Genomic DNA, 144,179 nt, shown 5'->3' on the forward strand with positions numbered 1-144,179 from the left:
CAGAACTATTATGATGTGCATCTCCATGTAGCATCTACCTCATGAACCTATTGTAACAAAAAATATAAATTTCATTTACTCACTAAATTGTACTTGGATGAATGAATAAAGCATTTATTAAGTGCTTACTATATACAAAGTACTGGGAATACAAATAGAAAAGAAAGACAGTCTGGTCTCTACTCTCAAGGAGCTCACTTTAGAAGCAGTTGCTGGCTCTATCTCCACAGTATTTGTTTCCCAGGATATTGCCTCCTGTCTGATGTTTGAGGGATACTGGGCTAAAAATATTGTTGTTCCCAAGGCTCTTGAGTTCAGGGTTCTAGGGTCTCCACTAGAGTCTCAAGGGGAATAGTAGTCAGGGTGGTAATGGTATTTTGATTTGTCTGGCATATGTCTCTCTCAGAGATGCCTTATGGCTTCAAGTAAGCTAGTTTTCTTACTTTTGTGGAGCATCCAATCAGTACTGTTGGCCGCTTCTTCACAGTACTTACTTCTTTTAATGATTGCTATGAGGACTGGACTGAAAGAAAAAATAATGGTCTAAGGAGGAGATATTGTCACTCCTAGGGATCCTGTGCCCATTGGTGACAGTTGTTCATCAGTTATTGCTGGTAATAATGAGGAAGATGGAGCCCGACTCCACAATGATTTTATTGATCAGTGATGGCTTTGGAAGGACTATAAGCAGTTCTGGTGGTTTGGCTGATCACTGCCATACCCCACAGCTCTTGGGTTCAGGGTCCTTATTAGGGCTGTCCTCTTTTGGGTCTTTGGGGAGATTGAAGTCAAGGTGGCGGTGGTAGTTTGAGACAATGTGAAATACAATTTAGAGCAAAAAAAAATTTTTTTAAATGGATCTCTGTTCAATTTTCTCACTATACTTCAATTGTTATTATAACTGCTGAATGCAGTCTGGTACATTGTGTTGCAAATTAGAACTGACATATAAGAAAACCCATAAAATTCATTGTCAAGAACATTTATCACCAGAAAAGGAAGGTGGATTAGTCATGTTACAAGAATAAGACATTGTAGATGGACAATCTGAGTGTTACATTGGTACCCTCAAGACAGCAAAAGAATGAGAGCATCTCCAATGAATTCTTTTTTTTTTAGGCATTTGCAAAGCAATGGGGTTAAGTGGCTTGCCCAAGGCCACACAGCTAGGTAATTATTAAGTGTCTAAGGTTGGATTTGAACTCAGGTCCTCCTGACTCCAGGGCCGGTGCTGTCCACTGCGCCACCTAGCCACCCCCTCCAATGAATTCTTTATGGAGTATTTATAGAAAAACAAGGACAAAAACTGAAGGGAATAGGAAGCATGGAAAGGTGGCATCTGCATTAGCAGAAAGACTATTCCCATTTTGTCATGTGCTCACCAAAGAATCAATCTCACAATGAGTCCTCCTAAATCTACTTAAAAGGCTAGCCTATAAATTTCACTAACTTATGGTATTTCATGTGTTGAAAAGCCCATGACCCTTAATATTTCTGTTGTACATAGCTTTTTTGTACATAGCAGCACATAGCTTTTCTTCTATTACTATTTTACATAAGAGTCATAATAGGCTGGACTCCATGTTCTTAGTTGGTGTAGTTCTCTCAAACTAGTTTATCTCTTCCTTAAAATAGAGCTGTCTTGCTAATCTTAGGGTAGGCCTTTGCCTTTTCTTACAGCATCACTTTATTTTTTTCCTTCCCAATCATAAACACAAAAGTACTCCAGGGCTTTAGTCCAATCTGTGAAAAATCCTATGATTGCCTTTTTTCCAGTCAGTAGAGTTCCCTTGGAAACCAAATGAGTCATTCTGCCAACTCACTTCTTCCAAATTACCTTGGAATCATAGGATTAGAAACTCTTGGAGACAATCAAGTTGAGCCTCTTCATTTTAGCCTAACCAGACTTCAATTCCCCTAAATAGTGATTGACATCAAAATGTGACGGCTTAGGGGGAAAAGGGGGAAAAGCATAATTTGCATAAAAGGTTATATCCTGAGGCTATTGCTAGACAGAATTATTATTTTTAAAAAATCTTTTGGTGATAAGTAGAGAAGCTTAGGCATATTAAGAGATGTAGCATCAAAGCTTCTGGTTCTAGGGATTGATTTGAATATTCCATCTGCTCATAGGATTTGGGATGGATAATAATAACAACAACAGGACCCTTTAAAGTTTATAAAACACCTCACATACATCATTTCCTTTGATCCTTAAAAACAACCCTGTGAGGTAAGTGCTATTATTATGCCCATTTTACAGGTCACAGATGTTAAATGAAGCCATGTTAAGTTCCCATGCTCACACAGCTAGTCAGTGATTGAGAAAGGATTTGAACACAAGTATTTCCCATTCCAGGTAACAACGCTCTATTCCTGGTGTCACTTAGCTCCCTTTATCTCTGCAGTACTTGAAAGATAAATATTTACTTTTACCATGAATGATATAGTCTAGAAACAAACAGAAAATCTCTATCAGAAGGAACATTAAGTTTTTGGAGTTGGAAAAAGAAAATTTCAGGAATAGTTGGTAGCTTTTGCTATGTTGGGAAATCTAGCAAAGGTGAGAAAGTGACTTATTTGAAGTTAGAAAATGTGGGTTCAAATCCTGATTCTGTTATTTACCTTGAGTAAATCACTTAATTTCTTTGAGTTTCACTTTTTGCATCTATAATTATTACCAACCTAAATAGATAGGATTTAACAGAGATTAAAATAAGCCTGAGTGTATACCTCAGATAACTAGATACACTGGCTGATGTCGTGTTGTAATTGCAGCCACCAAAAATCTCTGACATTAGTGAAAGAGGTCTTAAGCAAAACTCTGTGGCTCATACTGTTTGTTATGACAGTGGTGGATCACTACCCACTAAAATTTGCCAGTAGAGATGTTTATGTTTGAAAGCACATGCAAGAGCCAATCTAAGACTGAACTTCTTTTGAGTGTAGGTATGGAAGTTGAGCAATTGGTCTTGTAATGAAAACATTCTACACCTGTTTCTTGTTCTTGTTAATTCTTCTTGTTCATGTTCTTCTCATTCCTCTCCTCCTCCTCTTCTTCCTTCTTTTTCTACATTTCCTCCTTCTCCTTTTAGTCCTTTTCTTCTTTATCCTCTTCTTCCTTCTTTTCCACTCCTCCTTAATCCTAAACCTTAAATATTTTTATACCCATAGTTCAAGAGTACCTGCTCAATTTGATAATGCCCTCTTGGAATCAGGATATAATGTGACTCATGGGCCCCCCCAAAAGAAAGGGGCTCTGGTTCACATGTATCTCTGTTAAATTCTGGGAACTGACCCCAAAGAGATTTGACTTTCTGCCTCTTTTCACAACTGTATTCCTTCAGGAAAAATCTTAAAGTAAACTAGGTTTATGCCTAATTTGGGATCCACAGAATTCCTTCCCATAAAGGTGCTTAAAGAGTATCAGGTATGGGGCAGCATTTTTATTGTGCCCCACATGAAATGCCTAAGATACAAAGGACTTAGGCGTGCATGAACAAATATAGGGAACATAAAATGATGCTTCTCATTATACTTTCATTATCTTCAGAAGATGAAAATACTTTAGGATACTGTGCAAAAAAACATTTTTTGTTCATCTCAGACCTGAGCAACTCATGGCAATTTTATGAAGGTTTGGCAAGGTTCTGGTTTCCTGTCCAGCTAGGGCATGACTTTTTAAATTTCTACTATAGAACAATCCTGGTATCAGTATTCTCCAAGATGCATGCTAGTAAGAAATTCTTCTGGGATGCCATTGCTGTACTCTGTAATACGTGTATTTAGGATTGAGCATTCAGTTTAACTCCCAAGGTTTAATCTCCCAATATTAGAAATGTTCATTTTTCAAGATTGCTAGTTTGTCAGTATCTTTTTAATTCCTACTATGTATTAGACCCTGTAATTAATTCTGAAGATACAGAAAAAAAATAATCAAAAAACAAAAAAACCAAGACCCTGCTCTCAATCTGCTGGGGGAGATCACACATGAACAACAGTGTATAAACAAGACATAGACATGATAAATTAGAGATAATCTCAGAGGGAAGGCATTAATATTAAGGGAGAACAAGAAAGGTTTGTTTTAGAAATGAAATTTTTAGCTGAAACTTAAAGGAAGTCAGGAAATGGAGATAATGGGGGAGAACATTCCAGTCATGGATGACAGCTAGAAAAATTTCCATTAAGTTAGGAGACGGAGAACCTTGCTTCAGAAATATCAGAAAGACCAATTTCACTGGATTGTAAAGTACATGGAGGGGACTAAAGTATAAGAAGACTAAAAAGCTAGAAACAGATCAGGTTGGGAAAAATTTGGAACACCAAAGAGAATACATTATATTTGATCATGGAGTTTATGGGGAGTCTTTGCAGTTAATTGAATAGGTTAGTCTTCCAGTGACCTGGAGAATAGTGGAGTGGGGAGAGACATGAGGCAGAGACAAACCAGCAGCTATGCATAGCCCTGGTATGAGTTCATGAAATTATGTGGTAAAGTGGATAAGAGCCCTCTTGGTGTCAGAAAGAACAGAAAAGTTCAATTATGACCTGACACTTAATAGCTGTGTGACTTTGGGCAAATCACTTAACCCCTGTCTCCATTAAATTGGAGAAGGAAATGGCAAGCTAACCAGTGTCCCTGCCAAGAAAATTCAATGGATAATTGGTTCACGGGATTACAAAAACTAAACAATAGCAACAAAGTAAAGAAGACCTGAACCAGGGTGGTGGCAGTAACAGAAGAGAGAAGGGAATATATATAGGTGAGATACTCTGAAAATAGAATGGATAGAACTTAGTAGTAGATTGGATATGGTGAGAGAGAGGTAATGAGAAATTGAAGATGCCACCTAGATCAATATTCATTGACCTGAGCTCAAAAAAAGGGCAGAAGATAGTCAGAGATCAAATCTTAGATTACAACAGTAATGCGTTTCTGATGCAAATTATCTTTGCCTGTAGGAGAGAAAATATATGACCAGAAAGTCCAAGAGGAAAAGAGTTAAGTCATTTTTGCTTCTTTCATAGAACCCAGAGTAGGGAAATTCCTTGCCACATAGGCAACAATGATCAGAAAATAGCTTTATTCACTATAGTTTAATCAGAAATTTGATGTGACCTCCCAGCAATCATGTTCTCCCCCAGAAAACAAATGGGAAGGGTTGGGATGAAGGTGTGAAAAAATTGGGTGTCATGGGACATGTCCAACTTCATGAGAAACGCTCCTTTCTTTTAATTTTTTTTTAATTTTTTAAGGGTTTTTGTAAGGCAATGGGGTTAAGTGGCTTGCCCAAGGCCACACAGCTAGGTAATTATTAAGTGTCTGAGGGTGGATTTGAACTCAGGTACTCTTGACTCCAAGGCCGGTGCTCTATCCAGTGTGCCACTTAGCTACCCCAGAAATGCTCCTTTCTGACAAGGGCCCTACAATCTCATGAAATGGCTTAAGGGTATTCATCTAATTAAGCAGCAGTGCTTCTGTTCACTCTTGCTACATGTTTACTATAACTATTCCTTATCTTTGTCCTAAGTGATATGTCAATGTGACTATAGCCTAAGTCATCCCACCACTCATGCCAATAGAATCATTAGCTATGACAGAAGGGTCTGTGAAGGGCCTGGGTCTTTGGTTTTACTAACTTGAGTAAGCTTACTGAAGAAACAACTCCTTTGCTTGGAACCTGTTCAGGAGACCCTTTCTTTGGGAAGAGATTACACTACTTTTTAAACCTCTGTGATTGCTGAACTTTCATGCTTCCAGAACCTTCATGATTTTTGAACTAGACTGGCTTTCTGATTATAGACTAACACCTGCCTCCCCTTTTTTCTGATATTATTTCTCAAAACCTATTTCTAGAATTCACTTCCCTCTTTTCTGTCTCTTTTTACTACACTCTCTAGACTAGTAAGTATATTTTCTAGATTTTATTTATAAGAGAAGGGAGAAGATACAATATACCAGGGTAAGATAATAAGATGTGCATATAAAATAAAACTCCCAGATTGAGTGACAGCTAAGATTTCTAATCTAATTATAACAAAAATCTACTAGATCTAGCCTGATCCCCCCTTGGGAGTGAGCTGAAGTATCTAGTCTCTTCCCTGTTCTAGGCTGGAATAAAATCTTTTCTACAAGAATATTCTGAGTCTGATTTTGGGATACATCAACTTGTGCTCACTGAACTCATTACTGGTCTTCAATCCCTTTGTCTCAGTTAACTATTAAGCCTCTAACAGGTAGGGTAGGTTTATGGTATTCCATATTTCTGCTTGCCATTTTATTTCTTCCATCCTTGGACTCAGATAAATAAAATGGGGTACTGATCATTTCAAACCTGAATTCAGAAAATTCACAAAAGACAACCTGTTCTCTTACTAGTCTTGACCGATCAATGGGATCCTTTCAGACCAGGATGGTCTTGTCCTTCCATTAGTCATAGGCTACACCTGTTACTTATACCTGCCTCTGTAGCAGTTCAGTGCCACACATCATCACTCTTGTAATGTGCAACACACAACAGTAATCCTTTTTTGAACAGTAATCCTTTTTTGCTCAGCTGCCTTATTTTTGTTCTTTTATGAAGAGGACTCCTGAGAGAGATAGGTTTTCTCTCTTTATACCTTCAGCTTTTAAAATCATACTATCCATAGTAGCATTATAAATTGTTTGAATACAGACATATAACATGTAATCATGCTTTATCACTGGCTTCATAGTCTTTAGCTTTTGCTAATTAGTAATAAGAATTCATGCCATACTAGTATGAATGCTACTAATTACAACTGCTTTGGCATTTCTTCCTGGGCATCTGATGAGCAGATGATCATCAGTCTTCAGTTCAGCAAATAATTATTAAGACCTAGAATATGAATGGCTTTGGTATAAAGTCTTATTCTGATGTCTCTTGGTGTGGAGGTGAACTTGGATTCTTGAAAACTATGTCAGAGAAGCACAAATGCTAGTAGGTCTTATCAAGGAGGTAAACCTTTGAGTTTGGAGCTGATGACAGACTGTATATTTTTGTTGACTGATGATCAACCATGTAAATTCAGAAAAACTCATTACTGATGCTGACTTTGACTTCAATAACTCTTCATCTATATCTGTTATGTTATAGAGGGGGTTGTTTGTTTTTTTCAGTTTTCTCCTACCATAGAAAAAGCTTTGGTCTAAGTCAATGGAGAGAGTATGCACATCCACAAAATTACATTTCCTTGAAATATAAAATATGAGCAATGCACTGTGTTAGGCACTGGGTACAAATCTTTTCTTTGGCAACAGTCTCCAATTCCGCATTTGGACCAATGCCCACCATGTGATCCTGCTGTTCCTAAAGATTCTATTCAGATTCTCTTCTTGGCAGAAAGAGAAAAGGATATTGATATGATACCACTCCAACCTTCCTTTTTTCAGTCATCTTTTGACTTCTTCATAGGCTTTAGTAGAACCATCAGGCCCAAATATGACCACTAATATTCTCACAATTTAGTAAGTCTTAGATAGGTCTTTTATTTTTCATTTGGTAAATATTTATTGAATACTAGAGATTTGCAGAGCCCAGTGCTATGGTAATATTGAGATAGAAAGTATGGTAAGACCTAATCCCTACCTTCCTGAAACTTTTAAGTCTGCTGGTTTTCATATGCAAAAATAAGACTATAGCTATAGAGGCAGGTTAGATAGATATAGGATTTTGTCTGACTGGATTATTTTATTATAGTCTAGTTTTCTTATAGAGCTATTTCCGAGTCCATTGTTTTTGAGCTTTAAAAAATGTCTCAATTACTTTTAAAAAATTTCTTAAGATTCTTGTAATTGAATAGGTTCCATTCGTTCATTTGTGGATCTTTTTTTTCCTTTTCTTTATATTCTTTTAAAGAGAGGTGGCATAGTGCTGTGGAGAGTGCTTGCCAGTGTTTGAGGGGTTGGATTTGAATTTTGTTCTCATATTGAATAGCCAAGTGATTTTGGGTCAGTCACTTTATCTCTGTGTGTGTCAGTTTACTCATTTGTATATGGAACCATAAGGATTTCAGAGTTGTGGTAGGCAGAATGCACTTCCATTTTAAGTACTGTAGCCATATGAGGTGTTATTTTATATTGTTTCATTAGTTGCTATGGACAAATAATGTATCAACTGGTTGCCACCCTGCTAGGGAAGTCTTTCTTTTTCCAAGCTAGGTTGACCCTTGCCTTTTCTGACAGTTAACACTTGTCAGAATTTGAGCCCTATGGAAGCTTTTGCAAAGTTGTCCAGTCCCAGAATCATGGGGCAGAACCTGATTGGTCAAATCTGTGACTCCTCAAAAGGGATTGACCAAAAATCCCCACAGGAAAACCCAAATGGATGGAAAATGCCTCATTTTCCCAAATTCCCTAATGTTCAGGTCTAGTGGACTCCAAGGTTTCCTAGGCATCACAAAAGATGGGCGTTCCCCCTCTGTGCGGAGGGGATTGGTTGGGCCTAATGGTTGCCTTAGTGACTAGCTCCGCCTTTTTGAGGAAGGAGAAGGGGCTTCCAAAAAAGGGGATGATTGATCATGATTTCTGATCCCTTGTTTGGTAATGGCAACGAGGTAATATCTGCTTTCTTCCTTCACCCTGTAAGAAATGCTGGTTGATTGTCGTGGCTCCTGACTAGGGAACAATTAAGGTTTTCCACCAGTTAGAAGTGTTTCCCAGAAATCTGGGAGCTGTGAACTCATCCAACCCTTCTGGAGAGAAATTTGGAATTATGCCCAAAGGGCAACAAAAATGTGCATACCCTTTGATCCAACAGTAGTACTATACTGGTCTATACTCTGAAAAGATCATGAAAAATAATAAAAACATCACTTGTACAAGAAAAATTCATAGCAGCCCTGTTTGTAGTAGCAAAGAATTGGAAATCAAATAAATATCCTTCAATTGGGGGAATGCCTGAACAAATTGTGGTATGTGTATGTCATGGAACACTATTGTTCTATTAGAAACCAGGAGGAATGGGAATTCAGGGAAGCCTGGAAGGATTTGCATGAACTGATGCTGAGCGAGATGAGCAGAACCAGAACATTGTACATCTTAACAGCAACATGGGAGTGATGATCAACCTTGATGAACACATTCATTCCATCAGTGCAACAATCAGGGACCATTTTGGGCTGTCTGCAAACCTTGATGGACACATTCATTCCATCAGTGCAACAATCAGGGACCAGTTTGGGCTGTCTGCAAACCTTGATGGACACATTCATTCCATCAGTGCAACAATCAGGGACCATTTTGGGCTGTCTGCAATGGAGAATACCATCTATATCCAGAGAAAGAGCCGTGGAGTTTGAATAAAGTCCAAGGACTATTTCCTTTAATTTAGGGAAAAAACTTGATATCTTATTGTCTGATCTTGTTATCTCTTATACTTTGTTTCTTCCTGGAAAAATATGATTTCTCTCTCATCACACTCAATATGGATCAATGTATACCATGGAAACAAAGTAATGACTGGAAAATTGCCTTCTGTGGGGGGTGGGGGGAGGGAAGTAATTGTAAAACTCAAAAAAATAAAATTTTTATAATGAAAAAAAGTGTTTCCCAGGAGAAGGGGTGGAGCCTTGACTCCATCCTCCACCCTCCCTCCTCCGCCCGCGTTGTTGCTGGGAGTCACCACGCATGCGCCATTCGTCCCACCTCGCCGCGGTTGGGGAGGCGGGGCATAAAGGGGGTGGGAACGAGGGGGCGGGGCGCGCCCGCGCATGCGCACTGCGTCCCCCTCTAGGGCGCTGACTTGCTCTCCGCGCTCCCGTTACCACTCGATCCACGAGTCGCTCTGCCCCACGCAAAGCGTGGCCGTGGGAGCCATGAACTGCGACAACTTCGCGGCGGGCGAGCGGTTGGTGTCCCCGGCCTACGTGCGGCAGGGCTGTGAGGCCCGCCGCTCCCACGAGCACCTCATACGGCTCCTGCTGGAGAAGGTACCCAGGTGCTCGCTCCGCCCCGCCCCGGGCCGCCGAGCCCCCCGAGCCTGGGCGCTGCCGCCGCGGCTTCCCGGGCCGCGCGGGGCCTGGAGGGGAGCTGGGCGCCAGAGGTCAAGGGGCACGCCCCGGGTCACGGGGTCATCCCTCGCGTCCATTGGACGTGCTAAGAGCTCCGCCCCCCAGCGGCGTTGACGTGCCGCCCCTCCCCCCCCAGCCTCAGTCTCAGTCTCCTTGGGTGACGGGCGGGAAACTGAGACCGGAAGCAGAATCCCTCGTGGTGGAGGCCCCGCCCCCCACTCCGAGTCAGATTTATCAAGTCAATGGGGGGGGCTGGGTGGCGCTGTGGTGGAGGAGTCAGGAGGACCCGGGTTCGAATCCGGCCTCAGACACTGAATAGCTGTGTGGCCTTGGGCAAATCGCCTAACAGTGTTTGCCTCAGTTTCCTCATCTGTAAAATGAGCCGGAGTAGAAATTGCTGAATCATTCCAGGATCTCTGCCAAGAGAACCCCAAAATGGGTCACACAAGAGTTGGACAGGAATGGAAGTAACTGAACCCACAGCAACAGCAAAAATGTGCAATTGATGCCTTTTCCTTCTTGATTCCATTTCTGGCATTTGATCCACTTATATAGACCATAGAATTGTCAGTAGAACTCTTTGGAAGAAGCACTGAGGAAGCAAATAGCTCTCACTTCCTTTTTTTAATATCTTTCAAAACATATTTTCCTCTCCTAAAGGGTAAATGTCCAGAAGACGGTTGGGATGAAAGTACTATTGAGCTGTTTCTCCATGAACTTGCCATTATGGATAGTAACAACTTCCTGGGCAACTGTGGTGTGGGAGAAAGGGAAGGTAGAGTAGCATCTGGGTTAGTTGCCCGTCGACATTACAGGTAATTTTTAAAAGTAGTTTTAATTTTTAAAAAATTTTTTAAAATTTAAAAAATTTTTTAAAAGTAGTTTGTTATCCCTTATGTCCTATAAGCATGCATAATTTTTTTTAAAGTTTTTGTCAAATTATATGGTTGTCTGTATTCTCTACATTAGAAGCATTTGAAAATGTCTTAGAAATAAACGCCAGCTGCATCTTATTTTCTGTAATACTTGTGGAGAAGTTTAAATTTTAATAAATTGAACGTTATTTTTTCTAGACTCACAGTTTTTAATTTATTTCTTGGTTACTTCATGTTTTGCATGAGTACAGAATTTATGGACCATTTCAATCTTTTGGTTTTAATATGATCTTAAAGCAAAAACAATATTCTTTTAATTTTCATTGATTTTTAATGTTTTTAATATTCCTAAAATGTTATCATTTATTTCTTTTCAACATTCATAAATTTTGAGCTCCACATTTTCTCCCTTCTTCCCACTCCTTCCCTCATCCACAAAGAGGGTGAGTTATATGTCAGTTTATATAATGAAATCATGCTAAACAATTACATATTAGTCATATTTCCCCCCAAAAGCAAGAAAAGTAAAGTGAGAAAATTTTATTTCAGTTTTCCCTCAGTTCATTGGTTCTCTCTGTAGGTATATAGCATTTTTTTTTTATCATGAGTCCTTTGACATTTTCTTGGATGATTTTATTGTTCAGAGTAGCCAAGCTTTCACAGTTGATTATCATTAATTACAACATTTTCTATTTTTATTTGACTTCTGGTACACAGACCTAGTAGTAGTACTGTTGGGTCAAAGGGAACACACAGCTTTATGACCCTGTGGTCTAAAAACCATATTGTTTTAAATATTTCTTTGAAAGGAAAAAATAGATATACATTAAATAAGCACCTGTAAGAGTGAAGTTTTACATAAATGAGATTTGAGGGAAAATGTAGGTGTCCTCTTTGGTTTAATTTAAAATTATTGTAAATATTTAAAATTTTTTTTATTTGCAGAACTCACAATAACAAGAATATACTCTTAGGGCTAAGAGCAACAATGACTTTAATAATGATATGAAAGCACTTAGCATTATAAAAATATAATTGTTGAAACAATCTTGATGATCCCATTATTTACAAGCTAAATGTTGTCTATTAGAGTCAATCAAATGCTTTCTACAGTTCCTGGCATTGTGTTAAGTTCTCAAGATACAAAGACAGCCAAAAGAGTCCCTGCTCTGGGGAGCCCACAGTTTAATGAATTATTATTGATTGACTATTGTTTTTTTTTTATCATAATGAAGCCCAGTACTAGTATGCTCTGCCTTATCACAGCCTGCTCCAAAAAGACTTTTGATTTACAAGTTAGGAAGTGATTAGTCAAATCACAGAAGGTTTTGTAAAAACTTCTATTCCAGTTAAAATTTGCATTAACTTAGGAAAACTTTTCAAGGAGCACTTTTTTGTGTCTATCGTCAGTACCAGTATGGCAATTCTGTTTTACAAACATTTATTAAGTATTTGAGATGAGTTCTTGATACTGCTAGGGGTAGAGGTAGAGAGATGAAGAATGAAGCAGCCAGTGTATTCAAAGAACATATAGTCTCATCTGGTAACAGAGGATATATAAATGAGCGAGTCAGAAGACAGATTATGATAAATGCAAAAGAGAAGTGTGGAATTTGCAGATAGAGATCAAGAAAGAAATGGTCCTTGAAAATCAGGAGTATACACTATGAGGGGGTGAGCTTGTGTACATGCTTAGAGGTGGAAGAAAACAATATTAGGGTATTATGCTAGAAGTTCATTTTGACTAGTAACATGGAGTTGATAAAGATCAACTCAAGAAATGAGAAATAAGGCCAGAAAGGCATATTGGTGTCAAATTGCTGCAGACTTTGAATACCAAAGGAGCTGGCATTTTACCTATGGCAAGTTTTTAAGCAGAGGAGTAAGATTATTAACTCTATGCTTTAGAAAAATTATTTTGATAGTAGTATGATAGATTGTAGAAAGGGAGACCAACTACTGTCAACAGTAGTTTAAAGGTTTTAAAAACTAGGGTGGTAAGAGTATAAGTGGAAAGGTATGAGATATATTGAGATAAAATTGACAGGATTTTGCAGAATGAATCTGAGGAGTAAAGAGGAAGGAAGTTGTAACTCTTGAAGAAAATAGTTTTAGAAGAATCATGGAGATAAGATCCAAATTGCAAGTTGATTGAAAATTAAAAAGGAAATGGAGTCAGCATGTATATTCTAGTGTTTCTAGAAGTTTACATTGACCAGGGGGTGGGGGGGGGGGGAGGAAGGAGAGGGGATGATAGCTAATGAGCTAACAAAATCAAGGGAAGATTTTTTTTTTGAGGAATGGAAGATACCTGAACACATTGAATGGTGGATTCGAAGAATCCCTGTGTCAGAACTAGCTTTTGAACCCAGGTTTCCTGACTCTAAGGTCCACTATTTCCATGCTTCCAAGATTCAAAAATTACCATAAATTAAAATCTCTCTCATTTCTATTACTTTTAATTACCATTACTTTAAATTACTCTTTGATATAGGTACTTTAGGATTGAGGGAATTATTCTCTCTACAGAGACGAACTGATAAATCTTGATTAAAGACTTTCATATTATACTATCCTTATTCACTTATTTTTTCTAAGTATTAGAATTTTGATACTTATGTAGCATTTGAATCATTAGATAATAAGGACTATATGGTGGTTGGATGTATATATCTGTCCCTATAGTTTATATGAAAAGTTGTGATTTCTACTACCTACCTTTTCTCATTGGGGAAAAATGAAACAAAAACAAAACTCTTATAATAAACATAGCCAAGTAAAAAAAAAAAATCCCCACATTGGCCATATCCAAAATCATTTATTCTTCAGTCTTGACTTTTAATCTATCGCCTCCCTTCTAGAGAGGTGGAGAGCATACTTCATCATCACTCTTTTGGAGTCAGGATTGTTCACTGTGTTGATTAGAGTCCTTAAATCATTCAAACTTGTTTGAAACTTGTTAAAATGTTATTATATACATTGTTCTTTTGATATGGTTTACATCTTACTGATCAGTTCATATAAGTTTTCCTGGTTTTCTGAAACTATTCCTTTCAAAATTTCATACGGTACTCTATCTTTCCATTACATTCACTTAGCATATTTTTTTCAGCCATTCTTCAATTTATGGGGACTTTGTACTTTTGGGATTTTTTTCTCTTTCTTTGATCTCTTCAGGTACACTTAGTAGTGTTATTTCTGGATCTCACTGTTTTTCCTCATAATGATTCCACTGATGAATTGTGATTCTTTGAAGTATCAGAGTAGTAATTTCAAATTTTTTTTCATTGCCAAAATTTGGGAAGCATTATTCTATCACCTAGATCAGTGGTCCAAATAAATCCTACCATATGGAGTTTAAATTAGGCACCCTAAGAAGGTGTGAAAATTGTTTTCCTTTGTTTGTACTACCCACTTGAACTTTGAGCTTGTTGTAACTTCCTGTAATAGAGCATGGAACTCATCATTTTTTGGCATTAAATATGCATTTACAAAAGTTAACAGTTTAAAAGTATCCTTTGTTTTGTTCTCATTTCATTCTTATACTTCAGACCAATGCTTTTTTTTTTTTCTACCCGTATCCTGGGTTCTTTTTATACCCAGCAGCAAGGTACCACAGTTTTCTTCTATCTGGGGAGAAAATTGTGTAATTAAAGAAAAATTGAGAGTAAGCAAATATCACTCACTCCTTCCTTCTTATTATCCAGTGTTGGCCAAATTTTAGTTTACTCTCCTGATTAAAGAGAAGGAGGAATTAAAATTTCCATGGATGATTCATTTTTTTAGATACTATGGTTTCCATATTATAAATATACATATTGGACATATTATAGAGGAAATTCTTCTGTCTGGTAAAAATTTTAATTGGATATTATTTTAGTCCATTTTAAACCTCAGATTCTACCCCTAAAAGCTAGCTTATTGCTTCTAATTTTCTAGGTTATCTTGTTTGCAAATGTACATGAATTATTTTGCATAAGACTTTTTCCCCATTCATTGATCCTTCTTTTGTTTAGGTTCATTCATGGAATTGGAAGATCAGGTGATATTGCTGCTGTGCAACCCAAAGCTGCAGGTTCTAGCCTTTTGAACAAAATAACCAATTTATTAGTTCTGGACATCATAAGGCTGGCTGGTGTGTATGATGTTGATTGTGCTACTTTTTACTGACCTGCTACAAATGAGGGAATTGGGTTAGATGCCTCTGAGTTCTCTTCAACACTGAATTTGTGATTCCATGAAATGCTTTTAGTTGACTTAATTTCTAATTGCTTCTTTATTCACAGGTGTTCGTTCAGTGGCTGACTGCTTTGTTGTTCCAATGGCAACTGGTATGAGTCTAACTCTTTGTTTCTTGACACTACGATACAAGAGACCAAAGGCAAAATACATTATTTGGCCACGAATAGATCAAAAGTCCTGCTTTAAATCCATGATCACTGCAGGTAATGGAATGTATTATTAATATTGCATTATTCTTATAACGTTGAGAAATAATGATCTCAATTGGAGTCAGGAAAAATGGATTCAAATCTTGACTGAGCTTGAGACTAAAAATTATTTATTATGCTATCTTCAAAATTTGAATTTCTAGAAGGATTTCTTTATTGTTAAAAATCACAGATCGTCGATATAGTAAGGTTACTATTATAAAGTCTTTTGTACATGTTTAGAATCATAGATGAAAAATTAAAAATTTATTAAACACAATACAATTAAAAAGTTAGAACATATTCATATACACATATATAAAGCAAATATAAAAAACCAGTATCATGAATTAAACCATCTAGATCCAATTTGAATAACTATTGAAATATTGGAGAATAATAATGATGATGATGATGATGATAGCTGACATTTCTAACTTTAGATTTTAAAAGTATATATTATCTTATTTGAGCCTTATAACTGTGTTGAGGTAGGTTCTATCATTATCTCCTTTTTTTACATTTGAGGAAATTGAGGAAGAGAAAAAGGTTAAATAAACTTGTCTAGAGTCTCATAGTGAGTATATTATAGGATTTGAACCCAGGTTTTCTTGCTTTTAAGTCTAGCTTTCTTGTTGGATTTGAAAAGAGACAAAGGCTGATGACTGGGTTGTGATATTCAAGGAAATTAAGAAGTAGACATAGATTAATGCTATGTAATGAGTCAAAATCACATAATTTTCAAGGAGGATAAAAGATAAAAACAGAGAAAATGTTAGAAATTTGGATTTGGATTTCTCTATATTTACCTAATTAAATAAGGCCTAAGATGATCATAAATTAGAAAACAGCATTTTTTTGTTTAGTTTCAACTTAATTGATAATATATTTATACTGTCATTCTATAGTTGAACTACTTATGAAACCATAAAAATATTCCACTTCCATTAGAATAATTCATATTTGTGGAGTAATGCAAATAACTTTATAGCCTTGAAAGCAGCTATAGAATTTTAAATTCAGAAATCAAAGACTGACTCCTTAGGAAAGTTTTTTATTAAGAATTCAGAGTAACTCTTCTTGTGATAATTGTATTTTCAGGAGAGTGAGCTCCTTGGTTCTGTGAGGAATGATTTGTAATTACTGTTCTTACTATTAATTTTAGGAAATGCCATTTCTTTAAATGAATTCAAGATAGACTTTTTGCAAATGTTAATGTGGAGAGAGGGTCTGTGGTCTAAAGTTCATTCTTATCATTGTATTCCAAAAGTGTTGGAGGATATAAAACTTAAGTGAAAAATTTTTCTGTTATAATTTGTGAGACTTTTACACTTCCATGAAAGAAAAGTAAGAGTTCAGAAAAGAGATGGATGCAGATGCATAGGAAAAATGATCAATCAACGCAGATTTTAAAGACAGATACAGAAAATAAAGCAGAGATCAGTGGTGGAAAATTAATACATAAGTGTGGCATTCTGATATAAGAATAATACCAGAAGAATCAAAGTTCAGAATGAGCTGATGCTGACAAATAAAGCCAAGGATGACAAAAAAATTTATCTATATTCGAATGAAAAGAATTATAGAAGAGAGAGGCCCAATACTTGCCATGCATGAAATGATAACTGAATGATAGAGAAAGGCAACTTCTCAACTCTCACTTGTTTCTGTTTTTCTCAACCAAAAGGAATAATCTTTGTCCTGGGAAAGAACAGAATTTAAATGGCTAGTAGAGAGTTGATATCTTTACAAAGTTGGGAAATGGAAAGCACTTTGCTATAGTTGGTGAGTTCAATTTACTAGTCTCAGATGAACTATGTCCTAGGATACTAAAGACCATATATATATACATATATATATATATATATATGTGTGTGTGTGTGTATATATGTATATATGTATATATGTATACATGTATACATGTATATATGTATATATGAATGACTGCTGAGTTATTTTGAGTGATCTTTTAAAGGTTATGGAGTCCCAGAGGGGTGCCTCAGAAGTGGAGAGGGGCAGATGTTCTGATTTTCCAAAAAAAAAAAAATGACATGTGAAAACTATAGACAATCTCAATGTGTCTTAGATTTCTGTCAGAATTCTAGCATGTATTGTTGGAGATGTGACTATTTGGAAAAGTGGCTATCATGAAGATGAAGGATTCATCAAAAGCAAATCATGACAAACTAAACGTTTTTGATAAGGTTACTAGACTTGTAGGTCATGGGAATATGTGAATTGTAGCAAAACAGTTAACAAAATGATCTTCCATGCTGTTTCTTATTTAAAGTTGAGAGAAATGATAATATGATTGGGTGAAGTTTAAGCTACCTAAATCTTTAGATTGAAAGAGTAGCCATTAATGGTCCTTTGTCACTGTTGAAGAAAACTTCTACCCTTAAGATTTGTGCTTTTCCCACTATTGTTGAGGTTTAACTTTTTTTTTTTTTGATCAGCAACTTAGATAAAGGGACAGAAGACATGTTTTTAAGTTTTCAAACCAGGGATAAATATCTTACCTCACTGCAAGACAGAGTTTGGCTAAAGTTCTTGACATGCTAGAACATTGGGCTGAATTAGTAGGATGAAATTTAGGAGGAATGAATGTATAGTCTTAGATTTGTTTCAAAAGATTTCACAGCTACAAGATGTAGCTCTTGTTGACTATGCAACAGCTTGAAAACGATTTGAGAATATCAGTGGATTATAAGCTCAATATGAGTTAATAGTGATTTGGCACGAAGAAAAATGAATGAAGTCTTTGAGAGTATTAAGTGTCAGGATCACATCTGGAGTATGGTGTTCAGTTTTGGGTACCTTGTTTTAGGAAGGATGTTGATTAGCTGAAGAACGTCAAGAGGAAGGCATCAAGAAACTGAAGAACCTCAAGATATTGCTGCTCATGAATCAATTGAAGGAAATGGGGATATTTTTCTTGGAGAAGAGAAGATGGAGATCATCATAGTTGTCTTCAAATATTTGAAAGGCTGTCATGTGGAGGAGTGATTAGATTATTTTCCGTTTGGTCCTCGAGGACATAACTAGAAGCAGTGGAAGATAGTAGCAAAGAGGCAAATTTAGGATTGAAAAACTAAGAATTAGAATTACTCTAAGTGGACTCTTGGAAGTGATGGGTTCCCCATCCCTGTAGATCTTTAACAAAAGACTAGTTGACCAGTTGTTGGGTATATTGTAGAGAAATGTCTTGTATATGGGTTTGACTAGCTGGTCTCTGAGAGGCAACACTGAAAATTTGTGTTAATAATTATACTTTATAACATCATATGAGATTGATAAGAGACTGTTATCTGAGAACCAGTTGAATTGAATTTAGAGAAGTTCCTTGCCAGAATATTGGTCAGCCAGGTGATTTTTTTTTTTTAAGTCTTAACAACTCAAAAAAAGATAACTTCTAAGCCGCTTAAGAAGTTTCAGTCAATATCAGTTGAAGTAATGGATCATTAAATCGTATTGCAATTTTTACTTAAGTGTCTGATGACAAATTGACTAGCAATTATTCTTTCCTCTCATGGTCAAATATTTGTTATTCCCTTTCTTTTCTTTCCTAAGACATTGAGAGTTGAATCTGGAAATTTCTTTCCTTTGAGACCATAATCTTATTTCAGACTCACTCAACAGAATTCCTTATCTATGCACTAGATCTCTCCTTCTGAGCTTCACAATTTCTGGTATGGGCGCAACCATTCTAGTCTTTCAGTTTCTTATCCTCAGTGTCTTTATCTGACTCCCCACTTTCCTTCATGGCATTTCAGTCTCCACAATATCTCTTTATGCCCCCTCTTTACTCTTACAACTATCACCCTCATTCAAGCCTTATTCATTTCTTTCCTGACTCGTGCAATGATGATATGATTCTCTTCTTTGCCTCAAGTACCCCTTCCTTCCAGTCTGATATTTATAAAGCATGCTCCTTTCCTACTCAGGAGACTCCAGAACTTTTGAATCTTCACACCCTGGCTCCATCTCACCTTTTCAGCTTCATTACATGTTATTTCCTTCTTGTCCTCCACAGTAGAGTCAGGCAGGCTGTCTTTGCTGTTCTCCTATGGGACCTTCATCTCTGTCCCACTGCCTTTTGTAATGATGGTCCTCCATGCCTGGGCTACACTCTTTTTTTTAGCTCCGCCTTTTTGAGTCACAGTTCAAGTGTCCCTTTCTTCATAAGACTTTTATGCCCTTCCAGCTGGAGTCTCACCCAGAGTACCTCATACCTGTTTTGTTTTTGTTTTACCTATTCTTATATATATGGATATACTCGTATAGGCACTTAAGTTTCTGGAACAATAGAGACACCTAATAAACTCTTCTTGGTAGATGTACTGATTGATTGAAAATGGAGAACAAATTCTGAAGCCATTAAAATACTTCACCTTCAAAGAAATATTACGGTATCCTGATTTTATTAGTTTGCAGAGATATAAAGCACAATTATTTTTTTTAAGACTGATTTTGAGTTTTACAATTTTTCCCCCCATTCTTGCTTCCCTCCCCCACCCCACCACAGAAGGCATTCTGTTAGTCTTTACATTGTTTTCATGTTATACATTGATCTCAGTTGAATGTGATGACAGAGAAATCATATCCTTAAGGAAGAAAAATAAAGTATAATATAGTAAAATTACATAATAAATAATGGTTTTTTGTTTTTCTTATTTGAAGGTAATAGTCTTTGGTCTTTGTTCAAAGTCCATAACTCTTGCTAGGTGGTGCAGTGGATAGAGCACCGGCCTTGGAGTCAGGAGTACCTGAGTTCAAATCTGGCCTCAGACACTTAATAATTACCTAGCTGTGTGGCCTTGGGCAAGCTACTTAACCCCATTGCCTAGCAAAAACTTAAAAAAAAAGTCCATAATTCTTTCTCTGGATACTTACGGTATTCTCCATTGCAGATATCTCAATATTGTCCCTGGTTGTATAAAGCACAATTCTTGTCCCTAACCAATACTGTTAGGGGTAGAAAAATAAATAGGTGAAGGGAAAAAAATGGGAAATAGTTATAACAAGTTATAAAAATAGTATGATATAGTAATAGAACTTAGTCAATAAGAACTTAGAAAGCTTTCAAGATTTGGTTTTCTAATGATAGGAAATATAAAGATTGATGTTTGGCAAGGATGCTTCAATATCATTTGGATATGATCTTATCATTTTAGAAGTTTTCTCCCACAGTACAATTACCTCTCATCCGAGCTTATCCTTCTTGTATGGTTCTTATCCATATCTTCCCATAAGTTTGACATAGGGGGTCCCATTGTTCTGGAATGACTTTTTAAAAAATTTATTTAAGGCAATGGGCTTTTGAGTAACTTGCTCAGGCTCAAACAGCTAGGCAATTATTAAGTGTCTGAGATGGGATTTGATCTCAGGTCCTCCTGACTCCAGGCTGGTGCTTTATCATTGCACCACCTAGCTGCCCTGGTCCCATTGTTCCAAAGACCTTCCTTGTTTTTTCCTGACTGTTTTTCTCTCACTCATCTTTACTATGTGACTTTGACCCATCTCTCCCCTTCATGAAAATTCTGGGACATATTTTATCTCTGTGCTTCAGATTTATTTTCATTGTTTATAGTTTGCTAACATTCTGTGTAATACTAATTTTTAATTCCTTAGAAGCCCTTGTTTTCCGTGTTTTACTGTTATAGCAAACCCAATAGAAAAATAGTATTAAAAAGAGAGATCATTGTTTTCATGAGAAGGGCTGAGGTCCGTAATGAAGCTCTGCAGTTTTCAGAGGGCCATCCAGCTTGCTTTCCTTTTATCCTACTGTAGCCCAACTTGTTCATTTGTGTGGTATGTTCCAGGTGTGGTGAAAACACTCACTCTCTGTCTGTGGGTCTGTCTCTGTCTCCCCTGCCCCAGCTCTCCAGGCTATCCATTCCAGGGCATATTGTCATCTGATCAGTGGACATCCTTTGTCCTTTTGGTCTAATCTTACCCTCAACTGAACACCTTGAGAACATCAGAATCCAAAGGGAATTCCATATCAATTTAGGCTCTGTGCTTGATCTCCTTATCATAGTGGCAGTTATGCTTGTTTAGAAAACTTCTTTCTGTTTTGTATTTTGCCTGCTGTTTTTGAGTAGAGGGTCATTGAAAAGCATTATAGTTTTTGTTATATCTTTCAGATACTTCAAGTATGGATTGAAGATGCTTTTTTGGGGGAAGAGTTTCTTTTTCATTATCAAGAAAATAGTGAGCATAGCAGTTCTCTACCATTTTTAGTTAATTATGAAACAATAAAGAGATGATCCATTGCTGAATATACTTTGCAAAAGCTTGCTTGTTCGCTGCTGTTTTAACTTCATGGGTTTATTCCAAGAGCTGGAAAAGTAATAAAATCCCAGCATTTAGCTATTAGCATTTCCTAAATGAAGGTACATGATACACACTACTCTTGTATTGCTAAAAGGTGAAAGCAAACCTTGTCTCCACAATGTTGATTATTCCAATGGGAATTATGAATGCTATCAGTTATGGATGAGATGAATTCCATCTGGGATCATGAATTCAAGGAGTGTAAAAGCTCTCTGAAGTCCTTCAGGTAAAGGGTATTCTCCTCTGAGGCTACAGAGTTCTTTTAGTCTTCTCCCAACCTTTTTATAGCAATATAAGTACTAATGTCTGTATAATATAGTAAGATGAATCTTTATTCTTGCTTACATAATAATGAAGCTATATATTTTAATGTCAGCCTTTATCAGTAAGGACCCTGTTCTTCAAGTGTTCTTGAAGGTTTATAAGCCTTAATTGCTCAGGAAGGTTTTAAAAGCCTTAATTGCTCAGGCAGATGCATGTATAAATTCATGTATAATTTTTTCTGTGATAATTAACCAGGGCACTTAAGATTAGTATTTTTATACATTCATTATTAGTCATTGAGGCAATTTGGCCTTGATACATATTCATTATCTTCAGTGGCCTTTGACATAGGTGCCTGTTATTTGATATACAATTTTATTAATATCTTATGTTTGTATATCACATACATTTTCTTCTGTATCCCTTTTCTCCTTATATGGGAGAACTATCTCATATAGTGAATTTTTTTAAAAAAAGGAAAAAAGAAAAAATTCATGAAACCAGTGAATATATAGACAAACTGAAAATATTTGTAATATTTCATATACATCTACCTCGGACTTCTGTAAGGAGTGGGAGGGAGATAGCTTTTGAAATCTCTTCTTTGAGCTTGAGCTTTTCCTCCACCCTGCTCACCTGACATTAATTTTCTGTTTTTGTGGTTCTTTCTGTGTTTATATTGTTGCACTTACTGTTTTTCTTGTTTTCTTGATCCATATTCATTTTGCATCAGTTTATGTAATTCTTTCCATGCCTCTCTATGTTCATTGAATTTGTCATTTCTTATAGCATAGTATAATTTCTGTACTACAAGTCTGTCTAGTCAGAGGCATCATATACCTGTTTTCTTTTTTTTTTTTCTCAAGGCAATGGGGTTAATTGACTTGCTCAAGGTCACACAGCTAGGTAATTATTAAGTATCTGATGCTGGATTTGAACTCAGGTACTCCTGACTCCAGGGCCAGTGTCCTACCCACTGTGCCACCTAGCTGTCCCTTTCCATCTATTTGTTTGTTTGTTTGTTCATTCGTTCATTCATTCATTTTATTTTTACATACCTATTTTCTGTTGGGAAAACTAGAATAATTTCACTGAAAAGTTGGTATACAGTTGTTGACATTAGCCGCTGGATGGTTATCTCAGCATAGTCAGTCTCCTTATCTTTGATACTAAAAAATAGCCTGTGAATGATTTTGAGAGGAGCTACAGGTATCCTGAGAGTGGGGGAAACCTTTTATTGAAGTTAAAAATCTGATGCAGAAACAATCATAAGCAACTTGTTGAACTTTATGCATTCAGATTTATGAGACTTCAAGCAGCTATTCTTCAATCAAACAGGATTATAATAAATCACACTTAATGCAGTAGAAGGATCCCAAGGGGAATTTGTGCTTGTAGTTTCAGAAACAGTAATATGAACTTCATATTAACTTACTTCATCTCACTTCTTTCTACTCGTGAGAATACACACATCATAAGGTATGTTTTTTTGGGGGGGTTATAGATGGGAGAATAGGCATATAGGTTGGTAGTTGTTTTCTTCATAGCATTATTCAGTTTTGTAAGATTTTGGTTTCTTCCCCTCCTCAGATAATTTGCATGTAGAGCCTTTACCTTTTCTCTCTAGGTTTTTGTGACATACTCTCTTCATGATTTTTCTCTTACCTATCTGACCTTTCCTCAGCCTCATTTTTTTTTTTTTTTGGTTGCAAGGCAGTGGAGTTAAGTGACTTGCCCAAGGTCACATAACTAGAGAATTATTAAGTGTTTGAGGCTGGATTTGAACTCAGGTCCTCCTGACTCCAGGGCTCTGTCCACTGTGCCACCTAGCTGCCCCACCTCTGCCTTATTTTGATATACTTATCCTGGTCACATTCATTAATCATAGCTATCCCACAGGACTATTTCTCTTGATCTTCTCAAATATACTTATCCAGTCCTAATTTCTCTGCTGACCATTAGTCTCATGTCTTCAGTTGCTTTTAAATGTCTCAAAATGGATGTCACAGACATTTTAAACTTAGCATGTCCCAAACTAAATTTATTATCTTTTACCCCCAAACCCTCCCTTTTTCCTGGCTTCCCTGTTTTTGTCATGAGTACCACAATCCTCCTAATCACCCAAGCTTACATCCTAGGTGTGTTCCTCAACCCCTCCCTCTCTTCCTCTATATCCAATATGATGCCAAGACTTGTCATTTTACTTTTGTAATATATCTCATATAACCCCCTTCTCTCCTCTGACACTGATACAGGTCGTCATCACCTCATTCTTGGACTGTTATAATCTGCTGGTTTGTCTGTCTTCCAGTTAATCCTTCACTCAGTTTCCAAAGTGATCTTCCTAAAATGTGGGTCTGATTCTGTCACCTCTCCTCCCCTCAGTCCTACTTCAGTTAAACTCACTGGTTCCCAAACACTGTAGTGCTTTGTTTGCCATTTAACCCCCTGCAAAGCCTTTCTGCTCCCCTGCTCCCCTTTTTGAAGCCTCATGCTGCTCTACACAGGGCCTCCCTATCCCTGCCCCAAACCCATAGACTTGGCAGTGAAATGATACTGACCTCCTTGATGTTCCTCACACACAAAACTCACCTCTCCTGACTGAACATTTTCTCTGGTTGTCCCGCATATGTGCAATGTGCCTCTCTCCTCAAATGAGCCTCCTGATTTCCCTGGCTTCCTTCAAAGCCCTGCTGAAATACCATCTTCCACAAGAAGTTTTTTCTATACTCCCTTAATGCTGTGACTTCCATCTGTTGACTTATTTCCAACTGATTCTGTATAGAGCTTATTTGTTCATGGCTAATTGAATATGGATCCTCCATTCTCTATACTTTATTTGACTCAGTCCTTTATAAACACATGTGAGATAGTGATAATTCAACTGTGCTTATTTCTTGTTTCTTAATGGTGAAAATTTGTTTCTATAATCTTTGCAGACTTTTTTTTCTGTTTGACAAGGTTATATAATAAATCATTAATGTACAATGCTATAGAATGAAATCGACATTGATTTAAAAAAAATTTGTTCATGTAGAAGCACATAGGTAATTCAAGCCATCCTTACTGTTTGCCCAATTGGTCTCTCTGTCACCAGGCTCTCCTTTCTAGCCTTCATTTGTAATTTGCCAGTTTTGTTATTCCTGAAGTATAGATTTTACCATGTTACCCCCCCCTTTAAGATGTTTTAATAGCTTCCCATGGTCTCTAGTATAAAATTAAACTTCTGTTTGTTAGTCAAAGCCCTTCACAATCTTCACAATCTTCAGTCTTTCAGTTTGATGTCAGTTTATTCCTTGTTTCTTGAGAGAATGAATTGAGGACTAGCCTTAGAGCCAGGGAGACCTGATATTATCTGGTCATACAACCACATAGTGAGCTAAATGATTTGTGATGAAGGTGTCACCCACACTGGTTGAAGGGATTTTCTTATCTGGAATCTTTGTAAGTCAGGTAGTTCATCTATGGCTCATTTATGGAAAAACATGAATAAGAATTACTTGGGATGGGCAAGTGTGAATGTATTGTCATAGTATACCTATATGGAAATGAGCTCTTGGATTTGTCTGATATTTTGGAAGATGGTTTTTCTATTTAGAATACTGGTCTTGGAGTCAGGAAAATCTGAATTCAAATTTTGACTTGGGCCCTTCCTAGCTGTGTGATTCTGGGCAAGTTATTTAATGTTTCTGTGCCTCACTGGTAAAATGAGAGGGGTGATCTTGAGATCTCTGATACTTCTCCCTCTAAATTCATGATGCTTTGATGCTATTTTTACACAATGGAACATCTTTCATATTCTTTTTTTTTCATTTCAGCATCATTCATATTCTTCAAATTGAGTTCAGGTATTTTTCTGGTGGGCATGCTATAATACAGTCAGTTTTGGCTTAGTTTTGCCACTCTTGGAACCTGGGTAAGTTAACTTAGCCCTTGGTCTCCTCAGCTTTATAATAAAGGAATTGGGTTACATGGTTTCTAAAAGCCCATCTGACTTATAAAATTCTATAATTTTATTATTCCAGTTGTGTAGTTGCTTAGGTATTTAACTGTAACATTTTTTCTTTTTTACTATTATTTTAAAAGACAATAAAAATTGTACTTGTATTATATATATATATGTGTATATATATATATATATATATATATATATGCAAGTAGTCTTAAATGAAACACTTGCCAATTTGATGTTTTCACCAGTAACCAAAGATTATTCTTATAATTTCTTTTTTTCTTTGTTTATACTAGTTATCTTCACAGTGTATTTAAAATAACTTGATTTTTCAAGGCTTATTTTCATTTCTTTTTTCTTTGTTTATACTAGTTATCTTCACAGTGTACTCGAAATAACCTGAATTTTTTCTAACTAATGTTTTATTTATTTATTTGCTTTTAAGGAAGATTTTATTTATTTTGAATTTTACAATTTCCCCCCTAATCTTGCTTCCCGTCCCCACACCCCCACAGAAGGCAGTCTGCTAGTCTTTACATTGTTTCCGTGGTATACATGGATCTAATTTGAATGTGATGAGAGAGAAATCATATCCTTAAGGAAGAAAAATAAAGTATAAGAGATAGCAAAATTACATAATAAGACAAGTTTTTTCCTAAATTAAAGATAATAGTCTTTGATCTTTGTTTAAACTCCACAATTCTTTCTTTGGAAACAGATAGTATTTTCCATTGAGATAGAGCCCCAAATTGTCCCTGATTGTTGCACTGATGGAATGAGCAAGTCCATCAAGGTTGATCATCACCCCCATGTTGTCTAGCTAATGTTTTATCAAGAATTTCTGCTTGTTGGGGTGGCTAGGTGGCACAGTGGATAGAGTACCGGCCCTGGAGTCAGGAGTACCTGAGTTCAAATCTGGTCTCAGACGCTTAATGGCTTTGTGGCATTGGGCAAGCCACTTAACCCCACTGCCTTGCAAAAAAAAAAAAAGAATTTCTGCTTGTAAATGAATAAATGTATACTTTGAAAATAGAAGCAAATAACTTTTCTGTGTATGAAATCTTAAATTTCTTCTGATTTAATGATACATACTTGAAAATGTCTGAAATAAGTTTTTTCTTGGTTTAATTACTGGAATTTATATGTAAGTGATAGATCAATCCACAGTGATTTCTATATCTGAGATTCATTATCTTTTCTATAAAAATTCATCTTGATTTTAAACCTTATTCCATTTCTTGAATTGCTGTTACTTAATACTTAATTGAAAAAAAAACATTATTTTTGATCATCATTGTCTCTATATTTATTTAAATGTTCTTCCTTTTCTTAATTTCTACATTTTGCTTAGAAGATATTTTACTGGAAACAATAATCAGTCAGCCTTTAGTGATAGAATGTGATTGATCCCTTTTATTTTTATAACCTTGTCTTAATCTACTTTTGTTAGGTTTTGAGCCTGTGGTGATAGAGAATGTGTTAGAAGGTGATGAGCTACGCACAGACCTGAAGGAAGTAGAAGCTAAAATCAAGGAGCTTGGGCCTGATAATATTTTGTGTGTTCACTCTACTACATCCTGTTTTGCTCCAAGGGTGCCTGATAGGTAAGTAATTTATGTATATTATTCTTTACATGTTAAATAATTTTGTTAATAAAATATACATATTTTTATTTTAATATATTTAATTAACTCTTGAAAATAATTAAGTAAATTGATATCTTCCTAAGGGAATGCTGAGAATTCCTCTGAGATGTGGAGAAAAGCATAATGGAATAGGAAAACGATATCCTGAAATAGGAGAAGAGAAAAAGAAATTAATACAATATAAATGATTCCTTTTACTTTTTTGCATTTGAATAGATTCAACTTTTTTCTCCCTTCTTTGTTAAAATTATGATCTCTTTTCCCCCAAATTGTATTAGTTCTTCTTCTTGAAAAGATGCTCTTTGTCTTATTACTTAAAAGTTTTCCTGCTATGCTCGAATGTTGTATTTTCTTGTGTTCATGTATTTCTGCTGCATCTCTAGTTCAGTATTCCACTCAATGGCTTATGTTTTCAACACTTCTGATAATCATAGGCAGGACCTAGCTTGATATTTGCTGTACAAGAATAAGGAAGTAATCTTGAAATGATAGATGAAGATTAATGACATGGTTACATATCAAATTTTTAGTTCAAGATAAAACAATGTTTACATTTATACTTTATTTTTTAAAAATTTATTTTATTTTTCCCTAGTTACGTATAAAAACAATTTTTAACATTTGTTAATATTTAGAGTACCAGATTATATCCCCTTTTCCCACCTTTCTTCCCCTCTCCCCCATTGAGAAAGCAAGCAATTTTAAATGCATAGTGATGCAACACATATCTATAACAGTCATGTTATGAAAGAAAACATAGACCACCCCCAAAAAAGAAACCTCAAGAAAAATAAAGTTTAAAAAAGTATGCTTCAGTCTGTTACATTTATCCTTTAAAAATATTAAGATACAACTCCCTTGGGGGAAAAACAATTTTAATTAAGAAAATCTTGTTTGGAAATTATTTTTAAAAAATTGCTCATGTTAATGGTTTGTTTCCTTTGTTTTTATTGGGAATGAGATAATGTAATGCTCAAATGCAGATATTTTGCTTTCCAGATGAAATAAGTATGAATTTTCTAGTCTAAATTTAATTTGTCCTAGTTTAAATTATTCAAACACTAAGTGAGTGTCTACCATATGCAGACTCGGTTGATTGTTGAGGACACAAAGACAAAATTGAAACAGTTCTGTTCTTGGTTCTATTGGGTAAGAGAACATGCCTATATAAACATATATATATATATATATATATATAATAAATATACAAGTTTAAGTTAATTGTGGAATGTGGACAAGGCAGTAGCAATTAGAAGGATTTTAAGAAAAGCCCCATGCAGGAGATGATGCTGGAGTCAAGATTTGACAGAAATTAGTGATTCCAAGGAATGGAGGTGAATCCCTGTGGGATTCCACACCTGGTAAATAGCTCTGCAAAATCATTGAGGTGGCAGGTGGAGGCTCATGTGTAAGGAATGCAAGGAAGGCTAATTTGATTGGACCACAGAATGTATGAAGAGGGAATAATGTATAGTAAGAATATAAAAGGTAAATTAGAAGCAAGTTGTGCAAGACTTTAAATTCCACAAAAGAGGAGTTTGTATTAGGTCTTAACATTAGGTTTTATTGGGAGCCACTGGCATTTGTTAATCAAATGTGTAATTTAGGAAAATTGCATGGCCATCCATGTGGAGAATCATTGTGTTGGGGGAGAGAAAGATTTGAGGCCAATTAGGAGGCTTCTACAGAAGTCCAGGTAAAAAAGGTGATAAAGGACTGAGGGAGGTAACTGTGGAAGTAGAAAGAAGGGATGTTGTGAAAATAGAGTAGAAAAGACTTGACTACTGATTGGATATGTTGGGTCAGGGAGTAAGGATGAAGCTCTGATTATAAGGATGGTATTAATATTTACCTTGACAAAAACAGTTAAGTTCAGAAGCAGAGGGGGATTGGGGAAAACAATGAATTTTATTATGGAGATCCTAAGTTTGTAATCCTTAAAGATATCTGGCTTCTTAAATGTTTCCAGTTTTTTTTTTTTTACATTTAATTTTATATTTTTAAGTTTAAAAAAAATCTATTTTCTCTTCTCTCCTCTTCTCCCCCTCCCTCCCCATTCCCTATTCCTCCTTAGGATAAAAAAATCTTGTGTCATAAATATGTACAGTTAAGTAAAACAAATTTGCACAGGGCCCATTGTTTTGTACCCAAAAATCTAGAACCTCTTTGTCAGGAGGTAGGTGGCAAATATCATTAATTTTTTAGAATTATGATTGATTATTGTGATGATAGAGTTCTTAACTTTTTCAGAGTTGTTAGTCCTGACGTTATTAAATTATTTTTCATGGCTTTGCTTCCCTATTCATCAATTCCTTTGAGTCTCTAGATTTTTCTTTCTTATAGTACAGTGCTATTCCATCCTATTCATATGGCATAATTTATTTAACCGTTGTCCTTTTGATGGGCACCTCTTTAGTTTGTACTTTTCCACTATAAATATTGCTTCTATACAAATGGATCCTTTTTTTCTTTGATCTCTTTGGGGTTTAGTTGGATAAGTGGTATTGCTAGGTCAAAGGTGAGGCCTTAGTCAATAGTGATTTTGATGCATAATTCCACATTGCTTTCTAGAATGGCTGGATACTTATATAACCCTTGAATAGGCATTTAATTTGTCTGTTTAACACAGAACTTGAGCATTTATCATTTTTCTTTTTTGTCAGTTTCATGAATCTGATGGGTGGTATGAGATAGAACTTTTCATTTATATTTCTCTCATTTGTGAGTTGGAACATTTCAGTTGCATTTTTCTATTTATTAATATCTTGAAACATTTCAGAGAGTTAGGATATTACATGCTTTATATTTCTTTTTCTGAAAATACCTATCTTTTGATTTTCAATTTGAGAATGGCTTTTATTCTTAAAATTTGAAACATTATCTTACACACACATACACACACACACACACACACACACACGTGCACATCTTATTAAAGAAACCTGCTGCCAGTTTCCCTCCCTCCATTTCCCATCAAGTTTTAATTGCATTTGTTTTTATTCATGAACAATTGTTTTAATTTTATGTAATCAAAATTGTTCATTTTAGTTTCTGTTATCCTCTCTATCCCTTGTTTGGTCATAAGCTCTTCTTTCCCATCAATACATCTGAAATGTAATTTTCTTCTTGCTTCTTTAATTTCTGTTGTCAACCTATGTGTGTCAGTCATGTCCACTTGGAGAGTATCTTGGTATATGTTCTTTTGAAATTTCGTTCTACGCAGTTAAGTTGGTCTGCTCTGAAGAGGTTGAAAAGTCATGCAGTAAAAATTATGGGAAAAATGGAATTGGGAGACAACCCTCAGAACACTTTGTTAGTGACATGTCAAGAAAAAATAGGAGCATAATAAAAGCAATAGCACAGGAGCAGCTAGATAGCACAGTGGATAGAGCACTGGCCCTGGAGTGAGGAGGACCTAAGTTCAAATCTGAGCTCAGACACTTAATAATTACCTAGCTGTGTGACCTTGGACAAGTCACTTAACCCCATTGCCTTAAAAAAAGGCAATGTTTGAAAGATAATTAAATTTTTTTTTTTAGGTTTTTGCAAGGCAAATGGAGTTAAGTGGCTTGCCCAAGGCCACACAGCTAGGTGTGTCTGAGGCTGGATTTGAACTCAGGTACTCTTGACTCCAGGGCCAGTGCTCTATCCACTTCACCACCTAGCTACCTGCACCCTGAGATACCTAAATGAGAGATACTTAAATACTACAATAAATATTGGCAGTGATCATGACCTCAGACAGTCAGGGCTGTTGTATTCTGTCTACATCCAGGTTCCCAGTGGGCCAACAGAGTTGAGCATGCCCACCAACCCTGATCTCTGAGTTGGAGACTGTGGTGGATAGTGGGATGTGGTGATGTAGACCAGCTCTTAGTCACAGATAATATACAATAATTATGATACTAGTTTGTGCAAAAAAAGACTTTAAGTTTAGTTGTAGAAGTGGATACCAGAACAGTTGCAGCTTATAAGTTATTGTGAAGCAGTATAGTTTTCTCCATTCTTGCTGTTTTTCTAGGAAGGAATTGTGCATAATCAAATTTGAAATTTGTCTTATGTTCAAATTGTTTTCTGATGTCAAATTGGAACAGATTTACATTTACAAGACAAATGTTAACAACAGAACTGATTGTGTTTAGTTTCTGCCAGATTACTTTTCAATTATTCCAGGAGATTTTTTAGATAGTTGTTAGAATCAGTAGCTGGGGGTCTTTGGATCATCAAACACTAGGTCAGTTTGTTCATTTGCTTCTGTACAAAGGTATACTTAATCTGTAGAATTGAACCGTCTCTAATTCTAGTGCCAAATTATTTTGATGATTATTGTTTTGTAAATATAATTTGAGAGCTGGTATTGCTAGGCCTCTGTTTCTTACTTTTTTCATTATTTCCATTGGGATTTCTTTTTAAAAATTTTTTTTTATTTATTTAAGGCAATGGGGTTAAGTGATTTGCCCAAGCTCACACAACTAGGAAATTATTAATTGTCTGAGTCCTCCTGACTCAAGGGCTGGTGGTGTTCTATCTGCTGTGCCACCTTAGATGCCCCTCCATTGAGATTCTTGATCCTTTGTTTCTTTTGAGGAATTCTGTTATTTTTTTTCTCTCTCTAGTGAATTAATTCTTTGGTAGTTTGATTAGTATGGCACTGGAATAAGTAAATTAATTTAGATAGTATTGGAATTTTTGTCATATTGGGTCAACCTACCCATGAACAGTAAATATTTCTTTCATTATTTAGGTCTATCTATCTTTAATTTTGTAAAAAAAGTATTTTATAATAGTATTCATGTAGTTCCCATATTTTGTCTAGGTAGATTGACTTATAAGGATTTTATTTTATTTCAAATGGAATTTCTCTATCTTTCTGTTTTGGGTTTTATTGATGTTAGAGGAAAAATGCTAATGATTTATATGTGTTAATTTTATATTTTACAACCTCACTGTTATAATTTCATTTAATTTTTTAGATGACCCTAGGTTTTTCTAAGTAAACCATTATATCATCTGCAAAGATCGATTGTTTTTTTTCTTCTGGCCAGTACTTCTTTCCTTAATTTTTTTTCTTACAACTAAAGCTAGCATTTTTAACACCTTTTCCAAGAGTGATACTTGGCATTCTTGCTTTACCCCTGATTTTATTGAAAAATTCTTTAGTTAATCCTTATGACATAAAATATTGGCTCTAAGTTTTGAATAGATATTTATCATTAAGAAAAGATCTATTTATTCCTTTGTTTTCCAGGCTTATATATTTTTTAAATAGAAATGGGAATTGTATCTTGCCAAGAGCTTTTTCTGTACTTATTGATATAGTAATATTGATGTTTATTGTTCTCATTAATATGGTCTGTTTTATTAATAGTTTTCCTAATATTAAACAAACCCTTTATTTCTGGAATAAATCCATCCTAGTCACAGTGCATAATCTCTGTGTTGTATTTTTGTAGACTCTTTGCTAGTATTTTACTTAGAATTTTCATGCCAATATTCTTTAGCTATATCAGTCTATAGTTTTCTTTCTCTCTTTCCACTCTTCTGACTTGAGTATCAATATAGTATTTATATCTTAGAAGGAATTTGATAGGACTCCTTTTCTAAGACCAAGGTTGGGACTGCTGAATCTGTGCACCTCTGCTTGGTGTCTCTCTTTTTTACCCCGTTCCTAGCCCCATAATAGCCTCAGCTTAGACTGCTTCTTGTTTTGTGAGGCTTCCACAATTTGACCGCCCCTAGCCACAGGACTGCTTCTCAGTCCACACTTGATTTCAGTCCAGTCTGGGGTCTGCATGACTGAGCTGCCTGAAAACTCCTGTTTTGATCCCTGCACAGACTTGGACCAGGCCCTGTCGGATCCTTGGTGACCCCTTCATGATTGAGCCTAGGGCATGGCTGAAGGCCCAACTCAGTCCCTGGGTGTCCTGGCTTCATGAGATACCTTTCTGACTTGACCTTGATCTCCATATCTTCAGACCTCTCTCTGTCTTCCTGTACTGTCTTGGGATAGTCAGACATGGGGCTCAATCAATCACTAAGCAACAGGTACCTACCAGGTTCCAGGCACTGGGTTAAACTGGGGATACAAAAGGACACAAAAGATAGTCCTGACCCTCAAGGAATTTTCAGTCTAATGATTGTAACAACTCATTGTATTTACTTGGGGTTTTTTCCCCCCAAGTAAAAAAAAAGCATTTATTAAGGTATTATTATATGTCAGACACTAAAAAGCACTGGGAACATGAATGTCAGGAAAGAAAAATCCTTGCCTTCGAGGAGCTTGCATTCTAATGGGAGGAGATAACATAAAAAATAACTAAAAGGTGGGGACAGGTTAGAGAATGGGTCAAGGGGTAGCATGGTAAAGAAAGTAGGAAGAATTAATGAATAAAAACTTGGTTGGCTCAGACTTCCTTCTTAAAGTGCTAGTTCTGGGAAGAACCAGTACTTCAGAGGGAAAGGTCACAGACATGGGCCTAATGTGATTACAGGAGAGAGACAGAGTGGACTTTTAGGTTTAAAAGTTTCTATGGTAAGGTAGAAAAAATTTTGGAGGATGGATCAGTAATGTAGCTTGGAGAGGCATGCATTCTTACTTTTAGCCAAAAATGGATTATTCATTCTTTGCCCAACATTTTAACCTAAGTACCTTCTCAATTCATCTCTTCTGTATAGAATACCTACCTCCTGAATCTCTGCATATAGAAATATTATCTGTCTGTCAAATCTTAGGTACAGTGTTTGTTCCTCTCTTTTGTTGCTTACTTTTTTCTGCTATTAGAGTTATTTGTGTAATAGCCATGCTGTTGGATTATAGGCCACTTGAAGAGAGGGATAATGTCTTTTTTTTTTTTTTTTGCAAGGCAGCAGGGTTAAGTGACTTCCCAAGGCCATATAGCTAGGTAATTATTAAGTGTCTGAGGCCGGATTTGAACTCAGGTATTCCTGACTCCAGGGCCAGTGCTGTATCCACTGTGCCACCTAGCTGCCCCCCAGGATAATTTCTTTTTTCTTTAAAATTTTATTTTTTCCCAATTACATGTAAAAAACAGTTTTAACATTCATTTTTTAAAATTTTGTGTGTTCCAAATTCTCTCCTTCCCTTTCTTCCCTATCCCCTCCCTGAGACAGTAAGCTATCTAATATAGGTTGTAGATATGCACTTATGTAAAACATTTCCTTGTTAGTCATGTTGTGAAAGAAACAGACAAAACCTAAGAAAAATAAAGTATGCTTTAATCTGAAACATTAAGCAATCTGATTTAGGTTATACCTATATATATATATATATATATATCTACATATACATATTAGGTTATACCTAATATATATAATATAAATATACCATATATAAATAAATATATATTTATATATACATATATATTGTGTTTAATATATTTCCATTTTAGTCATGTTTTGAAAGAATGAGAACTAAAGGGGGAAAAAAATCATGAGAAAGAAAAAATGTAAAAGAAAGTTAAAAAAAATGAACATTTGCTCTACATTCAGAGTCCATATTTTTTTCCTCTGAATTTGAATGGCATTTTCTAAAAACAGTTCTTTAAGGATTATCCCTAGCATCTGAACTGCTGAGGGGAACTGCATCTATCATAGTTGATCATCTCACAATGTTGCTATCAGTAGGTACAATGTTCTTCTGTTCTGCTCATTTCACTCAGCATCAGTTCATATAAGACTTTCCAGACTTTTCTGAAATCAATCCACTCATGATTTCTTACAGAACTCAATCATATTCATGTACCATAACATGTTCAGTCATTCCCCAATTGATGGACATCACCTAAATGTCCAATTCTTTGCCACTACAGAAAGCTGCTCATCATTTTATCTATCTATCTGTCTGTCTGTCTGTCTGTCTGTCTATCTATCTATCTATTTATTTATTTATTTTAGCTTTTTCAAGGCAATGGGATTAAGTGGTTTGCCCAAGGCCACACAGCTTGGTAATTATTAAGTGTCTGAGACCGGATTTGAACCCAAGGCAGCAGTGTTAAGTGACTTCTCAAGGCCATATAGCTAGGTAATTATTAAGTGTCTGAGGCCTGATTTGAACTCAGGTACTCCTGACTCCAGGGCCGGTGCTCTATCCACTGTGCCACCTTAGCCACCCTCATCATTTTTTTTTTTTTTTTTGCAAGGCAGTTGGGGTTAAGTGGCTTGCTCAAGGCCACACAGCTAGGTAATTATTAAGTGTCTTAGACCGGATTTGAACCCAGGTACTCCTGACTCCAGGGCTGGTGCTTTATCTACTGCGCCACCCCTCATCATTTCTTGTAACACATCCCATAACTTACTGATTCATCCCCCAATTGATGGGTATCTCCTCAATTTCCAAATCTTTGTCACCCCCCAAAAAGCTGCTATAAATATTTTTGCACAAAGAGGTGCTTTTTCTAATTTTTTTTTTAATCTCTTTGGAATACAGACCTGATAGTGGTTTTGCTTAGTCAAAGGGAATTATGCATTGTTTTTATAGACCTTTGAGCATAGTTCTAAATCACTCAATGGAATGGTTGAATTAGTTTACCACTTTACCAGCATTGCATTAGTGTCTCAACTTTCCCTCATTCTTTCCAATAGTGTCATTTTTCTTTTCTGTCTTATTAGTCAATTTAATAGATGTGAAGGGTTATTTTGAGAGTTGTTTTAATTTGCATTTCTCTAATCAGTAGTGATTTAGAGCATTTTTTCAAAGTTTTTATTACTTTATCTGAAAATGACCAATTCATATCCTTTGACCATTTATCTATAATTTTGACTCAGTTTTCTATGTATTTGAGAAATAAGGTTTTTATCAGAAAAACTTGTTGCAAATTTTTTCTAAAGTTATTACCATGTATTTTCCTTAATCCTGTTCCCCCCATTTATCTTATACTCTCTCCTTTCACCCCGTCCACTTGCAAAAGTGTTTTGACTCCCCCAATCTACCTTTCCTGCCAACTGTCTTCTGCCTTCTCTACCCCCAGTACTTTTTCTGCTTTCCTGTAGGATAAGATGGATTTCTCTACTCAATTGAGTCTGTCCATTATTCCCTCTTTGAACCAGTTTTTATGAGAGTAAGGTGAATTCACATGCTTTCCTCTCCCCCCACCCCCATGTTCCTTATCTTTCCCTCTACTATATAAGCTTTTTTGTATCTCTTACGTTACATAATTTGTCCTATTTTTTTTCTCTTTCTCATTCTCCTAGGGCATTCCTTTTTCCCTCCTTTATTTTATTTTTTTAGATAATTATTCCATCATATTCAACTTACACTTGTGTCCTCAGTCTATCTATATTCATTCTAACTATTCTAATGAGAAAGTTCTTAGGAGTTATATCATTTTTCCATGTAGGAATGTAAATAGTTTAACCTTATTGATTCTGTTATGATTTATCTTTCCATGCTTCTCTTGAATCTTCTATTTGAACATCAGATTTTCTATTCAGCTTTGGTCTTTTCATCAGAATTGCTTGAAAGTTTTCTCTGTCATTGAATCTCTTTTTTTTCCCTAAAAGGTTATACTCAGTTTTGCTAACTAGGTCATTCTTGGTTGTAATCCTAGCTCCTTTACCCTCTGGTATATCATATTCCAATCCTTCTGATCTTTTAATGTGCTACATCTTGGTAATCTTGACTGTGGTTCACGATATTTGAATTGTTTCTTTTTTGATTACTTATAGTATTTTCTTCTTAACATGGCAGTTTTGAAATTTGGCCATAATATTCCTGCAAGTTTTCAGTTTGGGATTTTTCTCAGAAGATGATTAATGTATTCTTTCAATTTCTGTTTTACTCTCTGGTTCTAGAATATCAGGGCATTTTTTTCTTTGATAATTTTTTGAAAGAATTTATCTTTTTTCTTTATGATTTTCAAACAGTGAAATAATCTGTAAATGATCTCTCCTGAATCTGTTTTCTAGGTCACTTTTTTCAGTGAAATAATTCACATTTTCTTCTGATTTTTAAATCTGTTTGATTGTTTTTGTTCTTTGTATTCATTAACTTCCACTTGCCTGTTCTAATTTTTAAGGAATTATTTTCTTCATTGAGCTTTTGTACTTCTTTTTCCATTTGACCAATTCAACTTTTTAAAGGAGATTTTTATCTTCAGTGAATTTTTGTACCTTTTTAACTTGGTCAATCCTGAAAGGCATTCTTCTCTTCTTTATGTTTTTGGGGTATTTTTTTTTGCATGGCAATGGGGTTAAGTGACTTGCCTAAGGTCACACAGCTAGGTATTATGTATCTGAGGCTGAATTTGAACTCAGGTCCTTTTGACTCCAGGACAGGTGTTCTGTCTACTGCACCACCTAGCTGCCCCTTCATTGAATTTTTGTTTGCTATTCTGGTTTTTTTAAGGTGTATTTTCTTAAGCATTTTTTGGTGCCTCCTTTACCAAGTTGTTCACTCTTTTCATGATTTGCTTCCATTATTCTCATTTCTCTTCCTATTTTTCCTCTACCTTATTTACTTGTTATTTTTGAGCTCTTCTATGACCTGTTTGTTTTTGAGACTAGATGTTTTTGTCTTCTGAATTTGTCTTCTTTCTTCACTGACACCATAATAACTTTCTCCAGTCAGGATCTTTTCCTCCTGTTTGCTCATTTTTCCAGCCTGTTTTTTTAATTTTTAACTCTTTGCTAAGGTGGTGCTCTGCTTCCAGAGTGGAGAGGAGCATTGTCCTGAACTTCTTGTGCAGTTGTTTTCAGATATAATTTTGGGGACCTGTAACTTTTAGGTTCTTCTTAGGTGAGAGAGGATGTTTCTTACTCACTTGACCTGTGTTCTGGTCTGTGAGCAAGCACACTCTTTTCCACACTGAAATTGTGATGAAGTTTCCTGCTCTTGCAACCACAGACTCTGTCGAGCTAGTACTCGTCCTTGGAGGACCATGAGATCCAGGACTGCCAACCCAAGAATTGGCAATGTAATAATAGTTCTGCTTCTTGTGCCAGTAAAGGCACCCCTGTAATTTCCTTCTGACCAATTGATTGACCCTTTTACCCTCTGTGGGATGAAAGGTCTGGAAGCTGCCACTGCTACCACTGATTTCATCTGCCCCAAGGTCAACTTCTAGGGTACATCTTGTATTTACCTGTGGTCTATTCTCTCTCCATTGTAGTAGATCTTTCCTGCTGACCTTCTAAGTTTCTTGGGTTGGAAAATCGTTCCACCCTGTCCTTTTGTGGGTTCTGCCACTCTAGAATTTGTTTTGAGTCATAATTTAAAATTGTTTGCAGGGGGTTTTTGGGAGAACGCAGGCAAATCTCTGTCTTTTCCCCATCATCTAGGCCTCACTCTCCTGTGTTTCTTCTCAGATTTCCTGATCACAACTTAAGTTTTGTTACCTTTCTCAATCTTTGTTGAAGTAATTGTAAGAAAGAGTTGAGCTGTACTATTTCCAACTGCACTGTTTTTACTGATCTTCATTATTTCCAATTTTAAAGACATTTCCTCTACTTTCTAAACTTTATTTTAGCACTTAAAATGGTTGTGTTAATACATTTTAAAGAAATACAGTGACTTTTTTCTTTCTCCACAGCTTTGGGAGACTTAGTTTGGTTTAAACTCAGAGATATCATATAATTTAGCAATAATGAATGCATGTTAATTTTCATTACAACACAAACAGTTTTTAAGAGGACTGCTATAAAAAGGTAAATAAAACCTGTTCATGGTAATAGACCTAGCTGTTTTCAAGAGCATAGGAATTATGTTTATAGGTTATAAAGCTTTGCTTTCAGTAGGCATACTCAAAGTACTGGACAAAGCTAGAGAAAAGATCACATTCTGACATCACTGTTTACTAATTCTGTGACCCTGAACAAGTCTCTAGTCATTCCTTAAACCTAGTTTTATCATCTGTAAAATTAGGCAAACACTACTTGCTTTGTGTACCTCATGAGAAAATATATTTGAAAACCTCTTCTGGAATCAGGATGGTGAAATACAATTCAGGATGCAGCTAAACTCTCCCCAAACTTTCTGCTAAACAATTTTAAAATAATTCCTCAAACAGAATTTTGATGTAATAGAAGCAACAGAAGGTCAAAGGGAGACATTTTTTCCCAGCCTAAGATGGTTTAAGATGGATGCAAAGGAGGTTTTTAACACTGGTATGAGCACAGGCCTGCAGAGTGTCAGGAGCCCCAGCAGTCGGTCTTGTAGGCAACCACGACAACTTTAGGGAGTCCTTCGTCCAGAGATGTTGGGGTGGGGCAGGCAACTGGTCAGAAAGAGAGCGTAGAGGAGCCTTTGCAGGTACTGGGTACAGTCTGGGCTAATTGGCAACTCTGATGCCCACAAGCTGTCCTGGGTTTCAGTTCAGGTCAGATAGGAGAAATTGTAAAATGTCACAAGGAAGCAGCTGGGTCACTGTTTAGGGCCAATAAAAGCACAAGCATTTGCAGCTTCAGGGAACAGGGGCCCTTCCTGGGTAAATATCAGAGGACAGATCAGTTACCACAGCTCTCCCGGGATACCACCACCTTGGAAGCACTAGAAACTTGTAGACTCTCAGAACTTACTTAGAAAATAGCTGCACAGAAAAGCCTATAGCTTGGGATAGTGCTTCCACAACCCTACCATTCAAATGAAGAAATAAACTAGGAAAATAAGTGATCAACAAAAAGGAACTTAACCATAAAAAACTACAAAGATGTCAGGGAAGACCCCAACAAACTTAGAAGACAATCACTATGTTAATAGAAATATAAGTAAAGTCTCAGAGAAAAATGCTAATTGGACCCAAGACCAGCAAGAATTCCTGGAAAGAGTTAAAGAAAGAGATAATAGTAGTAGTAAAAGAAAATTGAGGAAAAAACAGTTGACCCAATGGTGAAAGAAGCACAACAATTTACTGAAGAAAAGCAGATCAAGGGACTTGATAGAGAGAAGGCGGGAACTTTGTTAAGTCTACTGGATTTCCCTCAGAAATGATATTAATCAAGCTCCTGACAGATTTTAGAGTTACAGAATCCATAAAAGAACAGAGTGGATCATCTCCCAGCAAGGTCTGTCATGGGGAAGGGTGTGAGTGTACCCAGGAAAGAGAAAAGAAACCCAGTCTTGTCTTGGATGGTTGGGAGAGGTGGGGGCTAACCTGAGATCCTTGACTCTGGAGATCTCCAGCACAGGCTTTCACAATTTGGACTTGGGTTGGCTGCATGGTGGGCAGGCTGGGAGAGAGCTTCAGCCTAGGTGCCCAGGATTCCCATTCAGCCCATGCGACTGGTCTGGATGGCCTGAGTTGGACAATGAGCCGGGTATTCCCAGCAGGAAGTGCCTGACATTCTTGGCATAGAGAGCCCAGAGACAGCCCCAGGTGTTCTCACTTTTCCAGTGGGTCAGGGTGGTTGACCTGCCCAGCACTGAGGATTCAGAGAGAGCCTCTGGCATTCCTTATTGGTCCTTCCCTGAGCAATACTCTGGAATTTCTAGAATTGACAGCCCAGGCCAGTGAGCAAGCCTCTGGGGTTCTTAACACCATGAAGGTCTGTGAGGGAGGCCCTACCCAACACAAGAACTTTGGGATGAGGTCCAGTAACAATTCCCAAAATTAATAAGAAAACATCAGAGAAAAGCAGAGTCTATTGAAAGTTACCTTGGAGATAAGAATGGGCAAAACACTTACTCAGAAAAGAAGAGTAGAAGGAATACTATGTGTGAAACTTAGAAGGAGAATGTGAATTGGTCATCAGCCCAGAAAGATTTCTTGGAAGAACCCAGAAAGGATTTTTAAAATCAAATGGAAAAATTGAGAAAAGAATTGCAAGAGAAAATTAATATCTTGTGACAAAAAATGACAGAAGAAAATAAATCCCTTAAAATTTGGACAAAAAAATGAAAAAAGAAAATAATTCCTTCAAAAATGCAGTTGGACAAATAGAAAAAGATAACTCCTTTAAAAAGAGAATTGACCATATGGAAAAGGAAATGCAAAAACTAACTGAAGAAAACAATTCCTTGAATAATAGGTTCGGATTAGTGGAAGCTAATGACTCTAAGAGACACCAAGAATCAGTTCAACAAAATAATAAGAAATGAAAAAATAGAAGAAAATATAAAATGCCTAACTGGTAAAACAACTGACCTGGAAAATAAATATAGGAGAGATAATTTAAGAATTATTGAACTACCTGAAAAAGAACCTGGATAGTATTCCTCAGGAAATTGTCAAGGAAAAGTGCCCTGATATCCTGGAACCAGAGGGTAAAATAGTCATTCACCTCCTGAAAGGGATCCCAAAATGAAAATACTAAGGATTATTGTTACCAAATTCCAGAATTATCAGAAGAAGGAGAAAATCCTGCAAGTAGCCAGAAAGAAGCAATTCAAATACTGCAGAGCCACAGTCAGGATTACACAGGACCTGCTTACATCCGCATTAAAGGATCAAAGGGCCTGGAATATGAAATTCCAGAGGCCAAGGGAGCTTGGATTACAACCAAGAATCAACTACCCAGCAAAATTGAGCATATGCTTTCAGGGGAAAAGAAATAGGTGACTTTCAAACTTTCCTGATGAAAAGATCAGAGCTGAACAGAAAATTTGATCTTCAAACGGTAGATTGAAGAGATACATGGAAAGGTAAACAGGGGGAAAAAAACTACTATTCAATAAGATTAAAATGGTTACATCCCTACCCTAGAGGAAGATTCTCATAACTTTTGAAAATTGTAATGCTATTAGAGAGGGTATACTTAGGCTGAAGGTATGGACATAAATTGATTTTGATGAAATGATTTAACAAAAATTAAGACATTAAAAAAAAGTAGGATTGTAATAAGAGAGGAATGGAGAGCCAAAATAGTGTAAATTATATTGCATGAAGAAGTGCAAAAGACCTCTTAGACTAGAGGGAAAAGTAGGGAGGGTAGGGATGAGAACAACTTGAATCTTACTCATCAGATTTGGTTCAAAGAAGGAATAACACATACACTCAATTAGATTTAGAAATTTATCTTTCCTTCAAGTATTAGAAGGGAGAAAAAGGGGGCTGGGAGGGAAGAACTGACTGATAGACAGGAGGAAAGGAAGAAGGTAAAAAGAGAAAGGGGAAGAAAAGGGAGGATAGCTGATAGAGGGGAGGCAGATTGAGGGAGACGTTATTCAGGAGCAAAATACTGGTGAGGAGGGATAGGTTAAAAGGAGGGGGAAAAGTACCAACAGAGGGGAAGTAGCATGGAGGGTAATAAAGAGTTATTACTATAATTGTGAATGTGAATGGAATGAACTCTTCCACAAAACAAAAGTGGATAACAGAGTAGATTAAAAACCAGAATCCGGGGGCGGCTAGGTGGCGTAGTGGATAAAGCACCGGCCTTGGAGTCAGGAGTAGCTGGGTTCAAATCCGGTCTCAGACACTTAATAATTACCTAGCTGTGTGGCCTTGGGCAAGCCACTTAACCCCATTTGCCTTGCAAAAAAAAAAAACCTAAAAAAACCCCCCAAGAATCCTACAATATGCTGCTTACAAGACACATTTTAAGCAGAGAGATACGCACAGAGTGAAGGTAAAAAGCTGGAGCATATATTATGTTTCAAATGAAGTGGAAAAAAGCAGGGGGATTAGTCCTTCTCTCAGGCAAAGCAATTGCAAAAATAGATCTCTTTAAAAGGGATAAAGAAGGAAACTATATTTTCCTAAAATGTACTATAGACAATGAAGTAATTTCAGTACTAAGTATGTATGCACCAAATGGTATAGCATTCAGATTCTTAGAGGAGAAGCAAAATAGTTACAGGAAGATGTAGATAGTAGAACTGTACTGGTGCGGGACCTCAACCTCCCTCTCTCATAATTAAATAAATCTAACCATAAAATAAACAAGAAGGAAGTTAAAGAGTTGAATAGAATGTTAGAAAAGTTAGCTATGGAGAAAATTGAATGGGTTAGAAAAGAATATATCTTTTTTTCTGTGGTACATGGCACCTTCACAAAAAAATTGACCAAGTATTAGGGCATAAAAACCTCATAATCAAATGCAGAAAGGCAGAAATAGTGAATATATGCTTTTTTTTCAGATCATGATGCAATAAAAATCATCTGCAATAAAGGACTATGGAGATAAAGACTTAAAATTAGACTAAATAACATAATTTAAAAGATTAAATCAAATGATAAATCATAGAAATAGTTAATAATTTCATCCAAGATAATGACAATAAGGAGACAACATACCAAACCTTGTGGGATACAGCCAAAGTTGTTATTAGGGGAATTGCTTACATAAATAAAATAGAGAAAGAGGAAATCACTGAATTGGGTATGCAACTAAAAAAGCTAGAGAAAGAACAAATTAAAACCCCCCAATTAAATGCCAAATTAGAAATTCTGAAAATCAAAGAAGAGATTAATAAAATCGATAGTAAAACAACTATTGAAGTAATAAAACTAGGAGTTGGTTTTATGGAAAAACCAATAAAATAAACTTTTGGTTTTGGGTAATTGATTAATTGGATTTTTAAAAAAGCAGGAAAACCAAATTACCAGTATCAAAAATTAAAAAGATGAATTTACCACCAATGAGGATGAAATTAATGATTTGAAGCTCTTTTGCCCAACTGTATGCCAATAAATTTGACAATCTAAGTGAAATGAATGAATGTTTACAAAAATATAAGCTTCCCTCATACTTAAATAATCCATCTCAGAAAAAAAAAACTGATCAAACCATCAATGAACTCCCCAAGAAAAAATCTCCGGGACCAGATGAATTCACAAGTGATTTCTACCAAACATTCAAGGAACAATTAGTTCCAATTCTAAATAAACTATAAAAATAGGTGGAGTTCTATCAGATTTCTTCTGTGACACCAATATTTTGCAGATACCTAAATCAGGAAGCATCAAAACAAAGAAAATTATAGATCAATTTCTTTAATGAAATGCAAAATTTTTAAATAAAATATTAGCTAAGCAATTACAGCAAGTTATCACTAGGATGATATACTTTGATCAAGTAGAATTCATACCAGGAATGCAGGATTAGTTCTATATTAGGAAAACTATCAGCATAATTGACCATACCCAACAGAAATCATATTATTATTTCAAGAGATGCTGAAAAAACTTTTGACAAAATGAGTTCAGGATTTAGACATAAAAGGTAAATAAGGAATAGTTTATTTGTCAGGAAGGGGAGTAGTTTATGACTAAAGAAGAGATAGAGAACATTTCAAAATGCAAAATGAATAATTTTGATTACATTAAACTGAAAAGTTTTTTTCCTAAATAAAGCCAGTACAAGCAAGAATCAGAGGAACTAAATAAATTGGGAAAGAATTTTTATAATTAGTGTTTCTGACAAAGAACTCATTTCTAAAATTTATAGGGCACTGAGTCAGATTTATAAGAATAGAAGGCATTCCCCAATTGGTAAATGGTCAAGATCTGGAAAGGCAGTTCTCATGAAGAAATTAGAGCTATCTATAGTCATATGAAAAAAATGTTCTAAATTATTATTGATTAGAGGAATACAAATTAAAACAATTCTGAGGTATCACCTCACACTTATCAGACTGACCAATATGACTAAAGAGGAAAATGATCAAGTGGGAAAACTCAGACACTAATGCATTGTTGGTGGAGTTGTGAACTGATCCAACCTTTCTGGGGAGCAAATTTGGAATTATATCCATAGGGCAATAAAACTGTGCATACCCTTTGGTCCAGCAAAAACTACTAGGTTTATATTCCAAAGAGATCACAAAAATGGGTTAAAACTCACTTGTACAGAAATGTTTATAGCAGGGTTTTTTTTTTGTGGTGGTAAAGAATTAGAAATAGAGGGGATGTGATGGAACTCTATTGTTTTTTTTAAAAAAATCATGAGAGAATATCCTGGAAAGATCTGCATGGACTGATGCTGAATGAAGTGAACAGAACCAGGAGAACATTGTACATACTAATAGCAACTTTGGGTGATGATGGACTTGATAATTTTAGCAGTACAATAATCACAGATAGTTCTAAAAGACTTGTGATGGAAAATATCCATATCCAGAGAAGGAACTGTATAGTTTAAATGCAGACAAAAGCTTACTGTTGTCAATTTTTAAAAACTGTCTTATGTGTATTATGATTTTTTTCTCTCTAGTGTTTTTTTCCTGTTTTGATTTGATTATTCTTTCACAACATGAGTAATCTGGATCTATGTTTAGCCTGGTTATACGTGTATAACCTATATTAAATTACTTTCTATTGGGGGGAAGGGGAAAGGAGGGAGGGAGAAAAAATGTGAAACACAAAACCTGGCAAAAAATGATTGCTGAAAACTACCTCTGAATGTAGTTGGAAAAATAAATAAAAAAACTTTTTTAAAAGGCAAATTAGGCCAGATGGAAAAAGAGGCACAAAAATCCACCAAAGAACTCCTTAAAAAGCAGAATTGATCAAATGGAAAATAAAGTACAAAAAAGCTCATTGAACAAAACAATTCCTTAAAAATTAGACTTGGACAAATGATCATAACTGAAAAATGGAAGCTAATGATTCCAGTGCACTTCAAGAACAATAAAACAGAGACAGATGAATGAAAAAGTAGAAGAAAATGTGACTGGAATGAGCTTCTCATAGAATGGAAGTAGATTGCACAATGGATTGAAAACTAGAATCCAAAAACATTATGAAGAAGAGACACCCCTGAAACAAAGACACAGTTGAAATGGGCTGAAGCAGATTGTTGTATTTTAGCAGAAGTGATGAGAACAGGGGTGGTAATCATGATCTTAGTGAAAGCAAAAGCATAAACCTAATTGAAAGAGATAAGGGAAACTACATTTTGCTAAAAGCTACATAGACAATAGAGTAATTATTTATAAAATATGAATGTCTTTAAAATTTTACAGCAAGTTCTCTGATAAAGACCTCATTTTTTCAGATATATAGGGAATTAAGTCAAATTTTCAAAAACAAGAACCATTCTCCAATTGATAAATGGTCAAAGGATATAAACAGGATTCTTTAGAAAAAATCAAAGCTACCTATAGTGATATGAAAAAATTTACTAAATTACTGTTGATTAGAAAAAAGGAAAATTAAAGCAACAAATTAAAACATATCTATGAGAAATGACAAATATTAGAGGGGATGAAGGAAACTAGGTTGTTTTTTGTTTGTTTGTTTTTAGTTTTTGCAAGGCAGTGGGGTTAAGTGGCTTGCCGAAGGCCACACAGCTAGATAATTATTAAGTGTCTGAAGCTGGGTTTGAACTCAGCTACCCCTGACTCCAGGGCCGATGCTAGATCCACTGCGCCACCTACCCACCCCAAAACTAGGTATTCTTATGAACTCTTGGGGAAATAGTGAACTGGTCCATCCATTCTGGAGATCTGGAACTATACCCAAAGAATTACAAAACTGTGAATATATTTGATCTAGCAATACATTATTAAATCTATGCAAGGGAAAAGCCCTGTAATGACAAAAAACATTTATAATAAGCAGCTCTTTTTTGTGGTAGAAATTGAGTAGCTTATCATTCAGGTGGTAACTGAACAAGTTGTTCCATATGATTATGATGAAATACTTTTGTGGTATAAGAAATGACCAGGGAGATTTTAGAAAAAAATTAGAGGAAAAGTGAAAGTGAGAAGAACCTGGAGATCATTGTGCATATTAATTTCAGTGTTGTAAAGATGATCAACCTGAAATACTTGGCTGTTTTGATAAACATTCAATGTTTCAAGATAATTTCAAAGGACTCTTGATGAAAAATGCCATCCACCTCCAGAGAGAACTAATGAACTCCTAAGTACAAAATTAAAGTCTAATTTTCTTGCTTCCTTTCTTTTTGACCTTTTTTTGGGCAGTAAGGCTAATATTGAAATATGTTTTTGCATGATTTCATATATATAATTGTTATTGTGTTGTTTGCTTTGTCAGTGGATGAGGGAGAAGTGAGAGGGAAGGAAAGAATCGGAACTCAAAATTTATTTTTTTTCTTTTTTTTTTATTAAAGATATTGAGTTTTACAATTTTCGACCTATCTTGCTTCCCTCCCCCCACCCCACCCCACAGATAGCACTCCATCAGTCTCTACTTTGTTTCCATGTTGTACCTTGCTCCAAATTGGGTGTGATGAGAGAGAAATCATATCCTTAAAGAGAAGAGAATTCTCAGAGGTAACCAGATCAGACAATAAGATATCTTTTTTTTTTTCAAATTAAAGGGAATAGTCCTTGTACTTTGTTCAAACTCCACAGCTCCTTATCTGGATACAGATGGCACTCTCCTTTGCAGACAGCCCAAACTTGTTCCCAATTGTTGCACTGATGGAATGAGCGAGTCCTTCAAGGTTGGACATCACTCCCATGTTGCTGTTGGGGTGTACAGTGTTTTTCTGGTTCTGCTCATCCCACTCACCATCAGTTCATGCAAATCCCTCCAGGCTTCCCTGAAATCCCATCCCTCCTGGTTTCTAATAGAACAATAGTGTTCCATGACATACATATACCACAGTTTGCTAAGCCATTCCCCAATTGAAGGACGTTTACTGGATTTCCAATTCTTTGCCACCACAAACAGGGCTGCTATAAATATTTTTGTACAAGTAATGTTTTTACCCTTTTTCCTCATCTCTTCAGGGTATAGACCCAGTAGTGGTATTGCTGGGTCAAAGGGTATGCACATTTTTGTTGCCCTTTGGGCATAGTTCCAAATAGCTCTCCAGAAGGGTTGGATGAGGAACTCAAAATTAAAAAAAAGAAAAGTATGTTAAAAATAAACAATAAATATTTTTGAAAAGGAAAAAGAGTTTTCTTCCAGCCTATTCTAAACTCTCCAGACTTCACCACCATGTTTCAGCTGCCTTCTTACCCTGAAAGATTCCTCCCTTGCACTTTTTTACCCTGGAAGATTCCTCAGCCCCTGGGATCCCTTCTTCCCATTGAGTTCTTCCTGAAACCTCCATTTTGAAAAAATTCTGAGGCCAGCTATCCTTCACTCCTCTTACATCCTATTCCTGACTTGATGAACTTTTCCAAGATTCCACATTGTGTGTACCTTCTCCTTCCCCTCTCCTTTTTCAGCTCCTTTTTACATGTTATCTTCCCATATTAGAATGTGAGCTGAGAGCAGAGATGTCTTTATTTTTGCTTGTACTTGTATCCCCAATACCCCTGTGCCAGTTCTGGTATATGATAGTTTTTTTTTTTAAGAAATCCTTGTTGACTGACTAAGCTATAAAGTTCTATGAGCAGATGTGTGTAATTACTTTATAATAATATTTATTTAGCTGTTTTAACATTTCAAATTAGAGATTTTTTTATTTGTAGCTTGAATACTTAAAAAAATTAGAAATGTTAGAAATAAGTAACTCCTATGACATTTTACAAATCTTTTTGATATTTTTATATGAACATTTCTTAACTAAAAAAATATAGGTAATCAAATTTTTCACCAATCTAATAATAATGATGATAAGAATTAATATGTATATAGCATTTGAAGATTTGTAGGGCATTTGATTTACATTTACTGTTGAAGCCTTACCATAGCCTTATAAACTTTCTATTATGATCATCCCAGAAACTGTGGCAGAAGGCGTAAGTTGATTTTTTCCAAAGTCAAGAGATTTCAGAAGCAAAATTTGAACCCAGGTCTACTTTCTATCTTCTAAGTCTAGTTCTTTTTCCACTACAATGTGTTGCCTCTCCTTTTCATAATAATGATAAGGGAGATGGCAATAAATATATTAGTACTGTTACCTGTTTTTCCATTTTAATGATATTTATAATCCTCAATTTTACTATGAAGGAATTGTTATGCTTGCTATAAAGCATAATATACTTAGATGAATTGATGATTTCATCACTGTGGATATTACCTCCATTGGTTTGATCAGAGAAATCTTTTATTAAACCACTATCATATGTTAGTCATTCTGCTGAGTAATGAGGATATGATGATATAATTTATTGCTACAGCTCTTGCCTTTAAGAAGCATATATTCATTGGAGACAATGTGCATTTTTTTTAATTATATACAAAATATATATCATATAAACATAAGGTAAACTTGGGGTGGAAATTCTAGTAAATTAAAATTTATACAAAATATATATATATATATATATATATATATATATATATATATATATACACACACACAACATAAATGTCAAGTAATTTTGCCAGTGGAGGCTCCAGGAATTGGGGTCAGGAGAGATTTTCAGGAAAGGTTTCCCATTGGAAGTGATTTGTGAGCCAGACTTTAAAATCACTAAGAATTCCAAGAGGTGGTGGTAAGGAGAGAGTACATTCTAGCTACAGAGATCAACCTGTGCAAAGGCATGGAGATGGAGAAGCATTATGATTGAAGCATAGCACTACCCTTAAAAGGTAGTGATAGTAAGACTGAAAAGATAGGTTGGAAAATGGGCTGTGAAGGACTTTAGATGCTGAATAGCAGATTTCATATTTTATCTTGAAGGTGAAAGGAAACCTTTTGCAGGAGTTTATTATAAAATAGGAGAGTGATATGGTCAAACTTGTGCTACAGGAAATTCACTCTGGCAGATGTGTGGGGGATAGATTGGATGGGGAGAGACTGGAGACAGGGAAACCAATTAGGATGCTCCTAAGAAAGCCAAGGTGAAAACTGAAGAGGGTCTGACCCAGGGAGGAGATTTGTCAGCGTAGAGAAGGGAATGTGGGAGTAGAATCAAGATGACTGGGCTAATTGACAGGAGCTGCTGGTGAGAGAGCCAGGAACTAAATATGACTGAGATTCTCCCTTCTGTAATCCCTTCCTCTCCATATGGTACTGGCCTTCTCATTTCCTGTTAATAGACATCTTTAATGTTGTATTTTTTTTTTTGCAATGCAGTGGAGTTAAGTGACTTGCCCAAGGTCACACAGCTAGGCAATAATTAAGGCCAGAGGCCTTCAAATCTGTTTGAATTCAGGTCTATATAGCTGCAACACATAGCTGCCCCGTTAATGGTATTTTCACACAATTTTCACTGCAAATTGCTATCTTCCTTTCCAGTGCCATTTAACTCACATGTATTGTTGAAAGTGAAATATAAGACAGCTAGGTGGCTCCAGTGGATAGGAGCCCTGAGACACATATTACTAGCATGACCCTGGGCAAGTCAATTAATAGCACTTACCTCCTAGGGTTCTTGTGAGAATCAAATAAGATAATGATTGTAAAGTACTTAGCATAGAGTCTGACACATAGTAAACTATATAATTTTGTTATAGTTGTTATTATTATTATTGTTGTTGTCATATGGAATTCTCATGGAAAATCAACATAGTTGTCTCTGCTTAAGTCTGTAAATTATTCTGGGTTCTAGAAAGATTGTACCAGTATTGCTGAAGAGGTTTTGAATATGTATTATGACTTTTGTATGAGAAATTGATACTGGGTGATGGATTTTTCAGTTGCAACAACTCTTGAAAATCATTTATCAAACTATAAAAAAAAGAATTGTAATTTTTATTGATAGGAGAAAATAAGCATTTGTAATTTTTTTGGTGTGAAACATTCAAATAAAAATGGGTATAATTTTTATGGTTGTTACTCTTAATATTTTTTTATCCTCACAGTTGAATACATGCATATTTTCTGATAAAATCTGGAAAGAAAATCAGAAAGCAGGATGTCATCATTTATTGTGACTATAATAAACACAAGCTTTAACTTGGGAGTATAGAATGAATTGTCTCATTAACCTTGAAATATTCTTTCTTCCTAATGTATTATTTTTTATCCTTTGTCTTTTGTGTGATATTTTTTCCCATATCCTATATCCCCAAGATTGAATGGTAAGGGACTTGACCAACATGAAATGTCTCCCACTGATAAACTAATTTTATAATTCTCTTTCAGTATTACTCAAGTATTTCAAGTGACCAAAATTTGTTGCTATGAATTTTCTTTTTCATCAATGCAAATTTGACTCTCTTGCAGCATAGAGACAGACTTGAAAAATTGCTGTGGCTGAAATTTTTTTTTTAACCAAACTGAGAATGTTATTCTAAACTTCAGTCAACCAATAAACATTTATTAAGTGTCTACTATATGCCAGCACCATACTAAATACTGAGGATACAAAAAAAAAAAGACAGTCCTTAACCTAAAGGAGTTTACACTCTAATGGTATGAGACAATGTGCAAACAAATATTACAAAGCAAACCATGTATAGGAGATATAGAAATAATGAGTACAGGGAAGGCACTTGAATGAGAGATGGGAAAGGAAGGCTTCTTATAGAAGGTGAGATGTTAGTTGTGACATAAAGAAAGTCTGAGAGGTCGCTATTGGGAGAGAAGGAGGTAGAACATTCCTGGCAAACGGTTCCACCAGAGAAAAAGCCTGGAACTGAGAGACAGAGTATCTTGTTTGTGGAACAGCCAGGTCACTAGTGTCCTTGAATGAAGAACCTGTCTTGGGACTAAGATGAAGAAGACTAGAAAGGTAGGACAGGGCTATGTTAGGAAGGGCTTTGAATGCCTAACAGAGCATTTTGTATTTGCTCCAGGAGGCAAGAGGAAGACATTGGAGTTGATTGCTTAGGGCAGTGATTGGGCTGAATGGAGGATGCATTACAATGGGGAAAGATTTGATCTAGGCAGACCCACCAGCAGACTACTGTGATAGTCCATGTGTTCAGTGATGAGGCCCTGCACTAGAGGGGGTAGCAGCTTCAAAGGAGAGAAGGGCACGGATTTGAGAGATGTGGCAGAGGTGAAATCATCAATAGTCCTTGCTAACAGTTTAGATATGGGGAGATGAGAGGTAGTGAGGCATTCAAGATGACTTCTAGGTTGTGAGCCTGAAGAATTGAAAGGATGGTATTGCTCTCTATAGAAAAAATGAAGGTTGGAGATGGGGGAGGGAAAAATAGTGTTCCATTTTGCAAACAGTGAGTTCATGAAATGGCAACTGGACATCTACTTCAAGTTGTCTGAAGTACACTTAATTCTTTAATAGTATTTTTATATTGTTTTAGTCCCTACTTCCAGGAGATAATATTGGAGCTATTTTTATTTTTATTCAGTTTTTATTATAGCTTAAAAATAAATGACTTGTATGTTTTTAAGACTTAGAATCTGTTTAAAGGCTACTTCCCCATAATTATATGAGAAACAGTTGTGTTTAAATTTGTTTATAGGTTTTTTGTTTTAAAAATTAATACTGAAATTATTTCATTTAACAGAAATTCGAGCAGGTCATTGGGAAATTACAGATATTATACACTTTTTTTACTTTTTAAAAAGTATCACATACTATAGAAAGAAATTATTTACACAATAATGAAAATGATTTCACATTGTTTTGTCTGACATTTAAGTTACTCTTTAATCTTGTAGCATTTCCAGTCTTATCTAATACTGTTCCCTCTTTATAAACATTAAATCTCCTGCCAAACTGTATTATTTTCAGTAACAACAAAGAATACTGCATCTGCATTAATCTTTGCCAAAACTGCTTAAATACAGTTTTTATATATTCTTTTATATTTCACATTTGCAAAAAAAAGAGATGCCTATTTTAGGTGCATACAGTTAATAAGGGTTCCAAGTGATATCAAAAATGGTTTTTAGTTCTCTAAAGGGGTATCTTACTAGGTTTTGCTCTAAAACTTAAACTTTTTCCATAGGTTATCATAGTCTCACAATGAATTTTCAAAAACTCTCAATTACAATATTTTAGATTTAGAGTTGAAAGGGCCACTCCTTTAAAGTATCTTCAGTATTCTAATTATCTAAAAAGTCTTTAAAAAATGGACATGAGCATATAAAGATAAGTTTAAAACATCTAATTTGTAATTGATAAGTTTGATTTCTTGGTCATAAAAATTCAGCTCTTATTTTTTTGTCAATATAAACAATTAAGTAGAAATTTTAAAATGTTTCACTAGTTTGACATGGGTCAAAATTTTTCTTTATTATGTTAGTTAAGTTAAAATTGTCTAAATATGTACTGCCTTTTATCACCTGATAATATTACTTGAATTGAAAAGTCCTTTATTTATTGCTATAAAATAACAAATTGACTTTTAATATTTGAGAGATACTTGTGTCAGTCATTGAACTTTCCTACATTAAACATGAGAGCTGAATACTGTAAATCAAAGTATTATTTGGAATGCCAAAACTTTACAGTATACCATATGACTGTCACTAAATTGTATTTTTATAATTATAGATTAGAAGAACTGGCTGTGATCTGTGCTAATTATGATATTCCACATATTGTCAATAATGCGTATGGAGTACAATCTTCCAAGTGTATGCATCTCATACAACAGGTAAGTTAAGTAACTAATTAAAAATTCAAGTGTCATAAGTTTATTATTTTTAATAATAAAGAGTTTGTTTTGGAGTTCATATTCTATTTTTATTGACATTAATCAAAGTGTAGAATATTCATTCTGTAGGCAGTATGGAGTCCAGAGTAAGGTCATAGAGGAAGAAGAGAAAACAGAGATATGTACTTTTTATTCTTTCAGAGGGAATACCTGGAACTCAAATTTTCCTTTATATGTTTAAAATAAGGAGGAAATCCAGTGCTCCTACTCATCTCGATACATTGTAAGAAATACTCATATTTTACCTCAAAGAAAAATGGACATTTAACTTGGAATTAGATGAATGGCTCAACTTTGCCATGTATTAGCATGTGTTCAGTGAGCAATGTTCAACCTCTGGTGTCTGTGTCTCTCCCTGTTAAGAGAAAGGGTGGCCTGAGGGATCTCCACAGTCCTGTTCTGTCCAGCTCCTTCATGTTTCCCACATTCTTTCTTGCTGACAGAGTTCAGGAATCTAACAACTGTTTCTAGATCTCAAACCATCTGCTGATACTTTTACCAACTAAAATATGTTGACCTCAGGTCTGCTTTTCATTGTCATGTGTTTATCTTTATGATGAAAGCATGGAGTGTCAAAGTTTGTTTATGGAGCATTACTTCTTGGCATTCTTATTACAGTATGCTTTCTGTTTTTCTTTTTGGGACGTCTTAAGAAATATTTAGCAGCCTGAGATTGTGAAAATACCAACTCTGATCTTATACTTATATTCTTAGTTCTTATTAACATATTCTATGAGTCTGCTACTTTTTCTTTTCATTTTGCTAGTGGTGAGATTTGTCCCTGGTCAACTTGAACCATTGAACCATGGGGTAATCAAAAATAGGAAGTTAAAGATTTAAAGAATTAGGCAGTAGATTCTTTTGTACTCTCTGTCCAATTTCATGTTGTTGTTAGACTTGAGCTCAGAGTAGTATTTATAAAGTTGTGTACTCTGGAAGTGGACTTTCAGGTAACATGGTCAACAAGAGAGAGCACTTGATTAGATCCTCCCAAACTTTCCAGAGCTTTCCAAATCAGAAACCAAGTGGTATCAACTCTGTCCATGGTCTACGTCAGTAGTGCCAAACTCAAAGAGAAACAGAAACCATTTAGCTATATGTAAGAATATCATTAGACAACATATTGACTTTATTTAAAATGTAACGTTATCTATTTTTTTATTGTTTTTTTTAGTTGGTTAAATATTTCCCAGTTACATATTAACCTGATTTTGGCTGCATTCAGGAATACTGGGGGGTCAGGGTCACATGATTGACACCTTTGATCTAGATCCACCAAGAATCCACAGAAAACAAAAACTGTGAATTCACACCTAACTGACACCCACTCAGCACTTTCTTCACAGGCTTACAGCAGGGCTGCCCTAACCAACCCACCCCATGGGCTTACAACCCAAGATAATCTTGTACCCTGAGTCCCCTTCACTTCCAGTGCCTGGAGAGCTGGAGATTCCAAAAATGGCCTGTGAGCCAGTACTGCTAGCACATTGTATGCTGCAGAACAGCTCTGCAGGAGAGCAGGGGAACAGAACTCTCTCAGACTATTTCTGTACTCCAAATTGTCACTTGGAACAGAGACTTAGGCTGGTAAAATATGAATTGCCCAAAGGAAGTAAGAGGCTGAGACACTTGTAGCTCCATCCCTCAGTGAAACCATCATCAGATGGAAGGGAATCGGGAAAGTGAACAAAAGGGGAAAATAAGGAGTAAAAAAAAGACTGAAAACACCAAAGATCTCATGAAGAAGAAAACTCAAAAGACCATGAGCTTAAGTAGATAAATCAACAAGAAAGACATGATAGTTGAAGGAAATTTAACTTCCAGATCTAGTAAATGTGTTTTAGTTTTTGTGAATAAATACTGTAAAACAAGGGGAAATGATTCATCATTTGGTGAGGCTGAAAACCCTTTATATTTTCTTTTTTAAAAATAATATTTTGTCTTTACTTGAAAAAATAAATTTTAATATTTAAATTTAAAAAAAAATTCCCTCTACTCTCTCTCCCCTTAAATAATAAGCAAATTGATGTAGGTTATACTTGTGGAATCATGCAAAACATATTTCCATAGTAGTCATTTTTTGGAAGAAAACAAACCAAAAAAAGGAGAAAGAAAGATAAAAATAGTGTACTTTGGTTTGTATTCAGACTCCACCTTTTTTTTTCATCTCTAGATAGCATTTTTCATCATGAATCCTTTGAGATTGTCTTGGATTATTGTTTGCATAGAATAACTAAATCATTGACCGTTCTGCAATTTACTATATGGCTGTTTATCTGTTACAGTGTTGTTCTGATTCTGATCATTTCACTCTGCAGTAGTTTCTTTAAGTCTTTCCAGGTTTTTCTGAAATCATCCTACTCTTCATTTCTTATTGCACAATATCTCATCACAGTTATATCACAATTTGTTCAACCATTCTCCAACTGATGGACATCCCCTCAATTTCTAATTCTTAGTCATCACAAAAAGAGCTGCTATAAATAATCTTGTACAAATAGGTCCTTTTCCTCTTTAACTCTATGTAGAACTTGGAACCATACCACATTATTCCTGAGTAATTTAAAAGAAATGTGACAGCAGAATTTATGGCCAGTGCAGCTGGATTATTGGCAAAATGCAAATAATTAGCAGAATAGACAAATTTGAATTTGCAGTGGCAATCTCACAAAAAAAAAGAAACAAATTAAAAGACATAATAAAATTTGAATTTACAATGGCAATCTCACCCAAGAAACAAATGAAAACAACCAGCTGGGAATACAAATATACAGAAATGACGGACAGTATAGAAAAAGAAAAGCAGAAGGCAATAACATTAAAAGAAAACATTTTCTCCATACAAGCAAAGTATATTCCCTGTATTCTCAGTATTATAAAGAGCAGATGTGGGGATATGGGCTAAAATATGGTTATAATACATATTTATGGAAACTTAATACAGATAGGAAAGTTATGGATGCAGATACAGAAAAGTCTGAGCAGAACTTGGGTAGTGGCATTTATTAAATGAGGGAACTGAAACAAATTAAGCACCAGTTGTATCGGCCAGTTTTCATATTGCCCATTTATAAATTTTTACTTGGAAATATTTATTTGCAATAGAATGAAATAACTTAAAAATAATTATGTGAAAAGGAATTATATAGAGAAGTATTGCTTTTAGGATTTGCAAAACAGAACTAATATCAACTTTTTTGTTTGATCTTAGTAATGAAATTTGGTCTTGTTTTGATTTGCAATAGTCATAGTTAAAGCAAAATTTTGTAAGTAACGTAAGTTATGTAAAACAGGAATCCCAATTCACTAGGAGCTTCAAGCAACTGTTGTCCAAACAGTTGTGGACCTTCTTTAATTATCCTGAATCTTATAGACAGTGTTCAACTGTGGTGTAGAAATTATACCTACTATTAAATCTTTTTTTAAAATTTTTCTTTAATTTATTTACGCATTACTAAACTATTCTTGTTATAAGAGTAAACACAATACTCCCCCCCACAAAAAAATAAAACCTCATGAGAAATAAAGTGAAAGAGAGAAAAAAAAATGTATTTTCAGTCTGTGTTCTGATACAATCAGCTCTGTCTCTGGACCGGATCACATTTTTTATCATAAGTCTATCAGAGACGTTACTTCCATATTTTTCCACAGTTGCTGTTGCTGATGTTAATTTCCTCCATCCCTTCCTCCCCACTACCGTCTATTATATTTTCTCTTTCTTTTCACTCTCTCTTCTAAAATGTGCTGTGGGGCAGCCGAGTGACGCAGTAGATAGAGCACCAGCCCTGGGGCCAAGCTTTCATCCCACCCCAGAGACCCAGCAATCACCTAGCCCCATGGTCCCAGACAGGCCACCAAAAAGAAAATATGTTATATCTGACTATCCTCTCCTATGATCTGCCCTCTCCTTTATCACTCACATCCCCCTTCCCCTATCCCTGCCCCTGTTCTCTCCTTTTTCTTCTAGATTTCCAATGAGTATGTATGCTGTTTCTTCTCTGAGTCATTATCTGATGAGAATGAAGGGTCCCTCATTCCCCCTCACCTTCCCCCTTCCATACCATTGCAAAAGCTATTTCTTGACTCTTTTACATGAAATATCTTAGTCTATTCTACTTCTCCTTTCCTTTTCTCCCAATACATTTCCTTTTCACCATTGACTCCTTTTTTACAATATATCTTCAGATTGAGCTCCCTCTTGTGCCTTGTCTACATATGCTCCTTCTAACTGCTCTAATAAATGAGAAGGTTTATATGAGTATTATCAGTATCATCTTACAGGTCATCATCATTAAGTCCCTCATAATTTACCCTTCTCATCCACCCTCTCTATGCTTCACTTGAGTCGTGTACTTGGAGAGCAAACTTTCTGTGCAGCTCTGGCCATTTCAACAGGAACATTTGAAATTACCCTGTTTCATTGGAAGTCCATCTTTTCCCTTAGAAGAAGATGTTCAATTTTGCTGGGTAGTTGATTCTCGGTTGCATTCCAAGTTCTTGCCTTCCAGTATATTATATTCCAAGCCCTATAAGCCCTTAATGTGGATGCTACTAAGTCCAGTGTAATCCTGATTGTAGTTCCATGATATTTGGATTGTGTCCTTCTGGCTGCTTGTAATATTTTCTCTTTGACTTAGAAGTTTTGGAATTTGGCTATAATATTCCTGGGGTTGTTTTTTTTTTTTTGGATCTCTTTTCAGAAGAGATTGGTGGATTTTCTCAATTTCTATTTTTGCCCTCTGTTTCTAGGATATCAAGGCAATTTTTCTGTAGAAATTCTTTAAAAATGAAGTCAAGACTCTTTTCCTGGTCATGAATTTCAGGTAGCCAAATTATTTTTAAATTGTCTCTTTTGGATCTGTTTTTTTTTCCAGATCAGTTGTTTTTTTTCAGTGAGATAGTTCACATTTTCTTCTAGTTTTTCATTCTTTTGGTGTTGAATTATTTTGTCTTGATTTCTTGCAATGTCATCAGCTTCCTTTCTATATCTGAAGCATTTGTTTTACTCAGAAAGCTTTCTTATCTTCTTTTCCATCTGGCCAATTCTGCTTTTTAAAGCATTCTTCTTCTCAATAACTTTTTGAACTGTTTTATCTATTTGACCTAAACTAGTTTTTAATATGTTATTTTCTTCAGCATTTTTTTGGATCTCCTTGACTAAACTGCTGACTTCGTTTTCATGTTTTTCCTACATCTCTCTTTGTTTCTCTTTCCAATTTTTCTTCTACCTCCCTTATTGATTTTCAAAATCTTTTTTTAGAAAGATTTTATTTATTTTGAATTTTACAGCTTTTTCCCTAATCCCCCCCCCACAGAAGGCAGTTTGTTAGTCTTTCCATTGTTTCCATGGTATGCATTGATCTAAGTTGAATGTGATGAGAGAGAAATCATTTCCCTAAGGAAGAAACATAAAGTATGATTTATAGCAGAATTACATAATAAGATAACTATTTTTAAAAATTAAAAATAATAGTCTTTGGTTTTTGTTCAAACTCCACAATTCTTTCTCAGGATACAGATGGCATTTTCTATCGTAGATATCCCAAAATTGTGCCTGATTGTTGCCCTGTTGGTATGAACAAATCCATTAAGATTGATCATCACTCCCACGTTGCTATTAGGGTGTACAAGTTCTTCTGGTTCTGCTCATCTCGTTCAGCATCAATTCATGCAAATCCTTCCAGGCTTCCCTGAATTCCCATCCCTCCTGGTTTCTAATAGAACAATAGTGTTCCGTCATATACATATACCATAGTTTGTTTACCATTGCCCAATTGATGGAGATTCCCTCAGTTTCCATTTCTTTGCCACCACAGAGCTGCTATGAACATTTTTGTACAAGTGACATTTTTACCCTTTTTCATCATCTCTTCAGGGTATAGACCCAGTGCTGGTATTGCTGGATCAAAAGGTATGCACATTGTTGTTGCCTTTTGGGCATAATTCCAAATTGCTCTCCATAAAGGTTGGATGAGTTCAGAGCTCCACCAACAATGTATTAATGTCCCAGAGTTCTTGCATCCCTTCCAATATTGATCATTCTCCTTTTTGGTCATATTGGCCAGTCTGAGAGGTGTGAGGTGGTACCTCAGAGATGATTTAATTTGCATTTCTCTAATTAGTGATTTAGAGCAGTTTTTCATATGCCTCAAAATCTTTTTTGAGCTCTTTCATAGCTTAAGCCCAACTTCTTGGAGTCTTCAGATGCAGAAGCTTGGACTTTATCATCTTCTGATTGCATATTTTGGTCTTCCATGGGACCAAAGTAATTGTCTACGGTCAGGTTCCTTTATTTATTTTTTCCTGTTTATTCATTTCCTCAGCCTGTGCCTGGTTTTAGGGTGCTTCCTGAGCTTTTGGGGACACCCCTGCAAGGACCTCAGTATGTGAGGCTCTGACTGCTCTCCTGGTCTGTTGAATGACCACAAGTGCACCCCTGTAGGCCCCCAAACTGCAACCAGGGTCTGAACATGGTCAAAGACCCAGAGTCCTGTCCCAGGGACAGAGGATAGACCTCATCAGTCTCCCTCCATTCCCTTACCTTCTGTGGGCTGAACAATCAGTTTGCAGCTACTGGGTGTTTCCATAGGCCTGCTTCCATTTCCTGGGATCTGGCTGCTCTGAGGGTTGTGGCCTCACTGAGGAGGGCCACACTTGCCTGGGCTCCATGCTCACTCTGGCAGACGCTGATCTTCCAAGTTGTGCCTGGAGCTCCCTGGGGTGGCAGGTCAGGAGACTGCTTCTGCTGTCAGGTGCCTTGGGTTTGTTCCCAGAAGACTGAAGCTCCTTCCCTCTAGCATGCTGCTGTTCCGTCCAACCCTGTGAAGCAGAGCCTTCCCATTATTTTCCAGGTTACCTTGGGCTGGAGAATTGCCTCACTGGATCTTTCTGTGGGTTCTGTCTCTTGTAAATTTAGTTAGAGTCGTAATTTCAAGGTTTTTTGAAATATTTTGGAGAGAGCTCCTAAGAAAGGCTTTTCTCCTGCCACCATCTTAGCTCTGCCCCCACCATTAAATCTTGAATGTATGTTTGGGGAGACTAGCAACTCTGCTTGTAAGGAATAATTAAATTTCTATGTTTCTATTTCATTGTACTTCCTGCTTAGACTGAGATAAATTGTAATATTAATCTATTGTATATGGTTATATATATATATATATATATATATATATATATATATATATATATATATATATAGTTAAGATTCATTTGAGGCAACTTGGCCATGCAGTGGATAGAGCACTGACCCTGGAGTCAGGAGAGGAACTGAGTTCAAATTTGGTCTCAACTGTGTAATCATGGACAAGTTACTTAACCCTGCTTAACTGCTCCCCCATCCCCCCCAAAATGATTCATTCTAAATAAAGCTGAGAGATGGGAAAGTGTGCCAATAACAGTCAGAGCTAAGGTCCAGTGATTTTTAACCACTGAGAATAGTTTAACTTTCTATGCATGTTCTGCATTTTGTCCCCCTAGATTCTGCAAGTCTCCATGCCATTCCCCTTTGGGAGTGTTTTTAATCTCCTTTTCTCTGTTTTTCCAGGGAGAAAGGGAAAGCATGAATCTTCTACTCAAGTTATTCTTCTTTTATTTATGTCATATCCATTTTTATTTTTTTATGTCAATTTATGATGTTTCACCTATATGGAATATTCTCTTGGTAATACTTTCTGCCGGTCCAAATTTTAGATTTTTTTTGAGCTATACTTCAAATTCTGATTGCATTTTTTTTTATTATTCAGCTAGAAATTTGTAAATAGCATTCAATTCTCTTCTCAGTCTGGCTTCAGTCTACCTTTCCATGCTTGTTTCTCATTCTTCCCAATCATGTAACTCTGCCTTCTAGCTAAACTGGCCTACTTTATTGCTCCCCAAATTTGGCATGCCATCTTTTGCCACTGGACAGGCTAGGCTGACCATGATGCCAGAAACAGACTTGCCTTCTAAACTGGACTGAAGGATCTTTGAGGATGGGAATCTTTTATTCATTTTTGTAGTCCTACAAAATTTAACACCAAGAAAAATTGTATTAAATATACTTACTGATTTGATGGGTAAAATACTTTTGTAAATGGATAAGAAAGTGATTCTATACTGTGGTAGGTTTATAGAATTAATTAACATTTGTTTTCCATGAGTGGCTTAAAATATTAAGATTAAAGTACATATTTTTATGCTACTTTACTTCTCTGAAAGTTAAAATTGATTCATGAAGAAAAAGATCAATATTTAATTCTGCTAATTAGGAGAATTAATTTTATAATAAAATAGTATTTTTATTTAAATTCATTTAATTTGTACTTATTTTAATAATATTCCTTGGTATTTCTTTATTCCAGTTATTGTACATCTGATGGTATCCTACTACAAATACCTAATATTACATATCGTTTAATTTTAGGGTTCTCGATTAGGTAGAATAGATGCCTTCGTTCAGAGTTTGGACAAAAATTTTATGGTTCCAGTAGGTGGTGCTATCATTGCTGGCTTCAGTGATTCCTTCATTCAAGAAATCAGCAAGATGTATCCAGGTAAATAAGATAATTGTCCTTCAGAAGAAATTGTGTTTATTTTGCCCGTGTTAGAAATTATCTTTCCCAGAGCAATGTCTTTTTTTTTATGAGAGTAATCTGTTCTTTATTATTTCAGGAAGAGCCTCATCTTCCCCTTCTTTAGATATTCTTATTACCTTACTATCACTGGGATCAAATGGCTATAAGAAGCTATTAAAAGAAAGAAAGGTAATGATGTTTTTAATTGTAAATATATTGTGCATTGCAGTGGCACTTGTTAGCATGGATGAATGTTGTCTGGGAGGACCTGGGAGTGCTGTTGGATTTGTATCAGTGACTGGGGATCATTCTCTAATCTGGACAAAATGAAAGCTCACCTATATTTTCAAGAAAGCAACTATTGCAACTTCTTGTTAGCTTAATTATTTCAGATACCACTTAAAAATGGAAGTTCTTAAATATCAAGAAGATGATGAAGAATTTTTGTTTACATTTTTAGGCTAAGATTGGAGTGCTATTGAGGTCTGAGGGGCCAGCCACATGAGGAGAGGTGCTAAAGGAAGGATTTGACACTTGCCCTTTCTCCCCAAAAGCTGGTCTCATTATTGGTTTGGAAGGGCAAGAAACCTTAAAATTTTTTCTGTTTTTCCTTTGTCTCTGGAAACCTATTTAATTAACAAATCAAAGAAAGTAGGTGTAATTTGTGGTGGATCAATTAAGTACAGTTTCACGGAATGTAATCTAGTGTAAGATTAAGTAATATATCACCTATCTGAAAGAACTTTTAGAGCTGGTTGTAAAATTAGCTGCCAAAAAAAAAATAGTTTCTGTTCATGATAACTTCTCAGCCTGTCATCCCAAGCATTTGACAGATATTCTATAACATAAGTGTTAAGTGGGGAGATCTGTGTTTAATTGTACCTAGTCTTCTCTGCCTCCATTTAAATCAATCCACAGAAGAGCATTTATTTTATTATAGCAATGCATTTTATACACACACACACACACACACACACACACACACAAACACATATGTATATTTCTTAAGAAATATGGGATTAGAGGCAGCTAGGTGACACAGTGAATTGAACACTGGCACTGGAGTCAGGAGGACCTGAGGTCAAATCCAGTCTCAGACACTTAATAATTGCCTAGCTGTGTGATCTTGGGCAAGTCATATTTAACCGCATTGTCTTAAATGAATAAAATGAAAAAAAAACAAACAAAAAATGGAATTAAAAATCAAGTCTTCTTGGCAGTGAATTCCAGTAATACTGTCTAAATTATTTTTGTGGCATTGGAATGTGGTTGCTTTTGATATTCCTTAAAATAAATGGACTTGTTAGAATAGATGGTTTGAGCATGTAACATCTATAGTTTTGTTTGTAGTCCAAAAAACTGATCCTAAAATTTACCTTGTCTCACTGGAGAGCCCCCTAAGCCCCATCCCCCCTTTTTTTCCCTGAGATAGTGGAAAGGTAGGGTGAAAAGTATAGGGTGGAAAGTATACTTGACTGAGGCAAGAAACCAGAGCTCCAATTCCAGTTCTGCCTTTGACTAGTTATGTGACCCTGAACAAGAAACTTTACTTCTCTAGATCTCAGTTTCTGTAAAGTGAGAAGATTGAATAAGATGAAGCCAAAGCCTTTACAGACTGAATTCTGTGATTTTACTGCCATGTGGTAAACAATGAACACTTAAGTGAATGTTTCAGAATTTAGAAGACAAGTGTTATCAGTTAGGAAGGGCAAAAATCAAGATTATTTATTAATACCATTTGGGAATAAAAAGATAAAAACAAGCACAGTTCATTATTTTGCTTATTGGTGATTCCCATTTAGGAATATTAGCTTACATTGAACAATCTGAGATTTAGTTTGATATAGCTATCAGAAACTTCAGATCGGGGGTGGCTAGGTGGCGTAGTGGATAAAGCACTGGCCTTGGAGTCAGGAGTACCTGGGTTCAAATTTGGTCTCAAACACTTAATAATTACCTAGCTGTGTGGCCTTGGGCAAGCCACTTAACCCCGGTTGCATTGCAAAAACCTAAAAAAACAAAAAACAAAAAACGAAACTTCAGATTGGGACCAGGAAGAAAATGCAAAGTAGTGAAGGAAGAGCATTTACGTTTTAGTTTGTCCCATTTAATTAGAGTAATGTTGACCTTTCCTATGTACTCATGGAAGAAAATTGGTCATCTTTTACCCTTTAACACTCTAAAGTGGTTGATTGACATGAGTTTTTGGTGGACTTTGCTAAATTTCATACTTTTACAATTTATCTTTCGATGAGAATTTGAATATTTTGTAACTTAGTTGTTCAAAGTCATTAAAATATTTTAGGGGTTAAATTGATTTCTTTTTGTTAAAGAATAATCACCCCATGTGGTGATTACTATCTTTCTATTCAGTTTTGGTTAATTTGTTTTCTACTTAGTAAAAGGAGTACAATACATGGAATAGATCTAGAATGGTGTCTTTTTTTTTAAGTTTTAAGTAATTAGTTTTTAATTGCAAAACATAGTTGGCAAAATAGAAACCACTAAAATTTATGTATGTGCATATTCATTATCATGATGAAGAGCCATAATATTTTTATACTCAGATGGTATTATTTGTGTTGCTTTTTTATATACCTTGTATTGAAATTAAAGTGACAGCATTAGTAACTGGATTTTACTTAATCATTTATTAACTTTAACAAATTAACAAATGTCTTTAGTAATTTCTTTGCCATATCTCCTCAAGCTCCAAAATTCTTCCCTCTTATTATCTTTTATAAGATATGGTTTTGTTTTTACATTCTTCAAAACAAGTCAATCGATATTTGTTTATAGTACAAATTTTATTTAGGAATACACAAAAATAATGTAATTCTATAAAAAATAAAGCTTTTTAGCAAATACAGTGTTTTTGTGTTTTACAAAATAGAAATGTGCCATTAATCACAATTTGGTTCCAGTCCACCTTTCTAGACTGAATACTCCCATTTCAAAACCTGACATTTTAGCCAAGCTGTCCTACTTATCATTCCTTATATGGGACCTTTCTATTTCCATTTCTATGTCTATTGTGTATTCTATTTTATCCTCTTCCTTTTCGAGCCCCCCCATCCCTGCTTTCTTCAAAATTAGCTTACATGTCACATCCAACATGAAGTGTTTCCTGATCCCTAAGCTGCTATGTCTTCCAAGTTGAAGTTTGTATTTACTCTTTTTTGTATTTTGTCTTTTCTTTGTGTCTATGTTGCATCCTTGACAGCAGGGAATATTTAATTTTTGTATTTTGCATTTTTTTTATTTACAGTATCTAATCATCCTTTCTGGAACAAAGTAGGTAGACATTTAATAAATGTTTTTTGAATCATGATTTACTACAAAGCAGATTCTATTTTGCTATCTTGTTCTGTTCTCAAAATTTATATTCCATAAAAAATTGTTATATTTTTATTTAAAATAATTTTCACCAATTACATGGAAAGGCAATTTTTAACATTCATTTTAAAAAATTTTGAATTCTATATTCTCTCCCTCTCCTCTCTCCTTCCCTTCTATCTCAATGACAAGGCAAGAAATTTGGTATAGATTGTAAATGTTCAGTCAAGCAAAACACATATTAGTCATGATATGAAAGAAAACAAAGTCAAAAAAACCTAAGAAAAATAAGGTTAGAAAAAAGTTTGTTTTGATCTGTATTCAGACTCTATCAATTCTTTCTTTTTTTTTAAATTTAAGACAATGGGGTTAAGTGACTTGCCCAAGATCACACAGCTAGGCAATTATTAAGTGTCTGTGGTCAGATTTGAACACAGGTCCTCATGACTCTAGGGCCAGTTCTCTATCCACTGCACCACCTAGCTGCCCCTTATCAATTCTTTCTCTGAAGATGAATATGATTTTTCACTATAATTCCTTCAGAATTGTCTTGGATTATTATATTGCTGAGATTAGCAAGACCATTTACAGTAGTTCATCACATAGTAATCATACTATTACTATGTATTATGTTCTCATGGTAATAATAATAATAAATAATAATAAAAACTTACTTTATCAAAGGGCTATAAAACTATGCATGTTTTTGACAGCAAATACCATTACTAAGTCTGTATCTCAGAGATTATAAAAAACAAAAGAAAGCAAACAAATATTTATAAGCAATTCCTTTTGTGATGGCAAAGAACTGAACTTTGAGGGGATGCTCAACAATTGGCTAAAAGGCTAAACAAGCTGTGTATATGATTATGATTGAATACTATTGTCTTTAAGAAATGAAGAGCAGGATGCTTTCAGAAAAACCTGGAAAGATTTACATGAACTGATGTTCCAAATTGATGTCCAGAATATCAGTTCATAATTCCACCAATAGTGCTATAATATCTCAGTTTTGCCCTATCCCTTCCAACATAGGTATTTTTCCTTTCTGTCATAGTAACCAATCTGATAAGTAAGAGATTGTACCTCAGAGTTGTTTTAATTTTCATTTTTCTAATCCTCAATCTAATTCATATGTACAAGCTTTGATTTCTTCATCTGAAAACTGTCTGTTCATATCTTTTGACTATCAATTAGGGAAATGACTTGTAATTTCATAAATTTGACTCAGTTCTTTTATTTTGAGAAATGAGACCTTTATCAAAGAAATTTACTATAAAATTTTTTCTATACTTATAATTACTAATTGTGTATTTCCTGCCATCCTATTTTTCTCATTTATTTCTCTCTGTTTCTCATCTTTCTCTTTCTCTTCTATTTTATGCTCTCTTCCCTCTTCACCTAACCCTCCCTCAAAGGTGTTTTGCTTCTGACCACTGCCTCCCCCAATCCACCTTTCTGCTTCTCCATCTCTTATTCCCTTCTCATTCTGCTTCCCTGGAGGTAAGATAACATAAGTTTCTGTACTCAATTTAGTTGTCTATTTTCTTTGACCAGTTCTGATGAGAATAAGGCTCAAGAGTTATGCTCATGAGAGTTCATGAGACTTCAAGAAACAATAAAAAAGTCAAAAGAATGAAAAACTAGATGATGATATAAAATATCTCAATGTAAAAAAGCTGTAAAAGTTCTTTTTTCCTGCCTCTTTTATGGTTAATCCATTCTACTTCTCCCTTTCTCATTCTCCCAATGCATCCATTTTTCTTAATTATATTTTTTTTAGGCATCATCCCATTAGAGTCAACTCACATCCATGCCCTTTGTATATGAATACACCTCCTAACTATGATAATAATGTGAAAGTTCTTAGGACTTATAAGTATATCATCTTTATATGTTGGAACATAACTTAACTTTATTGAATCCCTTATAATTTCTCTTTCCTGTTTATCTTTTTATCCTTTTCTTGAGTCTTGTATTTGAAAGTTAAGTTTTTCATTCAGTTCTGGTCTTTTCATCATGAATTCTTGAAAGCTCTCTATTTCCCCACTACAGAGTTGTACTCAGTTTTGATTCTTGGTTGTAATCCTAATTTCTTCTTTGCTCTCTGGAATATCCTATTCCAAGCCCTTTGGTTTTTTTAATGTAGAAGCTGCTAAATGTTGTTTATCCTGATTGTGGCTCCATGCTATTTGGACTGTTTCTTTTTGGCTGCTTGCAGAATTTTCTCCTTGTCCTAGGAATTCTGGAATTTGACTCTAATATACTTTGAACTTCCCTTGGAAATTTCTTTGGAATCTCCTTTAGGATGTAATAGGTAGATTCTTTCAATTTCTGTTTTCCTTTATAAAATATCGAGCAGTTTTCCTTGATAATTTCTCGAAAGATGATGTCTAGGCTCATCTTTTGATGATGCTTTCAAGAAGTCCAATAATTTTGATATGTTCTCTCTTGGATTTATTTTCCAGGGTAGTTTTTCCTCCAGTGATATATTTTACATCATCATCTAGTTTTTCATTCTCAAAAGAATAGTCAATACTTTGTTTTATTGTTTCTTTTTATTGTTGCTTGAAGTCTCATGAAATCATTAGTTTCCAGTTGCCCATTCCTAATTTTTTTGAAATTATTTTTTTTCATTGAGGTTTTGTACTTTTCCATTTGGCCAAATCTGCCTTTTTTACAGGGTTCTTGTGCTTCTTTTTTTACCATTTGCCCTATTCTGTTTTACATATGGTGTTATTTTCTTTAGAATTTTTTTGTGCCTCCTGATTTTCTTGCATTCCTTTTTCTAATATTTTTTCTATTTTTAAAATGTTTTTGAGCTCTTCCAGAAAGTCTTTTTGGACCTTAGACCAATTCATTCTTTGAGGCTTTAGATGCAGTTATTTTTTTACTTTGATATCCTCTTCCGAATTTGCGTTTTGATCTTCCCTATCAGAACAGCAACTTTTTTTTGTTGTTTGATCATTGTTTGCTATTTTTTGACTTTTAACTTCATATTAAAATTGGGCTTTGTAGAGTAGAGAGGCCACTGTCCCAATCTTCAGTTGGTTTGGGGAGGGGGATCTGTGAGTTTTCAGTTCTTCCAAAGTAGTGCGATCTAAGGAGAGCTGTGGTCACATCTCTTCCTGGCCTGTTCTCTTGTTAGTGACCACAAGCACTCTTTTTCACCCTGGAACTGTAACCAGATCTCCTGTACCATTTTGGTCTAGTGTGCTAATGCTCCTGGGATTCTGACTTAGAGCCAAGTATGGGGAATATACTACAATTCTGCACCCCCCGACCAACAAAGGGTTCCTTTGCAATCTCCTTTCGACCAGTTGTCCAACTTCATCACTGTCTGTGGAGCTCCATTTCAGCTTCCTCCCAAGGCCTGCCTCTTGCTGGGGCATACCTGCTCTGCATTTGCTCCTCTGTCTCCCCAGTGAGACAGACATTTCCTGCCAAACTTCTAGGTTGTCTTGAATTGGAAAATTGTTTCAGCCCATCCTTTTGCTGGTTCTGCCTCTCCAGAATTCATTCTGAGGATTATTTTAAAGTTTTTTTGGAAAGGAGTTTGGGAGAGTTCAGGGCAAAATGGATATATTTTGTGGGGGGAATCTCTATTGTCAATGTGATGAGAAATAAACTGGGAATTGGAATCCCCATTTATCAGTTCCTATCTATTGCTCTATTGTATACCCTCCTGATTCTAAAAATTTAAGTGTTTTTATATTAGAATTTCCCTGACATTCTTATAGGTCATAAGAATTATCTCTTATGTCTATATAACTTGTCTGACTCCATACTTAGAGTTTTAGGAGTTTTACTCTTCGTTTAGCTAAATAGTTGCATTAGTTTGTATCACATGCACATAACAACAGTAGTATTGCCATCTAATTGGTAAAATACTTTTAACTTGAAAATAACTTGAAATACTAATACTACTAGCTCCATAAAGTCCTCCTGCAATGCTTACCTTTTTTTTTAAATTTTAGAATGCAATGCTTGTCTTAATGTGGAGATGAAGTTATATTTCCTTTCCTTTTTTTTTTTTTTTTTGCAAGACAATGGGATTAAGTGACTTAACCCAAGGTCACACAGTTGAGTAAGTATTAAGTGTCTGGAAGTCAGATTTGAACTCCAGTCCTCCTCACTCCAGGGCTGGTGCTCTGTCCCCTGATCCACTTAGCTGCCCCTAGGCTATATTTTCAAAGACAGTAGTGAGTATAATTTCTGATAGATTCTGCAGAGTTGCAAATGTTTTGAGTATGATCCCTGTGATAGAGTGATTCCACAAGGTGAGAGCTAACCCTGCTAAGAATGGAGAGGTTTATCAATGTAAATTAGCAAGTAGGTGTTGAAGTCTTGGGTCATGTCAAGGTATGAATCAAAGGAATAGTAAAAGTGACTCCTAGTCCTTTGTGACCCCTACCTCTTCTGAGAAGGTAATGGAATGTTATAAAGGGGGGGGGAAGAAGATCTTAAGCCATTTAAAACATTAACCTTAAGTGTTAATTTTTTAAATGCAAGAACTTTGTCAGGGATTAACAGAATAACATGCTACTGGAGGAATTCAGACACAACACTGTTAGTGTTTTTGTGATAGCTTAACTAGAAAATACCAAGAAATTGCAGGATTCATCATCATAGAACTATGACAGAGAAATGTCAGTAAAATGCAGGGCAAAGAGTATTCAGAAGAAGGGGATGGTCAACAGTTTGAAATATTACAAAATATTCAAGAAGGATGAAGACTGGAAAAAGGCCATTGGATTTGTCAAGAAATCATTGATTATCTTGGAGGCAGATTTCATTTGAGTGATGAGCTTGGAAATCATATTTCAAAGTAGTTAAAAAAAAGGAATTGTAGACAATGAGTTTTTTTCTAAAAATTTGGTTGTGAAAGGATGAAGATAATGTAGGTAGGTAGGTTGAGGGGATGGAAGGCTCCGATGAATCCTTTTTGAGACTGAAGGAGATGGGCAGGCTTGAAGGCAGTAGGAAAATAGTCAGTTGGTGGAAGATAGGAAAGAAATAAGGGAGGCTCATAGAGAAGAAACTTGAAGGGAATAAAGCAAATAGAATGGCTGATCTTGGCAAGAAGGACAGTACCTTCCTCCGAGACTATATAGAGTAAAGGAGGAGAATTGACATTGAGAGAGTTTGATTTTGAATCATAAGCATCTGAGATGTTTATGGTATGTGGCTTCAATTTTCTTTGTAAAATACAAGGTGTGGTCTTTTTCTTAGGGGGGAGAAGGAATGTAAATGCTAGTCTGAGAAGAGAAATAAATGTTTGGAAAAACCTTAGGGGAAGTACAACAAGGAGTCATGGGAAGAATAAGACGATTGTTGTGTTGAAGGTTTAATTGAGATTAAATAATACAAATTTGCAGTAAGATTGTGCAACTTTATTTAGCAGTTGTACGGCAGTCTTACTCTTTTATCTCATGACTCTCAATCCACTATAATTTCTACTATACTGTAATTGTTAGACATCTTTTTAGGTATATGTATTCTGTCTCCCCACCTAGCTCTGTAAAGGCAGGAGAGAGGGTGGAGGCAATGCTGGGATCCAGGAAAAATTACAGTAGAGCTAGTTAACTAATTTTGAAGGGAGAAAAAATGAAGCCAGATTAGGAGAGGAGGAAGGACCCAGAGTGATGAGTTTGGGGAAGTTGAAGAATAGTTTTGATGTGAATGAGACATAGTGAGAGAGAAAGATAAGAGATTGTGGTGAGAAGAAAATGGTAATAATGAATATAAGGATATGACTATTGTTCTGTGTGACCAAAATGGAATGAAAGTATAGATCATAGTGATTTTAGAAGAGCAGTAATCTGGACACCAAGGGTGTTTAAGAAATTTACCAACATCTATAATGAAATCTTCAAGTAGAAAAGAATGATTTCAGGTGTAGAGGAAGACTGAATCCAGTATTAAACTCCTAGAGAAAGGTGGGAGAATGATTTGGGAAACTGGTACATAACTACCTCTGGGATCTTGAAGCAAACTACCATAAATGGGAGATGGCTGACTGACAGCAGTAGGAAGAACTGAATGTTTTATTAAGAGATCCCAATATGTAGAGGAGCTCAAGAAAAAAGGTGACCATTAATGGAAAAGTGCACCTAACAGTGGAACAAATTTACTAATATTTCTGTAGTGATTTATTTTTGTCATCAGTGGCATAGGAACCATTGCATTCTAACAACACAACCTCTGTGGTGCTATGCAAAGTAGAAATGACTCATAGAAAGATGAAAGGAATTGGGACTGGACCAGATTAAATATAAAATGAGAAAATTCATGCTTCAATTCACTCATGACAAAACAAAATAGAACAGGCCACTAAATTATTGGCCTTAGACTTTAAGAAGCCACAGATTAATATTATCTATGTTCTATGGTATTTTTATTTATTTTGTTAATTGTTTCCCAATTATATTTTAATCTGGACTGGGCAGAAATATTGAGCTACGTATGATAAGCACCTCAGTTCCAGGCAACATGATCTTTGGAAATCTAAGGAAAATATGTACAAGAATCACAGGATAAGAATGAATAGCCTTCACCAATAGAAATACCTATGTCAGGGGTGGTTAGGTGGCGCAGTGGATAGAGCACTGGCCCTGGAGTCAGGAGTACCTGAGTTCAAATCCGACCTCAGACACTTAATAATTACCTAGCTGTGTGCCCTTGGGCAAGCACTTAACCCCATTGCCTTGCCAAAAAAAAAAAAAAAAAAGAAAGAAATACCTATGTCAGTAAAGGAAAATTATAATAGATAACTTTTAGATAATGGTTTAATGTTTAGAGAGGATTTTACAAATGTTATCAATTTAATTAATTTGAAATCCTAGGTATTTTGTTTATTGAGAATAAGAGGTTTGTTGAACTTTTCAAAAGTAATGAAATAGTTATTTGGGGATTATATCTTTACAAGTAAATAAAACTTTAGGTTTTAACAACTTCATCTAACAAGCAAATCTTTTCATTGAAAATGTGGATATTCTCCATAAACCATAATTGCAGATATGTATTATAAATACTGTTTTTTTATTGGATTTGTTGCAGAAATAAGGTTCTCTTTTGTTTAAATGTACTTGCTCTTGAACTGTGAAAATTTAATAGTGATAGTTTATTGGTTCAGCTCTGGAGTAGCTAAGGCAGAGCTATTTTGCTCTCAGCTAGAGCTATTTATATACTATCACTGAGAACTCCTTTTTATATTATTGGCGTTATTGCCTCCTAAAAAAGGAGTGTTAAAAGAAAACTTAGGAATTTTTTTATTCCATGCCCTTATATGCAGTAATGATATTTTTAGAGGTTATTTCATCCAAGCTTAGATCTTTGCAGAAAAGGCTTTATCTTCTTTGCACTAAAGGCAGACAAGAACTCAGCTTGAAGTCTTTCCTTCTCAATCCTTCTGTTTTGAAGGGGTGAAAGGATCAGACAGAGTGGAACTCAGTGTGTGAATTGAACCCTTTTGCCTTTGGCCCCCTCCTGATTAAGAAATCTGCTTGATTGAGGAAATTGTCTGCCTTTTAAAAAAAAGTTTAAACTACAAAAAGCTGCTTCTGAACTTCTCTATGCAAAATGAAAAAATAAACCTTAATGGTTATCCTTATGCCATTTTTGCTTTAAAAGAAAATATCTTGGACAGTTTTTCCTTCCAAAGAAAAAGTGTTTTAGTGTAATAAGCAGGCAAACTGCTTTATTATTATTACAAAATTACAAAAAAAATTCTTACAAAATTCCTTTAGAATTTTTCCCTGTGAACATCCTTTGGATTGGTTATATGCCAAGGATAAGCTACTGCAGGGTATTTACAGTGTGAAATAAAATGGACAAGAAGTGCTATTATGGGAATGTAAATTATTTCAAATCATATTATTATAATAATCACTGACATTTATTTATATAGTAGCCTACACAGTGCTTTAGAATATTATTCTTAGACTATACCTTTAAAGAAGGTAGATCAAGTTTTATTTTCCTTATTTCACAAATAGAAAATTGAAGTACAAGGTTAAAGGACTTAACCAAGGTCACTCAGCTAGTATATTTAAACCCAGGTTTTTGAACGCCAGTCCAACTCTATTTTCACCATGTTTTTCATAGACGTGGAATATTAAAAGAAGTTGGATTTTTGACTTAAAACCTCGTAACAGTGGAGCAACTTTAATTAGAGCTTCTATTTCAGACAGCTTCAGTAGTAGAAGGTCCTGTCCTTTAAGTAGTAGTTATAGTTACATAGGAAAGATACGGAGATCCTGACAGCTTTGTAAGCTGTCCATATCCATAGTAAGCATTATGATCTCAAATGCAGGTGTAGACAGGGTAGCATGTTTGCACAGGCATGTGTGTGTGTGTGTGTGTGTGTGTGTGTGTGTGTGTGTGTGTATGCACGTGCATCAGTGTGTTTTGACCCTACTGGTCCTGGGTTAAGGTGTAAGGTTAGGGTGGGGTGAAGCTGATGGACATGAAATTCAGTGCAAAGGTCCTCATCCCAGTATCTAGACTCTGTCCAAATATGATAAATGGGGAGTTCTTTGCTTCAGGACAAGTAGTTCATATATTCCCACCCCTTCACCTCTGTACCCCTAAGAGAAATCTTAGGAGGTAAGTGTAGCTGATGGGAGTTTCATGCCTTCTGTCCAGGGTTTAAAAACTAAAGCATCCCTATGTAGTGCCAAAGAGTTTAACATGTCAAAAGGAATTTTTTTTTAGGTTTTTTTGCAAGGCAAATGGGGTTAAGTGGCTTGTCCAAGGCCACACAGCCAGGTAATTATTTAGTGTCTGAGACCCGATTTGAACCCAAAAGGAATTTTTTAAGGCAGTTTTTTTTTTAGTTTTTGCAAGGCAGTGGGATTAAGTGAGAGGGGGAGAGACAGAGAGAGACGGAGAGAGACAGAGAGAGAGAGGTTATGTGTGAAAATATACAAATAACCTAAAAAGTGAAATACTATGTATTTCAAAGGATCATTGTGTCATCTTAAAAGAATTTTTAAATGATTATTTAAGATCAACTTCTGCAAGACTTGGTGAATTTTTTGCCTCTGTGGGGGTTTTGGAAGCTTTGTTTCATGACTGCAAATCAATTTGCAAAAAGTCTACTGAAGTATAATACTTTAATATAATTTAACATATCTACTACTAGTGTCATGTACCATGGTGTGAAGTTGGTTTTTTTCCCTTTTCAAAAATAAAGCTGACATTAGCATTCAAGTATACAGTTCAGTTTATCTCTAGTAAGAAGTCTTTTAAAATTAAGTTAAATATAGTACAAAGGGCAGAGAGAATCAATAATATTTCATTTCTTTTAAGCAAGGTCTTTATATATTTGCTTGGAGTGCTTATAAATTTCTCGTTATAGGAATATTTTATAATATATGTCAGTTATAGATTTAACCATAATAAAAAAATAGTACTGGTTCTGAAATATCTTTTATCTGCCCTGTAGAAAATGCTTTGTTAAATCTTTATATAGGAAATAAATATTTAATAATTTTTTAAATACAGCAAATGTTAATGTAAAAACAGTGAAGCCTGTGTATTAACACAGTATCTGGTGCCACTTGAAAGACAGTACTATGACAAAAGGAATAGATTTTTGGTTTTGAGAACAGATGCTTATTAATAATATGATTATTATCAAATGACTTCACCTCAACTCCAATTACCTTATCTATAAAATAATGAGAGTTAACATTTACATAGACCCTGTGCTGATATAGAGGCTTTATAATTATTCTTTCATTTGGTCTTACAACAAAATGCTATTATCCCTCATTTAAATGAGGAAACGGGGTTACACAAGTAGTCAGTGTCAGAAATCAAATTTGAACTCAGGTCTTCTTGATTCCAGATCTGTCATTCTATCCACTGCTACACCACCTTGTTAGAAGGTAATACTTATCTGACCTGTTTGAACAAGGTGATTGTGGAAAAAAACTGTAAATATCAAATTGCTAAATAAAGTGAATTATTATCATGACGTTTAAATGATTGGGAATTCTTCCTACTAGAAACACTGCACTTGGTGGAATTGTAATTTCTTCGCTGGAGCTCTTCTATCAATGATATACATCACAAGCTATTCATTTTTGCCTATCTTGTTTGATTCTTCTCCATGTCCTTCCATAATTCTTCATGAGGTTTGGGATAAGTCACTTTATATTGCTTCTTTACCATTGGAACATGAGGAGTGATTATTCCTCACTCTTGCTCCTTTATTGGCCCATCTTTTCTGGTCATACATCTCTCTGGTGACATCTTTTCTACCATTTCCTTTGCACAATTTTTGGTTTTAGTTGTAATGCAGCCTGTACCTTTTCTTTGCCTTTTAGCTGACCTTCAACTTGGAATTCTCAGGAAACTGATATTCTGTGACTTGAAGTCATCTAGCTCCATTAGATGAATGTTAATAAAACAATGGGCTTTTATTTAGGGAAGAATCATTATGTTATTGAGAATACCATATTATCACCTACTCTTTTCCTTTTCAGCTCAGTGCTTAGCTCATTGCCTTTGGACAATATCTGTCTAAGATGTTTGTACTAATTAATGGACCACCTCTTTGGGATTTTTATCCAATTGCATATCATAGTCTGAACAGGAGACATTTTTTTATACACTTAGTTTTTATTTTAATTTAGATGACCAGATTGAATTCTCTTGAATGATTATAAATGGCTTTTAGGAGTCTCTGCAGTATGGCTATACATAGCTATCAATAATAGCATTTTAAAGTTTTCAGTTATTTTAACATTTTTATGGTCTAAATTGGGTTTTTACATTGAATTGACAGTTGAAACCTTGTAAGCAAATATACAGATTGTTGCAACCATTTATCCAGTAACTTTAACAAATGAATAATAAAAATGACTAGTGTTTCCATTAGAATATTAGAAATACATATTGAGCAATTATCCTTTTGGTGTGTCAATAAATTCAAAAACTAGATATTTCTGTTGTTAGTCTTTGGGAGCAATTTCTGATTTTATGGAAGTGGTCAATACAAGGGAGTACAAATTAGCTATAAATCATATTTCTGAAATTGTACTATTATCATATATGGAATGATTTTGACAGCAATAATAGAGTAAGAATTTACAAACCCATGATTTCAAAAATAGCCAACATTTATATAGTACTTTAAGGTATGTGAAGCACTTTACAAATTTTGTCTCGTTTGATCCCCACAACATCCTTGTAATGGAGGCTATTATTATTATTCCCATTTTATAGAAGAGGAATTGGAAAATAAGAGATGGTCTCACAACTTATAAATTGTCTGAGGTAGGATTTGAACTTGGGTCTTCTGGGACTCCAAGTCCAGTATTCTATCCACTGATGCTGTTTCTTTGTCTGTTGTAAAAGATCATGCTAACAGTTCTAAAGGATGTGCTAACATTGAATTTCCCTAACTGCATACCTTTTGTTTCTGCTAAATGAAATGCAAAGTTCTTAGGAACTGGGATAAATACATTTTTAATTTTGTATTCCCTCCTCTTAGCCCAGTATTTGGTTTTTAGTGAAAATTTAACAAATCCATGTTTAACAAACAAATGCATGAACAAATGAATTTAGCTACATGGAGCCAGAGAGGAGAATGAAGACCTACTTTAATTCTTAAAAAAAAAAATTAATCCAGCTTCTAGGGAACATGTATGGATGGGTTAATTTTATATGGCAGGTTTAATGTTACTGTCAGCTTATATTTTCTGTTTCTGTTAAGTTTAGCACTTAATAAGTACTATTTTATACTTTTTAAAAATTACATCTTCTCTTTATTTTGTTGTTGCAGGAAATGTTTTTTTATTTATCCTCTGAAGTAAAAAAACTATCAGAACTCCACAATGAAAGACTGTTGGATACATCTCATAATCCTATATCTCTAGGTAATTTTCCTTCTTATTTCTCATAAATATTTCTGACTTAATGAGCCCTAAACTACTTTCTAAAAGGAAATAAATCATTTTTGATAGCTAGGTAGACTTTCTGGCTTCATGGGTTTCACTAACTAAAGACTCTGATCTAGTAAAGTTTCATATAACTTCTGCTTGACTTATTTAAAACTAGGGAATGTTCTACCTACTGAGAAAAAATCTCAATCAAAAGAGACATTCACAATAACAACTTAGACTGCTTATATTGTGTCCATTACGGCAAGTAATGGGAATTCATTATGTAATAGTATTAATCCTTATTTATGACAGCCTTTTTTGAGAAATTGTTTTGTTTTTATACCAGACATTTCTCCTTAATTTCTTTCCCCCATTAAGCCTTCCCTTTTAAAGCAAAAAAAATTTTAAGTGAACTCAAATGATGGAGTTGACTGTGTCTGAGAACATGCAGTGTTTAGGATCTGTAGTCTCCCATCTTTCTCCTGAGAAGCTGGAAGGATTAGCAGTTAAAAAAATTCTTCCAAATGTCAAACAAATCAACCCAGGGGGAAGAAAAAAGGTAGATTTGTTTTTTTTTTCCTTATGTCATGGACATATAATTTTGGAGAAAGGGGAGTTGAGACTTCAAATTTTTATTGATATATGGAAGTCTTGTAAGAAAATTCCCTTTACTAAAGCAGATTGGCAAGTTACAAACTTAGAAAGGTAGGAGCATTGAGAAGTTAAGTAATTTTTTTTCTGGGGTCACAGAGCCAGTCTTGTGACAAAGAGAACTTGAACCCAGGTCTTTCCAACTCCAAAATTGGTTCTTTATTTACTTTAAATCCTTTAGAGTAATTAAAAAGGAATGTTTATCAAAAAAAGGGGGAAAGGACCTATTTATACAAAAATATTTATGGCAGCTCTTTTTGTGGTATGTAAAAATTTGACTTAGGGAATGCTCATCAATTGGTTAAAGGCTGAACAAGCTATGATGTATTATTGTGATGGACTATTGTGCTATAAGAAATGACAAGCAGCATGATTTCAGAAAAACCTGGAAAGATTTACATGAATTGATGGAAAGTGAACAGAACCAGGAGAAAGTTGTACACAGGAATAGTTTTGATAAAGAACTGTGACTGACTTATCTATTCTCAGCAATATGATGAGTCAAGACAACCCCAAAGGATTAATGGTGAACCATATTATCTGTCTCCAGAATAAGAACTAATATTGTTCTGAGAACAGACTGAAGCATGCTGTTTTCCCACTTTGTTTCTTTTATTCGAGTCTTCTTGTTCAAAATGACTAATATGGAATATCTGATTACTTGTTGTCTCAGGGATAGGGCAGGGAAAGGATGGAAGGAAGACTAGAATTTAGAAATCAAAACTTAAAAAAATAACATTTTTTTAAAGCTTGGGCTGGGATGCATTGGTACTTTGGGGGGGCAAAAATCAAAAAGAAAAAGTAATGTCTGAATTTCTTTATATTCTTGTATGTAAAAAACTATATTACCTACTCCATTGCTTTTAAGGTACATTTATTTATAACTATAATATGTGACTATATAACATTTTCCACATAAAACAGATTTATCATAATGTAATAATTAATTATGTAAAGTGCATTTTAGCTTAAATTTTGATGTTTTAAGATTCCCAGACAAGATTGTTAACCTAAACTGAGGAAGACTTTTCAGTTTCCACATATCTACTATGGCAAAAACCTGAAATTCATAACAAACTGAGTTTCGATCAAGAAATCTAATGAAAAACTATAGTAACTGATGTCTTTTAACACCAGACCCAATCAGAATTCAACCAAGACTCCACAGACAATTGAAAAGGGACTGCTGACTAAATTAGCCCCAGTACATGTAAATGAGCTGGCAGTATCCCAGTAACTACCTGAGACTGGTCAGAGACAGGTGTTCTGCAAGATTATTGTTGTTTGTCCTTTGTTCTCACAAAGGATCATGATATCAGAAGGCGATGTCATGACTTGAAGATAAATTGGATTTAAATGAGAAGGACTGTACAAAGTCACCAACCTCACTTTCTCTTCCAGAGTCATCTGAGTCAAGTGCAAGATAAAGATCAGGACAATTAGAGCTCTCCTTGACTCCCATCTCTCCTTTAAGACTATCCCTTGCACCCTTCATAAAGCCCTAGCATAGTGAGAACCCAAAGACGAGACCTTGAAAGCTACCAGGAGTAGGGTACTTTATGACATAGCACTGTCCTGACCCAGGCAGCCCAAGTGCTCTGAACTTCAGAGGCATAACCCTGTGAAGTAGAAGTCAATGTAGGAATCTATGACTTTGGGACCAAATAATACTTATAATTTCATTCAGTAGAGCAGAAGTCCAAATCTAATCCTAGCACAAAAAAACCCAATTCAGGAACTAAAACTGGAAAGCTGAGTAAAAACTATAGTGATAACCTAAAATTTCAATTTAGCTTAGAAGGAAAGACTAAATTTATACCCAGTCTTAAAGAGAAAATCTTCAAGCAAAAGACTTTTAAGTCTCAACTAAAATCTTACCACCTTCTATAGGAAGTTTTCCCCAACCCCTGTTAATTCTAGGCCTTGTTTTTTAAAATTATTTTGATTTATTATTTTGATTTATTTCATTATATATTTCCCAGTTATATAGATTTTTAGCGGTCATTTTTAAAATTCTGAGTTTTAAATTCTCTGTCCCTGTAATCTCTTCCCCCTTTTTGAGAAGGCAGGCAATTTGATATCAATTATACATGTGAAATCATGCAAAACATATTTCCATATTAGCAAAAGAAAACACAAAATTAAACAATAAAAATACAGAAAACAAAATGTTTCAGTCTGCATTCAGAGTTCATCAATTTTCTCTTTTGAGGTGGATAGCATTTTTCATTATGTATCCTTTAGAATTGTCTTGATCAAAGTAACAGGTTTTCACAGTTAATCGTCCTTACAATATTGCTATTACTGTGTAACTCACTTGGCATGAGTTCATATGATCCATTAATGTTTTTTCTTTTGCTTAGATCTATATTTGAGTGAAAAGTGTTTTGTATTTATGTTCATAAAATCCTTGGGTTTATTTTGGAAGGCAGACTTCCCAAGGATTTTATATTGTCTGCAGTTATTTTAAATGAAATTTCTTTTTTTTAATCTTTCCATATTTTGTTGGTATTTTATAGAAATATTGATGATTTATGTGGGTTTATTTTATATCCTCCAGTTTTGTTGAAGTTGTTGTTCCATCTAGTTTTTTAGTTGATTCTCTAGGGTTCTCTAAATATACCATCTTATCATCAAAGAGTGAAATTATTTCTTCTTTGCCTTTATTCCTTCAATTTCCTTTTCTTATTTCCATAGCTAACATTTTTAGTACAATATTGAATAACAGTGATGATAATGGACATCCTTGCTTCACTCCTAATCTTTATTGGGAAGACTTCTAGATTATTTATATTACAGATAGTGCTTTCTGCTAATTTTGGATAGATAATACTTAACATTTTAAAAGAGATTTCATTGATTTCTAGGCTTTGTAGTATTTTTAATGGGAATGAGTTTTATATTTTATCAGAGCCTTTTTCTGCATCTGTTGATATAATCACATGATTTTTGTTGTTTTGTTATTGATACAGTCAGTTGTGTTAATAGTTTTCCTGATACTAACCCCAGCCTAGCATTCCTGGTATAAATTCCATCTGATCCTGGTATAAGATCTTTGAGATATATTGTTGTAATTTCTCATCTTAGTATTTTTATTTATTCAGTAAGGAAATGGTTCTGCAGATTTCTTTCTCTGTTTTTGCTCTCCCTGATTTATGTATCAAAACCATATTGTGTTATAAAAGAAATTTGTACTCCTTCTTTACCTATTTTTTCAATCAGTTCATATAGTATTGGGATTAATTGCTCCTTAAATGTTTAATCAAATTCATTTGTAAATTCATCTGGTCCTGGGGTTTTTCCTTGGGTAGCTCATTGATGACTTGTTCAATGTCATTTTCTAAGATAGGGTTATTTATATATTCTATTTCCTCTCTTAATCTGAGAAGTTTATATTTTTATAAATATTCATCCATTTCACTTAGATTGCCAGATTTATTGGCACAGAATTGGGCTAAATAGCTCCTATATTCTAATTTTATTTTCATTGGCAATGTATTCACCTTTTTCATTTTTGATACTGGCAATTGATTTTCTTCTTTCTTTTTTAAAAGTAATATTAATCAATTGTTTTCTTTTCCCATCAAACTAACTTCTAGTTTTATTTATTTGTTTAGTGGTTTTTTTACTTTGTTTCATTAATCTTTCCTTTGATTTTCAGTATTTCTATTTCTGTTGTTTAATTGGGGCTTTTAAATTTGTTGTTTTTCTAATTTTTTAAAATTACTTATACAATTCAGATCCATTCTTTCTTTCTTTTATGTATGCATTTAGAGTTATACTGTTTTCTTAAGTACTGCCTTGACTGCATCCCACAAGTTGGAATGTTACTGTTGTCATTATTTTTAATGAAATTATTGATTGCTTCTAAGATTTGTTCTTTGACCCATTCACTCTTTATAAATGGATTTTGTTTCAAATTAACTTTTTCTTTTTTCTTTTTTCAGTTTTGTAAGGCAGTGTGGGGTTAAATGACTTATCCAAGGTCACACAGCTAAGTAATTAAATGTCTCAGGCTGGATTTGAACTCAGATCCTCCTGACTCCAGGGTTGATCCTCTATCCACTGTGCCACCTAGCTGCCTCCCACTCAATTAACTTTCAATCTATATTTTATGGTCTTTTAATAAATGAAATTTTTATTTCATTATGTCTGAAAAGCATGCATTGAATATTTCAACTTTTTTACATTTGATTGTGAGTTTTTATGCTCTAAATACATTGTCAGTGTTTGCAAAGATACCATGTACAGCTGAGAAAAAAGCATGTTCCTTTTCCATTTCCATTCAGTTTGCTTCTGAAATACAGCACATGTTAACTTTTATAAATTCTATTCATCTCCTTGACTTCTTTCTTATTTATTTTATGATTAGATTGATCTAATTTTGAGAGGAGAAAGTTGAAGGTCCCCCACTGTAGTATGGTTTTGCTGTTTCCTTCTCATTTAACTTTTCTTTTAAGAATTTGGATGCTGTGCCATTTGGTGCATATATATTTATTATTGCTTTCTCCATTGCTTATGATTTCTTTTATTTAAATTTTTTTAAAGTATTTTATGCAATGGGGTTAAGAGTGACTTTCCCAAGGTCTCACAGCTAGGCAATTACTATTGCCTGAGGTCGGATTGAAACTCGGATCCTCCTGACTCCATGGCCAGTGCTCTATCTACTGTGCCACATAGCTGCCCCCCTTGTGATTTCTTTTAGCATGATATAGTTTCCCTGCTTATTCCTTTAAATTAGATGTTTTTGCTATCTCTGCCTTTTTTACTTCAGTTGAAGCATAATATATTCTGCTCCAGTCCTTTATTTTAACGCTTTGTGTCTCTCTCCTTTTCAAACGTGTTTCTTATAAACAGCATATTGTTGGATGCTTGTTTCTAATTCATTCTATCCTTCTGTTTTATGGGTAAGTTCATCCCATTCACCTTCACAGTTATGATTACCAACTGTTCATTTCCCTCTATCCCAGTCTGTTTATCTTTCTCTTTTTATCCTGTCCTGCCTCTAAAGCTTTTTGACCACTGCCTTTTATCTGCCTTCTCTTTTATCATCACAACACCACCCCTCCTTTCTATTATTTCCTTCCCCTCCTACTTTCCTGTTGGGTGAAATAGAGTCCTTTTTTAAAAAAAATTTAAAATTTATTTTCATCCATTTGTACATGTGTATTTCCAAGTTACAAAGTTGCTCTCCACCCTACCTTCCCACCCACCCCCCTTTAGTTGGGAATGGTCAGGTTAGCATTTTATATTCATACTTTATTAAACATATTTAGTAGTTTTTGGAATGAAAAATTATGATTAAGGGAAAGAGACACATAAGAGATAATTTTTATAAAGTGTTCATCAGTTTCGGTAGAGGTGTTCTTTTTTTCCCTGTGTGTTTTGTTTTATTTTGTTTTTCTTTTTCTGGTTAGGGATAATATAGTCGATAATCCATCAAATATGGTTGTCCTAGCTCTCTGGACTGCCGAGAGGGGTTGCTTCCATCAAGGTTGTTCATTTCATAATGTTGATATGTAAATTGTTCTCTTGGCTTTACTCCCTTCACTCAGCATTAGATCCTGTAAATCATTCCATGCTTCTCTAGAGGCCGACCATTTTTTGTTTCTTATAGAACAATAATATTCCATACCATAACTTGTTTAGCCATTCCCCAATTGATGGGCATTCCCTCAATTTCCAATTCTATGCCACTTCAAAAGGGACTGCTATGAATATTTTGAAATATGTAGGGACTTTTTCCATTTTTTACAATTTCTTTTGGGTATAGTCCTAGAATTGGAATTTCTGGGTCAAAGGTATGAACAGTTTTATTGCTTTTTGGGCATAGTTATATATTGCTCTCCAGAAAGGTTGAATCCATTTACAACTCCACCAACAATGCAATGTCCCAATTTTCCTAAAAAGCTTCTCCAACATTGATCATCTTCCCTTTTTCTCATCTGGGCTAATATAATATATAAGATGATTTCTTATTGTTGTTTTAATTTGTATTTCTCTAATCAATAGTGATTTGGAACATTGTTTCATATGCTTATATATAGTTTTAATCTCATCTGTTCCTATCCTTTGACTATAAGATAGAGTTCTGTTGCCAGTTGTGTATGAATATATATATTTTTTGAACCAGTTCTGACAAGACTGAGGTTCAAGTGTTACTTGCTAGTCCTCTATCTTTCCCTCTGTTGCCTCTTTTATGTGAGCTAACTCACCCCCACTCTACCTCTCTTCCCCCTCCTCCCACAATGTATCCCTCTTCCTCATTTTAATTTTTTTTTGGAATCATCTCATCATAGTCAATTGTGCCCTCTATGTATGTATGCCCTTTCTAACTACCTTAATAATAGTAAAGATCTTAGGAATTACAAATATCATCTTCCCATGTAGAAATGTAACCAATTTAAGCTTTTTGAATTTCTTTTGGTTTCAATTTCCTATTTACCTTTTTATGCTTTTCTCAAGTTTTGTATTTGAAAGTCAACATTTCTATTCATCTCTGAACTTTTTATCAGGATGCTTGAAAATCCTTTATTTCATTAAATACCCCATTTCTTCCCTGAGGGATTATATTCAGTTTTACTGGGCAGGTGATTCTTGGTTGTAATCCTAGCCTTTTTGCTCTCCAGAATATGATATTATGGTCCCTATGATCTTTTAATGTAGAAACTGCTAACCTTATGTTAATCCTAATCATGGCATTTTATACTTGGATTGTTTCTTTCTGGCTGCTTGCAAGATTTTCTCCTTGCCTGAGAGGTCTGGACTTTGGTTATATTATTTCTGGAAATTTTCATTTTGGAATTTCTTTTAGAAGATGATAGATTGTTTTAATTTCTCCTTTACCCTTTGGTTCTAGGATTTGAGGGCAGTTGTACTTGATATTTTTCTTGAAAGATATATAGACTTTTTATCATAATTTTCAAATTATCCAATAAATTTAAATTTTATTTTCCTCGTGTTTTTTCCATTACATTTTTTACAATTTCTTTTCGTTTTTCATTCTTTTTGAATGTAGTAGCCGATAATAAAGCAAACTCCTGATCCTTAAATGGAAATTAAAAGGGAAAGAATTAGTATGTAAAGGGAAGGGGAAATCATCAATCTGGCGACTAGCAGAACAAGGGAAAGAAGGGGGGGAAAAGCAAAAAATAATTAGGATCTCAGGGCTAAGAGAATACCCATCAACTGGAGAATGTCAGGACAAATCATAGTATATGAATGTAACAGAATAGTATTTTACTGTAAGAAATGATGAAAAGGAATTTCATAGACACCTAAACAGTATACTGCAGAGTGAAGTGAACAGAACCAGGACTACCATTATATGACAACATAAAACACTAAAGAAAAACAACTTTGAAAAATTTAACTGATCATTGAAGTGATCAACCACAATTCCAGAGGAACATTGATGAAAGCTGTATTTCTATTTCCTGAAAGAAAGGTGTCATGTTTCAAAAAAGATGTATTCATTTTTGGACTTTGGCAGCATGGATTTATTTTGCTTATTATTCTAATTTGTTGGGAATGATTTTTTTCCCTCCTGTTAGGGGTGGATGAGAAGTGACTTGCACAGTGATGCCCCCAAAATAGTGCCATTAACAACGGTGGAAAATATGGAAGTAACTTTTGCGATGGACTTAAAAAGAATATGATCCACCCACAACAGAGTTGTTGGTGTTGGAACAAAGACTGAAGCACATTTTTTATTATTATTATTTTTGGTGGGGGGTGCAGGGCAAATGGGTCTGGGTGGCCTGCCTGGGGCCACATAGCAGGGTGATCGTTGGGTGTCTGAGGCCGGATTGGGACCCGGGTGCTCCTGGCTCAAGGGCCAATGCTCTGTCCGCCACCCACCCTTACTATTATTACTATTTTATTTTATTTTGGGTTTTTATTTTTTTGGTTTTTGCAGGGCAGTGGGGTTGGGTTGGCTTGCATGTCACACAGCTGAGTGATTATTGGGTATACAGGGCAGGATATGGGCTCAGGTGCTCCTGGCTCCATTGTATCACCTGGCCATACCTACAATTATTACTATTTTTAAATTTTATTTTGTTTACTCTTAAACAAGAATATTTTATTAATGTATAAAAACATTATTTGTAAAAAATGAGAATAAATAAACATTAAATTACAAAATAGTGCCATTAAAACATTTTTATAATGTTTCAGTGAATCAAGAGAAGCCTAGATGCAACAGTTTTGAAAGTAGTGTTTGGGATTTATTTTATGCTTTTTAAAAGTGTTATAAAATGGTGATTCATGATTTCATATACAATCCTCTTTTTATGTTTTATATATACAAGAAAATATTCTATTTAAGTTCACAATTTCAAGAAATTGAAATAAAGATAAACGAGGTGGCAAGGTTTGGAAGGAAGAGCAGTAGACAGAAAACCTTGGTTTGTGTCCCAGCTCTGACACTTCCAAGAAATGTAAGCTTGGACAAGTCATTCAATTTCTATGAGACCCAGTTCACTCATTGAAAAAATGGTTTTAAATATTACTGCACTATCTTCCTCACAGGGTTGTTGTAAGAAAAAGCATTTGTAAACCCTAAGATATTATATAAATATGATCTGTTGTTAATATAAATAACTCAGCTTGCTCTCGTTTTTATACTTAAGAGATATTCCTAGGGAGAACATTTAAGATGTATATATTCTGTAATCTGGAATTATGTTCATAGTTATAAAATTGCATTTACCCTTTGACCCAGCAGTACCACTGATTAGATCTACTTCCCAAGGTGATCAAGGAAAAGGACTTATATGTTCTAAAATATTTATAGCAGCTCTCTTTTTGGTGTCACGGACCTGGAAATTGAAGGGATGCCTAGCAATTGTAGTATATGAATATGATGGAATGCTACTGTGCTGTAAGAAATGATAAGCAGGTTGATTTTAGAAAAATATGGAAAGACTCACATGAAATAATGAAAAGTAAAATGAATACAATCAAGAGAACATTGTATATAGTAATAGTAATATTGTTCAAGGAATAATGGTGAACAGTCAAATTATTCACAGTATTATACATGCTCAAATCAACAACAAAGGACCTATGAAGAAAGGTGCTATTCACCTCTGGTGAAAGAACTGATAAGTAGAAGCATACACAGTATTTTTTATAAATCTATGTTACATGGGAGCCTTCTATAATGTGGGGTGGGTTTGGAGGGAGGGAAACAGTTTGGGAACTTAAAATCTAACCAAAAATTTAATTTAATTTAATTTAAAGAGATGTATATGTTCTTCTAATTGTTTCCTATACATGATTGCCTTCATGCAAAGTTTTCCTATGTCTAGAATACTCTTCTTTCTCTGTTTCATAATGTCTTCCAAAACACAACTTATGTGTCATCTCCTATACAAGATCTTCTCTGATAGACTTGCTTTCCTTTCCCAACCTTCCCTCCCTCTTCCTGGCCCACTCTCTTAAGATGACTTTGCATATGCTTAGTCATTACCGGTGTAGGTGTTGTATCTTCCTAGTAGAAACTAAACTCCATAGGGGCAGGTATTGTCTGATTTTTTTTATCTGTATCCTTATTGCTTAGCACAATGACTTGCACATAAAATGTACTTGGCAAATGTTTCTTGAATTGAATTGGAATCATATTTCCTGCTAACTTAACAATATAACATCAGGATTCTGTTAATAAAGGAAAAAATTTTGGAAATGTGATTTGAAAAATCACAATTTCAATCCTAAAATTTACTTCTAGGAATATTGAGGTGTTGAGTTTTTTTGGTTTTGTTTGGTTTGGTTTTTAGTGAATAGTCTATTTTAGTGAATAGTCTATAATTCACCTGCCCAACTTCTAGAAGAGGAGATAGCTTCCATATGCCATTTAAATAATCCATTCTTAGTAAAAGCATGTATTAAAATACATTCCACTTAGGAAATTTTCAAAAACTTTATTGGATTTGAATAATTAGGCAGCTATATTGATCATATCATTGTTTTCATTATTTACTTGACTTTCTTACTATCTGGAAAAGTTATATAGAGTTATGCTTTTAGACATTGAGGTGGTTATAATCAAATGAATTTGCATTGCTATGATTTTGTTAGTAGATAATATGTACATTGAATTTTGGCCATAATTTATTTACTATTTTAAACAAAATGTGCTTGCCACTGCTTGTTTCCTTCCTCGTTTGATTCCCTATTGCTTAAATTTTTGTAGTTTCTGGAAACTAACTAAGGTTGTTTTGACCTTGCTTTCTTGATTTAGCTATGTCTCTTAAAACACTGGATGACCATACCAGTAGAGCTATCACACAACTTGGATCAATGCTGTTTACTCGACAGGTGTCTGGAGCCAGGTAAGCATGTTTGAGACCAGGTAGGTTGTGTTTTGAGTTGACTTTTTAGACTTGATGTTTAATTTCAAAATTTTATTTCATAATCATATGTTAAATATAAGCTGAAGCATACTTAGTGATTCTTGAAGATTGACTTTCTTAAAGTACTTTTAAAAACCATAGCCTTCATTTTTAGACATTTTTATACTTGAAGTATATTATCTTGAATTATATACATTATATACTTGAATATACTTTATATTCCAGAAAGAAAAAGTATCTTAGCTACTTTTTTTTAGGGTTTTTTTTTTTACAAGGCAAATGGGGTTAAGTGGCTTGCCCAAGGCCACACAGCTAGGTAATTATTTAGTGTTTGAGGTCGGATTTGAACTCAGGTACTCCTGACTCCAGGGCCAGTGCTCCATCCACTGCCGCCACCTAGCCGCCCCCCTTAGCTACTTTTTGAAGATTTCAAAGTTTAAAAATTCTAAACCTCTCTTGGTCAATAAGGAACTAATAATTATAATTGAATTATTTTTTTATTGCAAGTATATCTTTTTTGTGTTCTTGTCAACACATGATGATTTCGCCAGCAGTTTCTAATAAAAGACAACCATTGTTAGTGAAAACCTTGGTTCTTGAATTAAGTAGAGTGTGGAATTCATTCTCTGGGAAAATATACTTGAAAATTTTGCTTATATCTGTGGGTGTTTAGCTTGGAAAATGTATAAAATCTGACTCAATTTAATTTATTTTTTTATTAAGTCATGGAGAAAAATGAACTTAAATATTTTTGCTGTAACTATTCTTTATTTGCTTCATTTTTTTGTTTTGTTTTTCTTCAATTAAAAAGTTTATATTTTTTTTCCCTTCAATTATTCCATAGTCTTCATTGGCGAACTTCTGCTGTGTGCATTTTTGTTCAGTTCTTTTCAATTTGTCATCTTGACCATCTAACCTTCAGTTTAGCTTTCATTTGTCTTCATAGAGGTTGATTTTTTAATACTGACTACCAAGTATCTCTACTGCATAGGACTGTAGGGTAAAAACCTGAGGAATCTTAAAGAAACTGAAGCCTGGAGAGGGAATGTGACTTGCCAAGGCCATATAGTAAAGTGACAGAGGGGAGATGAGCTTGAATTCTCTGGTTTCAGAAGAAATGCCTCTGGTTGCCTGTGGCTCTCTATTCCAGATGTCTTAAGTCTAGGTTTGCCGATACATAAATGATCCACAAAATACTCAAGTCTTAGAAAAAACATCTCTGATGAGTTGCTGTGATTAACTGCCTGTCTCTAACCATGCCTACAGCAGTGGTGAAAGGGGCAAACAAGTTGGGTCAGGGATTGACTATCCCTTCTTCTAGATCACCTGCAATGCCTGCTTTACACAGTGCTAAGGACATGGTAGAAGATAAATAAGCACTGTTGATTGAGAGATGCAAGACATTCAGTTGATTTTACTGGTACCACATAGAAGTGGAATGGCCTTGTTTTTAGGTCTCAGAGAGGCATCTAGAATCGAACTAAGACGACTTATTTATAGTAATGTTAATGTATCTGGTTTGGGGATTTGTTATCAACCGATAGATATCTGATACTTTGCATTAAAATTTATAGGTGCTATTGTGTCAATAGCATCAAATATATTAAATAGCTAATGGTTTATCAAATAAATTTTTCCTTTCAGGGTTGTGCCTCTGGGGATTGTGCAAACTGTGAATGGCTACACTTTCAAAGGCTTCATGTCACATTCAAATAACTATCCTTGTGCTTACCTCAATGCTGCATCAGCAATTGGAATGAAGAAACAAGATGTAGAATTGTTCATAAAAAGGCTTGATAAGAGCTTGAAGTCAGTGAGAAAAGAAAAAAGCAAAGAGAGTGTTGGTGACAGTGCAGTTGATAATTGCAATATCACAGAAGATGTGAATATTCAAGAAATGGCCTTAAATCTAGATAATGTAGTTGTTCTTGATGAATGCAAAGAAATTTATTCCTGACATTTGCAGTGTTTCCATTTATAGTGCAAAATAAAAATTTTAAGATAAGCTGCAATGAATAGTAATTTAAAATTTTTTAAATTAATAATTCTTTTAAAAATGTTTAGTTAATATTCTTGAATGGAAAATGAATTGAGTTAAATGATTATTATCTTTTGATTCTTGGGCTGTTTCATAATTATGCCTCAATCTTTATATAATCTTCCACAGAATAAAATACACTTAACATTTTTTCTAACTGAAAATTAGTCAGCTATGCACTTTTATTCAAGTAGTCCTTATTAATATAATGATAATAAAATTGCCTATGATTCTCTTTCAAATATTTGAGCTGCTTTTTTTCTACCTGTGCTTCATCATTTACATATTATATATATCCTAATTTTGTCCTGTTATAAAATTCATATTTTGGTTGATAAATAAAACATATCCTAAAGAATGTTGATAAAAAAACAAGCCCTTTAGTTTTTTTATTAAAATAAAGAAAATTTTCAAGAACTGTGAATTTTTCAAATTATCTATAGTGACTTTAGTTATCTAATTTTATTTTTTTAATGAAATACTTCCCTGTGGATTCAGAATGTGATGGAGAGACCAGAGCACTAGACTGAGAATTAGGAAGTCTGTATTTGCATCCCAAGTTTGTCATTGTCTGATTGTATAACCTTGAACTAGTCAGTTACCTTCTAGGTTCAGTTTCTTTATCTGTAAAATGAAGGAATTTGACTGGATACTATTTAACATCCCTTTCTGCTCTAAAATTCTCTGATCCTAGATTCCTTGAACACTCTTTTGGTATTTGAGAAGTATAAATCATGATAAAAAATCATAGTTCCAAAAATTCATTTTTGTTAGAGTAAATTTTAAAATACATCTACACATGCTTTTCTTGACACTCATAATATTTGATTTTTGAATCCATCTGCTAAAGTGTAACATAATTACATAAGTTTTGGAGGAGCAACCAACACTAGGTATGATTAACTCAAACATATTCAAACATATGCATCTACTGGGATAGAAAATGATGCAATGTGAAAACAGTTTCCTTCTTGTATGAAATTCTTTGATTTAATAACTATGAAATGTGTGAGGCATTTGGCTTATATTCCACAAAAATTGAAATGCCACAAAAACTCCCAATTGAGATTTGATTATACTTTGGATATCATGACTGCATCTTTTTTTGATTGATTTGGCAAATCCAACTTTTTTTAAAGGGAAAATTTTCTGGTATTTGAACTTATATGAAGCATTAGTTAAACTTTCAGTCTATTGTCAAACATTAGTCTCGATTTATACAAGTCCCCCTAAATGGGAAAGGAATATTTTATAAACAAATGAAATAATATTTTAAAAGTCTTAGCAGTTATGAATTATTCTTCCCCCAAACTCTTAATTAGGAAATTTTCTATTCCAAACATCACATTCATACCTGTGCTTTCATTGTAAGTTATCTTTTAAATTCCAACAATATTTTTTTCTTTCTTTTTTTAAAAATTTTGTTTATTTAGGGCAATGGGTTTAAATGACTTGCCCAGGATCGTACAACTAGGCAATTATTAAGTGTCTGAGGCCGGATTTGAACTCAGGTGCTCCTGACTCCAGGGCTGGTGCTCCATCCACCCCCAAATTCCAACACTATTTTAAAAATTAGACTTTTGAAATTTTGACTCTTTTTCACATGTTAAAATATCCATGAATAAAAACTGCAATGATATTATTTTATTTTTAATTTTTTAGTTTCAAATGGGATTGTAGAACAAATAAGAAGTGGGCTAGATGCAACAAAATCTCTAGTGCCTAGGAAAGAAATTCAGTAATGATGTAAATGTAAATGCTGGCATTGCAGCTTAATATACATGTAAGCCAAAATTGTTTTATAGAAAAAGTTATCTATATTGTGTGATCATCATTTAGCTTAAGAAAGGATAGAGCCCAGAGACTAGCAAATGTTTTCATCTGCAGTATATCAGCAGTTTCAGCTGATGAATAGATAATAGTACTAATTAAATCCTCAAATAAATGATAGATATGGTATAACATTTCTGTTCTTAGTATATAAAGTTTGAGTGCTATTTTTATGATCACTTTAAAAAAATTTTAGATTTCTGGTTTAAATTCTTATTGAGCTTTGAATAGCTTTGTGATCTCAGAAATAAAAAAATTACACAACCTAACTATAAAATACATAACATGTTCATAACACATGTTCATATTTTGTATATTTGTTAGTAACCATATAACATTTAACATGTTTGTGAATACACATGTGGTCATATATTGTATATTGTAGCAACTCTTTCTATAGTTGAATTCATAATTCAGTTCAGTTATATGTTAATTCCAGCAGAAGGTGTTTCCCATCCTAGCATAGAAAGGGTTCTTAAGTCACAGTAAATACAACTGCCTAAGCCAAAGAGATTTAATTAATTTAAATAGACAGTACTACAATGTCCTTGCAAAGAAAACTAAATTAAAACCAAATATTGGTTTTAATATAATATAATTTTAACATAATGTGCTTCTTACCACTGTATATGTGTATTTTAATGTATTTGACATCAGATTTTTATTTACATTTGACTCTTTTAGCTTCATGCTAATGATATTTTGTATTACCAATGAGAAAATGGCACCAAAAGGAACCTAGTGTCAGTAACTATAGTTTTTAAAGATTTAGTTTTATTTGTTGATAATCCTATTAAAAATTGAACTTCAACCCTTATTTAGAACAGTACCATTTATGTATTAGAGAACTTGATGTTTGGAGTGATAGGAATATTTTCTTCCGTTTCAGTTAAACCTAAATTTATTTTTCACTAAATTATTGACTCTGATGATGATGATGATGATGATGTTTTATCCTTCATTCTTGAGGAATACCACAACAATAGGGAGGTGATACCACGATAAGCAAATAAATTGGATTTGAGTGAGGGGGATGCTGTGCTAAGTCACCAACCTTGCTTTCCCCTCCAGAGCCATCTGGATCCAGTGGCCAGATGTGAATCAGGATGACTGGAGATGGCCCTGGATGAGAGGCATTCAGGGTTAAGTGACTTGCCCAAGATCGCACAGTTAGTAAGTGTCAGGTGTCTGAGGATGAGTTTGAATTTCCATCTTCCTGACTCCAAGGTTAGTGTGCCACACATCCCAAATCATATAACTGGCAATTTTCTAAGGCACCTTTTATTTAACTGCACATAACATGGTATGGTATTCATGCTTAACTTATGCTAGTATAAAATTTAAAAAATATTCTAGTCTTTGTCTTGTGCTATTACAAATGTCTTTTGACTTTAGTAATATTCAAAATTCAAGTAAAATTTTGCCTTAGTATTTTTTATTTTAATATTCAATAACTTACTCTAATAATTAGAACTATTATGCATCCATTCTATGAACTCACAAAGAGTTTAGTTGATAGGCATATAAACTTGGTTAAAAATACTTTGATTTACCTCCCCATGTGATAGAAATTTCCTTGAGCACTTGAAATAGTTATCTTTTTTTACCTAATTGACTACGTTTTTTAAAATAGCAAATTTGGGTATCAGAAGTGTTATAATGTCTTTAAGAAAATGCATTTTTTTTTAAAAAGCATTCATGCTGTTAACAGTGACAAATGAAAAGAGCTGTTTGTGGTTACAATAAACACAGTGTTTTACCATGGTCTGACACATTCTATTAATTTTATTTGCATATTTAGTCCTTTATATGATTAAGAATTATCACCTTATACTTTTATGCCTTAACTTTTATTTTTATGCTCTTTTTGACCATTTTGGATACCACATGACAGACTCACGACCATTAAGTATATTTTTTTAATTTCTCACTCATTGCACCTTGTTCGATCTCAGGCCATACAGGAATTCTAGGGATATTTGTTCTCTTTTGTTAGTAAGTTGTATCAACTTTTATCTTAACCAAAACATGAATATTTTTATAGAATTTCCCATGGTGGGAAACTGATACCTGTGAATGACACTAAGCATTCATCTATTTGTTTTACTGATGGGAAAAGTTGTTTCCAGAGATATTTTTGGTGTTTGATGTTAAAAATAAATAATGCATATAATTTTTTAAAAATTCAAATACTAGTGAGTTGTATATTATTTTATCCCAGGTGCAAATAAAATCTGTTAACAAATAAAATCCCTGTATTATAATCTTTTTTTCTCTTGTAAATTCCTGGTGCAGTTTGTATCTTTGATTCAGTTATTCAATTTCAAACTTGTTCAGAAATCATATAGAGCAGTCACACCTATAATGAACAACAACAATAAAAAATAAAAGTATCCTAGCAGCCACTGCAAAGGATTTATTAGATTAAGGAGAGGGGAAGCTTAAAACCATTAAAGGATTTTCTAAATCACTTAAGTCCTTTATTTGTAAATACAAAAATTGTATCAATCCACATTATTGCCCATTTCAGACATCAGGGCTTCATGTTTGAATTCTATAGGGTATAATTTTAATTTCATAAAATTAAGCTGCATTAAAATAATGTTGGAATTCCATGGATATTCTCCATTGAAATCCAATTTATTGGGCCGGCTAGGTGGCATAGTGGATAAAGCACCGGCCCTGGAATCAGGAGTACCTGGGTTCAAATCTGGTCTCAGACACTTAATAATTAACTAGCTGTGTGGCCTTGGGCAAGCCACTTAACCCCATTTGCCTTGAAAAAATCCTAAAAAAAAATCCAATTTATTATGTAGGATTTTGACCTTTATTGTTCTAGGTCCTGAATCAGCATTAATCTTAAAAATTGATTTTAGATAAAGTACCTGAAACTTTCAGGAAGCAACTTTTTTTTAGAGCTTTTTATTTGGGAGGTTTTCAGTTTCCTTTAGCATTTAAATTTGAAAATGCCTTCAGATTCATATAGAATATAATTTGCTTTTTATTTTATGCAAGTGAAATTTTAGGTGACAACACAACATGGTGTGTCATAGAGAGAGAGCAAGTAAGAGAGCTTGAGACTAAATTAGTGATCTGGTTGATATAAAGAACTCCCAGAGGAGGAAACTCTGCTAATGTTGGTTAGCACCTTTTCTATAGTAAGGTTGCTAAATTACTTAAAATGGTCATATAACCTTTATATGTGTCAGAGGCAGAACTTGAACCCAGATTTTCCTGGCTTTAAGGAAACAGCTTTCTATTCATAAGGACACTGCTACTGGAGATGGATGGTTACATCGATAAACTGTGTTATGGGTACATACTACCCTTGCATTATTTATATTAAATAAAGCTTTTGATGTAATCAGCAGATCATAGCAAATCAATTTACCCAGTAAGGATGTTGTTAAAATTCACAATAGAAATGATTAGTTATATTAGTTTTGCTTTTTAGTTTCTGGTCTATTCCCTATCACCAGTAGAAAAGCAGTCAAGCTAGTATGATTTAATCTTTTCCACATAACCATACTTGAAAATATAGGAAAACCCAGTTGTTTTTGTTAGACTATTTCAAACTTTAAAACTGAAGCTGAACTGATGGTTAAGCTGCCAGTCTACATTAAAAGCAGTTCAGGAAAGTATGCTGTTGGTTATCACTTGGATTAAAAGATTGAGCATAATTGTCACTTAAGTTCTAATGATATAATGGACGGTCTATTCACTTGCAAATTGCTCTTTTGGAATTGTATCTTGTTTGTGTGTTTATATGTGCATATAGCTATATAGATGTATACATAGAGTAATGGTAATTCCTGGTTGCCACTAAATTCTAATGCTAATTAATTGGAGAGTCATTAGATATTGTATTAGGTTTAGAGTTATGATCACCTTGGACTTTGCCTTTCCTGTGACAGACAATTAGTGGTTCTATGAATCTAGCCTTAGATTTTCAGGTTTGGAAAAAATTGACATCATATATCTAGGAGGTGAGAAGTTGGAGGGAGGTGGTTTAGCAAAGGGAGTTTCTGTCTAGGAAAGGGAAGCCAGCCATTAGGTAGTACTCTTAACTCCCAATATAAATTAAAACAAAATTACCTACCATGGAATAGGCTGTGGTATTTTACAACTCAGGTGGAACAGTCCTTGCCTTTGATTACTTACATTCTAGAGGGGGAATGTTGATATACATGTCCAAGATACAGCTTTACATAAAATATATACAAAGTAAGTGCAAGGAAATGGTGAGGTGGTAGGGGGGAGTAGAAACCAGCAGCCAAGAAAGGTGTCATATAAGAGGTGACCCATTAGCTGGACTTCGAAGTACACTGAAATCTAAGAAGTAGAGATGGGGAAGGAACCTGGAGACAGGAGATGGAACATTGAAAGATAAACATCAAGAAGGCCACTTTGGTTATAACAGAGTATATGGAGGAGACCCTGAAGCTTACAGAGAGTCACATACTTGTGCTTTAGGAAAATTGTTTTGGTAGCTGTGTGGAGTCTTGAGGTAGAAATTATAGGAAATTCATTAAGGAAATTATATGTCTAGGGGAGATGTGATGAGGTCTTAAATTAATATGAAAAATCCTTGTTCAGTTCTTTTATTAAAGCAACATATACATGAAAGTAAGAAACATCTTTCCCATATATCCAATTTAAGTAATGATAGGTAATATGAGTTAAAGTAAAATGAGAAGTTGAGGATGTCTTTAAAATTACAAACCTGGATGACCTTAAGAATAGTAGTCCACTCAACAAAAATAGGAAAAAAGGATACTTTGTGTGTGTGTGTGGGGGGGTAAAAATGATGAGCTCTGCTTAAGAGATGTTGTTTGAAATACCTAAGGAATAATTAATTTAAAAGATCCAATAGAAAGTTGATGTAGAATTGCAGGAAAGGAGACCAATACCACTGGTATTATTGTTGAAGAGTGCCATATTAATCTGTTAATTGCCATTTTAAAAATTTAGATTTATTTTGAATTTTTTTTTCATTTTTGGAGTCAGCATTGGTTTTAAAATGAAGTTCACTTTATAGTCATCTTTGAAGAAAAACCAGTTTTTTCCCCTAAAATATGAAGGATCCCTGTTCAGTTCTTTTATTAAAGCAATGTATACATGAAAACACCAAACATCTCTTTCCCATATACTAATTTATGTCTTAGTTATGCACATTAATAAAATATTACCTAATAAAATATTTTACATTTACACATATACATACAGAATGCAAATATATGTATGTATATGGATATCTGTTTTAGTTTGTGGTGGGTCTCATCAAATTTGATTGTTTTAATTTAACCAAGTCATTCAAAACAGTGGGACCAGCCAGTTATGTGTAGACATAGTAACAAAGACTGTTAAATTACCCACTTTTACAAACTGAATAGTCTCAAGTTCTTTAACCTCTCCTCCTTAGGACATATTTAGAATTATATGACTTTGGAACGGACCTAAAAGATGACTTAGTTCAACATCTTCATTTTACAAGTAATAAAACCCAGCTGAGGAAGGGAACTTGTTGTCCAAGTTAAAATAAGTCATAAATTAGGGAAGTGAACTCCGAAGTTCACAGATTTCCCAAACAGAAAATTTCCTACAACACACTTTCAGTCCTCAGAATCCCTTTTGTTCCTTTTTTTTTAAGTTCTCATTTTTCATTCTTTTGAATGTTCCTACAAAGAGTATTTTTTCACAAAGGTCTAGCATAGGTTATAATGGAAGAAGTGCTCACTTCCTGCATATCAAACTTAAAGCATGGTCTCTTGACTTGTGATTGTGTGTGTGTGTGTGTGTATACAAACAGCAGTACCTATACCAGTACATACTAGTACATATACCAGTACACATATACACATATGCATACTTGGGATTTGTGTACATGTATCTAGATACCTTATATGTTTGTTTAAATGTCTGGTTATTTTAAAGACTCACATATTCCTGATTCAAATTGAACTCAAGTACATCTTTGCTCACTTTTTCTGCTTATCCTTATGACATCTGTTAGTTTGATAAATGTTCTGATTTTTACAGTCATTTAAACACATCCTTCTTCCATTAGACAGTGGCTACCATCTTAATCTTACTCTGTTTCATTTTTAGAGTCAGCATTGATTTTAAAATCAGATTCATTTTATAGCCATCTTTGCCAGAAACCATTTTTTCACTCAAAATATGAAGGATCCCTGTTTTGAAACTAAGTGTAATTTTGGTACTTAAAGGTCCCAGGTTTATTCTCAAATCAACCCAATAATGAAATTATTAAATGATCTCATCATCTGTTCTGTTGACAGAATCCTAGAAACTCAGATTTGTAAAAGATCTCAGAGTTAATAATAATAATAGTAATAATAAAAACTAATGTGTAGCCTATCTTGTTTGGGGGCAAGTTGAATAGAGCATCATGATTGGAATCAGGAGAACCTATGATCAAAATCTGGCCTCAGATATTTGATATTTATTAGCTGTGTGACCCTAGTCAAGTGACAACTTAAATTGCTTTGCAAAAAAATTTAAAAAGCCAATGATCTCTATTATTGTTATTATTATTATATCCATTTTATAAATGAGGAAGCTGTGACAAATGATAGTTAAGTGACTTGCCCAGGACTGCATTGCTTTTAAGCGTCAGGCTGGGTTTTAACTCATCTTCCTGCTTCTAGAACTAGTACTTTGTCCCCCTGAACACCTTAACTGTCTTCATTTTTGATATTTTAATAAAAATATTTAAAATAGCCTGTTGTTTAGCACCTAGGTCCACTTGAATAAGGTCCCTTATCAGCTGATCTCAGGTCCATGGTGTTCAAGAGGTAACCATCTTCTCCATCCCATAGCTCATGAGTCCCCATTTCAACTTGAACCTCTCTTCACAAACATTAACAGATCACATCTTATAGAAAAATCAAAGGATATCTATTGAAAACATAATGCAAAGAAAATTACAAAAAAAAAATAACACCCCCAAACATAAGGGTGCACCTCCTGTAGATTCCCATGACATCAAGAAAAGAAGAAGTATCTGTATCCCGGATGACTAAAGGTTATTTTCTGGATGAAAAATATCCCTTCCTGGTTATTACTTCCCTATTGACCTGCTACTGTCCTTTGGATGGACTGTTAACCTCTGCCAAGCTGCAAGTGTTTTTTGAGTCAAAGATAAAAACCAATTTTCCTAAGATAAGGAGACCTTTTATATCAAGAAAATCCCAAACTGAATTTAAGGATAAGTTGCCAGGAGATGACTTTGACACCATATTAAGTACGTGACTGGTTAGAACCTAATATTTTGTGGGATTTTTAAAAAAGTGGAGATAAAGTCAAAATAACCAAGGCTTGTAGACTAGCTTAGTTTGGAGGTGGTGTGTAGGACTCAGAGCAGTCAAGTGGGGGGCATGGACTTTATGAGGTACCTGTCATACCAACATGTCTTTCTAGAGGAGAAGCCTAATAAGGTATCAAAATTCATCAAGGTCAATTAGGGAAATTCCAAAAGAGCATGACTAAGAACCAAAAATAAAGTTCAGAATGGAAGAAGACAGGGACAGCAAAGTCAATCAGATCAGAAAGGCCAATAGAGAGTAGGAAATTAGGAAACAAAAACAAAAAATTCATAGTGAAAGAGGCTTTTTGATGCCTGTATCTTAAGCTTAAGTCTGTCCCTTTTTTCTGTTTTTAATGTTCCTTAAATTTAGCCATTTTCATGAAATTCAATTTTTTCAAAAATTTGAAAATTAGTGATTCAAGCAAGTGTTCTAGTGCAAATGGTCACCATCTTGAATCTCAGAAAAATCATAGAATCCCATAAATTTATAACCAGAAGATAACCTTAGAAATCATTTAGTACAACTCCCTCATTTTGTTGATAACACGAAGTCCAGAAAAAATAAGCATCCAAGGGTCACAAGGCTATCTGTTGCCAGAGTTAGAATTTAGATCTCAGTAAACCATGAATTGTGGGAGTCTGGGACCACTCTCACAGGGTACTTCTTTGTTACCTATTGATTATATAAATAGCAAGATCACTTAAATGAGATGAATGAACTACTTTGGATACTGAAAATGCAAATGTAAATTCTCAAGGTATCTTTGTGATGGCTTCTCAATTTACGTTCTTGACCAACACAGTACAAGCCAATACAAAACAAAGATGCTGACTATAAGAAAAGATCCCGTATCAATATGTGATTGTATATGTGTGTGGATATGTGGCATAAACAGGGTCAGGTGTAACAAGACTGGGGAAATCACTTATTTAATTATTCTCAGTCTCAGTTTCTTCATATGTTAATAAAGAGGGACCTGCTAGCCTGGATGGTTCATTCTTTTCCCAAATTTGTGATTCTATTCTTGCGAACTAGTTATTCCAAGTACTACCAGTGTCCTAGTAAAAAGTCCAAATTTCCTACCCTCCTAGTTGGGATGTGTTGCTGATTTCTCCTCTGGAATTGGACCCATTTTCATCTTTTCCCATCTCTCTTTATTTACAAAGCCCCCCCCCCCCAACTCTAACAGAACTTTCCTATGTAATCAGGAACCTTTCACACAGTGACCTCCTGTTAACTTTTGCTCCAGGGCCAGTAAAATAATTTTCCATTTATATTTACTAACTACAGGCAAATGGGCCTTGTAACATTAGGAAAGTCACATTTTTGTTTGTATTTACAATCACCATCTATTTTCCATTTATTCCCTTCTATTTGTGCTAAGTGTATTTTTAAGCCAATTCGGTTTATGCTGTTCCCCAGGAAAACAAAGCAAAACAAAAACTGCTTCTATTGCCATCCCCATGGAGCCCAGAGCTTCCTAGGCATGAAATTGACTGACGCAAACAGAGGCAGCAGGTGCGGATTCACATGTCACTAGCCGCTTTTTTTTTTTTAGTGCATGTTTATAATCAGCAAATGGATGTGGCTGGTTAAATGGTTCCCTAATACTGATGGAGAGCGGATGCCATTATAACTTGAACTCATATTGCCATGCAGATGGTGGAAATAAACATCCAATTTTGTACACAGTTTTGTTGGTTTTTCACTTTGAAAAGATCAACTCAGCATTAGGCATTCTCTGCCACCAGGCTGCTCCAGGACAGGACCGTGCTGTTTGCTCTCGGCCTTTCTCTTGAAGTGGGACATGGCATGATGCCCTGGGAAATGGGAGGGCTTACAGTCTTGTAGTTACTCCCCTAGCTTGCCAGGCAGCAGACATACTTTCACAGAACCCAAATGTATATCTGCAAAATGCATCTGCATGAAAAAAAAGTTTGATTTTGCTCACTGTGAAAGAATATCTGAAAACCTCCCTTTTTTAGCTAATTAGGGGAGTATTAATTCCTAATAAAAATATCTAATAATAAAATTAGAGAAAAGTAGAATACTATTTTTCTGACCTAAAATCTTTTCCATTTAAGAAAATGGAAAAGACAAAAGCTAAGGCCTTCCTTTGAAATAGAATCTAGATGAGATGATTGCCTCATACCACCTGAAGTAAGTGGTACTATGACCTACCTAAGAATGATGTCTCTTTTTTTTTAATTCAAGGTTAAGATAATGGTCATAACTCAAGGGGAAGTGGTTTGGGAAGGAACTGATGTGATCTTTTCCTTCTTCAAGATTATTCTTAATGTTCCCTGAAAACTTCTTGGAGCAGAGATTTATGTCAGAGGCATGGGGAACCTATGGTCATTTCAAAAAGTGGCACAATGGGTAAGAATATAGGGTCTCAGACATTTAATGGCCCTGGGCAAGTCACTTGACCCTGATACCTCAGTTCCTTCATCTGTAAAATGAACTAGGGAAGGAAATGGAAAACCATTTGATATCTACCAAAAAGGCTCCAAATAGGGTCAGGAAGAGTTAGATACAACTGAAATGACTGAGTAACTCTCTCCCCAAGCTAGAAATGACTTAGTTTTAGATTAGTGTTAAATTCAATAAAAATTTTCTGGAAGCTGGAGTCTAAATCAAAGAGTATATTATTATTAATATTTTTTTTCTTTGAATTGCAAAGCACCTTTCCCTGCTGAGCTCTCTCATTTCTATACTGGCCAATTCTTGAGGCTCCCACTCCACTTAATTTCTGACTGTCTACTTCCTTGTGGGTTCAAGAAAACAGGGCATTGCCTTCAAGGAAAACTAAAGTATTTATAATTTGTCTCTGTTGCTCTGGAACTTTTCACATCTTTTATTACTTTCTTCATACTTCCTCTTGCTCCCTCCCCATAAAAAGTTACTCTTGAGAAAGAATTTGATCAACTTTTCCACACTAAATTGTCTGTTCAATTTACCATACTTTTATAAATCACCCATTATGGGCAAAGCACTGTTCTGTATGGAGGAAATATAAAAATGAGAAATGATACTGCTATTTGAAATGTCTTTTATTGTCCTAAGGGGTCATGATACGTACACAGATAACTATAATAAAGGGTAGAATGTGATATATCAAAAAGAAATCCAGACCAAATACACTAGGAAAATTTGAGGAGGTAGAGAAGATGAGAGGAAGGGAAGAGCTTTAAGATGAGAAGGGACTTCATGGAGGATGTAGCACTGGAGCTGAGCTTTGAAGAAATGAAAGATTTCAAATAGGCAGAAACAAAGGAGTGCTTTATGGGATTGGGGGAATAATATGCACAAATATACAGAGACAGGAGAGGGCAGGACAAGATCAGAGAACAGCTAGTATTCTGTTTTGACTGGAATATGGAATGTGAGAATAATGTAAAATTAGAGAATTATAACTCCCCTGCTCAGGTGGGTGAGGGCAGTTCCCTGAAGAACTAGGATGCTGTTGATGTGTAGGGAGATGTGACCCTTGATTGACTGAGGGTCCTTTGAACCTAGGATGCTGGTTATGGCATAGCCAACCCCAGATGCTCCTTTAGAGGGGATATAGGGTACACGTGGGTTGGGGGGAGATGGAGAGACTGGAGAGAGAAGAGTAGGGTTGGAGAGAAATGGCACAAACTTTTGAAAAGGCCAGTGGGAGTCCTGGACTATTTTTGATTCCCCTCTGCTGAATTCTCTCTTTGGTGGAGCTGAGATTCAATCTCTCTTCCAAGGGGTCAAGCCTATTTTATTATCCTTAGGTCTTCTATTGTCTATCCTAATCTATATAGCTTCCTTAATTTCTGTTTTAATAAGTAGACTTGCTTAGAATCTGTGATTGTCTTTCATAAAACATGAATTTACATGAAATTCATGTGAGAGAGTTAAGGGGACTGACAATAAGCAAGAAAAATGTCCCCAAGACTACTATCTCCCCAATACCTGACTGCCAGTGGAGGGAAGGACACCAGTGACCATTCATGGCCAGCAAAAGTGTTTGACATGAGCACATATTCAAGGAACCCAAGTGGTCAGGAAACATCCTAGTCCTGGAGTAAGTAATGTCTCTGATGCTGCAAAGCTCCTAAGGTTCTCTGATGAGGTCCTCTGGTGAACTGCTCACTCTGTTGGGCTCACATTCTTTGGAGTTTTCTTCCATTTGCCAAGATGCTCTGCACTCAGCATCCACATTGTGGTTGCTGTTGCCTTCTTGGCTTTATCTGCAAGTTGCTCTCTGCTACCTTCTACTGCCCTTCCACTACTGGGTGGTCTCAGGGGGAAGAGAATGATGGAGTCTTAGTTTAATAGCTCCAGGGGACATCTTTAACTCTTTTGTAATTAAAACCTCTAAACCAGCAAACCAAATAAGTCCTAAGGTCTTTTAAAGTCTATTTTTTAAAAATAAATTTTACTTTCTAGATTTGGACTTTCTTTGACTTTCTGATCCCAGCCTCCTATTTCACTAACCTTTGTCAGATATGATTAATCCACAGCCATATCTCTTCCAAACATGTCAGGAACTCCATTTAGCAATGCTGGCCAAGGGGGTCCCTTTTGAAATGACTGTTGGGGCACCAATCAAGAGAGCAGGACCTCATGGTTGAGATTTCTCCAGGATGGAAGGAGCTGGTGAGGAGATGATGCTGATGTTTGTCCTTCATTCTTGAATTAGACCATGACATCGGGAGGGGATATCATGACATGCATGAAAATTAGATTTGAGTTAAGGGTGCTGTGCTAAGTCATCAGTCTCACTTTCTTCTTCAGTGCCATCTGGGTCCAGTGATCAGATATGAATCAAGATGACTGGAGATGGCTCTGGATGTGAGGTAATCAAGATTAAGTGACTTGCCCAAGATCACATAGCTAGTAAGTCTCTGAGGATGGATTTGAACTCAGGTCCTCTTGACTCTAGAGTTGGTGCTCTCTCCACTGTACCACCTAGTTTCCCTTGTGAAGGGGAGGGAGTAAAGAATTCCAAAGAGAAAGTCAGGCTGGGAATTTTAGGCTCTGTACCACGCCCTGGAAATATAAAGACCAAAACAAAACAGAAACTAGTCACTGATGTCCCGAGCTTCCATTCTCTGAGGTAGAGGGCAAAACAATTAAATATGAGCAGGATAATTTGAGACTGGACAAGTGTTGAGAACAGACCATCAAATTTAGTCATTGAAGGGGTGGCTAGGTGGCGTAGTGGATAAAGCACCGGCCCTGGAGTCAGGAGTACCTGAGTTCAAATCTGGCCTCAGACACTTAATAATTACCTAGCTGTGTGGCCTTGGGCAAGCCACTTAACCCTGTTTGCCTTGCAAAAACCTAAAAAAAAAAATTAGTCATTGAAATAATAGGTTTTGGAGTTCTTAAATTGTTATACCTAGAAGGATGATTGTTTCCCAGAAAATAATGTTTCAAGATGGGTAGACAGAAAAAAATGAAAGGAATGGAAGGGAAAGTAAATAGAAAGAATGGATTGTTTTTCACTTCATATTCTCTTCTCTCATTACTGCTATCCCAGTTTGACTTTAGTTTAATAAAAACCACTACCTCTTTTTAAAATTTTATTTCAATTTTAAAAAAAACCTTTGGAGGGCAGAGCCAAGATGGCGACAAGAAGGGATCGAGTCTTAGGAGCTCTCTGATAAAACTCATCAGCTAAGGACTCTAACTAAACTTTAGAGAGACAGAACCCACAAAGGGACCCAGTGAGGCAGTTCTCCTACTCAAGGTAACCTGGAAAAGAGCAGAAAGTCTCTGCTCCCAGGGTTGGAGGGGTGGCTCACCAGAGGGAAAGAACTTCAGCCTCCTGGAGGCAGCCCCAGGGCGCTGGGAGTCACAGCTCACAGCAGCGGGGGACCTCTGCTAGAGCAAGCACGTGAAGCCCAGCCCTTGGGGCACACAGGGAGCAGCTTGGTCTTTCGCCCAGACTAGGAAACAGAAGCAGGCAGAGCTGGTAAGCAGGAGCCCCCAGGGCATGAGCCCATTGAGCTGAGGGAGGGGAGTGAAGAGAGACTGCAGAGCTCTGTCCTCAGCCCCAGGAACAGGACTCTGGGGCTTTGACCACATTCAGATCCTGATCGCAGTCTAGGCCCCCCCATAGAACAGCAGTCCCCCCCCCCACCTCAGCCCCGTGGCAGAGGGAGGTGCTTATGGTAATTCACAGACCAGGAGGGAGGACAGAGCCTCATACACTGAGACTCTTGTGAGAGTGTCCCAAGAGCTCAGGAAGCACCCCAAACCAGGCCCAGGCTGGGAAAATGAGCAAGCAGAGAAACAAAAGGAAGACTATTGAGAAATATTTTGCAAATGAGCCCAAGAAGGATCAAAATACTCAGTCTGAAGATGAGGAAGCACAAGCTCCTGCATCTAAAGACTCCAAGAAAAACAGAAATTGGGCTCAGGCTATGACAGAGCTCAAAAAAAGACTTTGAAAATCAAATGAGGGTGTTGGAAGAAAAACTGGGAAAAGAAAGGAGAGAGATGCAGGAAAAACATGAAAATGAAGTCAGCAGCTTAGTCAAGGAAATCCAAAAAAATGCTGAAGAAAATAGCATGCTAAAAACCAGCTTAGGTCAAATGGATAAAACAGTTCAAAAAGTTATTGAGGAGAAGAATGCTTTAAAAAGCAAAATTGGCCAGATGGGAAAAGAGATAAGAAAACTCTCTGAGGAGAACAAATCCTTCAGACAAAGAATAGAATTCAGGGAGATTGATGAATTTACCAGAAATCAGGAATCAATACTTCAAAACCAAAAAAATGAAAAATTAGAAGAAAATGTGAAATATCTCATTGAAAAAATAACTGATATGGAAAACAGACTTAGGAAAGATAATTTAAAAATTATTGGAATACCTGAAAGTCATGACCAGGAAAAGAGCCTTGACATCATTTTCAAAGAATTACTACAGGAAAATTGCCCTGATATTCTAGAAGCAGAGGGCAAAATAGAAATGGAGAGAATCCACCAATCCCCCCGAGAAAGAGATCCCAAAAAACCAACCCCTAGGAATATTATAGCCAAGTTCCAGAACTCCCAAGTCAAAGAGAAAATATTACAAGCAGCCAGAAGGACACAGTTCAAATATTGTGGAGCTGCAGTCAGGATCACACAGGACTTAGCAGCAACTACATTGGAAGCTTGTAGGGCTTGGAATACAATATACGGGAAGGCAAAAGAGCTTAGAATGCAGCCAAGAATGAACTACCCAGCAAGGGTGAATGTCCTCTTCCAGGGAAAAAGATGGACTTTCAATGAACCAGGGGAATTTCAAAGGTTCCTTTTGGAATGGCCAGAGCTGAACAGAAGGTTTGATCTTCAGATATAGGACTCAAGTGAAGCATGGAGATTGGAGGAGAGGGGGGAAATATGAGGGACTTAATGAGGATGAACTGCATGTATTCCTGCATAGAAAAATGACACTGATAATACTCATATGAACCTTCTCAGTTAATAAAGCAGGTAGAGAGAGCTTTTATAGTTGAAGCACAGGAGAAAGCTGAATTCGAAGATAAAATATGGTGTAAAAATGGAGTCAATAGAAAAAAAAGGGAAATGGAATGGGAGAAAGAAAAAGGAGAGGGGGAATAGTCCAAGATATTTCACATAAGATTTTTTTTATTACAATGAGCTATTGCAATGATATGGAAGGGGAGAGGCAAGGGGGAATGAGGGAATCTTTGCTCTCATCAAAGGTGGCTAGGAGAGGAAACAGCATATATACTCAATGGGGTATAGACATCTGGAGTAAGTAGGAGTGGGGAGCAGGGGGAAGCGGTGGGGATGTGAATAAAGGAGGAGAGGATGGACCATGGAGGGGGGAGTGGTCAGATATAACACATTTTCTTTTTTACTTCTTGCAAGGGGCTGGGATTGGATGGCCTGGTGGATTCTGGGCCTAAGGGGTGGTATGGGGGCTCAGGACTTCTTGGCCCCAGGACCAGGGATCTGTCTGCTGAGACAGTCAATGACCCCACAGCAGAGTCAGAGTGAAAGGAGAGAGAAAATAGAGTACATAGTAGTGGAGACATAAGAAAGGAGGGAGTTGCAATCAGCAATGGCAACAGTGGAAAAATATGGAAGTAACTTTTGTGATGGACTTATCATAAAGAATGAGATCCACCCATGACAGAGTTGTTGGTGTTGGAACAAAGACTCAAGCACATTTTTTGTTATTATTATTTGGGGGAGGGTGCAGGGCAAGTGGGGCTGGGTGGGCTGCCTGGGGCCACATAGCAGGGTGATCTTTGGGTGTCTGGGGCTGGATTCGGACCCAGGTGCTCCTGGCTCAAGGGCCAATGCTCTGTCTGCCACCCAGCCACCCCTACTATTATTACTATTTTATTTTATTTTGGGTCTTTTTTTTCTTCTTTTTTGTTTTTGCAGGGCAGTGGGGATCAGGGAGCTTGCATGTCACATGGCTGGGTGATTGTTGGGTTTACGAGGCTGGATATGGGCTCCGGTGCTCGTGGCTCCAGGGCTGGTGCTTCATCCATTGAGCCACCTGGCCATACCTACAATTATTACTATTATTATTTTTAATTTTAATTTTTTCTCTCCCCTTTACTTTTTTCGCCCAAGCAAGTCTATCTATATTCATGGGGGAAGGGGGGTATTTTGTTTACTTGTAAACAAGAATATTTTATTAATGTAAAAAAAATTTGTACAAAATGAGAATAAAAAATAAATTTAAAAAAACCTTCACTTTTGTCAGCATCTTTTGTTCCTTTCTAAATATATATATACTGCCTCTCGTCTATTGAGTCTCCTACCCATTGAGCCATCCATTAATTAAATTTTTTTTCAAACAAAAATATACCTTCTTTTCTTCCCACATCTTCACATCTTCACTTCTTCCCTACCATTGAGAAAGCAGGAAAAATAAAACCCATGGTTACAAGCATGTATAGTTAAATAGAACAATTTCCCACATCGGCCATGTCAAAAGAAAAAAAAATGTGTTAATTCCTACTCTTGAGATCAGAATCATCCAGAGGTGAGTAGTAAGTTTTATCATAAGTTCTCTGGAATTGCAACTGGTTATTTTATCTTTCTGTCTTTGTTGTTGTGTGTCTTTGCATAATTTTTGTTATATAAATCATCATATTTCAGTTCATATAATTCTTCCCGGGTTTCTCTGAAATAATCCACTTTATCATTTCTTATAGTACAGTAGTATTCTATCACATTCATATAACACAGCTTGTTTAGCCATTCCCCAAAGGACAACTCTCTTTGTTTCTAATTCTTTGCCATTACAAAAAAGTAAGTCTGCTCTATTTTTTTTATATGGGTCTTTTATCTCATTGATCTCTTTGGGGAATAGTTTCAAATTATACACAGTTTAATAACTTTTGGAGCATAGTTCCAAATTGCTTTCTGGAATGACTGGACCAGTTCAAGACATTTATGTACATATTTTCCCACAGCCTCTCCAGCATTTGTCATTTTCCTTTTTTTTGTCAACTTTGCCAATGTAATGAATGTGAGGTAGAAAGTCAGAGTTGCTATAATTTGCATTTCTTTAATTCTTAGTGATTTAGAGTATTTTTCAGATGGTTATTTATAGCTTGAATTTCTTCCTCTGCAAACTTTCTGAATGCAGTTGAAGATTTATCAAATGGAGAATGGTTCTAAATTTTTTCTAAATTTGACTCTAATTCTTTATATGTCTTAGAAATGAGGCCTTTATCAGAGAAACTTGCTGCAAAGATCCTTTGTCCCAACCCCCCCCACCACACTTATCAACTTCTCTTCTAATTTTAGTCACATTGGTTTTGTGCAAAAACCTCTTAAATTTTATGTGATTAAAATCATCCATTTTACCTTCTATGATCTTCTATCTCTTGTTTTATCATTAACTTTTCATAGATTTGGTAGGTAATTTCTTCCTTCTAATTTGTGATGTCACGTTTTATGTGTAAGTCATGTATCCATTTGGAGCTTGGAATCTTGTATAGTTATACAATATGAGATTGTATAACTATAATTGCCAGACTGCTTTCCAGTTTTCTCAACAATTTTTGTCAAATAGTGAGTCCTTACCCCAGAAGCCAGGGGCCTAGATTTATCAAATACTAAGTTACATTCTTCATAATAAAGGAAAGAGACAGAGAGACAGAGAGAGAGAAGAAGCAACAGCAAAGCTAACAGACAAATCAGCAGTATCTGATATTCTGTCTCCAGTCCCCAATTACACAAAGAGAAAAAGGAGTTCATTTCCTCATTCTTAGTTTAAGCAAGTAATCTAATATCAATATGTCTAATTTGACTTAACTCAATTCAGCAACATTTATTAAATACATATAGTTACAAAGCAGTCAGATTTTCTTTCCATTTATAGGATTGTAATCATTGCATCACTCCAGACTACAGTAAACAAGCTGAACTGTTTCCCCTCAAAATCCTACCCAACTCTTACTATAACCTTGAATCACACGGACAAAGGGAAAAGGGTCATCTGTTCTGGGACCTCATCTCTTATCAGCCTTGAAAAATGGGAATGGGGATTAATGACTATGGGCTCTGCCCTTGCCAAGTCTGGACCTTGATTGACCTCACCTTCCTAAAAGCTCTTTAAAAACCTTTTAATCCTTCTCCCCTTTTCCTCCATAATCTCATTCTTAAATTCCTTTTCTTTCTTTGTCTTTGTCTTTCCCCATTCTCTTTTTCTTTTAACTTTCCTCCTTTTTTACTTTTAAATTTTCTTTCTCCTTCTCTTTTCTCATCCTCATTTTTACCCACTGACATTCCCATATGTCCTCCTCATCCTTGAGCTCTAGGTGATGTTCTTTGCTGATGTTTCCAAGGAGGAGAAATCTATCCTTTCACTCCCACTCTGGCTGTCTAGATTAGGCCTGGGATCTCTTAAATGATCCGTGGAAAAGAGTTATTCCAGAGCACTCCTTGAATCAGCACTTCTTGAATTCCCCAAATAGAGTGTTCAAATAGTGTTCTAAATAAGGAAGGAAAGAGGGAAGGAAGTATTCTAAATATACCAGCATGACTGGTTAAGGCCCTCAGATTTTTATATATAATGTGTGCATGTATAAACACATACATATATGTATATAAATATATTTGTGTATCACATATAAAATAAATATACATAATATATGATAAATATGTAATATATACTATATATAACAGATATATCTATATTTTTGAGTATATATCCCATATATATCACATGTGATATATTATACATACTATATATCTTTATGTATACACACACACACACACACACACACATACATATACCCCCAATAACTGGGTTCTAGTCATCCCTTATAATAAAGGTTAAAAGAGAGAAAAAAACAATTCAGCAAAACCAATTGACAAATAAACAGTATATGTAATATTTCATGTCCCCATTTCTACAAAGGGGAAGAAGGCACAGGTTCTCATCTTCTGTTTAAAAAGTTGTTCTAATATCAATAGGTTTAATAAATATATAATGTGTAATTATATGAATAATACCATAATACATAAAGTATGTGAAGTATGCATGTGTATATGTATATGATCATATGGTATATATATGAATTATAATGAATTCATATATCATAAGCATAATATACTTACTTATATGAATATATATATTTATATAATGGAAATAAGGAGACATTTTGGTGGTTTGGTGGATAGAGCATTGGGTTTGGAGACAAGGAAGACCTTAGTTTAAATCTGTTCTCAAATACTTACTAGATGTGTGATCTTGGGCAAGTCATTTAACTTCTACTTGTCTTAATCCATGAGAGATGGAAATGGCAAACCTCTCCAGGATCTTTGGCAATAAAACCCATGGATCCTTGGGGTCAGGAAGAGTCTCAAATATTACCGAATGACACAACAACAATGAAAATGAGAGAACATATGAACAAAAGAAATGAATGCAAAAGATCTGGAGGAATAGGGCCAAAATAAGCTAAGTCTTGGGGAAAATGTTAAGGAAATCAAAGGGCTCTATTCTGAGACAGTACAAGAATGGATAACTTCTATGACTTTGGGAATACTAGAAGCTGGTACTAAGTACTTCAAGATTGCAAAACACTACATATACTACCTAGTTGAATCTCACAATCTCACAACACCTGAGAGACAGGTGTTACATGCATGATTATTGCCTTTTAAAGTTGATGTTCTTGAACCCCAGAGTTTTTGACATGTTCAAGATTACAAGATAGTGATCTACTATCAATACATTTAATTTAATTTAGTTTAATTCAATTCAGCAAACATCAATTAAGTACCTACTATGGAAAAAATCACTATTAGACAAAAATATAGACTCATCTTTACGGTGCTTGCACTTCACTGGTGGATGCAAGATGTATATAGGTAAGTCAATAGGAGATGATTTGAATAAAGAGAGGAGAATCAGGAAAGTGTTCCTGAAGAAGGAGGCCCCAGAATGAGTTTTGAAGAAAGATGAAAAGGGAGATGGAATGTTGACTTTGATAAAGAGCAGGTAAGTCAATTGGAATATAAAGCACATAAAGGGAAAAATGTAAAAATAAATCTTGAAGGATAGGTTGAAGCTAGACTGTAGAGTCTTTTAATGTCAGACTGAGGAACAGCTAAAGGGAGTCACTGAAGGCTTTTGAAAGGGGCATGTTATGGTTAGACCTGTTGCCTTAGTAATTGGAAAGAAGACTAGTTAGAATAATAACATCCAGGCAAGCAGTCAGAGTAATTCTATTTTCTTTTTGTTTCTATATTTTCTATCAACTAGAGCATTCTTCTAGGTGCAAAAGGCAAAACAAACATCTTTAAGAAGATGTCTCTAAGAGAGAGACAACAGGGCATTCAAATTTCTGGGTCCATTTAGATTACATTAAATTCAACAAATATTTTTTGAGTCTACATTAAATAAAGGTGTAAACCCCATTTGCAATTCCTACAATTTTTGATTTTTCTCTTCTTTAATGCACAATTCTAATTGCAATTTGGTAATTTATTCATCCCTGCTTTTGTTTCCTTCTTCTACAAGACTCCATGAGGGCAGGAGATATATCTAATCTAAAATGTGTATCTCTCTCATTGCCTCTGTTCTCTATGCAATAAGCATTTCATCAGTATTAAGTTAATGTTGTTCTTTTTAATTTTTTTAAAAATAAATTTATTTATTTTTCCAACTACCTGCAAAGATAGTTTTCAAAATTTTTTGTAAGGTTTGTAAGGAGCTCAAAGAATGAGTTCCATAATCCTCTCCCTCCTTCCCTCCCTTCCTTCCCTCTCCTCTTGACAGCAAGTAATCTAATATAGATTATACAGATATAACTGCATTAAACATTTACATAATATTTTTGTTGAAATCATACTATGCAAATTCTATTTCCTCTTTTTGATAAGTTAACTAGTCTAGTAACAGTAATAAAGATGATTATAATGATGATAATGATGACTATAGAACATTTATATGATGCTTTAAGTTTTGTGAAGCATTTAAAAATTATCTTATTTTAACTCTACAACAAGACAGAGGTGCTATTATTATCCTCATATTTTTTCTACAGATGCAGAAACTGAGGCAGACAAAGTTAAAGTGATTTGCTCAGGGATGGGGGATTTGAACTTCATGACTCCAGGTCCAGCACTAGCAGCTAATTGCATCATCAGATGCACAGAGTACCTTTATTTTTTTTTTTTAGATTTTCTTTTGCAAGGCATATGGGGTTAAGTGGCTTGCCCAAGGTCACAGAGCTAGGTAATTATTAAGTGTCTGAGACAGGATTTGAACCCAGGTACTCCTGACTCCAGGGCTGGTACTTTATCCACTGTGCCACTTAGCTGCCCCAGAGTACCTTTATTTTGAAAAGATATTTGATGAAATTTTTTCTTGATTATGGGTAAGAAGGAAAAAACATATGAGACAAATGATAGTATAGTTAAATTCTTATCTGACTAAATGAATGTAGCTAAAAAGTCTGACTGATTGATTAGTATTAACTGGAGGAATGTGTATGTCTCTTTTCTAGGATAGGAGCAGAAGCAGGAAGCTTGTAAGAGTCCTAAAGTACATATTCACTGTAACTCAACCTGAGCACAAAAAATGTCAATATCTCAGAACTTAATGGCATCTTTCAACCCCGAATCAAAATATCCACTCAGTTCCATTTCTGGCTGAGATCATAGATCTCTGGATCTTTGTTTATATACTGGTGAATCTTATAGGTACCTTCTTGGTAATGAACTTTCAATACCACTGGCTGCAGTTAACTCTACTGAAGATTTTAAAATAGGAAGTCAAATAAAGATCTTGCTATAGAAATCTGTTCATTGCTTTCTCACATTTAATATTTTTATAAACTGAGGAATGCTTCTCTTCTCTAGCCTAAACCATTAGAGTTCCTCAATTGTTATTGTTATGATTTACTTTCTCCAGACCCCTAACCAATCTGGTCACCTTTTTTTCTGAACTCCCTTGAGTTTTTCTATTTTGTTGCCAATATTGTTCCTCCATTTTAATCTTAAATGTATCCCCCTTACCCTTGACCTCTTCTTGGTTCCTACTTCATTTCTCTCTTATTTGCCCAGTGACTACCTCTTTCTATGACTCTCTGACTCTGTCTTCTCTCTCTTCCTTTCTGTCTGTCTGTCTGTCTGTCTCTCTTTCCTTTCTAGGGTCTCCCTTCCACATAAGCTTGTCAGTCATCCTCTCTTAAGAAAGCATCCTCTAAATCTTGCTATATATCTTCACATCTTGCTTCTCCATTTCACTGACAAACTTTTGGGATCATACTTGCTCTCCTTATCACCCTCACAGTCTACTTGATCCTATACCTTTTTTGCTGCACTTTAGATTTTTAATCATCTCATCCCTCCTTGAAACAAGTTCTGTTAATAGCAATACCACCTTCCCTATTACCTAGTCTTGAAATGTTATCATTCCTCTTGTTTCCCACAGGTCATGAAACCATGTCTGTTTTACTTCTGCAACATTTCCTAAATCTGTTTGCTTTCCATTGATACTGATCCAGTTCCATTCCTCATTACCTTCTGTCTGTTCAATTGCCATATTAGTTTAATTTTAATTTTAGCTTTAGTTTTTGACCATCATGTTTAACTAGTGGTCTTGCTTTCAGTCTCTCTCCTGCTCCCATTTAATTCATTTTATGTACTGTTGCCTCACTAACATTTGAAAAATGTGATTCTGGAGGGAGCCAATATGGCAGAGTAAAGGCAGGGACTCCTTTGAGCTCTCCCCCAAACCACTCCAAATATCTTTAAATGATAACTCTAACCAAATTCTAGAGTGACTGAACCCACAAAAAAGATGAGTGAAATAACTTTCCATCCCAAAACAACTTGGAAGATTAGTGGGAAGGGTCTGTTAACTGGAGTTATAAAGGGCCCGAACCTACTCCAGCCAGCCAAGACCATGGGACACTTGGATCCAGGGCAGTGGTGGTAGTTTCTAGGCCTTTCAAGCCAGGGACAACTGGGAAGGTCAGCAGGAAAACTCCGCTGCACCAGAGCGAGAATGGAGCCCAGTCCAGCAAAAGCCTCATTGCTTGTTCTGGGCAGAGGGGAGTGCTTGTGGTCATCCATAGACCAGAGCATGGGTCAGGAGAGAGTTGAGCCTCTCATAAGACCTTGGAGAAATTAAGAACTTGCAGGTCCCACGGGGATGTCCTCGAAAACAGCTGCAAAAACTTTCAAAAACTTGGGACAGTGCATCCTCCACTCTGGAAGCAGAGCTCCACCTTCACAAAGAGTTAAAATCAAGTCATAGACTGGGGAAATGAGCAAACAACAGAAGAAAAAAAGGTATGACCACAGATAATTACTATGGTCTTATAGAGGATAAAAATATACACTCAGAAGAAGTCAAAGCTTCTGTATCCAACACTTCCAAGAAGAAATATGAATTGTTTTTAGGTTATGGAAGAACTCAAAAAAGATTTTGAAACTCAAATAAAGAAGGTAGAGGAAAAATTGGGAAGAGAAATGAGAGCAATGTGGGATTATCATGAAAACCAGGTCAGCATCTTAGTCAAGAGATTCAAAAATAACAAAGAAAACAATACATTTCAAGGTGTTAATTTTCTCTCCCAAATTTTCAAACTGATTTTTAAACTTCTTCCTGATTTCTTCAAGGAAATATTTCTGGGCTGGAGACCAAATCATATACTCCTCAGAGGTTCTACATCTCTCTGAGTTAGTGTCTTTACTGTCCAGGTAGTTTTTTTATGGATTCCCCCCCCCCCTTTCACTAGCCTTTCTTCTTTTTTCCTGGGATCTTGTATTGGAGGAGGAGCTGGTACACAATGGTTTGGTGTTGAGGTCTCTAGGGGCTCTGCTCACTGGGATCAGGAACCCCACTCCAAGCGGGATGGCAAGTAGGGGGTGCTCAAGGCCTTGCTCACTGGGCTTAGTAACTTCAAGTGGGCTGACCAGTAGGGGGAACTGGTTTCTTTCTCTGGAGTGTCTGTGACTTTGATTTGAGACCCTTTCCCTAGGCCTGGAGGGGGTGAGTGGCACTGCTGGATACTATTATCCTTGAACAATGTGGGCTGCGCCCTGGGGTGAGGTAGTTAATCTCCCCATTCAGCTGAGGGAGCTCTGCTGTTCATGCCTGAGCCTGGGGTGGGGGTTGCTGTTATTGTATTTGTTCTGGGAAGAGGACCTCACTGAAGTGAAAATATGGAGTCTGAGGTCCTCCAGACCAGCCAGGCTCAGTGGATCGATGTCTGCAACTCTCTGTGCTGGAACTTGTTCTCTAGTCCTGTCAGAGTGCCCCAGACAGTCAATCCCACAGCCAAAGCCTCCATACCCCAGTTGGCTCTTGTACCATGTCTTCCACAGTCAACACCTCCATGGCTGATCCCAGGCTAGTCTGGCTCTCACCTCACCCCTGTCGGCTCTCTGCTTTCTGCACCCAGCTCACCCAGGATCCCAGAAGACAGACCTTGTTGGTAGATGTTCTCCTAGCTTCTCTTTCTGGGTTTTGTTGATCAAATTTTTGTTAAGAAATTTCTTTCATATTATATATGAGGGAAGACCAGGAGACCTTAGCCCAGTGACTGTCGTCTCTCTGCCATCTTGGCAGGAAGTGGGATTGAAAAATAATATGTTAAAAACTAGTTTAGGTCAAATGGAAAAATCAGCCCAAAAAGTTTATGAGAAGAAAGCCTTAAATAGCAGAATTGACCAGATGCAAAAGGAGATACAACAGTTCTCTGAAGAAAACAGCTCCTTCAAATGTAGAATAGAGCTAAGGGAAGCTGATGACTTTGTGACAAATCAAGAAATAATAAAACAAATCCAATAGAATGAAAAACTAGATGAAAATGCGAAACATCTCATTGGAAAAACAAGGGACCTGGAAAACAGATCCAGAAGAGATAATTCAAAAATTATTGGACTTCCTAAAAGTCATGACCAAACAAAAGAGCCTAGACATCATTTGTTTTTGTTTATTTTTACAAGGCAATGGGGAGTTAAGGGACTTGTCTAAGGTCACAAAGCTAAGCAATTATTAAATGTCTGAGACTGGATTTGAATACAGGTCCTCCTGATTCCAGGGCCAGTGTTCTATCCACTGTGTCACCTAGTTGCCCCCTACATAGCATTTTTCAAGAAATTCTCCAGGAAAACTGCCTGATATCCTAGAAGCAGAGGGTAAAATAGAAATCAAAAGAATCCAGCAATAACCTCCTGAAAGAGATCCTAAAATGTAAACTGCCAGGAATATTATAGCCAATTTTCAGAACTCCGAAGTCAAAGAGAAAATATTACAAGTAAGAAGAAAGAAACAACTTATACATTGTGTTGCTACAGTCAGGATAACACAAGATTCAGCAGCTTCTACTTTAAGGGCTCAAAGGGCTTAGAATATGATATTACAGAAGGCAAAAGAACTCGGATTACAACCAAGAATCAACCACTCAGCAAAAGTAAACATATTCTTTTAGGGGAAAAGATGGAAATTCAATGAGATAGGGGACTTGTAAACTTTCCTGTTAAAATGTCCAGAGCTGAATAGAAAATCTTATCTTCAAGTACAGGATTCAGGTGAAGCATAGAGAGAATGGACAGGAAAAGCTAATGATGCTTAAACTGCTTGTATTCCTGCATGGGGAGATGATGATGATAACTCATATGCACCTTCTCATTTATTAGGGCAGTAAAAGGAGCACATATAGACAAGGCACAGGAGGGAGCTGAATATGAAGATAGAAGAAATTAAAAAGATGGAATTAATGGGGGAGAAAGGAATGTACTGGGGGAGAAAAGGAAAGGAGAGGTAGAATGGGGTAAGCTATTTCACATAAAAGAGGCAAAGAATAGCTTTTGAAACAGAGTGGAAGAGGGGGAAGGTGAGGGGGATTGAGTGAGTCTACCTGTTATCAGTAGTAGCTCAAAGAAAGAATAACATACACACTCAATTTGGGTATAGAAATCTATCTTCCTCCAGAGTCAAAAAGGAGAGAAAGAGATAGGAGAAAGTGTACAAGGGCACGGGAGGGGGGGGGGTGTAGGTGATAGAGGAGAGGGAAGATTGTGGGACAGAGAAGTCAGATACTTATGAAGAGGGACACACGGTTAAAGAAGAGAGAGAAAATAGAATAAAGGAAGGATAGGATGGAGGGAAATATAGCTAACAATAGCAACTGTGAGAAAAATATTGAAGCAATTTCTCTATGGACTTCTGATAAAGAATGCTATCCATTCCTAAGACAGAGCTGATGGTGCATGAATACAGATTGAAGCATGCTTTTTTCACTTTATTTTTCTTGAGGTTTCTCTTTCTTTGTGTGTGGGGGTTATGTTTACTTTTACAACATGACTATTTTGGTATTGTGTTTCATGGCTACACATTTTTAACCTACACCAAGTGACTTGCTTTCTCAATGAGAGGAGTGGGGTGGGAGGAAGAAAGAAAATTTGGAACTCAAGGTTTTGTAAGTAAATGATGAAACTTGCTTTTGCATGTAGTTGGGGGGGTGGAATTTAAAAATAAAATAAATAAAAATGCAATTCCAGTGATACAACTCCTCTGTATTGGCTTATCATTCACTAACCAAAAATTCCAAATCCAGTATTCAAAGCTCTCCATGTTTTGATTACAGGATAACTTTCCAGTTTCATTTCTTAACATTTTTCTTTATTTCCTCCTAAAGCCCTACTGGACTAATAGTTATTTCCAGAACCTTCTCTTCCATATTCCCTTTCAGTGATTCATGACCATGGGAACCATTTACTTGTACACATATATTTTCTCTCCTTATGGACCGTGAGCAGAGGAGTAATTTCTTTTTCTTCCTCATCTCCCCCCACACTCCCAATACCTAATATAGGATTTTCACCTAGTAAAAACTAAGTATCTTTTAAAAAATATTTCTTTATTTTTGCCAATCTATTATTACAATAATTTTTATAAGAGTAAACATAAACCCTCCTCACTGCCAAGAAGATGAGAAACCTCAAGAATAGTGAGAGAGAGAGTAGGGTGGCTAGGTGGCGCAGTGGATAGAGCACCGGCCTGGAGTTAGGAGTACTTGAATTCAAATCCAGCCTCAGACATTTAATACTACCTAGCTGTATGGCCTTGAGCAAGCCACTTAACCCCAATGCCTTGCAAAAACCTAAAAAAAAAAGAATAGTGACAGAGAGAAAAAAATGTACTTCAGACTGTGTTCAGATTCCAATGGCTCTATCACTGGAGTGAGTTCCACCAGAGAGGTTGCTTCAACATTTTCCCATAGTTGCTATTACTAGCTGTATTTACCTCCACTCTATTCCTCCCCGACTCTCATTTATGTGAAATTTCTTAGCTGATTCTTCATCTCCTTTCCCTTCCTCCCAGTACTTTCCTTTGTCACCCACTGACTCCATCTTTTTACTATATTATACCATTATATTCCACTTTTTCCTGTGACCTGTCTATATATGCTCCTAACAGCTCTTATAAATGAGAAAGTTCATATAAGTTAATCAATATCTTCTTCCCATGCAGGAATACAAACAGTTCAATATCATCCTTCTCTTCTACCCCCTCTATTGTTCACCAGAGTCCTTTACTTGGAGATCAAATTTTCTGTTCAGCTCTGGTTGTTTCAATAGGAAAGTTTGAAAGTCCCCTGTTTCATTGAAAGTCCATCTTTTCCCCTGAAATAAGATGTTCAGTTTTGCTGGGTAGTTGATTCTCAGTTGCCTTCAGAACATCATATTCCAATCCCTACAAGCCCTTAATGTAGATGCTGCCAGATCCTGTGTAATCCTGACTATGGAGCCTCAGTAGTTGAATTGTTTGTTTCTGGCAATTTTTAGAATTTTCTCTTTGATTTGGGAGTTTTGGAATTTGGCTATAATATTCCTGGAAGTTTTTCTTTTGGGATCTCTTTCAGGAGGTGACAGGTAAATTCTCTTGATTTCTCTTTTACCTTCTGCTTCTAGGATCTCAGGGCAATTTTGTTGTATTATTTCTTGAAAAATGAAGTCTAGGCTCTTTTCCTGGTCATGACTTTCAGGTAGCCCAATAATTTTCAGATTATTTCTTCTGGATCTGTTTTCAAGGTAGGTTGTTTTTCCAATGAGATATCTCACATTTTCTTCTAATTTTTGGCTTTTATTTGGAAGAGTTTTATTTCTTCCTTATTTATTGCAAAATCATCAGTTTCCTTTAGTTCCATTCTGCATTTGAAGGCATTATTTTCTTCAGAGAGCTTTTATATCTCCTTTTCCAGCTGGTCAATTCTACTTTTTAAGGCATTCTCCTCATTTGCCTTTTGTTTTGCTTTTTTCCATTTGACCTAAATTGGTTTTTAACATATTATTTTCTTCAGTTTTTTTTGCATTTCTTTCATCAAGCTGTTGATTTGGTTTTCATGATTTTTCTGCATTGCCCTCATTTCTCCTCCCAATTTTTCCTCCATCTCCCTTAATTGCTTTTCAAAGTATTTTTGAGCTCATCCATAGTCTGAGCCCATTTTCTCTTTTTCTTGGAGGTTTTGGATACAGAAGCTTCAATTTTGTCATCACCTGAGTATGTGTTTTGATATTTCATGGGACTAAAGTAATTCTTTATGGTCAGATTCTTCTTTTTCTGTTGTTTACTCATTTCCTCTGCCCAAGACTAATTCACAGCACTTACAAGACTTTGGGGGTTTTCTTTTTGGGACACCCTATTGGAATCTTTATTCCTCCAAGGTCTTATGCCTGTGCTTTGATATGTAGATGACCACAACATTACCCTTTGCCCTGGAGCTGTAAGGAGGTGCCCTGCTGGGCTATCTTAGTATGGAAGCCCAAACTGCATCCTGGATCTGAGCGTGGGCAAACAGCAGAGTACCCCCAGGGAGAGCAGAGGTATTTCTGCCTTCTCACCTGGTCCCCTTTCTGTCTGTGGGTTGTGCTCTGGACGTACAGGCTGGTTTCTCCCAATTCTCACTCCAGATTCTGTGGCTGGTGCTCTTCACTCCAAATTCTCTCCCTGCCCCTTCAAGCTGTTCCCAGGCTTCACTATGACCAGGGCTTTTTCCAACTCCTGGTTCTGGTGAAACACACCTTTCCCTCAGAACCTCTAAGTTATCTCAGACTGAGAAAAACGCATCACTCAGTCTTTCTGTGGGTTCTGCCCCTCTAAATTTTGGCTAGAGTCATAATTGGATAGCTTTTGGAGGTACCTGGGGAATGAGTTCCCAGGAAATGCTGCCTTCATACCGCCATTTTGGCTCTGCCCCCTAAGTGTCATTTTTGAAGGAATGAAGGAATGTTTGAGGTGATTATAGATTAAATTTTCAGCATGAAGATCTGGTTCTAAGACATGAGAGAATCAGAGGAGGAATGTAGAGTTAAGGTTAAGGCAGAGTAATAGGAGATCAGTGATGTCTTGATTGGATTGGGAAAATTCCTTTGGTTCTTTTCCCTTGCCCAAATTAAATACTGGATTAAAGGAAATACATAAGAAATTCCCTGATAATGGGAAACCCAAGATGAGTTTAATTGAAAGCTCCTAAGTGTGGGAATGAACATGAATTTGTCAACCTTTGTTCTGGTATTTTACTTCTAGAATAAAAGTCAGTAACTGAGAAGGGATTGTCAAAGACAAAAATGCAGCTCAAGCATTTTTTGAAAGCAAAAAAAAATAAAAAGAAATGATCTATTAAAAAAACACAAAAACCTCCAAGTTTGGCCAAAGAAGATCAAGACAATGAATACTAATAAGGGCCCTACTTAAAACCAGTCTCTTTCCCAAGCCCTAACTATAATATATATATATATATATATATATAATTTGTGTGTGTGTAAAACCAGTTTGCAAATAATGTTTTAAAATATACACACTGCATCACAGGGAAATGAGTGTATGTAAGTGAAATGGAGGAGAATATAGATCATGAAAAGTAATAAATCAGAAACCTGGCCCCACTAGGGTTGCTCACTGCAACTGTATTTGGTTACTTTATTGGCCTATAACTGGATTTTATTTTTTTAAAAAGACCCAAACCCTTCCCTACCCTCAAATTGAGAAGAGAGTCCTTATTTCTGATTCTTCAATGACCATTGCCTCCATGAAATCTTTTCTTATTCTCTATTGGAAATTAATTCCCTCTGATCATATTTTTTGGATACCAATCATATTCTGCTTTGGGTTCAAGTTATTTGCATAGGTATTTATTAAAGATTTGTTAAATTTTTAAACTGTATTTAAGTGCCTTTCTAGACTATAAGCCCCATGAGGGCAGAGATCTTTATTTTCTATTTATATCCCAGTGCCTAGTATTATCTTTTTTTTTAAAGGCAATGGGGTTAAGTGGCTTGCCCAAGGCCACACAGCCAGGTAATTATTACATGTCTGAGGCCAGATTTGAACCCAGGTACTCCTGACTCCAGGGCCGGTGCTCTATCCTGTGCTACCTAGCCACCTCCCTAGCATTATCTTTTGCTTGAAAGGAGTATTTAAAGAATGCTTCTTAAATTTGTTGTTGAATTCTTCCTAGTCCTTTCCTCTCTTTATCTCTGAAGCATATTGTTGAGAGAGTTGTAATATATATTTAAAGCATTTTTTTCATGTAAAGCTTTTTATTAGATCCTATTATATTTTAAAAACATTTATTAAATGATTTCAATGTACTTTAATGTACATTATGCTAGCACTGGAATTATAAAGAGGTACAAAGTCCTTGCCCTCAACTGATGGAATAGAATATGTTGCTTTGTTTTTACTTTAAAATTTAAAATTTTATTTTTCTTGTTACATGTAATTCATTACATATATTTTATATACTTTATCTTCTTACATGTATTTTTAATATTTTTAATATTCATTTAAAATATTTTATTTATTTAATTTTCCATCAACAATGACAGTTTTCACCAATCATTTTTTTGTGAGGTTTTGAGTTTTATATTTTTCTCCCTCCCTCCCTTCCCTTCTCCCTCACCCTTATAGAAAGCAAGATAATATAGGATTGACATGGGTAATTATGCTAAGTATAACATCATTATATTTAATTTAATATTTATTTTTGAAAATTTTAAGTTTCCAATGCCTTCCCTCCTTGAGAAAGCAAGCAATTTTCTATAGATTATACATGTGCAATTAGGCAAAATATATTCCCATATTAGCCATGTTGCAAAAGAAAACAAACCATCACTTCCCACCCATCTCCCACTCTCAAAAGGTAGAGAAATAAAGAAAGCAAAAAAAAAAGTATGCTATGATCTGCATCCAGACTTCTCTGGAAGTGGATAGTAGTTCTTACCATTAGTCCTCTGGGATTGTCTTAGAGCACTGTTTTGCTGAGAATAACTAAGTCATTCACTACAAGATTGCCATCATAATGTACAATATTCTCCTGGTTCTGCTCATTTCACTTTTCATCAACTCATGTAAGTTTTTCTCATGTTTTTCTGAAACCATCCTGCTAATCATTTCTTATAGATTACAATTATATAACACAGCCTGTTCAGTCATTCCCCAATTCATGGGCAGCACCTAATTTCCAATTCTTTGTCAGAGTTGCTATAATTTTTTCCCTAAATATATAGGTCATTTTCCTTTTTTAAAAAAATCTTTGGAATATGGATCTAGAAGTGGTATTGCTGAATCAAAAGCTTTGCAGTTTTACAGCCCTTTGAGCATAGTTCCAAATTGTTCTTCAGAATTGTTGGATCAATTTACAACTCCACCAACAGTGAAATAGTGTCTCAATTTTTCCACAGAGGAATAAAATATGTGCATAGATTAAAAAAATTCAAATACATATGAAGTGACAAACATGATTTCAAGAGGATGAGAGTACCAAGAACTGAAGTGGGAAGGGGAATTAAGAAATGTCTCATATGACCAATTTTTGGCTAAAGTCCTTGAGAGCCACCTACTATGAGTATCTCAACCTCCTTTCCTCTTACTATCCCAGCTCTTTGCAGTCTAACTTCCTACTTCATTGTTCATCTTAAAGTCCTCTCTCCAAAATTGCTAACAATCTTTTAATTGCCAAATCAAATGACTTTTATTCAATCCTATCCTTCTTGAACTCTCTGTATTCTCAACCTTTGGTCTTTGATTCTCTCTTCTCTCTGCGTTACTTGGCATATACTCCTTCCTGGTTCTCCTATCTCTTACTACTTTTTATCAGTTTCCTTTGAATCTTCATTTAGGTCATGCCCATTGACCATATGTGACCCATAGGTCTCTCATTTCTCTCTACTATTTCACTTGGTGATCTATCAATTATTACCTCTGTTAATAATTCCTTAAATCCACTTATCTAACTCTAATTTCTGTTGACCTCTAACTGCCTATTAGATATTTCAAACTTGATGTCCCATAGACATATTAAATTCAGCATTCCAAAACTGAAGTAATTTTCTTTCTTCCTAAACATAGCCCTCTTCTTAACTTCCTTATTAATGTTGAGGGGTATCACCATTGTCTCAGGCACTCAGACTTACAATCTAGGTTTCAATCTCAACTCCTCACTCTGTCTCACCCTTCATATCAAAATCTGTTACCAATAATTGTCACTATTATCCTTGTTATAGCTTTAGTATATATCCCCTTTCTCCTTTTTCATTGCACAACCATGGTGCAGTCCTTCATCTCATTCAATAGCCTGGTGATTTATCTTCTTCTTTCAAGACTCTCCTGATTCCATTACCATCTTCTACTTAGCTGACAAAGTAATTTTTCCAAAGTGCAGGTCTGACTATTTTAGCCCTGGCTCCAGCTCATTAAACTATGATGGCTCCCTATCACTTCCAGAATCAAATACAAGTTCTTTGGAGTTCAAAGACCTTTATAATTTGTTTTCTCATTTATTCTAGTCTTTTCCAACCTCACACCCTCAAATACTCTGCAATCCACCTGCTCTATACTATTCCTCAAACAAATCACATCCTCCAAGTCTGGGCATTTTCACTGACTCTCTCCTTATCTCTGTCTCCAACTTTCCTTGGTTTCCTTACATACTGGATTAAAATCCAACCTTCTCCAGGGAACCTGTCCCATTTCCCTTTAACTCTAGTGCCTTCTCTCTGCTGATTATTTTCAATTTATCTTGTATATATCTTGTTCATACATAGTTGATTGCATGTTCTCTCCCAGGAAATTGTGAGCAGGGACTGTCCTTTTTCTTTCTTTATATCTTCATTTCTTTGTATAGTGCCTAGCATATGGAAGATGCTTAGTAGCTGTTTATTGACTGACTGAATGTGGGAAATGGCACCAGAGCTATACCTTGGAGGAAGTTAGGAATTCTGGACTTTTAAGAGAGAGTACATTAATAGAAAAAAAAGTGCCAGTCAATGCAAAGCCACTGATGTGGGGAAAAACTGTCAGAAACAAAAGTGGGTGCAGTTTTGAATGAAAAGAAATATCTCTCACTGAAATTATAGCCTTCTAGGTGTGAAAGGAAGTAGGATAAAGTTTAGCACTGGTATAAGGTAGGGGGAATTGTTGATTAAGGGCAGGATAGCTGGAGCCTGCTCTATTGACTTCCAAGATCATTTTCTGTCAGGAGTTACATCTGGAAAATGTTACAAAAATCAGGAATTCATGGTTTTCTTGATTGCCAAGACTTAAAAAAAATAGAGAAAATATCAATTTTGCATATTAAATTTAAAAGTGCACTCATTATCCTTCCCTTCCTCAGCTTTACCATCATTCCTCTGGTTAAAGGCCAAGTTACTTTTAAAAACAGTTGGTACTATTTCTTAAGAAGTTTCAACTTTCTGCCCCTAATCAGTATTTTTAAATGATCGTTTATTAGGTAGCTGCTCATAGACCTGTCTGGGGAATTGAAAAGGAAGTAGAAGAGACTTTTTAGGTTCTCATTTTTCTAATCAAAGGAAGTCAGACATAACTAATTATGAACCCTCTCTTGTCCTTGAGAAAGTCCAGGGCCTGGAGCCTTAACAGACACAGGGAACCCGTCAGTGGAAGGGTCATACAGAGCAGCTGGGGGTAGTCAAGGACAGCTAAGAAATATGAGGATGTCAGATAATTACCTAGCTGTGTGGCCTTGGGCAAGCCACTTAACCCCATTGCCTTGCAAAAAAAACCTAAAAAAAAGAAAAAAAAAGAAAAAGAAATAAATAAAAGAAATATGAGGATGTGAAGCTCATAGGAGAAAGTCAACAGCTCCAAGCTGGGGGTATTCCAGCACTCAAGCCTAGGTGAGATTAGGAAGTAGGTCTGTGTCTGTGAAATTTCTCCACATGTGGAAATTAAAGTTGAGGATGGACCCAGAGATGGAGTTAAATAAACTTGTCCTATGCTAGGCAATGAGGAAGATAAACAGCTGAACAAGACACTCTCAAGTAGTTCCCTCTCTAGTACAAGTATATAAATCTGGTGTCCCCACCCCAATCCTATGCTTTCTTTCTTTACAAAGTGCCTCATGCCTTTCTCCAGGTGAGGAAATATTTTATAGCTATTTCTGTAACCTAGGAGCCAAGAAGACCTTGAAGGGTGTTCATTTCAGCACTGCAAGGTGAATAGGGATCTCTTTTTATTACTGGAATTCAGTTCATCTATGTTTTATAGTACCCTTAGCTGCTGTAAACTCCAATCTTTGACCTATACAAAAAAGTCACATGACCTGTTCCCATTGTAAACATCGTTCCTAGAGATCATGGAACAGTCTCTACAGAAAGCTCAAAATGAAATGCTCACTGCTTAGCATCTTTAAGGTCCATCAAAGCCTCTGTTCTCTAAGAAGTCTCCCTGACAACTCTTATACCATTCCCCCAATTACCCTGCACCTCCTGCTATCTGTGCTATACATTTTGATGCTTGATTAACTGCCAGCTATAGCTTCCTTATAAACCGGCTTAAGTTGTTCTCTCTTTGTTTCATGTATGTGAGTCTAGTTGCCCCCAACCAGCCTGTGAGATCCCAGAGGGCAGGTACTGTTTTTATACTTCTCAGTCTCTTATAATGTCTAGCACAGTATTTGACACTTAGTAGGCATTCAAAATGCTTGGATGCATATAATGTGTTCCTTTAGATGAATCTTGCCACTTGCAAAACAGAATTAAAAAGAAAATGTATACATTTATTCTCCTGCTAAGACTAATGAGAAGCTATAATGATGATGACTCCACTGTTCACTTGCTTGTATTTTTTTTAAATAAACACATTCTGTGTTTTGAAAACACAATACAAACTATAAAATTGTAATGATGATAATATAATTTAAATCTTCAATGAATATCATTCATGTGAATATTCTCTTCATTGGTACCCAATGTAACTTGCATGATTCTTATTCATGTCTTTCAGAAAGTCTTTAAGATGATATACCCATCATGTTGTAGACTTTTCTCTTAAAATATATGTATTTATATATACTTTATATATATATATATATGTGTGTGTGTGCAGTCCATCTCTTGCTCCTCATTCCCATTATTAAACAAACACTGAAATCACTGCAGTTTTTGAAACTATTATCATCAGAATCAAGGCTGCTTCTGGTGATATTTTAAAAAATGTGTGCTTGTATTTTGTCTCCTTGAAGAAAGGTCACTATGTGCCGAAATGGATAGAGTGCTGGGTCTGGAGTCAGGAACACTCATCCTGAGTTCAAATATGATCTCAGACACTTATTTTATGTGACCCTGGGCAAGTCACTTAATTCTGTTTGTTTCAGTTTCCTCATCTGTAAAATGAGCTGGAGAAGGAAATGGAAAACTACTCTGTTTGCCAAGAAAAGTCTCCAAAATGGAATCACAAAGAGTAGGATATGACTGAAATACATATGAAAACCACAACTTCTTGAAGAAACAAAAAGTTGAGAAAGTTTACTATATTGAATTCTTAAAAACAATAAGAAATATCCTTTCGTAGAATTCTTGACCAAGTCTTCTTTTAATGTTAATTATGAACATAAGCAAAAAATCACCATGGAGTTACTGGCAGCTCCTATGTCAATTATTGCAGCCCAGGATAAAGAGGTAGAAACAGTCTATGGAGAACAAATCAAGTCAAGAATAGACTAAGATATTCATCAACTTTAATGTGAAAGTGGGCACAGACAAGGCTGATCAAGGCAGGGTTTGAAAATACAGCTCAAGCCTGTGAAATGAAATGGGCCAAAGGTCCATCTATATATCATTAATGCTTTCTTCTTTTATTCAGAGAGAACTAGAAGGATCTGGGTGGTAAACACCAAACATCTTGAAAAAAAGATGAAATAGACTATATATATATTGATAAACAGAAGATGGTAGCTATTGATGTGGGAGTAACTACATAACAAACTGTGTTGTACCAGGTCATCAATTAAAACAAAGATCAAAATTACCATAAAATTAAAAATAGAAAAGAGTGATTGAACTAAAAACAAGTATACATTGATAAAAATCTAGCCCAGAAAAGATATAATCATGTGATTGTGGACTGAGTTTTTAATGACCAGGAAAGAGAACATTAATAACCACCAATCTACATGTCTACTTTCTCATCTTTATAAGAATGGTCCATATACATATTAAGGGTAGACTCGATGAAAACATGAGAGGAGAACAGGTGAATAATTATCAATAAGAGACCACATTTTTTTTTTGTAATCACACAGTTGACTGAGTACTAAAATAATTACAAGATTCTGTTACAGTCATTATTTGTTGATTAGCAAAAAAAAAGTACAAAATATTGCCCTGAAAACTCTTATCAAACAAGGAGAATCTCCTGTACATATGCATATATTAAGATCATATAAAATTTCCTGATAAATACAACCATCCTAAGAGACAAATACTATATTAATGCCTCCATATTACTGGAATAATTCCAAATTGTTTTTCAGAAGGGTTGTACTAATTCACAGCTCTACTAACAACTCATGAGTATGCCTGTCTTTCCACAATCTCTCCAACAGTGACTATTCCTGTTCTTTTTTTATCTTTGCCAGTTTGCTAGATATGAAGTTAAAACCTTAGGGTTATTTTGATTTGTATACTGTCTTTTATTTAAATTGTGGTTCTAACTACCATCTTCCACCCTAATTCTTCCATGTCCCTTTGCTTCATGGTCTAACAGATGCTTTTGCTCGATATACCCCTACCCTCTATTTCTGACTGCTGCATACCAATGTGGTATATTGGCATTTACTTCCCAGCATCCTCCAGCTGTGCCACATGGCTAGAAGTCAAACCTGAATGATACATGGAAGAAACCATCCAGGAGTCTGGAGTCATATTTTATTTCATATCATTTTTTTAAAAAAGCAAATGACACAAGCAGAAAAGAGAGATATAATGTTAAATAGCTAGGGGCCTGTCCTTCACTGGCACATTCTGTACTAAGGAAAAAGCCAGATAGCAGTGATTTTCCTGGATTCATGAAGTTGCAGAGATATTTTTATGCCCCCACTGAAAAACCTTTGCTGAACGATAAATGTTTCGGAGGCTGATGACAGGCCCCAGATGAAAAGTCTTCCCAATTTATTGCAAGTCAAAGAGGCTTGGCTTGGGTGAATGAGGCTGGCACCACATTAGAGGAACAGCTGGGAGATCAATTTGGGTATGGGGCTATTAGCTGTGAGTTAGGTTTAGAAGTGTATCTTTGGGGAAAATGGATCTTGGGCAAGGAACTCTTACTGCTGTGAATGATTCTGACAGCAACTGGAGCAGCTTGGTAGGATTTAACTACCCTCAGCTGCTAAACACCAGTCACGATTAGAAATAGGGCTTAGTGCATAAGAATAACAACAAGTTGACTGAGGCCCCTTGCTGAGTTGGCTGGTCCAGTCATAGGGAAATTCAGCTTTGGACCATTTCATCCTCAGGAAGAATAGTCTTCACTGACAGCCAGGAAGCCTCTGAGATGGACCACGCTGAGCGGCCTGGTGGACACAAACCAGCACACTGTGTTAGGATAAAAGATCAACCTTAATAAGGGGAAGCGGGAGAGTTCTACCTTCCCCAAACTCAGATACCCCAATGGCATGTCAAAAAGATCCTCCAATAAACTCCAATAGCTATAAATTCTGTCATTTGTACATTGCTTCAGGGTTACGAAGGGTTAAGTAGGCAGAATCTCATACGATGCTCAGTCTAAGACTGTGAGATACAAGTGTTATTATCCTGATTTTATAGATATAGAAACTGAGGCTGAGCAGTTAAGTGATTTGTCTGAAGTTGTGCAATTAGTGAGGAGCAGCCCAGATGGTATTCCAACTCTGGTCTCCTGGTGGGAAAGCCAGGACTTTTTCCACTGCACTACCCCCTTCTTTCTGACAGATGGTGTATTTCCTATATGCTTCTCCTGGGGCCCACTTAAAGAAGGCAACAGATCTGAGATCCTGAGAGATCTCCTCTAATTAAAGGCTCTATGCTTAGAAGCGGCAGCAACAGCTGTATCAGCCTTCCTGGGTCAATTTCTGCAAATATTCCAAATACCTCAACACCCTGAACCGTGCACTTGAGATGTCTCAAAGTGCAACAGAGATTGTATACTTATCAGATTTAGTCACCATGGGCTGGAAGGTCAGAATGAAGAGCAAGGAGATGGGATGGAAAAAACTGGATGCAGAGATCAGAGATAGTCTTGGATCTGTCATTAAGTAGCTGTGTGAGCCTGAACAAGTGACTCAACCTCCATGGGACTTCGCTTCCTCACCTATCACATGGGAGGTGTGGACCAGATGGAGCTCTAGGAACTTTCCTGCTGAACACCACTGTTTCTTAAAAACTTCTAGCAACATCTCTCACACCTAGTCCTTTCTCTCTGTCACATAGCCACCACCTTAGCTCAGTCCCCCATTACCTCTGAACTACTGCAGGAGCCTCTCCTTGTGTTTCCTTCCCTCAAGCTTCTCCCTCCTCTCTTTCATCTACCTCATAGATGCCGAAATTGCATTGTTAAATCTTTAGGTTTGACTATTTCACTCCCCATTCTTGATAAACTTAAAGGTTTCCCTATTAACTTTTAGAATCAAAACCCAAGCATTTTATATATATTTGATCCTCACAATGATCCTTTGAGTTATATCAAGTTACTATTCTCATTTTACAGATGGGAAAACTGAGCCTCTGAAATTTATTCAGTCTATGCTTACTAGCTGTCTGATCTTGACCAAATCACTCAACCTCCCTGTGCCTCATTTCCTCATTCCTCATTGAGGGGATCAGATAATAATAATTTCAGCTCTAGATCTTTGATCTAAACAGATTATAGAAATGGTGCAATCTGATTATGGACAAATCCATCTTTATTCTTTTCCATTTATACTCTGTTCTGGTACTTCAGCTCAGAGTCCAGTCCCTCAGATGTTTCCACTCTATTATATGGCTCCTCTCTTCACTTTTCCTTTACTGCTCCCCCTGATCCCCATTACAGCACACCATTACCATGTTGGCAGGATCTGCTTTATAAACATATTTCATTTGTCCTTATTATACTTTGAAACATATTAAGCCCACTTTTTCTGGCTGAGTGAGATTTGTAGGATCATAGATTTGGAGCTAGGAGGGATTTGGGAGCTTCTCATCCTTATTCATTTCTAATCAAGTTGAAATATGAACGTCATTCCCCAGAAAACTTTTTATTCTGGAAGATCATTTCAGCCCTGGGAATTACCCTTTGGAAGTATTGTAGAAGGTACAACCCCTTCCTCTAATAGGATAACTCCTCCCAGAACTTCTGTTTAAAGGAGAGGATCCAGGTATCTTTTCATTTCTGATCAGGCCCTGCTCTGGATGAACATCTCCAGCTTTTCATTCTCCCCACCCCACCCTTCTCCTTTTTTAGCTTCCTTTTATGTGTTGTTCCCCCCCCCCCCATCAGAATGTAAACTTCTTTTTCTTATACTTGTATTCTCAGAACCTTGTAAATCGTGATGTTTGGCCTTCATTCTTGAAGAAGACCATGACATCAGGGAGGCAATGACAAGCATGTGAATTGGATTTGAATGAGGGGCTACTATGCTATGTCACCAAACTCACATTCTCTTTCAGAGCCATCTGGGTCCAGTGGCCAGATATGAGTCAGGATGACTGGAGATGGCACTAGATGTGAGGCAATCAAGGTTAAGTGTCTTGCCCAAACTAGTTAATGTCTGAGGTCAAATTTGAACTCAAGTCTTCCTGACTCCAAGGCCAGTACTCTATCCATTACACAACCCCAATGGTAAGTCAAACATAATAAGCACTTAATAAATGCCTGTTGACTGATAAAGTCACTTGACTGGGATTACATAGTATCTGAATCAGGATTTGAACCTAGATCTTTTTGGCTGCAAGGTCGGCCCTTTAATTCTTACACCATACTATGCAGTAACAGAAGCAGAATCTTAGAGCTCTGCCTCCAAGTTTTGTCAATACTTGATCTTTTAGGTTGTATTTCTAAGCTTAGGGTCACTGACTTTACAGGATATTCAGGAAAAGGTCTTGATTTTTGAAAAGTGATCCTGTTGAAATTGTAAATAATAAGTAAGAAGTGCATTGGCCTCAGGAGACAAGATTGTGTGTGTGTGTGTGTGTGTGTGTGTGTGTATGTAGGGGGGGGTCATCAATATTAAGCAGAAGGGACCTACAGCAAAGAAAATCAAAGGCTCACCTTTCCAGGAGACTATTCAGCTTAAATGGTGGGTAAACTCCCCTAGGTGAAGTGGCGACAGACGTAGAGAAGCCCCTCTGTGGATGGAGCCTGTCCAGGTTGCTGCCTACAGAGCCAACCTCCCAGGGCTCCACATTAACATAATGTGGAAAATCCAATTTATGCTTGTTTACTCCTGTTGAAGCTCTGACTGGACGCTTCTCGAGAGGTAAAGCAGGGAAGAGCTATGGAAATGTCAAAAAGCAATTGATGCAGCTAAATCATGGTTGTCATCTACAGAAGCATCCATATATTTTGAGCCTGCTTTCCCGGCAATCTTGGCTGAGGACACCTCTCCTATTGGTGGGGGGAGGGTGAAAAGGGGGTAGGGGAGGAAATGCTGGGATTTCAAAGAGGCTGCCAGATGGCAGTGAGAGGCCCAATGCACACATGTCACCCAACCTGACAGAATCTGAAATTATGCAGATAGAAAAGCAGCCCTTTCGATACAGTGGATAGGGTTGATGAAACTCATTGAATACCTATGCTGAGAATAATGCACCTTGATAACTGACCATAAACTCTTACTAAAGGTCTTTTAAAGCGAGACCAGGGGCACGTGCAATGATCGCAGATTCAGTCAGCATCTGGGGATGATATTCATTGGAGTTATCCTCTCTGGAACTAAATAATGTATTTGTGCTTTCAAGGTTGCTGACATAAGTCCAACCGAAGAGTAGCAAACAGTAAACAGCCTTTGCCCAGGCTGTCCTACATGCATGGAACAACCTCTTTCTCCTCCTTTTGTCTGCTATACAACATCCCTCCCCTCTTTTAAATCCTAGCCCCAGCTCCCTCTTCTTCCCTTTAGAAAAAAAATAATAACTGCGTTTATAGAGTACTTTACGGTTCACAAAGTACTTTGCTCATAGCAGTCCTATGAAGAAGATACAAAGAGTAATACAAGATGTAGTAAGCCTAGAAAGCTTAGAGGTCATTTGAACTAAACTTGCTTATTTTATAGATGATGAAAATGAGGTTCAAGCAACTTTAAATGATTTACCCAAGGGGACATAGTTGAGGGTGAGACTTAGGATTTAAACCCATATCTCCTCATTTTAAACATGGCCTACTTTCTACTATACCACACTCTCACAGCCCTGCTAGATACCTCTTGCTGATTATATACTAGTTTGGCATCTCTTCTCTAAGAGAAGCTTTAAGCTCCTTTGAGGTTCAGCAGTCCTATTCATTCTTTACCATAATACCCTTGCTTAGATTCTTTTGTGTTATAAAAGACTGTGGAATGCTTTGGGAGACATTTGCTTCTATCATTACCTTCACTCAGAAGAGCTGACAATTCAGCTTCTCCCAAGGGGTAGTCACTAGTACATCTTACAAGCATACAGGCTCACAAGCCTCAAAATGTAAATGGTCTTATTTAAAAGTTAAGGGAAGGGGCGGCTAGGTGGCGCAGTGGATAAAGCTCGGCCCTGGAGTCAGGAGTTATCTGGGTTCAAATCCGGTCTCAGACACTTAATAATTACCTAGCTGTGTGGTCTTGGGCAAGCCACTTAACCCCATTTGTCTTGCAAAAAAAAAAAAAAACCCTAAAAAAAATAAAAGTTAAGGGAAATTGATTTTGTACCAAAGACCACCCAAAATAATGAAGTTTGCTAGTGCAGTAATCCTTCTCTCAAGATCAGTCTCAGTAACTTATAGTACTACAGGATTCAAATTCAGATCTTCCTTGCTCCAAAGTCAACCTGATTATCCTATGTACTGCATAGTGTGTGACAGGGTTTTCTTCTTCACATTAACGACACTGTCCATAGCCCTTTTGACTGCATAGCCCCTTATCTTTACAGTATCACTGTAGTGATACAGTTCTTGTATCACTAATTATTGTTCCACATTGTTGCTCCCTCTCACTGTCCTGGACTCTTTTTTTCTTTTCAATTCCCAGAAAGTGATAGTAGTTCATCTCCTATCCCTTTCTGTCTGTTAGTTATAAGGTTCCCTCTTCTATAAGGTCATAAACAAGAGTTATCTTGGGAGATTAAAAGAATGATGGTCTAGTAAAAAGAGCACTGGATCTGTAGTTAGAGAATCTGATTCCAAATCCCAGCTTTGCCCATTACTATCTGTGTGTCTTTGAGCCTCAGTTTTCTCATCTGGGCATATATCTGATGACCTCTAAGGTCTCTTCCAGCTCTAAACCTAATGTGAACCACATTAAAAATGTGTAACCCAACCTCAGCTTCCTGTAGGTTGAGGTAGCTCATTACCATTTACTCGTTACTCCGAGTGCCTCTTACTTGTATTAACATTTTCCCCTGAATGTGAGAGCTAGTGGGAGTGCTAATGATTGTCTTTTCATTTCCAGCAAGTTGAGTTATCCAACCCTCTAAGTTACTTACAAAACATCTAGGAAAGGGAGGAGGGAAGAGCAGAAACCTTCCAGTGCTATTTGTCTTATGAAGAGAGAGATTTGTGATCCCTGCCGGAACTAATATTATATATCCCTGACTGCCTGGAATACTGCAGTGTTCCTTGTGACTGTTCAGGATGGGGTGGGGACTTTTTCAGCTTTTATTACATCCCCATTTAAATCTCTGCAGCAACACCTCCAACTCTTCTCCTCTCTCCACAAGCCCCACCCTATATTTGACAGATTCCATAGGAAAGTTTCAGACCATTCCATGTGAGCTTTCTCAGCTTCTTTTTTGATTTCCTCTGAGCTTTTCAGTATCATCAGTCACTCTCTCCTCCTTCACTATGGTCCCAGAAATATATTCATCTGCAGAGGTTCTTCCCCTAGCTCAACAATACCAGTGTTACTTGTATCTGCACAAAGACTGCTTCAAGGATATGTCACTACCCCCAGTTCTACCCCATCTCATTTACTATTGTCCCAGATCAGCTGGGTCTTCACTGCCCTTCTGTGGTTCCTGCTAATCTAATTTATTTCACTAGCCCTTGAGGCCCTGATTTAATCCTGTGTGTCCTTACACAGGAGAGACATATATTGAGATCACGACAGCTTATCTGCATCATAGTGTCATGGATTTAGAACTGAAAGTGAACTTGGAGATCGCTAGCCTAGGCGACTCATTTTAGAGATGACAGAACTGAGGTGTAGAATAAGTGACTTACCCAAAGTCCCACAAATAGTAATGCTAATCATAATAGCTGATCTTTATATAGAGTATTACACATTTTTATGACACTCAGAACAGCCTTGTATAATAGATAATATTAATTTTACATTACAGTTGAGGAACTGAGGCTCAGAATCAGATCAAGTGACTTGCTGATGATCATATAACTAGTAAGTGATAAAGTAGGATTTGAACCCAGGTTCTCTCTGATTCCAAGCCCAGTGCACTCTTCATTGTCCTGTATTGCCAAAGGATCTAGGAAATTATGTCTTAAAATCTAAGGTAAATTGCAATCTAAGATTATAAAGCTTTAATTTCTTTTGTCACATCCCTGACAAGTGAGTTTTCATTTCATGACCTCTGATGACAGGGAACTCACTCCTTCCCTAGGTAGTCTCTTACATTTTTGATAGCAGTCTTCATTAAGATAGTTTTCCTAATATTGAATTGGAATCACTCCTCTCCCCGCAATAACTTGACCCATTGGTCCTGGTTCTAACCTCAGAAACTACCCAGAACATACCTAATCCTTCTTCCTTAATGGCAATCTTTTGAGTACAGTGATCATATTCTTTCTCAGTCTTTTCTGGGATCAACACATCTAATGGAATTCTTCAAAAGATCCTAGCAGGTCATATTTCAAGTCCTCTCATCACCTTGATTAGTCTCTTATGAAAGCCAACAAGAAACATACTCCAGCTTTGTCAGCATCCCCTCTAAAATGTGACATTGAATTGAGCCTACTAATCCAGATGAGGTCTGACCAGTAAGTCATTCAACTGAACTCTTAACTCCTCTGTTCTGGCCATTATACGTCTATTAGAAAAACCCTAGATGACATTATCATTTCTGGATGCTACCTTACACTCATATTGAACCTACAATCTACTCAGATCCTCAGATCTTTTCAAGTTATCTGTTCTCTATCCAATCCTATGTTTTATTTTTTCAAATCCAAGTAGGAATGACCTTACACGTATTTCTATCAAAATCACTCTTTTTAGATTCATCCCATCATCTCAGGCTGTAAATATTCTTTTAAAATTCTGATTTTATAATCCAGTGGATTAGTTAGTGAGGCAATGTTATATGACAGGTAAAGTGCTGGCCTTAGTATCAGTAAGAGTATAGCATTATAGATTTAGAACTAGGAGGGAGAGGTAATAATTCCAATCTCCTGATTTTACAGAAGATGAAACTGTGGTCCAGAGAGTTGAAGTGATTTCCTTGAGGTCTTCCCAGTATTAAGTGGCAGAAGCAGGATAAAAATACGGGTCCCCTGACTCCTCCAGGACTCTTTCCACTACACCATAATCTGGGTTCAAATCCTGACTGACACATACTACTTGTGTCACCATAAGCCAATTACTTAATCTGTCAATACCTCAGGAGACTATTAAAGATTTTAAATTACCCACAAATTATTAGTCTGCATTAATGGAGGGAAATTCTATATTGGGAGCTTACATAGCATTGTGATCACAGGTATGTCATTTCTCAAGGGCTTAATGTGTGCTAGTACTACTGTACCCCCTAAAAAGTATTATCCATCTCTCTCTGCTTTTTTTAACCCACAAATTGCATTAGCCTTTTCTCATGGGTAACTGATCTCTGAAGTTCCATTTAGTTCTAAATCCTATAAAAGAAATGGTGGAGATTTCAGGTGATTGGGCCTTGGGGGTAAATGGGTCAGGCAAATCTTTCCTTGGCAGCCCCTTACTTGGTCACTATGGAAGAACCACCCATAAGGCCATATGAGTTCCTTTCCATTCTGAGGAAAGTTTGTGCTTTTTACACATAGTAGGCTCTTGATAAATGTTCCCAACTGTCCACTCAGGCACATAGAGAAAAATGGAAATGAAACCTCCCAAGGCTACTTCAGCCTGGATGCATTTGGAAGAGTGACTTATGCACTTAGACTCATGTTGACATTTTTCATTCTGTCTTCTTTTTTGGCTCCATACCCTCTGAGACATTTTAAACCTTTCCAAACAACCAACAAAATGAGGAAGCAAAATGTTGTTGTTGCAATGAGTCATGAGATCATAGCCCAATACAAGCCCACTGTGTCAGATAGAGCTCAGGAAGCCTCTGGAAAGAAAACATCTGTTTGGTTGGATTTTCTATGCATTTGTGGCTTGTGTTAGTTCAGTTTTCCACTTACCAGTTAGAAACAGATCTTACAGTTTCAGAGTCCTGGGGAAGAGGTTGGTAGAGAAGAAAAAAATTAACAAAATTCAGGAATGTATGATGGCTGTTTCTAAAGTGTTCAGTGGTTAGGGAACCAATCAGTTGCTAGGGAGGGAAGGTATTTTATGAAAATAATGGTTCCTGAGGGGCAGCTAGGTGGCGCATTGGATAGATCACGGGCCCTGGAGTCAGGAGTACCTGAGTTCAAATTCGACCTCAGACACTTAATAATTACCTAGCTGTGTGGCCTTGGGCAAACCACTTAACCCCATTGCCTTGCAAAAACCTAAAAAAAAAAAAGAAAGAAAATAATGATTCCCCAGCCAAGAAATTAAAACAACTACATTCATTTCTTATGGGTTTTCTTAGCTCTTTGACCCTCATATACTGGCTATATGTCATACTCCTTTTTTTTTTTTTTTTTTTTTTTTGCAGGGCAATGGAGTTAAGTGACTTGCCCAAAAATCACACAGCTAGTAATTATTAAGTGTCTGAGGCTGGATTTGAACTCAGGTCCTCCTGACCCTAGGGCCAGTGCTCTATCCACTGGCCACCTAGCTGCCCCTGGTCACATTCTTTGAAAGGCAAAGAAGAAAGATCACATTGGTTTTATGCAGGTATGGGAGACTATGTAGAAGTTGTAGTAGAGACAGATCTTCCTTTCAACACCTGCTTTACTCGTACGACATTTATGCTGCAAAGGGAGCTAATGATAGTAATTCTGCTGGAAATTTTTTCCCAGTGAGTTTTGGGTCTGGAAATTGGAGCAACCTGATGGCAGGAGTAAAGACCCAAAATATCTTGATGTTTTGCCATACAACTTTCAGAAACATATGGGGACATCTTAGAGTCATCAAGTATTACTCTGCAGAGAACTGCTAAGAAAGGAAAAGTGGAAGTTGTTGAGGTTTATGTAAGAATAAAGATGCTAAATGATTTAAACTGTCCCAAAATGTAATGACTTCTCTTGAGAAAGTAGATAATGCCCACATGTAGGAGATATTGTAAATAGACACTAATTTATGGGTTAGATGGGTTGGACACTTAAGGTTCCTTCCAGTGATGAAATGCTGTGACAATCCAGAGTTGTTCTAAAGGGTGGAAACTGAGGTGATAAGAAGATTGAAGACAAGTATGATAAGTGTCTTCAAATACTTAAAAGGCTATATGTGGAAGAGAATTTACACATTTCTGTTTGGTCTCTAAGGATGGTATTGGTAGAAAGTAGTATTTGTCTTAAGGAGAAACTTCTTAAAATTCAAGACTGTCCAAAACTATAATGGGAACCTGCCAGAGGTATAGTGAGTTCTTCAGCATTGGAAGTCTATAACTGGTATGCTGGGGAAAAAAAGTATTTTTATAGGACAAACCAAATATGAACACTATAAGTCTGTCAACCCAAAGTGTATTAATGTTTGCTGAGTTGATATCAACAATGGAGAGGATAGGAATACAACTTATGGTTTACTTAACAAGTTGAAAGTTCAGAATCAGCATTCAAACACAAATCCTTTGACTTGAGACTCTGAAGTCCCCACTGCTCCACAAAGACAGCTTTTCCAATATTTGAAGACTTTTATAACTATCTCCCTCTCCCTTCAATCCAAATCTTTTTTCCAACCTAAATATCACCATTTCTTTGAGATCCGTATATGGAACGGTCTTCAATCCTCTTAACATCTTATTTTCCATTCTTTAGAACCACTCTGAATTGTTACAACATCTCAACATTGGAAGGGATCTCAAAGGGATCGCAAAGAAGATGGAATATGCTTTAGATTTGGGGCTAAAATTTGAAATGTTGGAAAGGTTGTTTAACCTCTTAACTAGCTAGATGGAACATAACTAACAAGCTATGTTAGCTAGTGAGGTAAACATTTGCTTAGATATGCAAATGTATTCAAGAACATCTTAAGATAAAGATGAAAGGGGAAGGAGAAGACTTTCTATATACATATACATACATACATACATACATATATATCTGCCAAGTCAGATGCCACAGAAGTATAATGAAGAAAAAGAAGAAGAGGTTAACCATTAATTTATAGGAGACAATATCCAAAAAAAGAGATCAGCCATAAAACCCAGAAAGTTATGTGTATATATATATAAATGCATAAAGAATGGACAATAAACAAGGTGAAATAAAAATCTTAATGCAAGGAAGTCAATATGATCTCCTAGGAAAAACTGAGATTTTAATGAACTGATTAAAATATAGCTCTAATTCATAAGAAACAAAATAGAATTTTAAAGGTTAATGAAATAGCATTGTATATATTTTTCTAAGTAGCTGGATGGCTCAGTGGATAGAGCACCAGCGCTGGAGTCAGTAGGATCTGAATTTAAATTTGCCAGCTGACACTTGACCCTTACTAGCTACCTGGATAAGTCACCTAATACCAATTCCCCCCCACACACACCAAGATATAGACTTCTGAGGGAAAGTCTAAGAATCTGAGTGGGGATACATGGTAGAGAACATCTGAGTCAGAATTAGCTAAAGGAAAAACTAAAGTTGTATTGTCTCTGACATATGTTATAGAACTTCTGGAGGAGGAAGAAATAGGCAAGGAATTCAAGAAACTAATTAGGAACCGGCTGTGGAACCACTGGGGACTTCAATTATTTCCACATCTTTCTATGTGAAATGCAGAGAAGATGATGAATTATTGTTACCATAACAGTAATTTCATTTTTTACTAGGTGGGGGAGAGCAAGAAGGGGAATTCTTATTCTGATCAGATTATGAGAAAAAGGAATTGATTCCTGAAGTAGAAATAATGGAAATCTTTGAAATTAAGTGACTACTTCATTTTTGAAATCATGTTAGAAGAAATGGAAGCTACACATAGAGTAGCATGTGGGTTCTAGGGCATCTAGGTCAACTAGATGGCACAGTGGGTAGAGCAAAAGCTAGGAGTCAGGAGGACCTGAGTTCAAATCTAGTCTCAGACATTCACTAACTGTATGACCTTTGGCAAGTCATTTAACTCTGAAAAACTGAGATAAGAAGATCCATGGCCTGAACATTTTTAGGAAAGAACAGTCTAAGAGAGAGTACCTCTTTAGAATGTAATTTTAATAACAAAAACATAAATATTTCATCAAGGAAGAAACAGGGGGACTGTCTGAAGTCTTACACATAAAGGAAACTCATTAACCCACTTAGATTTCAAGAAGACCTATACAAGCAAGAGTATGTAATGTTGGAGGGATACCAAAGCATATTACCAATGTATTGCAGTGTAATCAAAAATGTTTAAGGTGGTTATGAAATTTAGGGACAACCATAAGAACTGTGTTGGGGGCAATATAGGAGATCACAAAAGGATATGGCCACTGTTTGGGGAGAATGAAAATAGACAATGATCAAAAGATATAACTACTTAACTACATTTTGCTCCTATTTTCTTTGCTGAGTAATATGATCAATGGACTAGAAAGGCTAGGACAAAAATATCAAGAATTGAAACACAAAGCTGCTGTTGCTAATAATAATAATAATAATAATAATAACTAGTTTTTATACAGTGCTTCTTATGGAGCAAGAACTAAACTGAGTTCAGTTCATTATTTCATTTAATTCTCACAGTAACCCCATGGGATAGGTATTACAATTATACACATTCTATAGATGGGGAAACTGAAGAGAGACCCTAGCTGTCTTCAAAGAATGCAAGATATCAGGTACAGATAAAACCACATCTCCATGATACTAAAAGAATTGGTGATGTTATTGCTAAGACATTGGCAATGATCTTTAAAAAAGCATGGAAGAACAGGATAGGTTTCTTGCAGAAAGTGGAATTTAAAGGAAGCTATGGAAAAAGTTAAGGAAAACTTTCCTAGCAATTAGAGCTATCAAAAGTAGAATGAGTTCCCTAGAGAGGTAGTGGTCTACCCTTTTCTAGAAATCTGATTCAATCCTGGTTCCATAGAGGAGATGGCTATTCATATATGGCTTAGACTATGTGACCTCTGAGATCACTTCAAAATTGAGATTCTGTGATTGTGGCTTAAGGGTTCTTCTCAAGCAAACTTGCTTTGATAGATGAAAGAGATACTTCATTTAACAACTCTGTGAATATCAATACTAGGTGAGGCATAAACTGTGGAGATATATACTCACCAAAGCAGAGTTGTACATCTTGGACCATTTCCTAAGTATAATCCAAATGGAGATTTCATAACTACCAATGGGGATGGTGAAACTCTCTAAAAGTTTCTGTACATAGGTGATAGGCTAATTTTTACTTAGTATTGGAACACTACAAGGTCTCCTTAATGGAACCCATGATCACAAAAAACAAATTAGCTTTGTAATTCCCATAGGAAACACTGAGAGGACAAAGATTGCATTTTGTCCAGATTATGACATGGAGCTGGATGAGATGTCCATTGAGTTAATCAATGTATATATCTTGGATAGTCGCTGGAGTTAAATTGACTGCAGAATTGAATGGGAGGAGAAAAGCAGGATGGATCTCATGTGAGAAATTGTGCAGTGATTTCTACCATCCTAAAGTGTTCCCCACTGCCAAAGGATATTTTTAAAAATACCAATATTCTCCTAGCAATGCTGTATGGCTACAAATCATGGGACTCTGTGATCTCAGAAGGATCATAATTATAGGTGACCTAAAGGACAATGGTGAGAGCATAGTGTATGCTAGCAGACTACAAATAATATCAATAATGACTTGAAAACAAGATGTAATTATTAAAGACAAAATTCAGTGCACACAGGATAGGAAAAATAGATGGAATGGTCATGAAATGAGAGAAAATAGCATCAGATCTCCTAAATAAAGCCCTAGTATTGATTCAATTCAATAAGCTTTTGATGATGATGATGATGATGATGATGATGTTTAGTGCTTTGATTTCCAAGAAGGTCATGACAAGCACATGAACTGGATTTGAGTCAGGAGGTGCTGTGCTAAATCACTAACCTCATTTTCTCCTCTAGTGTCATCTGGATCCAGTAACCAGATAAGAATCAGGACAATTAGAGATGACCCTGGATGTGATCTGAGTTAAATGTCTTGCCCAAGGTCACACAGCTATTAAGTGTCAAGTGTCTGAGGCTGGATTTGAATTCCTGTTGTCCTGACTCCAAGGCCGGTGCTCTATCTGCTGCAATACCTAGCTGGGTTTTCAAAGTTTTATTTTGTTTGATTTATTATTTTATTATATTTGATACGTGACCAAACACTTTTCTAGATACTAGAGATATGAAAAATCAAAAATCAAAAATCAGTTCCTGCCTTCAAGAAGTTCACATTGTAGACAGATAGATAAATAAAATATCATTTGAGGAGGGAGAGAGTACTAAACCCCAACTAAATATTAAAAGAACCCAGGAAAGTGCATTTGGGAGATAGTTGAGAAAAAAACTGAATGGACTGGAAGGTGTGGGTGGGTTTCAGTCTGTGGGGAGAAGCCACTTCTAGGAGCCCAAGGAACAATCAAAACACTGTTGTATAACTGGGTTTCTCTCTCATCTATTTTATTTATAACAAGAAGAAACAAACCAACCCACATTGTCTTTTTTCTTCCCTCCTCTTTTACCTGCTCTTTCTTCCCGAGATGTAGTATCAAACTGTTGGTGAAATTCTTGGTCAAGGGCTGCTTATTGCATCATGGTGATGATGTATGTAATGAATGAAATATTAGTCCCAGCACTCCAGAGGGTGCAGAATGGTAACAATTTTCACCCCCCCCCCATCTATCCACAAATTATATAGAAATCCTTTTACTCTTCTCTGGGGTGGCAGGAGACACTTAGAAGGAATGGTAAAATGAGCATCCCCAGGATAAAATAGCTGTATAAAATTTTCCTTTCTTGCAAGTTCATTTTGGGACTAAACCGATTTCCAGTTCAGTCCCTTCAGGTTCCTGTGTTCAGAGGTAGGAGGAGGGGTCAGTAGAAGGGGGGAGGGGAGGGCGATGTGAGGCTCTAGGGAGAAA

At 35.8% G+C, this 144,179-nt stretch overlaps 1 protein-coding gene across 2 annotated transcripts; it reads left to right on the plus strand.

Moving 5' to 3' along the window:
- Positions 1–9,733: 9,733 nt before the first annotated feature.
- On the plus strand, positions 9,734–90,674 carry SEPSECS (Sep (O-phosphoserine) tRNA:Sec (selenocysteine) tRNA synthase). 2 transcript variants are annotated; one of them, XM_074229690.1, is made up of 11 exons: positions 9,734–9,954; positions 10,696–10,850; positions 14,927–15,045; positions 15,197–15,355; positions 27,343–27,496; positions 53,709–53,811; positions 62,273–62,402; positions 62,521–62,612; positions 77,554–77,647; positions 88,551–88,641; positions 90,307–90,674. In XM_074229690.1, exons 1-11 carry the CDS (start codon positions 9,736–9,738, stop codon positions 90,617–90,619), a joined length of 1,629 nt encoding a protein of 542 aa, XP_074085791.1. In that variant the 5' UTR covers positions 9,734–9,735; the 3' UTR covers positions 90,620–90,674. The 2 variants fall into 2 exon arrangements, with proteins under 2 accessions (XP_074085791.1, XP_074085792.1); XM_074229691.1 differs by having other exon boundaries at positions 9,890–9,962.
- Positions 90,675–144,179: the final 53,505 nt, after the last annotated feature.

The sequence above is a fragment of the Macrotis lagotis genome, chromosome 3 (assembly GCF_037893015.1).
Source record: "Macrotis lagotis isolate mMagLag1 chromosome 3, bilby.v1.9.chrom.fasta, whole genome shotgun sequence".
NCBI lineage: Eukaryota > Metazoa > Chordata > Mammalia > Peramelemorphia > Peramelidae > Macrotis > Macrotis lagotis.

Coding starts and splice junctions, on each gene's coding strand:
- SEPSECS (XM_074229690.1), top strand. CDS start 9,736: ATGCGCACTGCGTCCCCCTCTAGGGCGCTGACTTGCTCTCCGCGCTCC. Junction 53,812..62,272: donor GTATGCATCTCATACAACAG/GTAAGTTAAGTA, acceptor GTTTAATTTTAG/GGTTCTCGATTAGGTAGAAT. Junction 62,613..77,553: donor AGCTATTAAAAGAAAGAAAG/GTAATGATGTTT, acceptor TTGTTGTTGCAG/GAAATGTTTTTTTATTTATC.